The sequence below is a fragment of the Pseudonaja textilis genome, chromosome 9 (genome assembly GCF_049901715.1).
Source record: "Pseudonaja textilis isolate UNSWEBS1 chromosome 9, rPseTex1.2, whole genome shotgun sequence".
NCBI lineage: Eukaryota > Metazoa > Chordata > Lepidosauria > Squamata > Elapidae > Pseudonaja > Pseudonaja textilis.
The window spans coordinates 23,952,362-24,079,861 of NC_141998.1; the positions used below are offsets into that span (position 1 = coordinate 23,952,362).

The window sequence follows — 127,500 nt, forward strand, 5'->3', positions numbered from 1 at the left end:
AGAGAGAGAGAGAGAAAGAGTATTCTGTGATCGGTAGGAAAACGGGATGGGGGATTTTCCTGCAGACTTTTTGGAGGGATTTTCCCAGGGTCTCTGTCAGCAGAGACCCTGGGTGACGTTTCTCTGTGGACCACTAAAATTTTCTCGCGGACCACCAGTGGGCCACAGCCCACCGGTTGGCAACCACTGTTCTAGTCCAACCGCCTGCTCAAGCAGAAAATGCTATACTGTTTCAGACAAATGGCTGTCCAATCGTTTCTTAAAAACCTCCAGAGATGGAGCACCTGCAACTTCAAGTGACAGGTTGTCCCGCTGCTTAACTGTTCTCACTATTAGGAAATTTCTCCTTTGTTCTAAGTTGCTTCTCTCCTTGATTAATTTCCATCCATTGCTATTTGTCCTGCCTTGAAGTGCTTTGGAGAATAGGTTGACTCCCTCTTCTTTGTAGCAGCCCCTGAGATATTGTTCCGACCCAACCGGGTTCCCAAAGAGCAAACACAGACAAAGGCAGCAGCCCCCACCTTTTCAGGTTTAATAACGGATTCTGTTCCTTTACAGATCAAAGGCTGCTTTCCACTAATTAGCTCCGACAAGAAAGAGCCTTGCCAAGTTGTTTGTCAAGGCTGCCAAAAACCCAGAGATAAGAACTAATTTGAAAGATTCTCCAAACACGAACTAAGATGTCCACAAGCTGAGCTTCAGAGCTTCTTTGCTGTCTGCAAAGAACGCTTTTCCAAAGCTGGCTTTTATCCTCTTGAGGGAGGGGCCATTACCTTGCAGCCTTACTCCCGAGTTGCTTGTGCTGCTGTAATTGTTCTTTCCTCCAAGTAATCTTCTGTGCACATGCACTTGGCACAGGCTCCTCGGGAACCTCCTCATCACTGCTGCCAGCTCCCACAATCTCTGAAGGCAGCAGTCCACTCCCTGATGGTCCTGGCCCCTCATCAGAATCCTCACTCTCCTCAGCCATCTGTACCTGCTGCCGGCTAACCATTTTGGAAGACTGCTATCATGTCACCGCTAGTCCTTCTTTTCATCAGACTAGACATACCCAGTTCCAGCAACTGTTATTTATATGTTTTAGCCCCTAATCATCTTGGTTGCTCTTCTTTGCACCCTTTCTAGAGTCTCAACCTCTTTTTTTACTTCTTGGTGACCAAAACTGGATGCAGGATTCCAAGTGTGGTCTCGCCAAGACATCAAGCAAAGGTTAAAACACTCAGTTAATACCAGCTACTTCGGATATTAACAATATTAACAGATGGTCTTTAACTTCAGCAGAGGTTAAGATCATTACGGGGGCTTTTTAGCACAAAGAAATATAGTGCTCCAGGAAAAAAAAACAAAAAAAGCAAATCCTATTACTACTTCCGTGTTTTTAATGGGGCTCTTTCTTGATGCCCATAAGATAAAAGCCAAACACCAGCTGTGCTTTTCATGGTCAAGCCCTCAGTATAATTTCCACTGACCCCAGAGCAAATCCATTACAACTAATGGGACAATCCTACTGTGGGTGAGAGAAATGACATTGACTCTATTCGAAGTGCTGGAATGGTCAGTTTCTAACCACGGTTACCCTAATCCTATTTTTTTCCAAGCACACCCATAAGTATCGGAATAAAATAATAACCGTGAAAACAGGGGAGTGGGATTTTCAAAAAAAAAAAAGTCTACAGCCGCCAGCCAAAATGTGTCATTTACCTCTGATATTTCTCTCGGCTCTGCAATATTTCATTCTCACTAGCAGAAAATGTCCTTTTTCAGATCAGGTCAGAATTTTCAGTACTTGGCTGTAAAAACTAGTATTGGCCACTAGGAGGCAGTATATGAAAGGATTCAGCCTTATATTGGCCTTTGTCAGGTGTAGCCGACAGATTTCTATGGCACCAATAAAGGAGAATATTTGTAGTTCAGGGTTGGAATGAAGGGTCCTGGGTGGTCTCTGAGTTTGGTTGGTTTTCTTGAAGACGTTTCCTTACCCAACTAGGTAACATCATCAGCGATGGTCAGTGTCTGTGCTGACAGCAAGCAGCACTCCTTATTAGCACTGATGATGTTACCTAGTTGGGTCATGAAATGTCTGCAAAAAAACCCAAGCAAGCTTGGAGAGCAACAAGGACCTGACAGTCCCCCTCCTCCTCCTATTCCTCCCCACTCCTCCTCCTTCTCCACTCCATAATCCCCACTCTCTTCTAGCACTGATGATGTTACCTAGTTGGGTCATGAAACATCTGCAAGAAAGCGCAGACAGCGCCAGATTTCTCTGGCTTTAAAACGGTGTTTCTCAATCCGTGCACCTTTGAAGAGATGTGCACTTTAATTCCCAGAGTTCCTCAGCTAACATGGGGAATTCTGGGAGTTGGGAGTCCACACATTTTAAAGTGGCTGAAAATTGAGGGACGCTGGTTTAAACCTTCCTGTGGGAATTAAACTGACACGGACCATTGCCCTTCAGATAACTAACTATACACGCAATGGTTTGGTTTTAGGAGCTGTCCAAACCCTGGTTTTCAGTCTTCTGAATTGCTTGTTAAGAGAAAAGAAGAGCCAGTGGTGTATTGTTCATTTTCTTTTATATTTATTTATATATAAAATAAAATGTCGATCTGGAGCTCTGTTATGGGCTACAGTTTTTACCTGTGCACCCTGGAGTGGATGGGGTCTTAATTAGGGCTTATTTGGGGGGTAGGACTTATATTGGGCACAGGTGTAAAATATCTGTTGTGGTTTGCCGGCAGCCGTGCAGATGGCTGAGGACTCAGATGAGGGGCCCACATGTGTGATGCAGGGATGGGGCCAGGACCATCAGGGAGTGGAGTGCTGCCTTTGGAGATTGTGGAGGCTGGCAGCAGTGATGAAGAAGCCCCCGAGGAGCCTGTGCCCAGTGTGCTGCGCGCAGGGCTGCTCGTAGGAAAGAGCAGCTGCAGCGGCATGGGCAACTCGGGAGTAAGTCTGCCCCTCCCTTAAGAGATAAAAGCCAGCTGAGAAACCGGAGTTCTTTGCAGGAGGCAAAGAAATCTTTGCACTCAAGCCTTGTGGATGTTCAGAATATCTTGGTTGGTGTTCGGACCCTCTTTGTGTTTGAAATATTTCTTGGCAACTTTATCTAGTGTTCTTGGCAGCCTTGCACAACCTTGGTAAGGCTCGTTCTTATCAGAGACAATTAGTTTTAATGGCCTTTTAACCGTGAATTAATGGAATTCACCAAGAAGCATTAAAAGGTTTTGCTTTTATCTCTGTTTGGTGTTTGTTTACTTGGAACAAGGTTTGCGTCAGAACAAAATCAAACTGGGGCATACTTTCTGAATAGGTTGTATTTTGTGGGGAAACACTACACAGATACATGAATGAATGAGAGACAGAAATCTGTTGAGCACTTTGGGTCTGAAAAGAGATTAATGGTTTCTAGGTGGGCAGGAAAGGGGCAGAAAGCAAACCAGCCTCTTATCTCCCAGCTCCAGCTGATCAGCCAGCTCCACCCACTACTAAACCAGGATGTGTTTTTTTTTGCTTGGCTTTGTCTTCGTATATCACTCCAAACCAACAGCGAAGGCTTATTCAACAAACCATAATTAAGTAAACTCGAGCGTTTTTGTGATGCATGGAGAGCGACCGTGTGTTTTAAGCATCTCATAAATATTAGCTGTTCACAAAACAGGAGAATTGGGTATGGACTTTTCAGCAAATTCTCGCAGGATTTCTAAAAATCCCTTTCTGAAGATCAACTGAGAGGAACAGGCTGAAGGTACCAAGGTAGAACGTCACCTGTCTGGCATCTTCTCCTTGCCTCAAGCCAGCGTCATGGACATCTTCTTAATCTTTTCCAAACTCTCTCCCTACTGCCAACACTTATGATTGCCTGCCTTCTAAGCTCTTCTTGGACTTTACAACCTGCCATCACCTGCCTAAAGAAAGTCAAAAAATCCCATTTGTCAGTTGGATTGGCCTACATTTTTATAATCCTTAAGTCTCTGCATGTTTCTCTCCTGCCAAACACCATAAAAAGGTTAACATTTCATCTGATGCCATCATGACTTTTACTCTTTGTCAATGAGCTTAGTGATGGTGGGAAGAGAGAGACAGAGAAAGAGAGGATTTTTTTTTAAAAAAAATCTCTTTTCATTAGTCAAAATCTGGCTTTCCTCCTCCTCTACAAGAGATAGCAAACTTTTTTCCTCCCTCTCTCAAAACACATATCAGAAAACTGTTGAACCTTAGCTTATTTTCCAGAAAAAAAGCAAGATATTGCCAGCTCTGTATTCAGGCATACTTCCAAAAATCTACAGTTGAGCAACTGCTATTAGTAAGAGACCAACTTGTCATTAAATAGGAAATGTTGAATAGGTTGGGGAGAAGAGGGGGAGGAAGATGGCTATGAAGTCTGCATTAGGTCTGGAGAAAAAAAAGTCCTTCTTCATCTGATGCTCTTTGGTTTAAAAAGGATTCCTGGTGGGATTTATGAATGTTTCATCATCTAGGTGATTGGTCTCTCCTATATTTTGATGAGCAGTCACCACCAGACCATTCTTTCATGAACTTGCCACATCTTCTTTCAAACCTTCTAAACTGGTGGCCTTTCCCACATCGGGAAGGAGTGGATTTCACAATTTAACTCTACGCTGTGTAACCCAACTATTAACAGAGTTGGAAGGGACCTTGTAGGTCATCTAGTCCAATCCCCAGCCCAAGCAGGAGACACTGACAGATAGCAGTCCAGTCTCTTCTTGAAAGCCTCCAGTGATGAAGCTTCCACAACTTCTGAAGGCATTTTCTGTTCCATGGGTTGATTGCTCTCAGTCAGAAAACTTCTCCTTATTTCCAGGTTGAATCTCTCCTATTGCGGTTTGCAAACTCTTGGTTGTTCATATAGTGCGTTGGGTGAACCCAACTGATAAAAATAGAAGAGACTAACCCAAGTAGACTTTTCCAAAACTATCAAGCTCATCATGACTTAGCATGCTAAATAGCCATAGCCAAATGCACCTGTTGTTATTCCAATTTTCTATGGCTGCTACTCACTGCCTTGTGGTTAGGAGAAACTTCTTCAGTTACCATCGGTGTTTCTACTCTACCTGATTTTATTGTGTGAACTCCTCACTCCCATCATGGGTTACCAATCTCTAGGTAGGCATCAAAGTAAATCTTGCTAAAAAAAAACAAACCACCCCATCTTATTAAGATCATAAATTGTTGCTCTAATCCAGACCTAACGTAGCATAGAGCAAGTTAATATCAGGGCAGTTAAAAAGACTCATTATAAGTAAGCCAAATGTGTATTTGGCTTAAGTCCAAGTCCAATAAGTTAATATCTCAGAGTATGCCAATTTCCTAAGGCATCATGGTCTAGGGCTCTATGTGCAACCCTCCTAATTAGTATAATATTTTCATTAGCAGGATTTAAAATCAGATAAATTGGACTTTGTCATCTCTTCGTTGCAATGAAAGAACCAAAGAACCAGCAACTCAATTTTATTTCCTTCCAAATAGGCCTTAGGTGTCTTGAAAGTTACAGTATATATATTCCAGAGCAGCTAAAAATAGCTTGGCCTTCACAGACCTTATCTATACAATGATAGTCCTCAACTGCATTGGCCAAAAAAGCCAACGCTGTTCTAGGCTGCATAAACAGAGGGATAGAATCAAGATCACGTGAAGTGTTCATACCACTTTATAAGGCCTTGGTAAGGCCAGACTTGGAATACTGCATCCAGTTTTGGTCACCACGATGCAAAAAAAGATGTTGAGACTCTAGAAAGAGTGCAGAGAAGAGCAACCAACATGATTAGGGGACTGAAGGATAAGACATAGAAAGAACGCTTGCTGGAACTGGATATGTCTAGTCTTATGAAAAGAAGGACTAGGGGTGACATGATAGCAGTCTTCCAATATCTCAGGGGCTGCCATAAAGAAGAGAGGGTCAAGTTATTCTCCAAAGCGCTTGAAGCTTTGGAAGGAAGGAAGGAAGGAAGGAAGGAAGGAAGGAAGGAAGGAAGGAAGGAAGGAAGGAAGGAAGGAAGGAAGGAAGGAAGGAAGGAAGGAAGGAAGGACAAAAGGAAGGAAAAGGGAGGAAGGAAAAGGAAGGAAGGAAAAGGAAGGAAGGAAAGAAAACAGCATAAAAGATTCACAGAGTTGGAAGGGACTTTGGAGGTCCTCTAGTCCCTTCGCTTAAGCAGGAAACCCTATACTATTTCAGACAAATGGTCATCCAATCTTCTTAAAGAACACAAGAAACCATCCCTCAAGCAATGCATAGTGAATTTCACCTGGTGTCCTTTTGAGCCCTATGGAAGAGAACTGACGAATCCTCTCATTCTTCCCTTACCACTTTATAAAGGAAATGCTATTATGAAGAGCCACCTGTCAGTCAAAATAACAATTTTTTTTTTACAGGTATTCCCCCAAGTTTTGACTATCCATTTAGGGACCATTTGAAGTTATGCCATGGCACTAGGGGAAAAAAAAAAGATTTATGACAATCCTCACACTTATTACCTTTGCAGCATCTCCTGCACAATTGTGATTTGGACCCCTGGCAAATGTTACCTATTTACGACGGACGCCGCATCCTGCGGCCACATGGTAGCTATTGGTGACTTTCCCAGATGGCTTCCCACAAAGACAACTAGTGAAGGTCATATAGTTTGTGGTCATGTGATGTCTCACTTAATGACCACACCTCTTCACCATGAATTTTCCAGTCCCTGTTTTGGTCATACATCAAGGACTGCCTTTATCTCTTCTTCTTTTTTCTTTTTTTAAGTGCTTCTCCAATCTGGTGGTGGATTTTTTGACGCGCAAGGAAGCTGCCCACATAAGCTGTCTGAAAGTCACTGGCTCAGCGGGAAGGAGAACCGGAGGGTCCCCGAGGATAATAGCATTTAAATAGCACTTAGACCTGCGTTCGAAGCACTTTAAGAGGCACCAATTTCGGGAGCTCTGGGCCACTGTCCTCACCAGCAGCTCAGGGACTAGGAAAGGTGAAGGCTAGTTGCAGATCAACAAGTCAGCTTGTAGCAAACCCACCGTGCCCTCCGAAGCCCTCGGAGACCCAATTAGCCATCGGAACTGAAATTAGTAGCATGGAGATATATTAGTCCAGGAAAGACACCGTGTTCGCCCTAATTGCTTTGCTCTGCGACCCCAAGAGGGGGGGGGGGCTGTGTGGTTGTTTTAAAGACAGCTCTGGGGAGAGAAAGAAAGAAGTTCTGAGGAACTGGGGACATCTCTCCTCTCTCTGTCTCTCTCTCTCTTTCCCTTTCTCTCTCTGTCTGTTTCTCTCTCTTTCTTTCTCTATCTGTCTGTCTCTGTCTCTGTCTCTCTGTCTCTCCCTGTCTCTCTCTTTCTGTCTGTCTCTGACTGCCTCCCTCTGTCTCTCTGTCTCTTTGTCTGTCTCTGTCTCTCTTTCTCTCTGTGTATCTCTCTTTTTTCTTTCTTTCTCTCTCTTTCTCTCTGTCTGTCTGTCTCTCTTTCTGTCTCCCTTTTTCTGTCTGTCTGTCTATCTGTGTCTCTCTTTTTTCTTTCCTTTTCTGTCTCTGTCTGCCTTTCTGTCTGTCTCTGTCTGTCTGTCTCTCTCTCTTCTCTTTCTTTCTCTCCCGCTCCCTCCCTCCCTCCCTCCTTCCCTCCCTCTCCCCATCTCTGTCTCTCTCTCTCTCTCTCCATTGCTCTATTCTCCTTCCTAAACAAATAAATAAAGCTGATTGCATGGTCGGATCATGGAGAAAACAAGAAATATATCCAATTAGATCTATGCAAAACTGCTTAACTTCATCTCATTTATTCTATTCAAAGACTTCTCTGCATTTAGCCCAGTCTATTCTGTGCATAAAAAGGAAATCCACTCCTCATCCCATCCTTCCTCATTTTCCTTGTGCCCTTTAGTATTATCTTGCCAACTCGCGTGAGTTTCCACAAATTAAGGTACCTTTGGAGTAAATCTGCTTTTCTTTTCTTTTTTTTTGAAAGGGCATATCTACTCTACAGATTTAAGGTACCTTTGGAGCAAATCTATTTCTTTGGGGAACGCCCAAATCTACTCTGCAAATTAAGGTACCGCTCAGTTGATCTATTTGGGCCTCTGTTCAGCGCCACTGACCCTCGGCCCAATTCCAAACCCAAAAAAGACCCAATTTTAAATGCATCCTCCCTCCGCATGCATTCTAAAAACAAATCATCCATGTGGAACAAGCGAGAAATAATAATTCTTTAAAAAAACGTCTTTTTCTTCTTCTTCTCCAGATTAATGGAAGTGGAATGGTAGACCGGGAAGAAAATCGAATGCTGAAACCCATCAAACTGGCAGGAAGCGAAGTGGGCTCAGCTAACTGTTGCTCATTTGACCAAACCCGGCTAACGTCGCAGATGGGGATGACCTCTTTATAGGAGAAACGTCGGTCGGATCAACCAGGGCCAGGACTCAAGATGATTGATGGAAGTCACGCCTCACTGCACTAAGATTCAATCCGGAAATTCTGACCAGCGGACGAGGAAGGAAGGGAGTGCTTCTCCTCACCACTGACCAGACGTTTCTCCTAAAACAGAGTCCCTCTTCTCTCTTCCTCTCAAACCGAACTCCTCCGCAAGCACGCTAAAAAGCCATAATTCTTGCCCCGGCATCTCCGCAGAAAACCTCCACATCCCAGATGCTGCACACTAGGGCTTCACCAGCACGGCTGGATTCAGCCACCCGGTCCCAACCTGTCACACTGCAGCTGTAAAAAAAAAAAAAGGCAGGACAGCAGCTTCTGCCTGTCATCTCAGCCCCTGAGTGTGTGTGTGTGTGTGTGTGTGTGTGTGTGTGTGTGTGTAAAAGCAAATATTGATGGCCTCCGAGACAGCCTCTTCACCGGAGACAGATGCCAGAAACCCGGGGAAAATGTAGCCAAGCCAAGCCAGAGTTATCCAGATTAACACTCTGGAGGGTGATGACCTTGAAGAATGAACCCAGCAGCCCACTGGGGGGGATGGGGGATCCTCCATTGGACGGATCCGGAGGAGGGCAAGAGATGGGGGTGAATCTTGGAATCCTCATGATCCTCCCCCCCAGCTCCCTTTCAAACTTGCTATGTTGCAAGAGGTGAGCTGCTAACTTATCTCCCTTCTTCCCACCCGTGGAGATGTCTGTAATAAGGAAGGATTAGAGTCCTGGCTGACCTTGGAGTGATGTTGTAGGGAGGCTTTTTAAAGGGATGCTGAGAGCTTCCTCCGGGTGAAGAGCAGCCCTCTCTGTTGTGATGGGTTTGGAAAGTAACCCAAGACCTAGTTGCAAAGGAGCGATGCACGGCTGTTTGCACAGGCTTTTGTTAACCCCTCCTCCACCCCGCCCCCCCGGAAGCATCTGGTTAGACCTTCTGGAAACTAGGATGTTGGAAGAGTTATGATTTTCTGGAGCAGTGGTCACCGACCAATGGGCTTGGGACCACTGATGGTCCACAAGAAAATTAAGGTGGTCCACAGAGACATGTCACTCCCCCCCCCAAAGCAATTAATCCAGGCTGCGCGGGAACACAAGGCTTGCGTCGGTTGCATTGCGAACAACACAAGGTACTGAGGGGAGGGGGGAAAGGGCAGAGGGGGGAACTTGCCCCACTCACCCCATATGCCTTGCCTGGCCACTGGGCTGCTTCTTTCTGCTTCTTTCTTCTTCTGCTTTTTGGCTGCACGCAAGGAAAGCAGCAAAAGTCTTTCTTTCTCTCCCCCAAACTCCGCCAGAAATGAGTCTTTGGGACCCTGCAAAGCCTCCTGCCCTAAGAGGCTGCGCCGGCAAAGACTCATTTCTGTCGGAGTTTTGGGGAGAGAAAGAAAGACTTCTGCAGCTTCTGCTGCTTTCCTTGCATGAAGCCCAAAGTCTCTCTCTCTTTCTCTCTCTTCCCCTGAGAACAGAGCTGGAGATGGTATCCTGTGATCCCGAATAAAGAACGGTAGGAAAACAGGGTGGGGAATTTTCCTGCAGACTTTTGGGGGGATTTTCCCAGGGTCTCTGATCCACGGGATTTAAAATTACGAGTTTGGTGGTCCCTGAGATCCAAAAGGTTGTTCTGGAGAGTTTGCATTCCATTTCTCTCTCTGTTGCTCTTGTTGAGCCAAACAACTCTTTATTTAAATACCGCACAACAGTGTATATCTCAACCTCGGTAACTTTAAGATGAGTGGGCTTCAACTCCCAGAATACCCCCCACGCTTTACAGAGAAAAAAAGAGGCAGGCAAACGGAAGAATGGTTGTGTTGATCCTTTGGGGAAGCAACGGATTCCCCAGTGAGAAACTCCTATCGTAAGATGTCCTAGGCGAAGATTCAAAGCTTGTGAAAAGCAACCATGAGCTGTGTAACCTGCCGTCCATAATAAGTCTCACAGCAACGCATTCTGGACTTTTACCCAATTTATAAACAAATCGACTCATTCCAAGGAAACAATAGATGAATGGAGAGAGGGATAGAGGTGGATGGATGAATAGCTAGATAGATAAATAGATAGAGATAAGGATGGATGGATGGAGAGAAAGGTAGGTAGGTAGATAGATAGATAGATAGATAGATAGATAGATAGATAGATAGATAGATAGATAGATAGATAGATAGATGGATGGATGGATGGATGGATGGATGGATGGATGGATGGATGGATGGATGGATGGATGGATGGATGGATGGATGGATGGATGAATGGATGGAAGGATGGATGGAGATAAGGATGGATGGATAGACAGATAGATAGATGGATGGATGGATGGATGGATAGAGATAAGGATGGATGGAGAGAGATATATACAGATGGATAGATAAAAATAAGGATGGATTGAGAGATAGATAGATAGAAGGATGGATGGATGGAGAAAAAGGTAGAAAGGTAGGTAGGTGGGTAGGTAGGTAGATAAATAGATAGATAGATAGATAGATAGATAGATAGATAGATAGATAGATAGATAGATAGATAATAATTGGAGAGATAGAGATACAGATGGATGGATAGATGGACGGATGGATGGATGGATAGATGGATGGATGGATGACAGATAGACAAATAAACAGAGAGACCACCCTTCAGCATTCCAACAAACCATCCCTGACTTTCCTTGATCTCTGCTGCCCACTTTGTTCCACATCCCAGTTGTAACTGGGCCCAGCTACTTGATCGCACTTTGGAAAGCTCAAAGAATATCGTGAAATAGCGTCAACTGGGTAGCCTTTACCTTTTGATCCTGTAAAGCCAGGATAACACCCCCCGCCCAAAAAAATTGCTTCCCATTCCCTAAAACACCCCGAACGCTGTAGGTCCAGCCCCAGCCCAACCCCTGGTGGGTGCGACGCGGCAGCCCTTGCAAAAGGTAGACGTGGTGTAGGCACGGCAGCTGCGTCCTTGCAAGGACAGCAGCCCGACTGCATTTACACCTATGCAGCACAGAAGTCCGGCAAGGAAGAGGCTGCTTTGCCTCCACTTAAGAGGAGGGGACCCTGTCTGGAAGGGCCTGCTGGCAAACACAATTCGGGAAGCACAAAACGGCACACGGGATCCCGCCGGGCATGAGAATGAAGCCCCCGGGGAGGTTTCCGGAAAGGATGTTAGAGGAAGAGGAACACAACTTAGCCAAGTGCGCTTTCCTCCTTCCCAAAGCTGCTCATGTCCACCCCTGGCTGCCTCCTCATGCCAATGACCAGCCACTTCACTCCACCATGCACCCATCGCTCACTTCCCCGAGAGCCCCCCTCTATCTCTTCCCTATATAGTTATCCCCTTCCTCTTCCACTCTACCAATCTCTGCAGCCTCCTTCTTTCCTTCCTTCCTTCCTTCCTTATCCATCCTTCCTTCCTTATTCTTCTTTCCTTCCTTGTTCTCCTTCCTTCGTTATTCTTCCTTCCTTTCCTTTCTTCTTTATCCATCTATCCTTCCTTATTCTTCCTGCCTTCCTTATCCTTCCTTCCTTCCTTTCCTTCCTTCCTTCCTTTCCTTCCTTATCCGTCCTTCCTTCCTTGTTCTCCTCCCTTCCTTCCATCCTTCCTTATTCTTCCTTCCTTCTTTCCTTGTTCTCCTCCCTTCCTTCCATCCTTCCTTCCTTATTCTCCTTCCTTCCTTCTCCTTCCTTCCTTATTCTTCCTTCCTTTCTTGTTCTCCTTCCTTATTCTTCCTTCCCTCCCTTCTCTCCTTCCTTCCTTTCTCTCCTTCCTTCCTTCCTTCCATTTTCCCTCCCCTTCAACCACTTGTTCCTTTCTTACCCCATCCCACTTGGCCAACAAAAACAAGCCCCCCACAATTTTGTATCAAATTGGTTCCTCAGAAAAGAAAAAGAAAAAAAAATCAAAACGAAACAGGAGCCCCAGAAACAGTTCAAAGACTTCCTCGTGTCACTCAAGCTCTTCCAGGAGAGCCAGCCAGGCTCCCTTCTACTTGGACGCCCCTCGACTTCCTCACTTCGCAAGAGGGGAGCCCCATAAAATCCCATTCCAGGACCCCCTTTCTGGGGTTTCCATCCAGGGAGGGGTTTGACTCAGTTCTGGTTCCCCTCTTCTTTAGAGAGACCTCCCTTCTTCCCCAAATCGCCTCTCTCTTTCCTTCCTCTTCCCACTCTCACCCACCCCCCGACACCCCCACCCCCAAATCTCCTATCTTAACCCTGTAAGGTTGGGGAGAAGTGGCCACCAGGAAAGGGATGGAGAAGTGGGGTGGGGGGGAAAGGAGAAGGGAACTTGAAGGGAAGGAGGGCAGAGAACTGGGCACGATCTCCCCAACAGACCAGCCCAAGGGAGCCTGGCATCCTCGGGGGGGGGGGGCATCCGAGCCTGGCACCCCGGAACTCCCGAGGTGATTCGGGGGAAATCGGGCGGTCGGAAGCCCACCGCTGGCACGGCGACTGGTGATGGTGGGGGGTTAGGGAACCCCAAAAGATCTATCGAGCCTTGGCGCCCAGCTAAGAGGAGAAGGGGGGGACCCCTTCGCACCTTCTTCTACGGGGATGATGATGATGGGGGGGTTGAGAAAGGGGCTACACCCCCCCCCCAAAAAAAGATGCTGCGTCCGGAATCTGGGGCCAGAAAGGGGGGGCGCAGGAGCCCAGCAGCCGCCTAGCCGAGACACTACTCCCCGCCTCCCCAGCACACCCCACCCGAGAGGCGGAGGGTCTCGGCCGAGCGGCGGCGGCGGAGACGGCAACTCCTACCTGGGCGGCTCCGCGGGGTCTGGGGGGCTCAGCTGGGCGGCCGGCTCGGAGGCGCCCCCCGGTTCCTCCGCTGCCGGGAGGACAGCGCGGCCAGACGGAGGGAGGGAGGGATGGAGGGAAGGACCGGAGGATGCAGCAGCAGCGGCAGCAGCAACAGCGGCGGCGCCGGGCGGATGGAGCGCTGGCCGGCCGCGCTGGCGGGGAGACCCGGAGCGAGAAGCGCCGCGCTCTGCGAAGCGGCGGCGGCGGCGGCACCAGCAGCAGCAGCACCGGAGCCGCGTTCCAGCGCCGGCGGGCGAAAAGGGCCGAGCGAGCGGCAGGGCGACCCCCGGTGGCCACGGGCCGGAATTGCACGGACACGCAGCCGAATTACCAATTGGTGGGGGGGGCGGAGTGATGGAAATGTGGGGGGTGGGTAGACAGAGAGAGAGAGGCTTGCAATTGCAATAATGCTTCGGCCCCCGCAAGGAACGGCCGTGCTCGATCCGTGGGAATCTATCCCCGTTCCTCCTGCCCTTCCCCACGCCCCCGAGAGGATCATGACATCATCCCCCGGGGCGGCGTGGAGAGGGGGGAGTTGCAAAGGATCGCTGCGCTCGGGATAGCGGGACCTTTGGACTTCCCACGCCCGGGAATCGTGACCTTCGGCCCGCGGGTTTATTTTGGGGGGAAGTGGGGAGGGGCAGAAAGGAGAGGGGTCTTCCTCGCGCTGGAGAGAGAGAGAGAAAGAGAGAGAGGTCCACGTGGGGGGAAGGAAAGGGGTGTGGAGGGAGGGGCAGGCGCCGAGGGCTGGAGAGGTCCCGTGGGGGGAGTTGGGCGACCCACGGGCCACGCCACAGGGAGAGGTGGCGGGTGGGGTGTGTGTGGAACTGAAGAATCTTTGGGCACCTCTGTTGGGTGGACGGGGAAGGGAGGAAAGACTTGAGGGGGGAGCGGACCTTTCTTCATCTGCGCCCCCCCCCAAAGGGACACGTTTGGAGTCGCTTTGGGGTTCTGAGCCCCGGCCGGCAAGGGATCAAAAGCGAAGGGGGAGGACGCGGCGACTCTGCTGGCGGGGGGAAGTCAAGACAGCTGCTGGGAGAAAAAGGAGCAACAGGTAGAGGGAAGGAGGGAGGGAAGAGGGGAGAAAGGAAGGGAGGAAGAAAGGAGAAAGGAAGGAAGGAGAGAAGGAAGGAAGTAGAAAGGGAAGGAAGGAAGGAAGGAGAGAAGGAAGGAAGGAGAAGAAAGGAAGGAGAAAGGTAGGTAGGAAGGAAAGAAAGAAAGAAGGAAAAAGAAAGGGAAGGAAGGAGAAAGAAGGAAGGAGAAGAAAGGAAGGAGAAATAAGGGAGAAAGATAGGTAGGTAGGAAGGAAGGAGAGAAGGAAAGAAGAAGAAAGGGAAGGAAAGAAGGAGAAAGAAAGGTAGGAAGGAAGGAGAAAGAAGGAAGGAGAAGGAAGGAAGGAGAAAGAAGGAAGGAGAAAGATAGGAAGGAAGGAGAAAGAGAAGGAAGGGAGGAAGGAAGGAGAGAAGGAAGGAATGAGAGAGAAGGAAGGAAGGAAGGAAAGTAGGAAGGAGAGACAATGCCAGACTCATGTCGAACTTCCATGACTGTGACCAGCTGGAGAGCACAGGGATGCTGGACTCTGCATTGGGGAGGAGGCTGGCCCTTCACCAAAGGGGAAGGACGGTGGGGACCTCCCAGGGGCTTCCTCTTCTGGGCGACTGACCTCCTCCCAAGGACCAGTCGACCGGCCGAGGCTGGGCGCAGAGCAGGGTGGGCGCCACTGTGTGGTCAGGAAGGAAACACGGTGCGGTATGTCAAGCCAAATCATCTTGGTGCACACTTAGTAAAGATAAACCATTTTTCAAGCACGGAGAAGCCACCATTCGCAGAATCATAGAATGGGATGGGACCTTGGAGGTCTTCTAGTCTGACCACCCCACCATCCCAGAAGAAGGATCCCCAGACTTTCCTAAACCGGTGGCCTTCTAACCTTTGTTTAGGAGCTTCCGGCGATGGAGCTTCCATTACTCTAAGAGACAAGCTGTTTCGATACTTCACAACTTTCCTGACCAGGAAATTCCCCCAGTGGGATCTATTTCTCTTTAAAGCTTCCATCTCTGGCCATTGTCCTACTTTCTGATGAGCAATTCTCTTTCCTGGGGAGCCCTTCAAGCCTCGTTGCTCTTCTCTTCACTCTTCTCAGATCCTTTAGCCGCCTCCTTTTTTTTTTTCCTTCAAAAATATTTGGAGTGTGTGTAGTTGCAGGTATCTATTGGAGCAGGGGTGAAGTCATAGCTCAGGAGGTCAGAGGAATAATGAATATACAATGGCCTAGAGGTGGACCTCTCACCTCATAATCATGAGGCTGTGAGTTCGATCCTCGGTAGAGGCAGGTATTTTTCTCTTTCTGGGCACGATGAGAATATATTTGCTCAACAGAACTCTGCATTGGTGACAGGAAGGGTATCCGGCCAGTAAACACTCAGTTCCATTCAGTTGCTCAGACTCCAACCTGCAAGAGATAATGGGGTTATTAAAAGAAGATGATGATGATGATGGAGGAATAAGTATTTATTGTAACACTGGTAGATGACACCAGAGAAACTAACATGGAGGCCCCCATGGGGGCACCAGGGATCAATTCCATGGACCGGACAGAGCATGTTTTCATGTGCTGCCTGCATCCACAGACGGGGCTTCACTTTTTTGTGCAGCCCAGTTTCTAGTATAACGTGGCCCAGTGCTGATCCATGGCCTTGGGGTGGTGGTTAGGGACCCCTGAACTAACATACATCTGGTCAATGTTGAACATGTTTAAAAAAACATGCAGGGGCCTTTTATCGTGCAATGTATACTTGTGAAAAAGCAAACAATAATCGTCTATGGAGATTCTCCATCATTCAGGTATCATGGTTGTCCCAAAGGTGCTTTTTTCAAGAGGCAAACTGGACTTTCTGGTTTTTTTCTTTTGAAGACATTTCGCTTCTCATCCAAGAAGCTTCTTCAGTTCTGATCAGAGCTGAAGAAGCTTCTTGGATGAGAAGCGAAACATCTTCAAAGAAAAACCAGAAAGGTCTAAGTTGCCTCTTGAAAAAAAGCACTTTGGGGACGAACAATAACAGGATATACATACACACGACGACACAAATAATTTTGGAAGATTCATAGTGAGGCAAAACCCAAACCTTTTTCCATTGGGATGTAGGAATGGCCAATGAGAAAAGACTTAATTTTATGTACAACAACTTTGAGAAAGGTTGTTATATGCACAATGATGGAGAAATGCTATAAAACACTGACAATGAAGAGGGGAAAAATTGTGACGTTTGCAGAAATGGCAAAACTGACCGGATTGGCCAAGAACAAAACAATAAACGTTTTTATAAAAGACTAGAAATCTTTTATGGACTTTTTCCTGCAAATGAAAAAGAATGAAATGATGATTTCAACTGAAAAATGGTTGAATATGAGGCTGAAAGGATTTTCTTTCTTTCTTTCTTTCTTTCTTTCTTTCTTTCTTTCTTTCTTTCTTTCTTTCTTTCTTTCTTTCTTTCTTTCTTTCATCCTTCCTTTCCTCCCTTTCTTTTTTGAAATATTAAAGGAGGAAGAATGGGTTTGTTTATATAATCATTGAAAAGAATATTGGGAGTTGCTGGTTGTTTTAGATTTGTTTTCTTTCATTATCTTTTCTTTTTGCTCTACTGCTTTCTTTCGACACCTCTCTTTGATTCTTCTGATATTTGTTATGGTCAGAAAACTGAAATCAGCCACATCAGATCGAACCGTTGTCTCTTTCTCCCCCAACTAACTGATGTTCAGTGATCATAATTCAAATAGAATTTCATGATTGAGGCATATAGACCAAACTATCTTTGACAATTGCCTTTGCTCCATCTAATGTCTCCGGAACTTCCCACACAGCCTTTTGACAGCAAAATTCAGCACTTTATTTTCTTTGAAGAATGAACTCACTTAAGTTCTAGGAAAATGCATTCCTGCCTAAGGGTGGGTAGCATTGAATGGGGGCAATGTGAAGATGGATGCATTTTTAGCTACTATATTTTTCTCCAATTCTGACAGCACAATTGTTGATAAAAGTTAGGCTGTGATTGATGATGATGTGAAGTTCTCTGACCTTCATTGTCGTATTGCCTAGGGCAGTGGTCACCAACCAATGGGCCAGGGACCACTGGTGGTCCGCAAGAAAGTTTTGGTAGTCCGCAGGGAAATGTCACCTCCAAAGCAATTAATCCAGGCTGCACGGGAACACAAGGCTGCACCGCCCACGAGGCCCGTGAGAACACAAGGCTTGTGTCACTTGCATTGCAACAACACAAGGTAGTGAGGTGAGGGGGGAAAGGGTGGAGGGGGGAAATTGCCCCACTTGCCCCACACGCCTGGCCTGGCCACCGGGCTGCTTCTTTCCGCTTCTTTCTTCTTCTGCTTTTGGCTGCACGCAAGGAAAGCAGCAAAAGTCTTTCTTTCTCTCCCCCAAACTCCACCAGCAATGAGTCTTTGGGACCCTGCAAAGCATCCTGCTCCAAGAGGCTGTGCCAGCATGACAAGTCTCACAAAGACTCATTTCTGGCGGAGTTTGGGGGAGAGAAAGAAAGACTTCTGCTGCTCCTGCTGCTTTCCTTGCATGAAGCCAAAAGTCTCTCTCTCCCTCCCTCCCTTTCTCTCTCTCTCCCTGAGAACGGAGCTGGAGACGGGATCCTGCGATCCCAAATAAAGAACGATCGATCGGTAGGAAAACGGGTAGGAATTTTTCCTGCATACTTTTTGGGGATTTTCCCAGGGTCTCTGGTCCACGGGATTTAAAATGATGAGTTTGGTGGTCCCTGAGGTCCAAAAGGTTGGTGACCCCTAGTCCTTGTTTAGAAACTGTCTCACAGTTACAACAGTGATGAAAAAGTAAATTTGTGATCAATCCTTGCATTTAGAACCTTTGTAGGTCTATGAAGCAAAGGAAAGCTACAGTAAGACCATACATTTGTGATGTTTCATTTTAGTAATTGCTTCGCTTTGTAATCACATCGCTGGTCCCAATTGTGGTCCCTAATGAAGATTACTTGCAAACATTTCATTACCCCACTAGGTAACATCATCAGTGTCAGGGAATGTAGGAGTTTCTCTTCTATCAGTAGATAATGTTTATTTGGGGCAGAGATTTGCGAGGTGGTGAAAAAGATTGGTTAAAATCAGAGTACTAACAATCACCTTGCTCTTCCACCAAAATTCTAATCCCGGTTTGTGGTTGCAAGTTGTATACTGTGTGCAGGTTGGTTGGTTTTTTTTTTAATATGGGACAGTGTTGTGGGGGGGAAAAACTTACTTTCCCACTCAGGGTTTAATGTTGCACCCTTCATGCTCCCACTTCAAGATTATCTGACCTTTTTATTCCTCGGCATAAACCAGAGTCTGCGTAAGAACAGCTCGGTTGCTAAAATGACTCAGCCTCTCGCTGCCAAGAACTTCATCCCCTGCAATTGATGGCTCAGTCATGCTAAGGAGAAAATGCATGAATACAAAAATCTCCACCTAGCACTCCAAAAAAACAACAACAAAAAACCCCACACAAAAAAAAACCTCGCCTTGGCTTGATTTCCAGCCAAATACAATATGGCTTTTTTCCCCCTCTAAAAAGGCTCATCGGGATTTTGCAACGCCGCTCAGGAATGCCAAGACCTGCTCTGTTGGCAGAAACATCTGTATTCTGTTCCTTGGGGCTCCTGAGAAGGTGTAACTTTCTTGGTTGAGGGAGGGGATTGAGGCCCCTCCTTGGCATTTTGACCTATTCCAAAAATTAGCAAGAGGGTAGCAGGTGGAATCTCACCAAAGTTTGGCCTTTAAATGAAGTGAACGATGAACGGTTGTAGGAACTGGGCCTGGCTAGTCTAGGGAAGAGAAGGACCAGGGGAGACAAGATAGCAGCCTTCCAATATCTGAGGGGCTGCCACAAAGAGGAGGAAGGGGTCAAGCTATTTTCCAGAACACCCGAAGGCCAGACAAGGAATAATGGATGGAAACTGAACATGGAGAGATTCAACCTGGAAATACGGAGGAAATTTCTGACAGGGAGAAGAATCAACCGATGGAGCAGAAGTTGCCTTGAGAAGTTGTGGGAGCTTCATCACTGGAGGCTTTCAAGAAGAGACTGGAGTTCCATTTGTCAGAAATGGTGTAGGGTTTCCTACTTGGGTATGGGGGTTGGACTAGATGACCCACAAGGTCCCTTCCAACTCCGTTAATCTAAAACAAGTTATGAGATGGGAAGGAGGGCAGGGTGCTGGAACCGCACACTGTGAAAATAGGAAGATGGGAGTCATTGTTCTGTTTTTAAGTTTAGCACCACTTTGTCCCAAAACACCGATGTAATTTTTTTATTGTTAGAAGTGGTTGGTCATTGGCATCTTCTAGGGCTATGATGTATGTATTTATTATTTATTAAGGCGGCTAAACCACGCGAATGCAGCTTCTTCTTCCAGGCCTCCTCGGATGGATGGATGGATGTAACAGGGAGAAGCAGCCCAATGATATGGTGGCTTTTGGATTTCCTGTTGGTGCCCCATCCAAACTGAACCAGGCTCCAACCTCTTCAACATAAGCTGAGCTCAGCTTACCTTCCTTACCTGGAACAGAAGTTGCCTTCAAAAGTTGTGACAGCTTTATCACAGGCGGCTTTAAAGAAGAGACTGGACTGCCATCAGTCAGAAATGGTGTAGGATCTCCTACTTGTGGGGGACTAGGTGGACTCGATGACCTTCAAGGTCCCTTCCAGCTCTGCAATCATGGCTAACCTGGTTGCATGAAAACTACAGCAATCAGACTTTATTTCTGTAAGACTCAGGTGGAGGTCTTCATTTCCCTTGTCAGTATTATCCCCTTGCCTGTCCCTGGAATATCAAATCTGTTGTTGTTATCGTTTTTAACACCCCTTGGTAAAATCCAACCCTTGGAATATTTCCATGGTCTATTGTTGTTTTTCTTCTCGCTTGCTCTCAAACAGCAGGAAAAATAAAGCTTTTAAACCTTCAATTAATGAGCTATTTCACGAGGTTCCTTCTGCCAACAAAAATAGAATTTCAAAATAGAATTGGGGCAGGAGCAGGAAAGACAAGGAGGTACCTGCACTGCAGGTACTAGAAGATAGGTAGGTAGGGGAAAAGAGGAAGGAATAACAAGAGATTTCTCTCCCCTCCTTTTTTTCTTCTTCTTAGAATAGCATCTCTGCAGAAGTATAATGTTCTCGCACTTGGTCTCTGTACCGGAAGTCTGGATTCACAACACAGGGCATGGGTTCATGGGGGGCAGGACTCTAGGTGCCCCACCCTCAATAGATTGACCCATGACAAAGCATCTGATAGCCCTTCTAGGTAAATCAGTGTTGTGGTTAGCCAGCAGCAGGTGTGGACGGTTGAGGAGAGCAAGGACTCAGATGAGGGGCCAGGACCATTAGGGAGTGGACTGCTGCCTTCAGAGATTGTGGGGGCTGGCAGCAGTGATGAGGAGGTTCCCGAGGAGCCTGTGCCAATTCTGTGTGCACGCAGGGCTGCTCGCAGGAAAGAGCAGCTGCAGCAGCACGGGCGACTCTGGAGTAAAGCTGCAAGGTAATGGCCCCTCCTTCAAGAAGATAAAAGCCAACTGCGAAGCAAATGTTCTTTGCAGGAAGCAAAGACGTTTTGAAACTCAGCCTCGTGGACATTGCAGTATCTTAAGTTGGTATTTGAAGACTTGTGTTGTGAAATATTTCTTATCTGTGATTCTTGGCAGTTTTGCAGTTTTGGCAAGGTTTGTGCTTATCAAAAGTTAATTAGTTTGCAGCAGCCTTGTAACAGGGGGATTCGTAAGAATTATTTAAAGGGTTCTGGTCCCTTTGGTTCGTGTTTGTTTTATTAGAAAAGGGTTTGGATCAGAACAATCAGTCCAGGAAATGGATATGTTGCTGGACTGAGAAAAAATAAAGGGAAGGATCTACAAGATTCTATTTCTATCAATATTCTCAATCATCGAAGTCATGCTTGTGCCAATGGTGATTTCTTTCCCCCCAAAAGACTACTGGATTTTCTTAGTGTTTTTTTTATTCCCTTTGAAAACATTTTGCTTCTCACCCAAAAAACTTCTTCAGTTTTGGATGAGAAGTAAAATATTTTCAAAGAAAGAAAAAAAAAACTTAATAAAGTCCTTTTGGAAAAAAAACACCGTTGGGATAGCTCCAAGATAGGTTTGACTGGTTCAAGGTGGCCTCCGCTCCTTCAGCCTCTCGTGATCCGTGCATTTTGGCCACGCACCCATTTAGGATGTAAATCGGATGTTTCTGGTAGCCTCTTCTAGAAAGGGGCCTGGAAAATAAACCAGAATTATTTGTCCGGTTAAACAACGATGCTAGTGGCATCCTGGTCTCCGCCTCCTGAAACCTAATATCCATAGCCATTTCTTGCTAGTGCATCCAAATGAACAATTTTATAGGCAAGAACAGATCTGAGCAAACTATTGTGGTGCAGTGAAGTATATAATAGCCATTGTAAACCATCCTTTCTCCTCTTCCCCGCCCTCCCACATCTAATTATACACATTTCTCAGAGAGTGTTAGCTGACTCAAATGAAGTAGAAAGACGGAGTTGCATGAATGAAACGGTGTTTGGGGGAAGAAAGTGGTTTGATGGTTGCCATCCAAGGGAGGGGAGTGTGTGTGTGTGTGTGTGTGAGAGAGAGAGAGAGAGAGAGAGACAGACAGACAGAGACAGAACAGAGACAGACAGAGACAAACAGACAGCAAGAGAGAGAGACAGAGATTGGGAGAGAGAGAGAGAGACAGAAAGAGACAGAGAGACAGAACAACCTATATTAACAAGGTTTCCAGAGGTTTGGGGGTGTGCTCACAAAAAGTCAACAAAGGTACCCCAAATCACTTTTGTTTCAAGATCCAAATTCATGATTTGTAGTTTGTCAACATCAAAGTGGCCCGTTAAACAAATAGATAATCCTGCTGGGATTAATTAAACAGATGCTTTTAAGTTCAATTTCTACCATATTGCTTTAAAAAGGTGAGTTTTTTAGTAGTAGTAGTAGTAATAATAGTAATAGTAGTAGTAGTAGTAGTAGTAGTAGCAGCAAGTGTTTATTTCAATGCAAGCCTATGATATGCAAGCCAATGCAATGAGTCACATTCAATTCTGTTGTGTTGGCTTGCATTTCACACACACATGCCTACGCACAATTAAAAGGAGTCATGCTTCAGAACAGGAGAAAGCCCTTTATTGATTTATGTGGAGACTGAAATTGTGCAAATAACACAGTGTGTCACCTGGGTTTGAGTTGTTTTGAACTCAGGGGAAACTGCTATTTCCTGCTATTGCTCCGTAAGATTCCTGCTGCTGCTCAGCTAAAACGGCTTTAAACAAGGAAGGTGAGTGACACTTGTAATTTTAAGCAGGACGACATGGGGTGTATTTTTTTTTTTTTTTGCACCAGCGGTGTAAAAAGGACCATCTCTTGAACATCTATGTGAGGTCCATTCCTGCAGTGTTTGGAGTCTTGAGAAATATGCTAAAATTTAACAGCAGATCATTGATTCTCAGGGACATAATATTCTGTATTAAAAAGAGGAGATAGAGCAGGTGTATTACAACTTAGTAAAGTCTACTAAATTACAAAGCACCAAACCTCTAAGAGATAACATTTCACTGACACCTCCATGGGACAATCACACCTTCTGTGACTTATATATATATATATATATATATTTCATTAAGCATGAACCCCAACCAAAGAGAAATGACTTAAAATAAAATAAAAATTAAAAACTTGCTCACAAACTTTCCAAAGAGAAAACCCACCCCATTCCAGCCACGAAAATCTGATCAACCTTCTTCCCCTAAGGCAGGAGTCTTCAAGCTTCACGACTTTTAAGACTGGTGGACTTCTAACTCCCAGAATTCCCACCATTGGCTGGGGAATTCTGGGAGTTGAAGTCCGCAAGTCTTAAAGCTGCCAGGTTTGGAGACTCCCTGCCCTAAGACCCGGGAGAAGAGGCAGATTTGGGGAACATCATCATGGAGAGACCAAACTGGACTACACTGGGAGAGACACACAACTTCTACCACTGTACCATAGAGAGTATCTTAACTTACTGCACCTGTGTCTGGTTTGCCAGTTGCACAGTGGCAGATAGGAAAGCACTCCAGAGGGTTAATGTCATTGCCCTCATTGCATTTAATTGAGGAGGAGGCTGGGAGCACCATAATTGTAGCCACGGTCCTCTTGCACAGGAAAACAACCCCCTTCTTATTGTGGAAACACCAAAGATCTCTCTTACAGGAGAGAGAAAAAAATAGCACCAGCTCTTCTCTTGTTGATAGTTTCCCATAAACCTCATTCCCTGCCCCAAGTCTGTGCGAAGCTTCCTTGGATTGGTATTGGCACACCTGTAATTATCTCCATCAAAAGATATTTACTTCTGCCTGCCTTATTTATGTAATGTGCAAGAAGGAAAACGGTCATTTTGGAAACCTCTTTGGAAGCGACGTGAAACCCAGCGTGCATTTGAAAAGCAAAGGAAGCCTCGTGTTACGATCAGCTGGGTGCATACAGTCCTCAACTTACAACTATTCATTGATCAACTGTTTGATCTGAGAGAGAGAGAGGAGGAGGAGGAGGAGGAGGAGGAGAGAGAGAGAGCTCACTGCCAGGAGTTCGATCCTGACCGGCTCAAGGTTGACTCAGCCTTTCATCCTCCTGAAGTCGGTAAAATGAGGACCCAGATTGTTGGGAAAAATAAACCGACATTGTAAACTGCCCAGAGGGTGCTGTAAAGTGCTATAGGGCAGGGTAAAAGTCTTAAGCGCGATTGTTATGCGTCTCACCAGTCTTAGAAGGTACAATATTTTACAGCTGAACCCAAGTAGAGATTTTTTTTTTTTGAATCAATCTTCTACCAACATGGGGCTGGATAGGAGTTGTGCATTTGGCAGGTAGGAAGAATGGAAATCTACATCAAAAGCAGATTAGGTTGTAACAAATCGGCTGGCTACCCATCATTACCTCACTCCATTTGAGGTATGAATGGAGGCGACTCACCTCAATGGGTTAAAATATTGGTTTAGCCCAAGCAGAAAGAAAGGAAAGATTTTGGAGAACACAAAAAAGAGCTCTCTTCCTTAAGATGCCCTATCTACTTCAGCCTTGGAGCAGAGACCAAATGCATTTATTTATTTAGATTGAATCTGATCATCCGGAAAGAAGGATTTAATGTTTCAAGAAGCCCATCAGCTGATTTCGAAGACAAAGTGGCATCAACCTGCAATTGGCAGTAGAAACCTCAACCTCTAAATTTTTCTAAGTTTGTGGCCACCATTGCCTCTTCCAATTCCACTGTTTTAGAAAAACACGGTGAGGAGAAATGCTTTCTGTTGTGTGTTTCCCACGGTTCAGCCTTACCGGAAGACGCCACACATTTATATTAATTTAGTTATTGGATTTCTACAGCCACCCAGTTGAAAATGACTTAAGATGTTCGATTCTAATGGGGTGGAACAGGAATGAATACAAGTTCATTCATTTTGGGAGATGGCTCCAAATTAATAAGACCTGGAAGCTGAAAGAAAGTCACCTTCTATTAAAAGATTTTTGTTTTGTGTTTTCGTTTTATTTATTTATTTTTGCAATCAGTTGTTGCCACTTTCCTCCGATATAAATACAGCTCCATGAAAGGGAGAGGGAACTAGGAAAATGGCTTTTTTTTTTTTTCCTCCTCTCCTGCCATGAGAAATGAATAAATTGTTTGTTCCCATTCATCTTCTTGGTAAGCTTCGAGAGAAGTAGCTTTAGGAAAACACAGAAGGCAACAATAGTCTGTCTTAAATCAGTTATTATTTTTGCTATCCTAACGAGGTGAGGAAAAAAATGGCAAAGATAACAGGAAAGCTTATCATCAGAAACGCAAAATAGAGCTCAAATGAACAATTACGTAGAAATAAATGGCATCTTTTATACAGAGATTATGAGGGAGAGGGATACAGAGGAAGATTACAAATAATTCAATAGTCCCAGGCAACTGAGTATATTGGAAGCCGCTATCAAGCTCAATAGAAAACTCCCATTCTGACTAATGGAAAGATAAATTTAAGATGTGGTGCCCTTAAACCTGTTGTTTTGTTCAAATAAACAAACAGAAAGTAATGGCGAAACAATCTATGCGGGCACCAGAAGCTGACTGCAAACGTTAAATACAGGGCCCTGTGATCTGAATCTCATGAGTACTTTTGAATGTGTATCGTTTATAAAAATAATAACGGTGGGATAAAAACATCAGGATAAATAAGAACAGGGAAAGATGGAAGAAGAGTGGAGGGGGAAAAAAATACAATGTCCAATATCGAGAAAACGGGAGAATGGGAAATTTCTCAAGGCTCCGTTTCTGTCATGGTGTGTTTTCATTGTGGCAGTTTCCTTACGGCTTAAATCGGGTTATACAACTGTGGCAACTTTAAGATGTGTGCACTTAAAACTCCCAGAATTCCCCTGGTTTCGGAAGTCTTCATGTCTTAAAAGTGGTCAAGATTGGGAATAGACGACCTTGAAGCAAGAGATGAAAAACCAATGGCCTAAACTTAGCTTATTTAATAACCAGTTTGTAACCGGTTGCAAAGCCATCCTTGGTGAGCTCTCTGACCCATGAAGTGCAGCTCAAATGACGCTTCTCAAGATTTTGAATGGCTTCAAAATTCCAGTTCCCGCCTGGGGCCCAAGAAATGCTCAACGTTTGGGTGGGGAAGGATGTGCATGAAATCGGCGCATGGATGAACTTGGCGAAGGCTCTAATTGCTACTGAGCCGGCGTGCCTAAAGACGTCTCAGTTTTTACCAGTTGTATCATTTCTTCCTTTTGCAATTATGATTATTTTTTTTGCTGATATTCAGTTTTCCCGTGCTGCGAAAAGCTACGCTTTTTAACTTTTTAAAAGCAGAAAAGTGAGGCTGCATTTTAATAAGTCAACGAAGGACCTTGACTTTGTGGCAACGTTATGTACAAAACGACACCCAGGTCCTCCTGCAAATCTTACGACTGTCATTCCTTACGTTTTAGAGCAACGTGCTGTGCTTGCAAGCAAACTACTAGACTGTCCTTGAATCGACGGTGTCCCTTGTTTGTCATACATACCTAATTCTGTCCTTTCCCCCTAATTGTGCTATTCTTTCTTTTCTTGGGCTTGGGGTGGTGGTGGGGAAGAGGGGAAAACAATTTGTTCTGGGAATCTTTTTTCCTCTCTTCTGAACATCCTGCTTAGATGAATAAATATAGCATCGTATTAGCCGTCTATTGATACGTGTAAATAAAAAGATTTGCACAGCTAATACACAAGTGAATAAAATATGCATTATTATTTATTAGTCCAATTTATCTTACTGCCTGCTGCTCTTTCTGCCTCACGTAGCAGTAAGAACTGGGAAAATTAAAAATGCTGCAAAACTCCCAGCATCATTTTTAGTGTCCAGAATACCTCTGGACTCCAAAATGACCTCAGAAGGTTCTTCAGGGAAAAAAAATTAGCCTTATGGGCTGATATGACCCAATTCCTAACTGGACTGTGTCCACCCCATTCACTCCCCATAAATATGGAAGCCAGAATGAAGCATTCTGACACGTTCTCTGTCTAAAAAGAAACTGAGAATCCGACTCAAATTGTTCTCCCTACCACTCTTCGGAAACGGTGGTCCACAAAACTGAAAAAGATCCCAAATGCACCAGGACAGACTGACCTTGTCAGCCTGGTTTGGAAACACTCCTTTATCCAAACTGCTGTCTATTCTTGAGGGTCAGCAAGTTCTTGACAGTTAAAAAGTCTTCTCAGCTTACAATCCAACAAGGATCTTTCAAGATCAAAATGCAGAGAAGTGACCTGGAGCCTTGGGAAATGTGCTGCACCATCCAGCTATAGCTATTCCATGTGTTATATTAAGCCCTGACCCTGGGAGGAAAAAATATACCATCTTTCATAATTGTGTTGCTGACTCAGAAGGGTGAATTGTACCGAGTTACAACCAATTTATTGGCCTGTCAATAACACCCGTGACAGCTGCTGCTGCTGTCAAATTCTAAACCCCGTGAAGAACATCACCGTCAAATGTTGGCTTTTTTGACCTTATTTACTGATATCTGAATGCTTGAATTATAGGTTTCCCCAAAATCCAAAAACACCCACAAATCTCAATACTTTTTTTAATGATCAATATTTTGTTCCAAAAACATACAACCTTATCAGCTAATAAGAGCTATTTTACAAACATACATACATCTGGATAATTAGAACAATAAATTCTTTTTTTTTTTCTTTCCTTAGACATTCAAACATGATCAGTTAAAAATACAGGATATTTGATCTGTCTTATTGTTCTTGTCCTTTTGTTTGTTGGTTTGTTTTTTGCATTTTCCTTTCCAAAGAGTATTTTCAGATTGGAGTCTTGTGTTGTTGTTTTTCCTTAAAAGCAGAATCTGTTAAAAGGAGTAATATGCATTGCAAGCAAATAAAATACAATTCTAGCAGTTAGAGCATTACAACAAACAATTCCATTTTTTTTTAAAAAAAAGAAGAGCAGAGTAACATTCCAGCTGCAGAATCCGTTTTGACAGCATCTGCCTATAAGTTGGTGCAGGGGGAAGGAGAAGAGAGAGGAATAAGAGCAAGGGACTTCCTTGGAATGAAAGAGAAGGGTGGGCGAGGGAGATGCAATTCACTCATCCAATGTACAACCAGCATTGAGATTCTAAGATGAGGAAACCGCACGAATAAAGTAGGTTTTTTTTTTCCCCCGCTACCAAAACCAAAAAAGTTATCCTGACATATGGCAGAGTAAAAGATAATACTGTATGGGTCTTTCAGCTACGCAACTTCTCTTGCACTTTAGTTGTTAAGGGTCTCTTTTTTTTTTTCCTCTCAGAAACAATCAATATTTTCCGGGAGGAACTCAGCACCAACAGTCAAGAATATCCAACATCCCAAAGCAATAAGGGGAACCTTATATGATCTTTCCCTCATGCCATCAAGCGATCCTATTTCTTGCCACTCCTACTCTGAAGGGTCGATTGGGGAAGAAAATTGGCAGGCGGGCGAGAGAGGACTGTTATGAAAAAGATAACACCAACCACCACCACCACCACCCCAAAAGAGTGAAGACAACCTGACTTCAATTTGTCTCCTGCTCAATGTCTCATTGTGTGAATCAGTGGCAAGCTCACGTCTACACAGGCAGCAAGGCAAGACAGAGGAGCTGGTTGGAACTTGGAGGGGTTAGAATGACCCGTGGGTCATTCTAAGCAGACCTCCATGCAGGACCGGGAATCATTGTTTCCAGCCTCATGTAGGGACATGGGAGAACGATTTTCAAAAATGAAACACGTGCTTTGCAGTCTGGCAGGCCTTGAGACGTGGCTGTTCAGCGCTGATTTAGTCAACGGGGAAGTAAGAAGCGGAGAACTCAGAGCTAATGAGAGGCATCTAGGAAAGCAGATTCCTTTTTATGAATTGCATCTGTAGCTTCTGATGGCTCTGGACAACCCTAAGCCCAAGCAATCCACTATCCCATCAGAATCCTCCAAACTCTCTTCATCTTGGGCAGAGTTTCTGAACCTTGGGCATTTTTAAGATGGGTGGACTTCAATTCCCAGAATTCCCCAGCAGCAATGTCTTAAACTTGCCAAAGTTCAGAAACGCTAGTCTTGGGTGTACAGTCAAAGGACATGCAAACCAAGAGGGAACGAAGCTGTCTTTAGACTCAGAGTTTGTACTTTGTCGAGCCCAAATTCCAACATGCGAGTCCAATAAATCCAGGTTAAAAACAAAGGCATCCTAAATGTGAAGCTAGCGCAAACAACATAATATTCTCTGGTTAAAAAAAAAAAAGTTTTTCATTGCTTGTATTATTTTCAGCCAGCCAAGGGTGGGTGGGTGGTGAGAGTGACAATGTGAGAGTGAGAAAAGAAAGAAAGAAAGAAAGAAAGAAAGAAAGAGAGAGAGAGAGAGAGAGAGAGAGAGAGAGAGAAAGAGAAAGAAAGAAAGAAAGAAAGAAAGAAAGAAAGAAAGAAAGAAAGAAAGAAAGAAAGAAAGAAAGAAAGAAAGAAAGAAAGAAAGAAAAGGATGTGAAGGAGAAAAAGACGGGCCCAAGGAAGACATGATCACAGCCAGTGGGGAAGATCAGGGAAAGTCTCTTTGGCTGGAATTCCTCATGGCTGATCTAGAACATCAAGGATCCAAAAGTTCGACATCAATGGGAATCCCACAAAGTGCATTTTTAGGGTTGACCCTTTTCATAAAAATGGACCTGTGCTCGGGGCCTGTTGTACAGTAGACGCGCGAGGGACTCGAGGCATCTCCTGCGATAGTCAGTTAGGATGCTGGAAGCAGTTGGTGATCCCTGTTTCTCACAACCTTCTCTTTCTTAATCATAAAATAATAATGCCCTTAACAGGAGATTGTGTAATAGGTGGCCTAGAGAAGCCTGGACCAAAAGTACACACACACACACGTGCACGCACAAAAGGAGACAAGAACAGAGCGCTCTGCTTTACTCTCCAGGAAGGGGTGGGGGGAGGCAAACGATCTGTCCTCTGTAGAGGTCAAACAAGCCTTCATTTTTGGCCCTTTGGCTGCCTGGCAGAGCCTTTGGGCATCCTGACCCCACCTCTCTTTTTTTCAGGATGCTGAAGCACTGTGTGGCAGAGGTACGGCAGACGATCAGACACTGGTCTTGCCACAAGGTCTGTAAGGAGTGGCATCCAAACCTCCCCAAGAATTTACCAATTTCTGGGCTCCTTCACCTACTTATATTTAGGGAAAGGTCTACATCTGGATCTGACTTCCTATGGCTCCACAGATGAGGAACTGAAGCAGGGGAAGGTGAAAATGCCAGGGTTCAGGGACCGAAGGAAAAACGTATTTGTTAAAACTTCTTTGCTGCCCATCTCGCCTGGAAGTGACCAAAATGCTTACCCCTTTGAAAATAGGGAAATACTTTTAAAAAACAAGGTTAGCTCTAATCTGGGTCTGATTTTCTGAACATAAATTTCCACTTGGAGAATTGCTTGGAATTTTAGGAGGGAGAAGTTTAGAACTGAGAATCTGCAGGCTGGCCCTGATAACAAGGAACTGAAAAGAATTCCTTTTGAGTATTTGGTAGCTTCAGACCCAAATTACTTCGCGACCCAGATAAAATAGGAAGTTTCCTGCCTTCAATATGCACCAGTAAATTGACTGGAAATTTTAGGGAAGGTGGGGGGGGGGGGAATTCAACAATAGCTCCTGCTCTTACAGCTCTTCCCTGTAAGTTGGAAATGGATCTGGCTTCCTGGCAATGGGGAAAAAATGCTTCCCCTCATTAACGGAGCATATTCTACGATATTCATGCTGAAAGTAAGAAAAAGAAGGAAGAAACTCCACACTTTACAGGGCATTCAGCATGGTTTTAAAACATTGAAGGGATTTCTAGAATTTGGCATGTTTAGATCTGGCTTGCCAGAAAAAAAGAAAAGACCTAAGGATTGGACAGCTGGTACAGGGAGAAAGGTTTTTCAAGTGAGATGTATCCTGCATGAAAACAAACTACACAAAGTAGACAACCCCACCCAGGGACTTCATTTTCTACATCAATGCTATAAAGCTTGAAAAGCCCCAGCTCCATCAGGATATCAGCCCCGCATTGAGATTATTATACCAGAGGTGGTATCTGTTTCTGATTCTTCTACTGCAGATGTTCCTAGTGATTTCAGAGCGTTTTTTGCATAAAGAAGAAAAAAAAACAACCCAGCACTATTCCCAGCTAGGTCTCGCTCAGTCTACTACCCACACCAGTCAGTAAGGCACACTTCTGGATACTGAACAATTCTGGCCCCTACCTTCCAACCTAGTGGCTATCTTCTGCAGCAGTTACACTGCACAGTTCATTAGAAACACGGTGGCCTCAGAAATTTCTGACAAATGTTATCGTTTTCTCTTAACTGGCAAAATATCTCCACTCCTACTCCAGGCTACAAATATCGAGTTATTGCTTTCAAAAGGAAGTCACAATAAAACCAGTACCTGGGCAGGGAACACAGCAGGGAACACAGCTCCCAAATTCCGATCCTCATCTCTCTTTAATTCAACACAGGAAAAACAAAGGCATTCCCAAAGAGAAATTTGGTTGCCAGTTTGAAATCCTTCCCTGGCTATGTAGTGCACACAGAAGTGCACAAGAAGAAAGGCTGTCTGCATGCTGCTAGATTTCGCTCCCCCCAAAAAACTCCTCCTGAGGAACATTGTTGGCAGAATCCAGGGGGAAAAATCACACACACACACACACACACACACACACACACACACACACCTCAGTTCAGAAGAAGGGTTCAGGAGAAGAAGAGAGATGCTGGGAACCTAGCAAACTGGCACTATCATTTTTTTTAAAAAAAGCAAAATAAAATACAAATTAAAGTGTGCTTTCAGTACACGGAATGAAGTCAAATAAATACATTGATTTTTTTTTTAATGTATAGATACATTTTTATATCCTACACCCAGAACTTTATACATTTGGTTTCTTCTTTCTGTTCCTCTTTTTTCCTCTGTTTGGAATCAAAAAGAATTTCTGGTAGCAAGAGGAGGGGAACTAAAATCACTCCACCCTCTCCCTGAAAGGCTAGTGCAGACACCTCAAAGGAAAAACTGCCTCCTTCTCCACTATGTGGAGTGTCCCCCCTGCCCCCCCCCGCCTCGCCTGAAGGGTCCATTGAAAGAGGCCTAAGGCCAAGAGAGTCCAGGCAGAGGCCGGCTGAGGCTGACTCAAGGCAGAAGGTTCCATCCAATCTCCAGACTGGCAAGCAGGGGATTAACTTTTATCTGAGGACAAAAAAAGAAACAGAAAAAAGTGCTGAAAAGAAAACCACCAAGAATCTTCTCAATCATGCAGGTTATCCCAACGGTGCTTTTCCAAAAGGCAACTGGATTTTCTTGTGGTATTTTTTTTTCCTTTGAAAGCATTTTGCTTCTCATCCAAGAAGCTTCTTCAGTTCTGAGAACTGAACAGATAAACCATTTTTACTGATTTCCAAAACGGTATCAAAATTCTGAACCTGGGAAGATTTTCGAACCATTCCTTCCCCCAAAACTGGTTCTTTAGAATGCAACTGTTCCATTAATTAAGGGGTGGTGCAACCCTTTCCAAGCTGAGATAGATTAAACTTGGCCTTTAAATGGCATGCCAAGGACATCTCTCCACAAATTAAATGTAATTTTGTTTGATTAACATTTAAATAAGATGAAATGTTGCCACCATGTTTATCCCTGACGCAATGTATTTAATAATGCACAATATAAAAATGGGGCAACAAGGGCTTTTGGGAGTCCTAGACTGGGCATCTTTGTTTAGAAAGGGACACAAGCAGACGTTAGCAAAAGGGAAAATGCTGAGCGGAGAGGACACCAGGCCAGAAACGCGCAATCGGCAACACTAGGCATTGATTCATAATGTTTTGTAACCAGTTTAAAAAAAAAAAAAAAAGTGTCGTGAAAACTGAAGAATTCAACAAGCACCACTCAGTAGATTCCCTTGGAGCTAAATCCTGCACATTATTAACACATTGCTTTCCTATCAGCTCAGCTATTAGAGGAATAGGACAGGCCTACCTGAATGCTCATCTGTGGTGATGGAGCCAGAGAGCCTATGCTGAAGAAGAGCGGCGTAGTTTTCCTCCACTTCCTGAAAAACACAATCCACCAGACACCCTTGAAGAGATTCTGATGAACGACCATGGTGAAGTACTTGAGAGAGAAACACCGTGGCCAAAAAACGCTGCTTGAGAGGGGACGGAGACTGCCAAAAACTCTCCACAGTAAGGAGAGATTGCAAGGTTACCCACATGTACTTCGTACAGCCTATTCTCCCTCCCTCCCTCTCTGTGAGCAGACAGCAGGAACTGTCACTGGCTGGGAATCAGGACTTCATTGTGCTTATAGTAGCTAATATTGCCAACATGGACTTTAAATTCAATCAAGGCTCATCTTTTCATCACTTCGGATTCAATTTTTCCCCAGTGACTTTTTTTTTTAAAAAAAGACAGAACTTTCAGGTTGGCAAGTTTTATTGAAATCACTAGGTGAGCTTCCTTCGGTCCTTTAAGTAAGGTTTACCTACACATGTTCAAAGATTTGAATTAAAAAATGGGGGGAGGGGGGAGGAATAAGCAGCAAAACGATGATTATTGTTGCTCAGAGGGGCTTGATTTAAGCCTCTGAAGCTAATTGAAAAGATCCTTTTTCAGGGGAAAATCCTTTGTTATATACTGTGAAGCTAATAAAGACAACTTCGAAGGCTGGACACTAGAGAGCACAAAACGGCTACCTTAAAATAAATGTTTGATGTTTGAGTGCAGAACACAAATTCTTCAACCCAAAGTTAGGCAAGAATCTGTTTATAAGGTGGCAACCAACTCTTCCATTTAGGACACTTATGCTCTCATCAAAGCTGTCTGATTTTAGGACTGTCGGCTCTGCTAGATTCCTCTAAATAAAATATTGACTCTTCTCTTCTTGAGCCTCTGAGACTCGAATAGGGTTTTGTTTAATTTTGACTCAAGAAGTTTCAACACCTTGGCTTTGATAAAACAACACCGATTGCAACCTTTACATTTAGTCTTCTAAGCTTTAAACTGCACAATGCAGTTCTTTTCTAGAAGTCATTCCCAACATTCATTCACATTCTCCAGACATGAACGCTTCTCTTCCTCAGGGTTATTCCAAGGTTTTCATTTTTCATCTTGAGCAATCTTTAATCTTGAGCAACAACGTTTCGGCAGAATCTCATCTGCCATCATCAGGCTTCTGTGTTGTGTTCGTCTGACAAACTGACAAAACAAAATGAGATTCTGCCGAAACGTTGCTACAACTTTAAAAGCACAACTATAGTGATGTGGGAAAATACCTGAATAAAGCTGAATACCATACATATATATATATACATACACACACACACACACACATTCTGGAGAACATCTGATTCTCCTGATTTTAGAATTTATAGTGCAGAACTGAACATTAGTTTGAAAAGATACTGTGAAAACCAGTCAAGAAGATAAACACACCTCTCTGGATGACTTATTCCCCACAAGCCTCTTAAATCTCCAGTTCTCTAAAATGTAGCCATTTATATATATGTGTGTGTGTGTGTGTGTGTGTGTGTGTGTGTGTGTATGTATATATGCATGTATGTATGTATGCATATAAAAGATGCTCCATTTACGCGAGAACACGCTACCTTCAAATGCTGAAGGCTGGCCTCTATGTTCTGGATGTAACACATCATCAGGGTGCGCGACTCGACAGAGAAGGACGTTCTTAACGCTTCTGAACTGGATTCCTTGGCAGCTTGCCAGTGGGAAGCTAGCAATTCCTCTGTAAATGGTGAGCTGGCGGTAACTGGCTGGCCATCCCGAGACCTGGGTTGTTGGTGGGCAGAGTCCATTGTGCTTCTGTCTGCAGTGCACTGTAGAACGAGCGAAGTTACCTCTTCGTCGGTGGAGCTCTCCTGTACTGTGCCATATCCATCAAGGATCAAATAATTTCCTACAAAGAGAACAACCTTAATGCCTCCATAAACGGCTTGGAGGAGCATATAACCCAACCTATCTGTGTCTGTGTGTCTCATGCAAACTTCCTCTCTCAACCCTTCTGTTATGAAGTTGTACCACTGCCAACTAGTTCCTGCCACATTTTGCCCTTGCTCTGGAAGGAAAGAGAGGTGGCACTTATGCTAAATGGAAAAAAATGTGAAATTTCTTAAAAGCATGTGGCACGTAGGGGAACCGGCAATCTGAATGGGATTTCGGGTGGACGGAAGGAGAGTATACAGATTAATATATATACAGATTAAAGGACCCTGTAAGTCATCTAGTCCAACCCCCCCGCCCAAGCAAACCCTACACCATTCCTGACATATGGCAGTCCAGTCTCTTCTTGAAAGCTTCCAGTGATGAAGCTCTAATTGGATTTAATCAGTCTTTTATTGACCCAAAAGATCAGACGGAAAAGGTCCAAGACAAGACAGCCAATGGCTGGGATCCGACACCAGCCCTCCTAATCCTATTTCTTATTTCTCTCCCAATGCATTTCAAACATTTCCAGAGAAACTCTGATTACCAGGAACATGCTTAACGAGAGAATTCAGCATTTAGCAGATACTCTTAGGCTTTGTCGTGGCTCAGAAGCGCTCCACCATCCGTCCCAACAACACCCAGGAGCTTTGACAACGCAGCGGTCTGTTTCAGGTTTGCATCCGGCTGGACTGACTCACCTGAGATCCGTAGCTGCACCTCTTCCGTCTCTTTCCCATCTGCCACATCGCCTTCTGATGGGTTCTCATCGGTGTGAGCTTCCTGAGCATCAAAAAAGTGCTCCCCACCATCTTCAGCAGCACTGGCTCCTCCTTCCAGTTCCTTGGCTGGGGGCTCTGGGTTTGTTCTCAAGGGGTCCATCAACTGCCCGCTAGGCAACACAGCCTCCCCTGGCGATACCAATTCGTTTGAAGGCCATTTATCACAACTAAGTTCAAAGTCATTTGTTTTTGTCCCCGTGGGTGTCCTTCCAGGCCCAGGCAGGGCATTGTCGTCGTTATCTGAGAACTGAAGTCCTCTCTTGACAATGTTCTCCTCAGGGGCCCCTGGCAGATCTCTTCTGTGGTCAGAAAAAGGATGCCAGTCTTCAAGGGACACTTGTTCAGACATGCCAAGCTGCTGCATCAGTAATTTCTTCAATAAACCCACTGGAAGGGAAATGCAAAAGCACCAAAGTCAAGTCCTGCCAAGTATTCTCTCTCTTCTAGAAACTGGAAGCCAGAAGCCAGATTTCTCCAACCTGGCACTAACTCCCATCAGCCTTCAGTCAAAGAGCCAGGGGTCAGAGAAGTTAGGAGCTGCAGTCCAAGTCGCCTTTCACTTTGTTTAGGGAAAGCTAAGCTCAGGCAAAGTGGAAGACATATGCACACAACACCGGTCTATTATTGGAATACAGTCATAGGCTGATCATCTGGTTTTCTTTTACTCTTATCTTTGAAAGGCAGGTTATCTTCATTTGTTCAAGGGGCAACAGATACCTCTAAACCCATCAGACAAAATTTCTACCCAGGCCTTACAGATTCATGCATCTTCAACTACTTACGGTTTCTTAGTGCATCCAACGCCCATCGATTTTCTGAAGCTTGGAATGAGAGCTCTGGGCTACTTTGGCTGTAATGTTCGGGTGACTCTTTGATCAATAAGTCCGCTGGCAGTTTTTCTCCAAACTGCTTGTTGGCTTCCAGAAGTTCTTCCTCTTCTGACTTCTCAGACGTGGTTACTGAAGGAGACGAAGTCTTCAGCCCCAAATCTTTATCTAACAAACAAAGCAAATGACAAAATGAATGCAAGAGTTTAAAAGAAAGCATAAACTTGAGTAAGTATGTGACTTTCTCTTTGTCTCTTAGTTTGAATCTTAGCTCTTCTTTTGGAGTGACAGCTCAAACCGCAGAACTTACAATTAGACAGCTACCTATTGATGGACTTCCAAAACTTTGGAGGCAGGGCATGTGTGATGACCCGGGATGTGGCACAAAGACAACGCAGTCAGATAATCAATAAGAGTCCCTTTATTATCTCCAACTTTGCCCCTAATGTCCAGGTTACCTTCTGGGCTGGAGAAAAAATTCTCCCAGGAACAGCCTTTGACTGCAGAAAATTCAGTCCAAAACAGGGTAAACACAAACTGTAACTTAAAGTCCAACCAAGCCAAACTGAAATGATTAATTTGGCAGGGCAGGAGAAGGAATTTCAGACTTGAAAGCACGGTAAAACTCACACAGTTGGGAAGACATCAGGAACACAGATAAGCCACAACAATATAAGATAAAGTCAGTTTGCTCCCAACAGCTTGCCGTAGTCAGCTTGCCTTTTTTATAAACTGTGTTCCCAGCTGCAGCTACTTAAGGGAATCAGGACCCTTTCCTCCCCCATAAACCACACAACCCACATTGCTTTCTTTTCCATTCCTCCCTGCATGCCCTAGGATGAAGAGGGGGTGGGCCTAGGTCTTCCTCTGAACCCCCTCTCCCTTGTTCTACCTTTCCTCTCCTCTGCCCAGCCAGACTTTGCCCTTCCCCAGTTTCCTCCACAGCCAACGGAGCCACGCTCCCACTCCCTGTCAGCTGTTCGTTTTCCTCCTTGGATTCAGACTCCGACAGGGGCATGACAGCATGTTATGTAAAACAGAATACCAAAAAATGTTAATGTACCATTGAGTACTAAGTATCTTGATGAAAGAAGTGAAACATATCTGCAGAATTCTGTACCATACCCTGTCTAAGGTAATTTTCCAGAAAGGCTCATTGCAGTTAAGAAAGACTTCAAGCTCTCCAGAATAATCAGAAGTGCATTGAAATCTGCCCTTGGTTTTTACCTGGACTTTGCTTGCTGCTATCTGGGCTAGTCTGTTCTTCCTTCAATTTAGGCTGGTCATCTTCTTCCTCGTGGTCTTCCCTGCAAGCCAAAGAAGGAAAATAAATCGACCACTGTGGAATCCTCACTCATAAGCTGTGTCTTTTTAAAATGCAGATCCTGCTTAGTTGCAGGCTACCTGTGGAATTAAACACCCATCAATATTTCTTTTTGTTCATACATATGTTGTTGTTTTTTTCAACTTACTCGCATGGTCCTGATTGTGGCAATGGAATTACATTTCTGCCTCTTCCAACTTTGACGTTTCCTGCCATCTGTACTATGAGGTCTTGCCATCTATAATAACGCAGATATAAAGAAATTTGTCCAAAATAAATCATCTTCTACCTCCTGCAGATGGACACGAGCTCTACTTCCGTCAGCACTCCATTTAAGGTATTGTATCTTTTTCTACGTATGTGCGGCCTTTGTGCAATGAGGGGGCTTAGGTTGCTTTGAAGTACCTTTTCTGCTTGAAACGGAATAGGGTCATATTCCCAATTTTCATACTCCGGGTGCTTTTCTTGAATTAACTGAGATTTACAGCTTTTGCAGAACAGTGTCCTTGATGACAGATGAGCCTGTTTGTAACTTAATAAAGACTACAAATATTTTCTATGACATGTTTTGAGAAGCCCTACTGTTGATTAATACGTTATTAATCCAAGTTGACTTTAAATGTGGAATACTACATGGACCTCAACTTTGTTTCTTGGTTAAATCTCCTCCATGCCCCATTTTTATTGGCAGGAGAGAAAGATGACATAGTGGGAGGAAGAATCCTCAAATAGTTCTATTAAAAAACATCTACAACTTCTAGAACGAGGCTCCTTCACAGATTTGGATCACAAGATTTATTTTCCTCTTTAACAAGTGATAAAATAGTCTGCATTTTCCCAAGCCGACTTACACTGTCTTTTCAGAAACTGTCTGTGCCACCAGTTCATAAATCTGGGCTCCATTTTCCGACATGGAAATGACAAAGAATGCTTTATTATCTGGAGAAACAAGGAACAAGTTAAAGCTGATAGAACCTCTATATCTTTTGATTTACTACAATTCAGCTTTGTATATCAGATACGGTTGAGAAGAAGACAGTAACTGTTGCAGCAACTACATGAGTTTAGAATGGGCCTATAGTTCTCTGCTCAAGTGTGACTCTTAACCCTGTAGTTCCTATATCGATCCTTGGTCGAATAAACACTAGCACAGGCGTCATGACTGATGTGGGCAATTTTGCATTAAGGATTGTCGAACAGGTGAATAGGAAGTGCTATACAGTTCACTTCTATTTGTATAAAGTTCTGTGAAAAAGTTAGTCCTTTCATTTTTGTCACTAATCAATATCAGAGCTTATAATAATAATATAAATTAAGTGCTTTAAATATCTAAGACTGATTATGTTTTAATCCTCTAGAAACCGAATAGCTGAAATTAGCCATTGCTTTAATCTTAGCCCAAAGGAATGCAGCAGCAATTCTCACACTTTACCTCTCACAGGTCAGAGGTTTAATTACAGCATCTATTATGCTATTTGCTGGAAAATCAATTACACAACTTCTGTATGGAACCTAATTAGGCTTTTTTCCCAAACTGGGCCCTTACAAAGGAGAGCAATTAGGAATATATATACTTAAATGAAGGTTAGAGACTAAAAGCCACGTTTTTAAGAGCAGTCAATTCTGGAAAGCACTTTTATTTAATTGGATTCTAACAGGGCTACTTCTATTAAGTATAAATATACCAGGTAGCAGAATGCCACAAGATTACCCTCCTGTGGCCTTTCCCCAGAAGAATCTCAAGTGCAGCAGACTGGAGATACAGATAACCAACAAGATGGTAACCAAACTACATGGATTTTACTATAGCCCTGTTTGCAACCCCCTGTGTACGGGCTGAACCATTGTCTTGTTGTGTTACCGATTTGTGTTTCAACTTTAATTAACAGATATGGGGGCGGGGGGTGTCCTTGGGTTTCATTATCCCAAACCAGATAACATAATCGGTGCTCTAATGATGTTACCTAGTTTGGGCAATGAAATGTCTACAAGAAAACAGCCAAACTCAGAGATAATACCAAGGATCCTCATTTCAACTCTGATTTACAAATATTCTCCTTTATTGATAATAGACACTTGGCCTGATATGCTCCTCTGAAGGATCACTAGGCATCCAGGATATGGAAACAGCAATCCATTCCATTACCTCTACCAACTGATACGAGGCTGTTACTGGAGAATACGCTTCTCTGGATCGACCAGATATAATGACATCCATACAGCCTGAAAAGTTCCAGTTTTGACTCAACTGCTCAGAGAGCATTCTGTCAGAAAGCGAGGGTCAGCTAGATGCTTGAGAGGAGCATCAAGGTTCTTCTTAATGAGCAAAGATTTTCAACCTGCTATTCTTCCCTGAATCCCATCCTTATATACCCAAGGGCAATGACTGGATTAGACAGCACCATTTTCGTTTTCAAAACAGTGTTAGATCTGCAATATACATTCTCAGTCCTACTAACCTGTAGCCACTTGGCGAACCAAAACGGTGTTCAGTTTAATAACAGGGCTAAATGTGTGCTTGCTATCAGCTGTATTAGCCAGGATCTTGCTGTGACATCTCAACACCAGTCTGTCATCTTGCTTCTGCAACAATACCAGAATATCTTCCAAGAGCAATGTATAGAGATCTGCAGTGGTAAGAGAAAAACAGAAATGGGCTATTATTTCTACTTTGTAGTTATCGAAGGCTGCATCCTGAGCAGAAGCAATAATAAGCCATAAAATTTCTCAGCCAGGCACACATTTTAGACCCATCTGTACCAGCTTGAAAACCACTGCTGTCTTCGTTATCTTCCAACCCATCTCAAAATACTCATTGCTTAATTAGCTCTAAGGAAATGACATAACATCTTCAAGCAATTTCCCCCATGTCCTATCAGTCTCAAGGAAAATAACAGGTAACAACGTACCAATCATTTTGTCACGATTCACCTTCCAAGTCAGAGGCCCTTCATGAATCATTTTTTTCTTCGTTAGATCTAAATTCTACCAAAAAAGAGCAAAATGTATTTATACATATTTATCCATTTTGATTGGCAGATCCTTGGTGTTTTGTTGCATTTATTGTATTTTACTTCCTGATAGGTGTTTTAGTATGGAACTACTTTTCTGGTCACGACTTGTACAATTCAATTTATCAGAAGGATATTGCAAATTTGAGGAACCAATATTAGATATCTTTTAATATCTAGTCATCTTATTTGATCACAGAAAAAGGCAGAGTGATTTTGATTATCTCACTTCCTAATTATCATAGGTAGGTCATTTTGCACTAAAGAATTCTAACCTGAGAAAAGGGACAGGAAGCGACCTCATAATTCCCTTTCAAGCCTCCCTTTCTAGGCAATAATTCTCATTTTATATAGCCTGATCCAGCTTGTTGATAAATCCAGGTCCATCTGTGTCCTGAGCAAAACTGGCCCCAAATGTGGTGAGTTATGTAAAATTTTCCATTCGTTTTGCTTTGCGGTATCTCAAAGTCCAAATACCGGAGGCAATAAAATTGGGTAGAAAGAGAAGCAGAAAGAACTACAAAGTACATTTGTGAATGCTTATCAGATTTCAGGATCCCTCTGCTCTTTCTTCCACTCACCCTGAATTCATCCAGCAGAGGGCCCTCCACCTGCTTCAGGTAGGACAAATCAAGCCGCCGCTGGTAGTCCTCCAAACGCTGTTGAGAAAAGACAAGCTCAGGTCAGCTGAAGGAAAGCAACAATTATGTCATTCTGGGATCCCTTTAAAACAAAGGATAGACAGAGACACCTTCTCACTGATAAACCCATAAACCCACCACGCAGCCAATAGTCCCTTCAGCTTTTGAAAAACCGAGTTGCATTTGCCTCTTCTTACCTGCTTGTTCTCGGCTTCTTTGACAGCTTGGTTCACAAAATTGAGAATCTGGCGACAATGATCTGCTGCTTTCTTCACTTTTTCCTTCTCTAAAGGTTGCTCTAAAGTATGAAACGGGTGAAAAGTGAAACAATAATAATGAAACACATAACCGCACACACGCACACACACACACATTCATTCTCAAGACAAAATGCACTCTTTTGTCTGTTAAGACAAAACAGCTAAGACAAAATGTAAACGCCCCACATTTCCAAGCTTCTTTTAAAAAGCAAATTATGAAGCAGAACTTTGTATCAATGCTTTCTGAAATTCATGCATTAATGTTACAGGTAATAAGAATGCAAAAAGGAAGGAATGGCAACAGCAAAAATAAATACACAGAATACTTTATCTCATCATTAACAATCTAATTTTTTTTAATCACAACTCATCCTTCATCTGGAGGAAAATAAGGGGATTTCAGAAAGATGAAGCGGTACTGAAATGGGGGCAAATTATTTTTGAACAGAATTTGTTAATTTGGGTTTTATTTTGAACCTAAGTTGCTCTCTGTAATTGCCACATCCCAATGCAGCCACAAAAAAAATGGGCTACGTGGTACCTGAGTACTTTGCAATATTATCCAGCAAGAGGGGATACTTGGTGAGCCGTTGCATCTCAGTGGGAATAATATCTTTTAGCTGTAATCGGCGACACAGCGGATTGCTCTCAGCTTCCTAAATGGAAAAAGTGGAAGTGTATGTGTAATTTTTATTAAGACCATAATTACCTGAATTGATACAGCCCTATAAACGTTTTAGTGGTTCGCATTACAGGCTAGAAAATACAGGTTAAGGAACACCAAGACTGAGCAGAAATGAAAACAATCCTATTTTAGTAGGCAATTAGAGGAAAGGTTCAGCGTGAAACCTGAAAACAGATTCCGCTACTCATTATTTCAGACTTAATATGACCAGCAATCAATCTCAGTCGCAGGCTTACAGGAGACAGTAGCTTAGTTTTCTGCACCATGTAAAGAGTATATAATATTTTAGAATCTCAACCAGCGAGCTGAGAAAATTAGCGAAGATCTTTCATAAATCAAGCGAGATACTTGGCATTTATTTATTTCTCCTTCCGTTTTTTTAAAAACCAGGACACAGCCTCGGAAAGGTGTTTTTTTTTTTAAAGAGCTCAGCTTTGACAATGGAGAGCTCCACTTCCTGCAGAGGCTTTGATGTGGGAGATTGTCTTCCAGCCTATAAACTGACTCCCCAAAAGCTCATGAAGCTAACAGGAATTTGAATGAGCTACCAGCTCATCACAGAGCTGAGTTAAAATGGGGGAAGGACTATTTGGTAGCTCTTAGACTGAAATGGAGCAAATGCCATCTTCGCTGGATTAGTCTATCAAAGATTTCATAGCAAAAAAAAAAAAAAAGCTCATGCACGGACAGATTAAGTATAGTTCTGATTTGTAAATTACAGGTAGTCCTCGGTTTACGACCAAAATTGAGGCCAAAATTTCTGTGGCTAAACAAGACATTTATTTGTTAAGTGAGTTTTGCACCATTTTAGAACCTTTTTTTTTTTGGGGGGGGGGAGGAGGGGACACATTTGGTAAGTGAATCACCGCTGTTCTTAAATTAGTAATACGGTTGCTAAGTCAATCTGGTTTCCCCAGCTGACACGGCTTGTCAGAAGGTCGCAAAAAGGGGTTACATGATCCAGGGACATGGCGAACGTCGTTAATATGAGTCAGTTGCCAAGTGTCTGAATTTTGATCACATGATGATGGGGATGCTGCCACAGTCGTAAAGGTGAAAAATGGTCATAACTCGCTTTTTTTCCAGAGCCATTTTAACTTTGAACAGTCACTAAGTGAACTGCTGTAAGTCAAGGATTACCTGTATAAAAAAGTATAATTTTAATTATTAAAAGCCATCTAGGGCTGCTTCAAGTTGAGAAAGGCAGCGTATAAGTTGAATGAATGGATGGATGGGATGGAAGGAATGCTTTGTCCTCACCTCTGATCTCCAGCAGCCCTCAAGCAAGGATCAGCTAGATGCCAACCCCCCAAATATTTACCTGGACGAAAATCTGGAAGCGAGAATCCTTCTTTTGCCTTGACTTGATCACCTCAAGAGCAAAAGGCTGGTTGCTACAGAAGGTAGCCGTGGCTTGCTTCAATTTCTCTTCACCTGCTCCACTGAACTGGGATGAGAATCCACAGGTACAAAATATAAAAATAATAATAATAATGAACTGCAGGTGTAGTGCTAGCATGAACAATTACTTACACAGCAAATGGATGCTTGGGAACAAAACATGTTTCTGTGTTAGCCAGTTCATGGGAAGACCCATTTTCCTCTTTCTTTCTATCATTGTACACAGACTTTGGAAAATAGGGGTTCCTATTACCAGCTTTAACGAACAACTCCCAAGATTAAATAATTATCATAAAACCTATTGCTACTAAATACCAGCATGCCTCATTTTTAGGGAATCCTGATTAAGTCTTTAATGCCTTGATGAATATATTAACATTTGCTGCACTTTTGTATTTTAATGTTCTTACTTGACTCCAAAAACCTAATGTGAGAACTTACAGCCTGAAAATGTCCAAGATGTTTAATAACTTTGTCTTCCTGTCACTTCCAAGTTTTGCACTCTCTTGACTTTGTGAAACAACTTTTAGAGGATAAGAAGCCCTCTTTTTTCTTTATGAGGAATGGTGACCTTTAAGCTAAATTATCTTATTCACATGTTCATTATATAAGAAAGCCACTCGGCTAGATATTTCTTAGCGAAAGCAAATACGTGGCCCGTGTTGCCAAACCTTATTTTAATACTGCCCCTTTTTATTTAATTCTCCTAGAATGGAAGTTTCAGATAATAGATTTCTAGAGAAGATAAACTGTTGTAGCTCAGCTGATCTTTTATTTCTTAAACATTTCAATTCTCAGGGAAAAAAAAAACCCCAGTTGTGTTTTTTCTCATATGTACACACACAAACATTTAGTTTACCCAAGTTAACAAATCTTCTCCAATTTGATCAATTACAGATGTCTCGTTTCTTTTCCTCACTGCTTTCATCTGCTCATTCAGTCCAGCTAAGTAGCAAAGAAAAAGAAAGAAGGAGAGAGATTTGGAAAAACCAAAGCAATTGCCTGAAACCACTGATACTTAACCACCCCATGGTTATTTCAGGATCAACTTCTACGTGGTTGTAACAACCAGCCGCACATGTTCCACCCCCTCCTGCATTTTTCTGCAATGCAGGGTCCCCTTTGTTTTCAAAACAACATTTGGTTGATCCATTGGCTGGGACAGATTAGCTTGGTAGTCAAACCTGACATTGTGAGTTCAAAAAATGACTGACCCGAAGACACCCAGCTAGCTTTCATGCCTAAGGCAGGATAAAACTCAGTCTCCTGGTTTCTAGCCTGATATTTTAACAATTAGACCAAGATAACTCTCTGTATAGTATAATATAATATAATACAACATAATATGTATTAAGTTGTTCTGTTGTTCATTGTGGTAGAAGGGAGCAATCTTCACTGGAGTTATTTTCTTGGAAAAGATTTATGAGAATTCAAAAATAACCAGCCCCATAAAATCCTCCTCCTCCTGGTCATCATCTTCCACCTCTATTTAATACACACCCTTTTTTGTGCAATAGCTTTTACAAGCGATTGACTCACAAGAGTGAATTAATTTAAAGTCTGAGACAGGATAAGAAGCTTGCAGTTAAGCACATTTTCAAGTATCATTCTATTCTAGTGGCCTAATAAAACTGTTTCTCACACATACAAGCAGCTATGCAGCACAATCTGAGGCCCTAAAACCCCAGGCAGCCCCTCCTGCCTTAGATGTCGCACCTTCAAGTGGTTAGTCACTCAGTAACTGCTTTATTAACCCAGCAGTCAGGTAGTCTCACTCACTATGAAGCTGGAGGATATCCTCCAGGTTCGAAAATATTTTCCGCAGGTCGGGAGCTGTCAGAATCCCTTCGCGGGACACACGCTGGTAGAACAAGTGGTCCAGGACTTTCAGCTTACGGACATGTGCACGTTCAGTGTAGAATAATTCTGGAAAGAAGGACAACAAGTAAGAGTGATTGTGATGGTCTTCGTAAGGGAAAGAGAGAGGGGGGGGGGATTAGATGAAGAATGTGCAGATGAAGAACATCTTCAGAATAATATTAGGAGGTATTCCCTGAAGGTAACAATTGCTGAACAATAGAACGATTTATCCTTTGAGATAAAGGAGAACCTAAATTACGCACTCTAGCTGTCCTTTACTGCCCCAAGTATAACACAATTGGCACTGCCTTCAGAACTATGGCAGGCCAACCTCCCTCTCATCCTCCTAGGAATCTTCCTCCGGACAATGTGACTGAAAGCCAACGTTGCAATTTTGAGGGTGGACATAGCACCTTGGATACAGAAAACAAAGAAACAACCAAGCAAGGAATTCCTCTGGTTCTCTCCCCCCTCCTCCATAAACTCACCATTAATCACTTCCTGGCGTTTAATTTCAGATGGTTTCAAGCCAAGCAACACTTCACGGCTCACCAGCTGCTGCCAGTTGGGCTGGTCGGTCTCCATGTCAAAATCGAAAAGCTCATCTTCACTCTGGACATCCCCTGCACTCACACTGTCCACCCTAGGAAGAGGGAAAGGAAAGAGGCTTCTTTAAATTTAGCAAGGCACTTTGTGGGAAGACTAAAATTTGCCTTGGGGTTAGAAATGATGTCTAATCAAGATTTGCATTGTATCCTCAGTATTTTCTTTTTATGTTTTAGGTGGAGAGAACCACAAGGTTGTAGCTCAGCAAAAAAAGGGGAAAGACAACATAACAGCGAACTGAATTTGTATGATGATCCACTTGCTCTACACCGTATCTAGGTTTCACAGGAAAACTTTCTATGACTGTATTTGGATTTATGGTGGTGCCTATCCAAAGACAATAAAGATGCTGATAGTTTATGGGACTTTTCTTTCTTCCGCTATAGTCAGACTAATGTAAGAAACTATTGCCAAATCTATCTTAAACACACGTATACTTGTACTCACTTGCGGAAAGGTTTTGGAGTCCCTGATTCTCCTAACCTAGAAAGGAAACCAAACTTTTATGAAAACATTACTTGATAAAGAGATTTTATTAAAATTGATCACTTTAGACAGCAGAGTTCAATAGTAGTTCAAGATGACTTTCATACCAATGAGGAGCACAGTTATAAAAGACTAAAAACAATTGAATTGAACATCTAGGCCAGGGGTCTTCAAACTTGACAGCTTTAAGACTTCAACTCCCAGAATTCCTCCTTCAGTCATGTTAGCTCAGGAATTCTGGGAGTTGAAGTCCACAAGTCTTAAACTTGCGAAGTTTGAAGACCCTTGATCTAGGCTGTCATCTCTGTCATCTTAAAAAGCCATGCCATACTTAATTCTCTTATCTCTAAATTACAAAAGTGAGTGCTTAAGTTTGAGGCTAAGACTTGCCTATCAACTTCTCCTTCTTCTTCTTGCAAATGGTCCAGGGGAGGAGATGGAAAATCAAATATGATGCTAGGTGTACAAGGTGTGCCATCCACAGAATCACCAGAATTCATTGTTTCTCCAACTTGTTTTGGCCCTAAACATAAGCACACAACAAATAATAAGGCAAATTAACAAATAATATTAAACCTCTAAAGCCACCTGCTTTCTGTTTTCCACTATTTCTCCACCTATTTTTCCTAGAACCACATCATCTCCCGAATGAGGTTAAGTGGCCTTTCAACATCAAAAACCTATAAAAATGAAAGTGACCTGCATGACAATGGAATGTTTTCCTCTTGCAACTGGAAAATAAAAAGAGACTGTAATGCAGTTTTTGACAATGATGTCAATTTACCTGTTTCACCATCTTTGCTGCCTTCCTGAGATAGAAACATTCCAGAAGCTGCTGGAGATACAAAGTTAGCAGGCTGGAAGGCTGAATCCATGCCTTCACTGATCCCACTTTGGCGCATCTTGACCAAATCTGGTGGTTCCGGACTGACCGAAGACGATGAGGATAAGTGCTTTGGATGGCGTTGTTTTTGTATCTCCATGGCTCTGCCTACTGGGTGAATAAGGAGTAATCAGCAATGCATAAAATTTACTCTCCCCTGAAACCTGAAAAATACACACACACACACACACACACACACCATAGTCTAGCAACTAGCTTAGCTTCAGGACACTATGATCAAATTAAGTAGAAAAACTATATCTATATATCTTCAGTTGACATACTTGCATAGCTGTCATGGCGGCTCGGCCTCCTTGGAGGTCCCAGGATATTTGAGAAGACTCTCCTCTTCTTTTCATCCCCTTCCTTATCTTTCTTCATACTTTGCTGCGGTTAAAAAGGAATTGAAGAAATAATTCTTGTTAAAAGTGTCTTCTAATGCAACCGTTTAAAACACGGGTGTCCAACCTTTTGGCTTGCCTGGGCCACACTGAGTGAAGAGGAATTGTCTTGGGACATATATAAAAAAATATAATTAATGTGTATTATTATCGCTAAAATCTAATAATAATGTTAAAAGTTTACAATCCTGTAGGGCCACATTACTAGCTGTCCAAGCTGAGTATATCCTTTTGGCCATGGGTTGGACATGCCTGATTTAAAAGGAAAGTTTTAGTTATTCTGTAATTCAGATTCACCCAATGATCTTGCACCTTCCAGATGGCAACAAACTGCTGTGTAAAGACTAACAAGAGACCAGCACAAGTAGGTGCATGGTCTCTTAGGACATTTAGTGCTCAAAGCAAAAAACTGCAGAGTTCCATGAAAGGGAACAATTCACTGGAATTCCCTTAGCAGGCCCTTTCAAAAGGGAGCTGTTCTACAATGTTGTACTGATGTCCTTAAATTAAGTTTCAAATCTGACAATTTTCACTCTTTTACAACGTCTTCTAAGGAATTCAGTTTCTGGTACAAGGGCTAATACATCTCCATGCAATAAAGATGTACATGATGCTTAATTCTGATTCTCTACTGGTGTGGCTAATGAAAATGACTGTGCATATGATATCCTCTAATTTACCTCCAATATCAGATTCAGAGACTCTATTTTCTACTAGATAATTTTTTTCTTCAACTGCTTTTGCAATAGGTTCAAAGTGGCAGAGACATGAAGCACTACTTAACTTCAGCTGTGCTTTGTTAACATAATGTTATTAAAATGGTAATGTATCAATTTGACAGTCCACCCACTTTACCTTTATCTTTGGCAGGAATCCAATCCGTCCCCGTTTCTGATCTAGGTTCCGGGGTTCTTTGACTCTTACACCAAGGTGCTTCATGTAGGTGAGAACAACATACTGTATAGATGAACTGTAGAAGAGACAAAACAGAAGAATGGGATTACTTCAATGATGGAATGGCAAATGAGCTTCTCTCTTTTCCAATATATTTTTCAGGCACTGACAGCAATTTATATTGTTATGACCCATAAGAAGATGTGAGGAGCTACCTAGACGTGACTATTTCTATTATCTTATTAGTAAAATAATCAACACCATTATTATCCAGAAATTGTTGATTTAAGTGGGAATTAATAATAATAATTGGAAGAAAAATTATGCAATCCGAAAAGTATTGAACTGAAACTTCATTGAATACTAGCAATTATAATATTCATAAACCCAAACTATAGGGAGGCATGTAGTTTTAAATTCTGTCACTGCCATTTCTCTTAAAGTAGGATGTGGGATAAAACAGGTGTGAAAGATCCCTTGCCTATTATTGTATAGACCAAGGTCCTGTTGGATTGCACTGTATTGATGTAAAGGAGGGTAAGAGAGAAGAATGTACAGAAAATAACTGTAATTTGCTTAAACAGCCAACGGAGGACTCCACCAGTTCAGCACATATAAACCAGAATGGAAAGATTTAGCATATGATTGTAACCAGAGTTTAATTACCTCTTATCCTCTTCTATAGGCTGAGAGGACACCCTGCAGAGGAAAGAGGCAAAAATTAATTTTAAAAATGACAGTTTCAATGTTCGATATTCACTTTCATTTAAGACTGGCAAAGATTGGCTTGTCCTTCAACCCAAATTGTTATACTACTATACTACTATATGGCCAGATGGCTAAACGATAAATGGAATAAGCATCAGATGCAGAGTGCAAAAATTCTACATTCTGTTGTGGAAAGTTGTCAGCACGAAGTCTCAGATCGTGACAAATAGGAACCAAGATTGGATAATCTAAGGTATATCTTCCACTTGAATGCAACTACCAGAGTTAGTTGTAATTAACAGGCATACCTACAATCTTATGGTTTGTCAAGCCCTCTTTTCCTCTGCAAAACATAGGCTCTGCTTTGCGACAATTCATCAACAGAAATAATTAAATATTGCTGGGCCCCAGCTCCGTTTTTAAGAGCTGGTCTAACAGCTAAAACAGAACACAATGATCTGAGCGCAGCACCTGCCTATAAAATTCATCTCTGCAGAAAGATGCTGCCATTTCCTTCCTCCCCAAGTTCCCTCCTCTGCAGAGGACAGCTAAAAGGTTGCGTCTGCCTCAGGCGTACTTACAGCACGTCTTCAATTTTAGTCAGGATTTGCTCTGCGCACGCTCTCTCCTTCTCTAAGGTCATCCGGTCCCGAACACGTTCGGCATCCAGCCGGGTCAGTTCTCCTTCTGCCAGTGTGAGTCCCATGCTGCGTTTCTGTCTAAAGGCACCGAATAAAGAGCGAGAAACTGTTGTGGGCACAAGAAAGGAAGCAACGGAGGCTCATCTTCAGGACTAAGCACCAATGCAGCAGGCTTTTCTTAAACACACCTTGGGTATTTCAGTGAATCCACTCAGTTAAACAGAATACATAATGCCAGAGGTCTCCAAACTTGGCAACTTTTAAGACTGGGAGTTGAAGTCCACAAGTCCTAAAGTTGCCAAGTTTGGGGACCCCCTGCATTATGCATTATCTTATGCAAAGAAGACAGGCAGTCCTCACTTAACAACTATTCGTTTGGTGACTGAAGGTATGGTGGCGTTGAAAAGTAGTTCAGTAGTTATGACCTATCCTCAAAGGAACAGCCAGCCCCTATGATCACATAATCTGAATGTGGGTACTTGAAAGCCTGACCACACTTAAGACTGCAGCATGTACTGACTTAGATTAATTTCCAAAAAACCCAAATCCTCATAATGAAGATGGATACTTTGCAGGAAGTATTACCTAAAGCACTACAAATAAACAAAAACTAAACTTCAAAGTTTGCACAAAATTCAACCAATAAACAACATGTACCTAAAATCTTCAAGGTGCTTTTGTACTTCAAGAAACACTTTTTCTTGCATAGCTTGAATACAGTGGCGGTGCAATTCTTCAGGAATTAATTCCAGCCTTCTCTTTTCTGCAGATAAAGGGGGAAATCCATTTTATTTAGAACCAATAATTTTGCCGTTGTGATTGAAATCTTTATCTCCCCCACTGAGGGCTGAAGTTACTCAAATACAATTTTTCCTGCCTCCCAAGTTACACCTGTTGATATCAAAAATAATAATCATAATAGCCTTTATTGTCATTGTACATCATGTATACAATAAAATAGTTTAGCCTCTACTGGTGCAATAACAGAAATACAAGACTACATGAATAGTATAGAGAATAATCCTAATACAAGTAATTGGGGGGGAAAACGCTACATGGATACAAAATTCACTGGAATTTCTCAAAAAGCATTACATGTCCAAGTTCTAAAATAATCTTATCTAGATTATTTTCCAATAATCTTACCTAAATCACTTGCAATTTCATCTGGAACTGGAACTTTCAGGTTCTGCAAAAATGAAAGATAAAAATGTAAAGAAATTTCTTCCTTCGACTAATTCTGAGAATATTCTTCTACCTCCTGATTTTCACTGAGTGTACATGATTCTAAGATTCATGTACATACATAGTAACACACATTGAACCTTTTCCCATACTGGTAGTCCTTGACTTACATCCACAATTGAAAAATTTCTGTTGCCAGGCAAGGCAGTTCTTAAGTGAGTTGTCCCATTTAATGACCTTTTTTGTCACAGTTGCTAAGCTGGGGATCACTGGGGTTGTTTAGTGAATCATGTGGTCATTAAGCGAATCCGGCTTCCTCCACTGACTTTGCCTCCTAGAAGCCAGCTGGGACGGTTACAAATGGTAATCACATGACCCCAGGACAGTGCAACTCTCATAACTACATGCCAATTGCTAAACATCCAGGGTTTTTTTTTATCATGTGACCATGAGGATGCTGCAATGGTCATAAGTGTGAGAACAGGTCATAAGTCACTTTTTTCGGTGCCATGGTAACTTCAAACGGTCATTAAATGAATTTAATTAAAGTCAAGGATTACCTGTATCCATTTCCCTGGATATAAAAACAAAATGTAATCTACCTTCAAAACATGAATGATTTGGTCCAAAAAAAACCCCAGTGAGTTACAAAGTACTGTGGATGATCTAATTTCAAAGGCTCCAAGCCCATCAAAACATGGAACAGAAAATTAAAACAAGAATGTGTGTTCTGTAGCTTTTCTGTATGTGTTTAGAACTTACTGCAGCTCGATCCAGAAAAAATTGATTAAATTCAGCAAACACTCGGCGAGTCTCTTTGGAATTTGTTTGTTTGTACAGGTCTGCAAACAGGTAACAGAGCTGCATGAACAGAAAACGAGAGTACAGTAAATGGTAATAATTAAGTGGAAACGTAATCCTACCTACAAATGCTTCTTTTGGGTTTTTAAGAGTTTGCATAGGGATTAACTCTTCTTGAAGGATTAGAAAATGACATTTTCCCCCTTGGGCATTCACTTTTGTGACCAAGCTTTACACAACATTTACAGTATCGGAAAAAACAGAGTTGTCCCCCACTCAAATCGATATCAGCCTTCCTCAAAATGATCTCCTCCACAACTGTTGAATTGCCTGACAGACTGGAGGGGCCGAGGTGTAATTGGAATTGGTTCAACACAACTGGGAGGTGACAAATGGGGAAAGGTACATTTAGGCTGAATGGGAATTCAGAACCCATCTGATCCATAACACAGGAATGAGTTGTAGACCAGCATCTCACCAAAGAAGCAGGGTCAAACTGGGAGATGACGTGATGCAAAAAGACAGCCAGGTGAGCAGGACGTGATTTCAGTAGCTCTATATTCTGGAAACAGCTACACTGCCCGTTGATCTGTAGAAATAGCATGGACCTTTTCAGAATGAGCACTTTTTCTTCCATCATAAACCATAAAGCCTCTATCCTGTTATTTCATCCTAATGCGTATCTTTAATATTTTTAAGCTACAAACCTCTTTCTCTCAGACTCCCGTATGAATCTCCAGAGAATTAAAAGCACATGTAATGAGAAAGGAGTTCTTACATGCAGCTGCCAAAATTCAAACCAGGTAAGACAGTCTATATACTAAACTACGGTAAGGAGCTTTATATTGATAAATGTTGGTAGTAAGGTCAGATAAATTAAGCTGAAGGAAGTAATCACATGACAACTTTGCTGTTATGGTTGGCAGGCTACCTGTTCTTGTTCACCATCAAAGTCATCATCTTCTGCTCCTATGATTGGAGGTGCCACACGAGAGGAAGGGCTTCCAAGGCTGGATGGAGAATCCTGGCATTGTCAGAGAAAAGAAACCATTGTCGTTTCTATTTCAGTGTGTGAGAGTATTAGAAAGGCATTTTCCTGACACTAGAAGAAGAGATTTTTTGTTAAAGAAAGCATTTGTGGAGATGCATTATACTTCTTGGTTTCAGTGCACTGTACATATTGTGAGCACCTATATAAAATAATCCAATCAAATAAAAATGAAGACTTCTATCATAACCGCTATTGTTCATTAAACCAAATGATGCAATCAGCTACCGAAAGAAAAGATAGCTTTTGTTAAACAGCTGCACAGCCTGCCCTTAAACCAAATATTTGAGCCACTACAGAAGCTGGTACTTTCACTGAAGTACTGTTATATGGAGGAGTGTAGACTGTCCAGAAAGAAAGGGAAAAAAAGGCAGTGGAATTTGAGGGAGGGAGGAGGCAAAGAAAACATTGGGGGCCTACATCCTTTCCAGCTGGATTGCTCCCTCCCTACCAGGGAGCTATTAACCCAAACTGCCCTGTAAGGAAGAAAAAAAAGTCAGATGTCAGGTCCCATTTTAATGGATCTGGCTGCTTTGTTGTGTTTGCAGTGTGTGATTCTTGCTGAATCTGTTATAAGCTTATAAACATTGTCATCTGATTTTGAGGACTTTGGAAAACAGGATACACATCTGCTAAGTAAATTAAAAACTGGTATGTGGAACACCGCCATGCCAGTCCAGTAATAAACCCTCCCCAACAAAACACAGAACCACGGGAAAAACTAATTTTCTTTGCTTAAGAAAAACTGGTGTTCTGCCACTTGATTTTGGCCAGACGTGGTGGACTTTTAGAAGGTGAAAACTTGAGCTTAAAGGCCTGTTCCACAAATGTTTTCAATACAGAATTACATGGCATTACAACCGATGCTTCTTGACATAATATCGTGAGATCAATATCTGCATCTCTTTGAAGTCTCCAGGACTGCTGGTTCTCTTTCCTCAGAGGAAAGATATACATTCACTTCCTTAATGTCAAGGCAGAACTAGTCAAGCATGGCTACTGCCTTCACCTCTTCAAGTCAAGGGCACTCCAAAGAAAATAGACTAGAGGAGGGGTGTCCATTCTTGGCAACTTTAAGACTTGTGGACTTCAACTCCCAGAATTCCCCAGCCAGCTCTGCTGCCAAGGTTGGACACCCCGGGATTGGAGCCTGCAAACTTTATGCATTGTTATAAAAATGCCTGCCTACCAAGTTAGGAACTCAGATCACAGATATAATGGAATAGTTGCTTGCCAAGTGTACATACGGACTAAGGACATTATTCTATCTCTCACATACACTTAATATTAACAGATTGGGAGACCCTCTGTAGGGTAAGAGGCAGACATCTCCCCCAGCTTTGCCACCAGGGACAGAAGTGCTGGAAACAGGACCTGAAAATGCCTGCAGATAAGCAAAGGTTCAGGAGCCATAAATTGTAATGGGAAAGTTGCACTGCCAACTACAAAATCTTAAAAGATGGAAGTATCCAATCAAGAACAAATAACAATGTGGATTTTTGCAGTCTAAATTTATAAAAGCCTAATTAAAAGTTGAGCATAGATCTACAAGGTCAAAAATCCAGTGGCATCTCAAGACGGGAAAGGGCAAGAAAGAACACAAAGCCTGTCCATGGCTAGTGCAGGAATTTCTACCAGAATATTCACGGTACTCTTACTGTTTCATGAGTCTCAGTCTTCTCTGGGCTGTCATCCAGATAGCTCTGCTCTTTCAAGACACTGCGAGGACTCTGAGGAGAAGAAGTGAAAAAAACACTCCACTCAGTGTTTACTATGTTAAAAAGCAGGACTCAATAAAAGATCATATCAAGCCCAGCAGCTACAATTTAAACAGGATGTAGGAGACTAATTAAAAAAAAACAGATTTGGGATGTATATTGTTAGACGCTTTCATTTAACCTTGCCTTTGCATGTTCCACTGTATACATCCCAATGTTGATAATTCTAATTTCAATGTCTTCTCTGATTGCTTTTAATTCTGTATGAGGCATTAAAAAAAGAATATTCTAATAATATTCCAGTTCCCTTTGAAACACAATCTCAAATCAGACTCCATAAGGCTCAATGATACTTTAAGGGAATAAAAATAACAAATTTCCAAAACCAGCTCACAAAACACCTGACTTCGTATTTTCTTTTGCCACAGTGATTCAAGATCTCCAGTCAGACTCTACCAGATGAATGTTATCCGGTTTGATGCTATTAGTAAGTACCACAACCCCGATTTTAATCTTCACAGCGGCAATAAACAGTTTTGGTTCACAAGAATTATTACCCCACAACAGAACCACTGCAATTCATTGGTGGGGCCAGCTGAAAGACCACATTAAGTTAACCAGTCAATTGTAATGGAAGGAAGCACACACACGAACAGCAGGAATTTAACCAATGTGAGCTTATGTCATGTTCATTCCACAGTTCATATTTTGGAGAGGTCATAAGTTCTTGTGCCTCAAAGCTTCATAGAACACATGATTTTACTTGTGCACAGTCTTGACTGCCACACTTCCACAGTCTTGACTGCCACAGTCTTGTCACTTATCTCCAACATTTGCAGGACCGGGTCACTTTTGACTGGTCCCCTGAACCCAGGTCAAATGTTTGCCTCACTCCAGTCAGAAGGAATGTCCAAAGACAGGAAACTATGCTAGTTTGTTCAGATCCTTTTAGGAGGTTACAATTTTCTGTCAGCAAATTTTCAAAAGTTTTCAAGAAATATTAACCAGTGCATTACAAAAATCCCTTGATTAAGGATGAATGGTGGCAAAGCAAAACCCAATTTTCAGCATCCAAAAATACTCTCTGACAGAGACAGTACAAATCCAGGTTTTTCTGAACTACTTTGAACTCTGTTGACTACTAATAATTACATCTGAAGATACACAGTTGCCAAAGAAATGTTTAAATGTAACAACTGAGAAGAGGAAGGAGGAGAGTGAGGAGAATAAAATGTCCCAAATATAGGGTTGCTGTTATGAGGACAAACAGGAAATTCCAGCTCAATTAGGAAGTTGTTTTGCTACCTGTAAACATTTCTACCTTCTTACTGTCAGGGCAGAGAATATAACAAAATAAATAAACATAAAATCATTTTGCATATACAGATAGTCCCCAACCATACATTTAGCACTCGTTCAAACAAAAAAAGTCAACTACAACTGTCTTTGCACTTACAACTGTTACAGTATTCCCAGGTAACGTGATCAAAATCTGGATGCTTGCAAATAGCATGTATTTACAATGACTAGTCCAGGGGTCTCCAACCTTGGCAACTTTAAACCTGGCGGACTTCAATTCCCAGAAAGCTTTGCTGGCTGGGGAATTCCATGGACCAGGTTCATGTGACTGCCATTTGGGATCTTCCCAGCTGGCTTCTGACAAGCCAAGGGGAAGACGAGATTCATTTCATGACTGCATGAAATGCTTAATAACCATCACAAAGAAGGTTGTAAAACTAGGAGTGACTCATTTAATAACAGCCTTGTTAAGCAATGGTCCCAATTATGATGCTAAGTGGGAGATTATCTGTGCTAGAATCTCCCTCCTTTTCGCTGAGACACTGAGCTTTGCCATATCTCACTAATAAAACATTATTATTATTTTCCTCAGTCAAGACCTCACCTCTGCTGTGTCATTCACCTGGGGGGCATCCCCAAAATGACAGTCTCCTCTGTTTGGTCCATCCCTCCTCTCAGCTTCCACCTCGGTGATCTGCAAAGATTCGGGTATAGATTTGGAAGACAAAACGACCTCCTGAAAACAGACAAAAAGGAGGTTAAGAAACAGCAGACACCTTAATAAAATGTTTAAAAACAGTCCGCTGCAAGTGACTGAGTAAGATATTTGGCAGGGCCACCTGCTTAGAGAACAATTTAATTATTTGTAAACAAGCAAGCAAAACAAATAATAACCCCTCAACTTCTTCATAATTTAAGGGATGCACCAGAAGATAAAACCAGATACATCTGTCTGCAACCACAGCACAACCAGACTCTCTTAGCAAAGTGACAAGTGTGTAATTTGTTATCGCAAGGCTTTAATTTCTGCATATAATATCAAAACCAGTTTCTATGAGCTAAATGAGAAGTCAGTGCTGGCATTTATTTGTGCCTCCTTTGATTTGCTATCCCCAGAAGACTAAATGGGCTTCTGCAAAATTGCTGCAAGGCGTGGATGGGAACAACTTGCTCTCACCCGGCATTCCCAGCTAAGGCAGCCCAGATCTGGACCATAAAAGCCTTCTGATTCCTATTACCTGAGCAGAGCCTGTTGCTTTGGACAGCTGCTCCTGCAGTTGAGGAATGTGCTTCTTGGCTTCCTGGATCTCTTTGAGCAGTCGGGGAGCCGGAGCACGGTTGTAGTCTTCCTGCAGGAACTGAAAAGGTTCGAGGATAAGAAGGATCATCGTCATCATGGTTCATGGTTTTGAAGACCAGACTGCACCAGCTCCTGGCCCAAGCAAGTCCTAAGTCCTACTAGCTTTCGTACAATGGCTGGGCCACCCATGAAATTAGAACTCAGCCTCCCAGGGAGTACTGCTGAGATGTATCAATTATCCCTCTAATACTCAAGACAGATTTAATCTAAGACTGGATGGGAAATGGGTTTCTAAATGGGGGCGATTACAACTGTGTGATTTAGGTCGTAGACTCCCCACTCTTGGCTTAAAGGGAGCGGCCATTCTACCAATTTGAACAAGGAATTTCACAAAGTCATTCCACCTCCCAAACTTTTCTGGTTTCTTACCAAGAACATTTTCTATTTTGTAACCAGAACACAGAATATTACATCAGGTTAAATGCCCCCCGCCCCTAATTTTTCATAAATTTCCTTTTGGGTACCTGTAGACGTTCCTGTTCTTTCTGCAGCATCTTCCTCAAAATCTCTACTTTCTGGTTGTGAACAATGTTATTTTCCTCCTTAAAAGAAAAGATGGCCAGTTCTCATTTACAAACACAGTCTACCTGAACTCGAGCAGATTTTCAGCAACATACAAGTCTAACAACTTTATTAAGCATAACAACAATAAATCTTAACTAAGTTTTAATCAGATTCAACTAAATTCATTCCCAAATGTTCTTCTCTCTCCTACCGCAACAGAAAATCATGAACATGAATACAGATATATTCAATGTGTGTGTGTACATCTATATCTATATCTGTCTGTCTGTCTGTCTGTCTGTCTGTCTGTCTGTCTATCTATCTATCTATCTATCTATCTATCTATCTATCTATCTATCTATCTATCTATCTATCGCAGCAGATCAGACCAATTGCAAATACCCTCTCTAGTGCTATCCTACTTCCATCTTCTCCTCACACTTTCATATAAATGATTTTGCTGTGATACATAAAATAGCCAACAGAGTGATGAGTTCCAGAATGGATATCTTAATTACAAGCAGCCATGCAGTCTAATCAAAATCAATGAATGCCTTACCCCCATCAGCACTGGACTGGTAATTCTCTCTGTGTTTCCATAGGATCCAGGGGAGTGAGGTGATGTCATGATGGGAGACATATGCCCAAAGGCAGCTGAGTCCACCTCAGAATCAGCCAGTGGAATCTGGGGCGACCCAGGTGGGCGCCCCTGCACAGTCAGCGCTACATAGGAACCCGCTGCAGAAAGAAGATGAAATGTCATTGTTTGAGAGACAAGGAAGACTGGCTTTATACTATAGAAGAATGGGATCCACTATGGCCTGACATCAAGGGCAACATACAAAGGCAAGTTTTCCTCCAAAAGGAAACAGAATTGTATAGGTATTTGAGCAAGACCAGAGTCTCCTGGGGGAGCCAGCACAACTCGCCACGCGGTCGCTTCCAAAATGGCGGTCACTAGCCCCAACTATCAGCTGCGGGAAGTAAAGTGAAAAACGGCCCTACCCGAGTTACCTGGGCAAGCCTGGGCATGAAATGGGCACTCAGGAAGATTTTGCAGCTGTGGCTCTTCAGCGCACCCCCTAAGGGGTGGAAATTAATGAAGAGCTGTCCCCTCTATGCCTGGCTATTGGGCCCTTATTGGTGATTCAGGGGAAGCTGTGCAATAAACAGGGCGAAGAATGGGCTTTGGATCCAACTGTTGCCTACCTTCTGTATTGCAAACTTTTGGAGAATCCACACAATGAAGAATGCTGCTTTTCCAAAATATCACGGGAGCCAACCTTTGCCACGTCTCTATCGGGCCAAGACTGAGTCGTGACTGGGGACTTCCTAGCTCGACGGGAAGAGGTGTGGCAAAGATTGATGACTCAGTCTCTGGGCAGAAAGGCAGATTCAACCCATATGTGTGGATTCTCCCATAAGCATGCTGGAGAAAAAACAAGTAGTTGTTTTGCATAAGTGTATTAATTTGGTACAATGTGTCAGTGATCCAATCTGCCCACCTGATCATAAATTCAAGGATGTCAAATTTATTCAGCTCGTTTATAGTTGTGGTATTGAACTGATATCCACAGTTTCAAGGGTGGGGGTGCAGAAAAGGGGTTGCTTTGAATCAATCTGCTGTTATTTAAACTTCACCTTCTTTAAGAGAAACTGAGGAAGAAGCATACTAACACTTCTGGAAGGAAGTAGAATGGAGATGATTGGAATCAGAAGAGCATCAAAACAGCAAAGCCTTAACATGGACTCAGTAAAGACAGGCAACTGGATCAATTGCGGATGATCGACACAACAAAAATAGAAACTGGGATAACACACAGTGTAGTGGAAGTCAACTGTCAATCAAAATACATTCAACAGCCTTGAGGTTTTCTTGAAAATGTTTTCCAAAACACTACACTCTTAGTTTTTGAAATATAGGAAATTTCAATACCATTGTTAATTCAAATTCTTGAAAATATCATGTAAGTTTAACTTTCATCATCTCTTCCTGAAATCTCTTAAAAGAATATACACAGTGTAGCGTAGTTTAGCATTTACTTACACTTTATCAGCTTAACCACCTCCAAATGATTGGAATGTGTTACCAGAGTTCCATTCACCTACCGAAAGATAACAAATGAGCTTATTTTGATTTTCAGTTTAGGTTAGATGACTGAACTTCTAATCTATAGAACTAAGCTGATTTAACATCCACCATGCTCTTTATAAGGAAATCTGTCCCAACATCATGGTGAACAAAAGTATCGTCCAAGATTTAGCCACCTCTTTTAAAAACAAAATCAGCATACAGAGCATATGCTTGTAAAACAGAAAAAGACTATTTTTTTTATGGACATAGTACTCTGCAGCCACATTTTAGGGATTCTGAGGGCCAGTTAAGAAAAAAATAAATTGCAATTATAAGCAGGAATTCTGGTTCTGCTTCCATGTATATGGCATTCAGGTTTTAAGCCTTTTTGAGGGCATAAAGTTGGAATTGAGTACCATTTCTATCAGCCTACAAGGCAAAATTATTTTAAAAAGCAGCTGGAAACAGGCACTTATTGCTACTAATATTGATCTATTGCTCAATAAGGCATTTATTGCTTAAGCACCAACTTAAGTCCAATGGACTTCAGATGCTCAAATAGCAGACCGCCTCTTTTTGTCTCAAATAAGCCTGGGTTTTGTTTTTGGTTTGAAAAAAATAATACTAATTTGCCACTTAACATTCAGTTTCAATGAACAGCCCTCACTGCACCTGTACATCTAAAAGGTTTACTTGTATTGCTAATTCTAAATATAGGTAGACAGCGTACATTTCAAACTGTTCCTGAGAGGTTAGGTTTAGCAAAACATATACAGTGATGAAAACTACTGAAGCATTTCTAATTTTCACCTCCTTCAATTTATTCTTCCAGCACTTTATGATCCTACCTTAATGATCCGGTCACCAGTTTGAACCCCAGCCCGCATGGCTGCTCCATCTAGAGAGAAGAATCAGCTGCTTAGAATTCAATACGTTATTTCTAACATTTCCAGTTATGCAAGGTATTGTAGAAAAATTGTCTTGTTAGCAAAAAACTAGAAAGGTTTTACTAAAAGGTGTAAGCTTTGGGGGAACTTCAGCTCACAAAAACTCATCCCTTTTAATAAAACGTTGGAATATATCCTGCCAGACTCCTTCCTGTTGTGCAAGGGCCACACTGAACAAAGAATGACTTAAGCATGTTTTTACAGCACAGAGCACATTTATATTTCATGCATTACAGCTGTATACTGCAAGATATGTCTGATAGAACATTAACAGGCAAAGTGGTCCTGAATCATCCCTACTTACCTTCTTTGACAGACTGTACAAAGACAGGGTTGTCACCACTGACTGTTAACCCAAATCCATTTTCATCCCGCTGAATAATAACACATCGTTGAACTAGACCTGCACAAGGGAAAAAAAAATGACAATGAGACATCAGTGTAGGCATCAGAGAAAAATCATATGCTGGTGAAAGTTTCTCAAAGGCCACCAAATGGAAGAAAAATGAAAATGAAAGATTTGGACAGAAGGCAGAAGATAGTAAGGCAGTTGCCTTTCAAGTACTGATTATATGAAGTAGAAATAGGAAGGATAAATTCACTTTCGTACATTGATCATATTAATAAAGGAGAATATTTATAGCACAGAGTTGGTATGAGGGGGTCCTTGGTGCTCTCAGAGCTTGGTTGTTGCCTATGTTACCTGATGTTACCTTGTTTGGGTAATGAAACGTCTGCAAGAAAACAAGCAAGCTCAGAAAGAACCAAGGTCCCCTTGTTGATCATATTCATTGATCATATCCAGGAGTTTAGTCCTGACTATCTCAAAGTTGACTCAGCCTTCCATCCTTCCGACGTCGATAAAATGAGGACCCAGATAGTTGGGGGCAATAGGCTGACATTTATAAAGTGCTCAGAGAATGCTGTAAAGCACTATGAAGTGATATATACATCTAAATGCTACTGCTATTAAATCATTCCATACATATAACCTTTCCGAATAAAATGGATGAAATGTCTTCTTCTCAAAAATGACTGAAGATTCACTCAAATGTATCTGATTCATACATTTTTCCACTAGCAGAAAAGTAACCACCAATAAGCTGTTTAAATTCTCAGGGAGTGGAAGCTGACCATGCTTTCAGCTCATTATTACAAAGTAAATTACAGCCTTGCACACTCAACTGAGAGGAATGATCAGTCAAGATGCTAATCTATTAAATGCCATGAAGATCCACTTTGTACTCATTCAGATATTTGCATCTTTAAATTATTACCTATATTTCAACAAAACCTTAATTACAAGGGATGCAATCTACTTCTCTTTTTTTCTTCAGAGAAGCTGATCATTTTAGTCAGATGTGGGCTACCCAAATGAAAGAGCATCAGAACTTCTTTGGAGTGTTGAACTCCAAATACCTTTCTGTGTATTTATGTTCGGTGACAACTCAGATTCAAAAATCTTAGCTATCAAGAATGTATCTCGCTAACTGATAGTAATCTCCTAATTAAGCAGTACTTTGATGCATTCAGGAATCACAAGTTATGGGAATCAGCAGACAGTGATTGATTCCACTCATATTCTCTCCCATTCATGGATACATTTGCATTGAATCACACTAAGGAGCTGAGGGCTTGGGCTGTTTTCTGTTTTGGTATGACTTTAAAATTGACAAAAGTCATCAAAGCCTAGATTTGTTCCACAGGGTGTTACCCTGGCAACAAACTACCAAAACAGCTGGTTATTTAATTAATAACACTTCTTATAAACCGTGCCAGACTTATCACAGGGTAATATCATCACATCTCTTTAATGCAAAGATTCTCTAAAGATATTGCCAATTCCAGACTGAAAATTGCCTATTTTACTGTCTCTTCCCACTGTGGGAAAAGACTGTCAAGATAATACGCTCTTATTGCCTAGATTCTACTGAGAACAAAGATATACTTTTTTATTAGATATGGTGTTCAGATTGCTTACTGTGTAGCTTCTTTTCTCATAACATTAGGCATAAAATAACTGAAGGCTGTAATAACTGTAAAGAGGATTTCTCTATTTAATGAGGTAAATACTATGTAAACTAAGTGAAGATTAACTTTAATGTTTTGTCTCTTGCTCTGGGTCAACCCTGTGCAACAGTCCATTGCTACATGGATAATAAAGTAGAATAGATACAGATTGATTTTTTTTTATTAAAATGTGGCTGTATATCTAGGAAGCTGCCTCATAAATAATTGACCTGAATAAGAAAGTAGGAGAAAAGTGCAAAAGCATCCAATTGCTCAGATAATTGGCCAATTAACTTCAAATACAAAATTAAGTAATATTAGAGCAAAATTAAAGCATTCATCCAAACATCACTGGATAGAGCTCTATCAATTCAGCTATTTAGAACACGGATGTGATGGGTAAACCAACTTTTATTAAGAATAAATCTTGATACAGCAATAATTCTTGATAAATACAGTAGCTTGCAAATTCATTATGCAAGCAATTGCTCACACATAATGAAGAACTGATACAGAAAGACTTAAATAAATGGAATGGAATAGCACAAAGTATCCATCTGAAAAGTAAAGCAAGCAAATATATAAGAGATTTATGAACCTCTGTTTTTGTATTCATGGTGTCTAGCTTATACAACAGTGTGTTTTAAAAGCTGTAAAGTTGATTGAAATAAATAGCAATCTTAATGGATGGCTGATTAATGTTCATTAATAACTAAAAAGTAAAACTAAGTCATACTTATGTCAAAAATGTTCGCATTTAAGATCTGCATGTCTTTTTATTAGGAATCTACAATTTCTGTAAATAACTTGATTTCAACATGCCTTCTTAGAAGCGTTTAAATGTCTAAAATTACTTTTCTTGAAGTGCAAACCAGAATATTTATCAAATAATACTGATTCAAGACAAAGGCTTGGAATTGTGCTGTAGATCTCTTTCTTCAGAATATAAAGTAAAATAACATTTAACCATTCTATAGCAAACATTCTTTCAGGTGTTAAACAGAAAGACTGAAAAAAATCCCCACTAAAACGGTATTCTTTACTTACTTTACATCTTTCCATACAGAAATCAAGGTCTATGGACCTTTCATTCAGAAAAGGAATTTCAATAGCTTTCACCTCAAAAAGCTGACTGCCACACCTTTAATCCCCTTTGACACTTTTAGATATTTTTTCCCAATGTCCAAAAGCAAGCAGAAAGACTGCAGTCATCAGCAATATAAAGCACAACATTTTCTGCTGGAAGTTTCTTAAATAGCTTCTCTATCCAAAGCAAATATTGCCAAGTTTCCACACGGATTTCAGAACAAGAAAGAAGAGGGAGAAAAGGAAGCATCCTAAGAAAGCAAATGATTACTGCAAAGAATAGAGTGGAGCTTTCATAGTTAAATTGTAACTGAACATAGAATTTTTGCAGGAAGTCTGAGAGGAAACAGGCTGTGTTATGAAGTCATGCTCTATTACACATATGTTTATGAAAAGTCAAGATATAGCAAGCAACAGAGAAAACAAACTACAGATAAATTCTAACATGCATACTAAATATTCCCACGAACAAGGTAGATTAGTTATTTCACAAAAAAAAACTTTGTTATGCAGTGGTTTTTCCCAATAGTACATTAGAAAAGACTAAGACTAGTAGGTACATCTCTGTATAATATAATTGCATTACAATTTCTTAAATTTTTATGTAAAAATGATTTTTCTGAATGTAGAAAAATATGCAAATAACTCCAAAGGAACTATATAAAATCCCTGTAAAGGGATTTTAATTTAATAAAACCAGATCCACCCATTGTTGCAAACAGTTTTTATATAAAAAAATGTTTTTAAAGAGATGGCTAAAGTATATCTACAGCCTCCCCTATAGGTGTTTCTTATCTATCAATCAAAGGGACAGAGGTATCTATTTTATAAAACTTTCAGTCTCTATACACAAGAGATGGGGTGGGGGTGGGGTGGAGGATGGAGGAAATCCAGGAAAATCTCTGGGAACTGGTTATGAGCAATAATCTTAATATCTTTGGACGTTTCAATTTAAGCTATATCCAACTATTCACAGGGTTAAATAGCAGAAGACAAAAATTAAGGCAGGCTATGAAGGTTTCTATCATGCAATTAACTGAAATGTTATTGTGGTTAGAAAGCCATCCATTCCATGCTACAGTTCTATGGAATTTTACAAAAATATTTCATATAATAAAAGAGTACCTACACCACAAGTTATATTCAAGAAGCTAAAAAAATAAATAAAAAGACTGTACCTTTTTTCAAGCAAACCACTATCATATTCCACAGAGTACAACTCCACACTTTCATAAAATTGTTTTACCTACATAATGAATGGTTAGTGCCAATTCCTCAAACTTTCCAACCCAAAGAAAAGATGACACTTAGATCCTGGAAGACAATATAAAAAATATCTAATATTCGCTACAAAGGTTAGTATCCACCAGCAAGCTTGCACATTTAAGCCACATGGAAGCTCAATCCTTTCCCCTGATGCAAAGTTAGCCATGCATAGCAGGGAAAAGGCAGAGGCCTTGAGCACACAGAACAATTGAACAGAACACACCGAACAAAGGCACAAGGCTACAGTGGCTGCTTCAGCTTACCATATGTCTCGGATCTACTCTCCTCTGAGCTATACTTTGTCTTCCTGGAGGAGCTATCTGCACGAAAGCAGGAGAAAAGGAGAAAAGAGATATAGGAAATATGGAGACCAACATGGAAAAACTTCATTAAAAATGATTTCTACAATTGGGTTAATTCATGCAAAACACAAACAAGATATGAGCATACAGAGATGGTAACATCTGAAATCAGAATGTGAAATAATAGTAGTTGACTGTATAGGTAACATCAAATGTAAAGTTCCAGAAAAAAGAAGGCATCATAATCAAGCTCCCTCCTTTCTACAGCAAAGAATAATTGGAAAAGATGTTTTATTAATACAAAAATGCAATGCGCAGCCTTTTATACAAAGCCCTACATTTGCCAATGGTACCCAGGAAATAATTAATATTTGCAGTATCCCAACCACAATGGGAAAGGGAGAAAGTCTTGGTTACTTTGGAAATACTTGTTTCTTCCACCCTTGAAATAACTAGGGATGATGTGTTGCTTCAGGGATATCTCTTCTTAGGAGATATACTGTCAAAGGATCCTGAAAATGTCTAATTACAATGCTTGTAGGGACATATGAAAGTATAAATATACTTTCATTTCTGTAGCTATTCTTATTTCAATTCTTTTTGATGTTCATTTGTACTAGTGTGGCAAAATTTGGAAATATCAGCTACTTTTATATTACAAGCCCAAGTCTTAAAAAGATCACACTTCATTCACCCTCACAGTCAAACTCTAAGGAAGTATTATTTTTATGTTACAGAAAGGGAAATGCTACATTATGTTACGCAGGAAATAGCCAATTCTCCAAAATTCAAGCTTTAGATCTACCTCCAAGATCTCATCTGGTAACTTATCAGCAAAGAGAAGGAATAAACATTTCATCCCAACACAGTATGTTCTTTTTCTCTATAGTTATACATCTTCCTGTATCACACAATGTGATCTTTAAAGTTATTCTCATATGTGGTAAATTCTTAGAGAATAACAGACAGAATAGCTAAATTGCACAATTTAAAAGCAACACACCATGTGGGGCCAAGAGGCTCACCCGCAAGCCAGTCACACAGTTAGGAGCATATAGCAGTCAGTCTGGGTTAGTAGGTTGGGGTGGGTGGAACCTTCACATGCAGACTAATTTCCAAGACAGCATTAGACTCTGAATGCAATACAGATGGTCTACAAGTACAGGGAAACAAAAGAAAGAAAATGAATGTGTCCAGTTAAAGTTGACAGAAATATAAAGTAATTGAGAGAAATTTCATTCAGAAGAAAACACTCCTCAGCTCCAGAGCTGAGAAAAGCTAAGCATTTGCGCCGTAGGCAAGCCAAACTAGCAGACATTACAATCCATCCAGCTGTTATCTATAGGACAAGATTGAGTGCTGAAGAGAAAATGGAATATAAGACCCACCCAAAGGAATTCCCAAAGACAGGTAAACTGAACATTGTACTTTTTAATCTGCTGCAGTATAATCAAGAAAAAGCCTGCAAAATAAATATAAATTTGTGCAATTTCTCATTTACATTGGCTCACATGGGCTAATTACTAGTAATATGGCCTTTTCTTTTTATCAAAATAAGAATGATCTGCTAGATCAGACCCTTGGCTTGTCTATTCCAGCAGCCTGTTCTCATAGTTTCCCAGCAGATGGCCTTGAGAGGCAATAACACTGCCATATCAATGCTAATACTATCATCCCTATTAATTCAAAGGAAATATATATACAGATGGGTATAATCACAGGCAAATGAGTAAAATTTAATGCAGTTTACAACTGTTGGATAGGCTTCATACATTTGTTTCCTGAAGCTTAACATTCAAACAAAGTTGGAGTTTCTAATGATTAAAGAAGTCACAATGGGCTCTGTTTGTAAGTGCAGAAAGTGTACTACAGGATGCTACATTTACAACATAGTTTTCCAACTAAAATAAACAGAGAACAGTCACAGAGGCTCAAACTAAATCAAAATAAGAACACAGGGGAAAACTAAAACATATCTGTTATATAATCTGCCCATAAGGCTTCAAAAACCGTTCTTCTTTAATGTGTAGTTTTCTACCTTGGAATTCAACTTTCTAGGTAGATTTAAAACAAACAAAAGCCACTTTACTATGCAACTCCAGAAGTATACAACTCAGAAACACAAGAATAAGGAACAGTGTGAAACCTCACTGACAAAAATTATGCAATTAAAGTAGAAAATAAAAACTGCAGAAACCCTGTTATTGTCCTTGAATATAATATTGGCAAAAGAGGTTAGTCAACTTTTTAATTCCAAAGCTGGACAATAGAAAAATCTGAGTGTTCTTTGGGATGTGAAGGTAATTCTACCTGTTGGGTCAAAATCATGGGCACTAATGCAGCGCTCAACCTTCTGCTTCTTGTCTGCTGGAGACTCTCTGCTCAGAATGCTGCCATGCCTAAAGCCAAACAGAAAGGGGAACAGAATCATTTATTTTACTGCATTACATAAACTGAGCTAATTTTAAGAAACGCATTAATATGTGCCCATTTTCCACATTATTTCTATTCAGGAAAACAATCTATCTAAAGGCAGGAATCCATGGTTCATTTCCTATGTCTCAGATAATTCAATGTTGTTAGTGGAGTACAGTTAAATATATCCCAAACCTTCCATATTAGCTTACTGGAAGATGGGAGAGGACCAGAATTTTATTAGTAAATACAGAAAGCAAACCTTTAGAAACTTACCTTGTAGGTTTTTTGAGGGGAAACCTGAAAAGTAAAATAACAAATACAAATAGTTAGTACCATATAAATTGTTTCCAGATTACAAGAAATCAATGTCAGCCAGCATGTAATAGATTTAAGGATAATCACTTTTATTTCGTTGTTTTTAAGATGCACAATTCTGAATTGTTGTTTGGGTTTCCACAAAAAATCTAAAAAATCTGCTCATGGGATTCTACTCTACTACACAACAATTGTAAAGGTGTCTTTCAAGTAGTGCTTCTGTTACATAAATATTCTATTTCTTTCTTCCACATGAAAAGACTCATACTTCTTCTACCTATTGAAATAATTCATTATGATAAAATTACTTGAATCCCTAAAATGAGATGTATTGCTAAATTCGTCAGGACTATTAATATTCTAGTATATAATTCAGTCATATGTTCAGTCAAACAACTATAAAATAATTGATTTACTCCTAAATTCAACGTAATAGATTTTAACAAATATATGCAGTATTCTAAGCTATTTAAAGCATCTATAAGAAAAGTATTTAAGAATCTATTGCACACAAAAACAATTGAGTAACTCATTTCACTCTACACAAAACTCTCAACTAAAAATTGGCTATAAACTGTATAGCATTATAATGCAATTAAGCAGCTTTGTTTCAAAGCTTTAAACATTTTATTAATAAAACTAGTATTAGCATTTATAGCATTTTTCAATTCTGTTACTAAAATTTAGAGCAAATTTGTTTCTAGGTTTAGAGATAAACACTCAATAAATTACTGCGAATTCCATACTTATTCTTTCTTTGCCTTCATCTTTCTACATGAACATCTAGATTCCAAGCGAGGCTGCATATGTCAAGAGGACAAATTTTACAAAGGACTTCTGGGATAGATTCTCAGAACCTTATCGGCACAAGCCAGAGTCCCCAATCCCATTTTTCCCCCTCTCCCTTCACCCATCCTGAAGGGGAGAGAGGAGCAATTAAGAGTAATGATAGCAAAACAGACAGAGAAACCCACAAATAATCTGATATATTGCTGTTATGCACTGCCACTCCTTAGAGACTGGAACCGTAGAATGTTAGTCTTTCCTTTCCAACGTGAAATGTTATCACTTAGTATGCATAAAAGATCAAGATCACAAATTAATTTAGAGAAATGTCCTGCCTTTATCAAAATCCTGCTCTCTTCTGTATAATTCAATAAAAGCTAACACTAACTTTAATATAGCATCAAAGAGGCAAAACATATATACAAGGGTAAAAAATTTACTCATATGAATGTTTCACAGAACATGATTATATGCTGAATACATGGTTTAATATCAAAATTACCATGGAGGTAAAATTCTATTTCCAACATGATACCACACTAAGAATTATTTAGGCAGCATCTAAGATTATAGGTAGTTCCATGCAGCATGTTTTTATGTAGCAACAAGGATGAACCATATTTTCTTCTTTTCAACAACTGTTATATCAGGCATGTTTTGAACAAGAGACTTGTCTTATTTTAAACCTGTACTACACCTAGGTGAACATCCCACTCTATTAGAAAGAGGATTTGTTTTATTGAAGGGAAGCTCTACAAAATAAACTCTATAGCACTGAAATTACATGATGATGATTTTCACAAAAAGTAAAAAAGATTTTTCACACTGCATTAAGTTAAAAATTGCAACTGCTATTGTATTGCTTTTAACTATGAACTAAAGAAACAGAAGATAGTCAGGACTATCAAAACAGGAAATCAGAGAGGCAGCCAACTGACAATCCTCACAAATTACCTTGAGATGACCACATCAGATGATACTGTATGAATCATCAAAGGACATGTACAGTATTATTCAGGGAGGACTAACACTGGAGACATTATTGTAGGATGTCTGAAAGAGGTTCAAAACTGGCACAATGTATTCCACTAACCTTTCAGCCCATTTCAAACATTAGGTCTTAGCAAATTATAAAAACAATATGCTTTTCAAACATATGCTACACTATCATACATGGGATGCCATAGCAAATGTAACGTTCGGTTTCTCTGAAACCAACCCTTAAGTAATGGATTAATGTCTATATTAGAAAAAATATTATACACAGCTGAAGTTTTTGTTTTGTTTTCAAAATTTGAGCCAGTCTTGACTCTTGAACATATAAGTAGCACTCAGTTAATGACTGCAGTTGGGCCTGTAATTCTGGTCAAGATGTTATGGTTAAATATTTTCACCATATCATTTTACCTGATTTTAGAACCATTTTTGCAACAATCAGAGAGTCGCAATGGTCATTAGGGAAATCACATGGCTGATAAGTGAACTACGTCCATTTCCCCTAATGAGTGGTTTTGGCCACAGGATGCTGCAATTAGTCACAAATGTGAGCTGGTTGTCAAGGACACAGAAAGCAATCATGTGACTGTGGGAGGAGGGCAGTTGTAACGTCAAGGATGGGTTGCAATTGTTTTTTGATTTTTTTAAAGACTGTTGCAACTTCAAATAGTAGTTAAGTGACTGGTCATTAAGCAAGGACTACTTGTACTGTTATCTTGGTGGTTCTCAACTGAAGTATAAATACAGTGAAAGTGTAAGGGTTTAGTTACTAAAGTTTCAGCTATAAGTCTAGCCATTCAGTCCTCGTTCAGGCAAGCTCTTTAGCACTGTTCCATGACACTAGTCCTTGGATTTTTCCAAAAGCTGATGTCAGGATATTTCACAGAGAAAGAACTGCATTTACAAAATCAGCAGGAAAGGAGGGCTTCCCCAGCAGCTATACTCAATGTAGCCATTGTGCTGCACTGTAAGTGGGAGCCAGAGTGTTGTCAAAGGCTTAACTTGCTGCCGAACTTATGCTTGCTTAGGAAAAAGGATTTTTAAATACAACAAAAAATGCTAAACATTTCTCCTACCAAATACTATTCTTCCCAAAGATATTCCTTTTTATCATTGATAACTCACTCTACAAACAGGGTAACAAACTACCGGTACTTTAGTCATAATGAACCTACCAAACAGAACTGCCTTCCATTTTCTTAGTTATTTTTAGTTATTTGCAAGTAATAGTTTGTAAGCATTGAAGTGTTTCATTTTATAGATTTCTGGACAGTAAGATGAGGCTACATTGGGCAAAACCTGAAATTCTGAACCAATACAATAAAGTTAAGTTGAGAAAAATCCCTCTTCTATTAATAGAGAATATAAGTTGATAAACTGAGTCTATAAATTATGTTATTTTTATCTATAAAATTTGTATAGTTGCCCATCTCATTGAAGACTATTATGGGTGGCACAAACAACTACTCTGGGGGAGCAAACAACATTTTAATAATAACTTTAAACAAATCAAATAATTTTACAAGTTTGGCTCCATAATTATGAGTTACAGAAACTGGAAGACAAAGTAAAGAATATATCAATTGCATGTAATACTTTGAAACTCAAGTATGCTTAATGTAAGATCTACCTAGAATCTTTTGTTTCAAAACAACAAAACTATATATACTTTCATGCAGAGATAATCTAAATAATCAAGAGAAGGCTTTATAACTCAATAAGAGAAAACCTACGTCTGATGCAGGAGAGTCAACATTTTGAGCATCTTTGAAGTATCTAAAAATAGGCAACACTGAGCTAGGTGGATCAAGAGTTGGTTTTCATATAAAGCACCTGTTTATTTTACCTACCACAGTCATAACTATAGTAAGCCCAATAAGCTTACAGCAATTTTAATTGTTATATCTATTAGCTGCATTTCACATGTTTTGCATCATTAAACAGCTATTAAGATCTTCTACTTCAAATCTGTGCAAGGACCATTTAAGATAATGTTAGACTGTACTTGAAGGAGTTGAACAATTACATTGTCCACATACTACCAGGTCCAATATTTCTAAGCTAAGGTGAGTGAGGTGCTGCCACCTGCTGAGACATGCATTAACTGTGATAATTGCAAATGGATGCAGATACTTCCCATGCTGTCACAAAGCACCACAGAGCCTTGTATCAACAATATTATGACCCATATTGACAATAGAATCTTTCAAATTAGTTGTTCTAATTCTAGACCAGTATTATTAAATATACAAACTGACAACCTAATAAAATATACAAACTGACAACGTAATTCGCAGACTGATTTTTTTTTTAAAGCAACGATAATGTAACCCAGCCAGTGATCCTATTTCAAAGTGGCTTATTGCAAAACTGCACTGGTCCAATTTTGAAATTGTCAATTTAAAATAGATTACAGACTATGTAATATTTCTTTTCCAAAAAGCCCATTGGTTCATTCCTATTAAATTAGCCACTTTGATTACTAAATGCAGTTTCCTCTTACAATGTTGTTAAAGATAAATAAGATATTATAATCATTTACTAACACTGAACAATAACTACCATAGAGACATTAACCAGCCTTGCACATGGATAAATCACAAAAGCTGGCAAGTGAGTTGGATAATGGTTTGCATTCAGCTCAGAATCCCTGATCAAGAGAACAGTATTGCTGCCTGCTTCCTCCATGCAAGACATCTTTCTTGGCTGTCAAAAGCTTTGTTCTCAAACAGAGGCTCACGAAAGCAAAATATGCTTTCACAAATTAGAAACCATCTCTCAGAAAAGCATGTGCACAATGATAACCTAGCTGCACAGAACACATATACTAACTACTGTTATATACATTGCTTGCCATATATTCTCAAGATAAGCTATTTCCCAGCTATTTTTAAACTGCGACTGATACAAGGAAACAAAGACTTGGAGATTACCTGGGTTTTTAAAAAAAATATCCAGGAAAAGTCATTCCACTCAAAAGCCAAATTTGTTAAAAAACAAAACAAAAACCTGCTATCTATCTGGTTTTGATGGTTTCTTTAAAGAGATGCTTTAAAATCACTGAAAGCTTTTAAACAGTTGGGAGACAGGAAAAGGAGGCGGAGTTTCATCAGTTTTCCCTCCCAGCATTTACTGTACTGTGGTGTTAGCAGAGCAGCAAAACGGATTATAGTAGTTATATATATTGCTCTTCTGAAAATATTCTTACAAGAAAGAATTAGTATGCTTTATATCTGGGCATTAATTTATCCTGAATGGTCAGCTAAATTAAAAACCAAAATAAAGAAGCTTCAGTACAAAGCAAAAGGTAAACATGAAAATACAACATTAAATGGTATGAAACAACTTATCTCAAATTGTCTCCAGAGTACTGAAGTACAACAGCCATCACCCCCAAAATGCAGAAACAGAAGGCACTAGAACAAGGAATACTGAATCAGAGTTTTTTGCTTTATAGTATTTTTATGTGTTCTTTTTTTAAAGAAAAATCAGACATTCTGCTATCTTAATTTTTAGATAAAATGGAATTGATCTATTATCCACGATTATGCAGTGGTTGTAATAGCTTCAGATCTGGCTACTTCTCCATTTTCTAGTATAAGATGGATGTACTGCCATTTCATCAAAACTGAAAGTACTACTTTCACAAATATTTTAACACATTTCACATTAGAGGTTTTATCCCTCACAATCTTAGTTTTTAATTTTCTTGATCCATGAACAGAGAACAAAATGATGTATAGGAAAGAGAATCTATTATTATGTCTCCAGCAACTCGTTATTATAAAAATGTCTTTCACACTTCTTTCATCACTAAAGGCTTTCTTCTATTTTAAAAGGGTTCCTTATTATCTTGCTATATGGCTCATTTACTAAGATGACAATTAATGCTGTAGCTCACCTCCCAATGCTATACTATTTTCCACTATGTTTCTTTTCACTATCTCTGCTTTACCTGGTTATAACTCAAATTCTACTCAACTAGATTTTTGCCAGGCTCCCAGTGCTGCTTTTTTCTCAATTTCTCTCATTTAACGCTGTTGAATATTTTTACATGGCTTCCCAGTCGAGAACATTTTGTTTGTCTACTGCTGCTTTCCCCCTGTCTGCCAGGTCTTTCAGAAATTAACGTCTGCCAACTATAAACCACATTAGGAACAATATTCAGGAATCTGGGCCTTCCTCTCACAAGAGGGAATGAATAAAGGTTAAGAGATCAGTTCAAAGAGGAGTTAGCATCTTAACCAACATGGGGAAGATAGAGAGCAGTGGAAGGACATGTTTTCTTTTTCTGCCCCAATAAACCTAATTAGGATTGTGAGCAATGCTGGCAGGAGAGAAATTTCTTCACGCTACACTGTCTGTTTGTGTTTGATTAATGTAAATCTTCTCAAGACTCTAGCCATGCCCTAGGCAATATGATGGCTATAGTTCTGTTAACCAGCATCTATGCAACTGAAGAAAGAAAGATTTTCGTTTATATTTCAGTTCACTGGAAAATACGTCAGTATGTGTCAGCGTGTTGTTCAGCACTTCATTTCTGAATGTTTCAGTGCATGGAATGACACAGATATTGTGATGAGGAAGAAAAACATGAACCAATTCTGGAAGATCTGTTCCTCATTCTTTACATTTCTCTTATGTATTAAGTAATCCAATCACCTCAGGTCCCTCTCTGTAAACAAATATGGTGTTACTTAACTTCTGTTGAACCTGACATTACACGTCAGGCCAATATTTGTTTCGCGCCTTTTAAATTGAGATATTTAAATGGGAATAAGCAGCACAAAATTTTTTAGAGGAGCTAAGGTAGCTTACAACTACTGTCTTTCCAGATTAAATTATTATTTAAAATATACTAACAATACATCTAACATGCAACATAATGTATAAAACAATGGCCATATAAACAACAATTAAAATACCACAGCATTGAAATCTCTTGTAAATTTTAAGTTATGGTTAATGCCTGATTTGGGCTAACCAATGCTATTGCTTTTTAATATTGATTTTGCTATAAAGCAAATAATGCTTTTAAAATATTCTGCAGCTCTAAAAACAAAGCTTAGCAGAAATCTGAACACAGCTGAATTACTCCATTTACCAGCCATGCCACCTATCAAGCAATTATTAAGGAGAAAGTTCTAAATTTGCAGAAATGAATTCTACCTCAGCAAAGAGGCAGTCATATACATTAGATTGATAAACTAATCTTCAATTTACATGAGTTTATGAACATGATAAATAACAACAGATCTTAAGAAAGTTGAAAATGTGTTCTTTGATACAAGGCAAATTCATGAATAATTTTAGTTTTATTGCCATTATTTTTACATTTTTCATTTAATTTTGCCTGCCTGTTTAAGCTAAATAAGAATTGCGTTATTCCTAGTTCAACAGCTTGTATCTCCATCAATAAAGAATATTTTGAAATAAATTATATCAATTAGTTTCAGATTGAAGAAACTGTACTCTTAAATTTTATAAATCAATCATACCTTTGTGAGCAGCCAGTTTATGTATAGTACATTTTATAATGCCTCAAAGTAACTTTACATCACTAAAGTGTGCTAAAATCAATACTGCATGTATTTCAAGTTTTCTCAAAATGGCTTCCCTTCCCAAACTCTCTCCATTCATTTTGCTCCATTGCTTCAGACATTTAGAAAATGGGCGTTGGTATGTTTACCCAAGACTCAGCTCGATGACATCAGAGAGAGGAGTCTTATCTCATTCCTGGACTCTCATTGCAGTGTGGAGAATGCATGTGTCTATCAACAAGAAATCCAGTATTACCTTGCTTTTATATTAAAGGGATTTTTAAGTGTTACTCATACAATTAATATCAGTTTGTTTATTGATTTAAGTTTTGTTTTTAAAAAAATATTCAGGCCGAGCTTGAAGAGCACTATGGAGGTATAGATGGATACACAGGTTTCTAGGCATACTAAGTTTTTAAGTCCTACTTTATTCTTCTCTGTTTCAGATTAATAGAGACATTATACTTTGCAAGAACTCACCAGAGCTTTCTGACATAACAACAAAGCAGCTGTAAATATTTATATGGAATTAATAGACCTTTACCCCAAATTAAAAGTCAGGCATGGGAAATGCACAGATTCTCAGAGCTGTGCACAGCAGATATGGACAAATCTCCAAGGAACAGAAGCCTCATCACTTGAAGGGCAATGAATAAATACAGCGTTACTAAATAGCCTTAGGGTTCTCTTTTGTAAGATTTATTATCAGTGATACCATATAAATACCCTGAGAATACCAAACAGCTTACAGAAATTCAATTTCTTAATGAGAAATACAAAATAATACCTTGATGTTGACAATAAAGTTTATGGCTAAAAGTTTAAATGCTAACATTCAATACAATTTATCACCAGATTAGAAGGTGAAAATATTCAGCCAGAAAGTTATGGGGGAGGGGTTGGTCACGGACATATTGCAGACGTGCAAAAAAACCAATTTCTATGTGAAAAAGTATATATCTATTAAAAAAAAAAACCTGTCTGGGAGGTACAAATAACTACCTTTTTTTCAAAGTTGTATTGTTACCAGAGAATAATTCTGCAATAGTGCCTCATTAATTCTGGTAAGTGGAATTCTTTTTCCACATAATGGTTAAAACAAATATTGTGGGAAATAAAAACATAAGATCTAAACACTCTTAATTATATAATTTCTTAAACAAAGGACATTCAGGTGTTCTCTAACATTAAATAAACAGAAGTCAGTTGGTCACTTGATAATTAAGCATATTAATCTTGATGTACTTCTTTATACAGTAATTATGTGATAAGAATGTAAATGATATATTATAAAATAATATATGAACTTCTTGTTTACAAGGTTTTTTTCTGTTCAAAATTTACAAAACTATTTTAAGGAGAGGATACAAATGATTTTGAATCAGTATATACATTATGGATTTCTAATTTTTTTCTCAATTTCTCAGAGGTTTCTAAAGTTAAATACTCTGCTGCTCGTTAGCTGGTCTACAGCTTATTGCAAATATGCTGACATATAAACAAATTCATACATAGTAATCAAATTGAACTTTATGTCTATACAGCAAAAGAAAAAAAAAGAACAGTAATGGAATGTTTGAGTAGGAAGGTTGCGGTTTAAGTTAACTCTAGTGACGGAATACTTTTAAAACATCTCTAAGCCCAGCAGTAATAGTTGTTATGTGTTTATTCCAACAATTTGCTCTTTAATAAATAACATTTTATTTCATAGTATGGAAAAGCTAATATACACTTTTCTAGTCTTGGCCTTTTCGGGTAATTTTCATCTTAATATTAATAAAATTTTCAGAGTACTTATGCAACGCTGCTTACGCCATCTCTTCTCCCTTGCAACTAGTAGACATAGACAAGCTCCAGAAACAGAAAAAGCTAATTTATACCATTGTTTTTCCATTGCTGCGACTGCAGTAGAAAGGCAGGATCCAATATTTCTTAGGAAATATACTGAAACCTTCCTGACATTATATCAATATACTTTTTAAAGGCAAAATCTCATTGCCCAGTGCTCTATTTATCTTGTAAGTCAATTACTTATATCCTACTACAAGGATATTCAAATCAAAAAGAGTAAAATTAAAAATAATAGTACCTCAAACATATATTTTATTTTATTTTCTTACTGCACTACACTCACCTTGCAAAATGATCATACATAGTTATTTTAAAACATGTCCAGATATACAAGTGTATATGTGCATATACTAATAATCTTAATTCCAACCATTTTTATCAGCAGTTGGCATATCAATATTAATGGACACTATCCTATATCTTTTAAATATGGAGTGCAACATCAATCAGACACACTTCAGAACATTAGTAAAAACTATTCACATTAGGAAGTTTTTAGTGTCAAGGAAATATTTTGGCAATATGAACAAATGGGCAAACCTCCGATTTTTAGCAAAGATATAGTTTTTAAAATACATTGTACGAGCATTCAAATCAGTTGTTCTTTCAAAGGAGAGAAACAAGATACCTAAAAATAGTTTATTTGTTGTAACACTGTCAAAGCTTTCTATTCATCCATGAATTGGGAATCCATGGGTGCTTTAGCCTGTCATGCCTCATGCACATATCAGTGTGACAGAAGATAAAATGGAAAGGTACACATACCTCTGGGGAAACAAAACCATTATACATTTTACTACTAGCATTTCTATGCTGCTTTATTTAACCTCATCTTTTAATCAACAATCCGTTGAATAATTGTACAAGCATTCCAGGGTCATAAACCTACGCACACAGAAAGAACCTTTGGCCTAAGGTGCAGCTGTGGTCAATAAGGCAGGTACATCTGGCCAACAGAGGGCAGGGAAGATAGAGGCTTACATCTCCATTTGTCCACTACAAAGGAGCAAAACACATAGGAAGAATACAGGGGAATGTACATCAAATACTTGATGTAGTTGATGATCACCTATGTTTCAAATGAGAATTTTGATTTGATTTGTCTGAGGATCTGTTTGTTTTCTTGGCTGTCCACAGTATTCTCAGGTGTTTTCTACAACACCAAATTTCAAGAGCATTAATACTTTTCTATCCTATATTGACATTATTATTATGATCTATATTGCTATAGTTGTACAATTATATTATTATAGTATTTATTATAGGTATTGAAAACTCTGTGGGGTCCAGTTGGATTGACACAGTGCATTAGCTACATATATAAAAATAATACTTAAAAAGATATCAGCTGCTCCTTCTACTTAATACCTGCCAACAATTGGCAAACCCCAGTAATGAATAATAATACAGAGAGTTCAGACAACTTTAAAATTCTCACACTACATGGGAGATCTCCAAGTTGTGATAGCTGGGAGTACTGCTATCTTTTGCCATTTCCCATCTCCCAAATGAAAGCACTTCAAATAAGCTAAAAAAGTTATATTCTAAAAATAGAAAATTGGCATAAACTGAAATGCTGACAAGTATTTGATGTATATTCCCCTCCAAAGAAAATCAGCTTTTTAGGACACTAACATAGGTAAAGAGTGGACAAAACAGTTTAAACAAGAGTAGACTAATGACTTTGTGAACTTGGTTTTATAAAACCCAGCTCTAAATAATCACTTCCGCTTCTGAAACCACAATAGCTTGCACAAAACTAACCACAACTTTCTTTGTTTGCATTTTTTTTCATCAAATTATAGAAGCATACTACTAGTTTTGAGAGTTGCATATTCTTTTAAAGTACTTCAGTTTTTGGTCAAATAAGTGCGGAATGACAATGAATTTGCTCAAATAAGTCAGTCACATCTTTGTAGTCCTCATTTTGCTAAGCAGCGAATTAAATTATTCCAAATATACTGCCCTTGCAAAGCCACACCTCATTCATGTGGATACAAGCACACAACTAAGTAGTTTTCCCTTTGGCAATCTACACATGTCGCTTCTTTATCCACACTGAGAGGCCCATATTGTTAACTCACATCTTGTGTTTCATGCCACATCGCCCAATGAGATCATAATAAAGACAGCGTAATTTTGTGAGTTGTTTAAACAAGCAGAGGTTTAAAGTGCATATCCCAAAATCAGCACATCCTGTTGCAAGCCTAAAAATAAAAATAAAAACCTTATACAGGTAGTCCTCAACTTCAGTGACCGTTCAAAATTATAGCACCACTGAAAAGTGACTTATGACCATTATTCACACTTAGGACCACTGCAGCATTCCCATGGTCACATGATCTACATTCAGATGCTTGGCGACTGGTTCATATTTATGACAGTTTCAGTGTCCCAGGGACATGCAATCCTCTTTTGCAATGTCCTGACAAACAAAGCCAATGGGGAAGCCAGATACACTTAATCATGTTACTAATGTAACAGCTGCAGTTATTCACTTAACAACTGTGACAAGGAAGCTCATAAAATGGAGCAAAATTCACTTTTAACTGTTTCACTTAGCAACAGAAATTTTGGCTCAATTGTGGTCATAAGTCAAGGACTGCCTATAAATTCAAATGTCAGTAGGACCACGGCCATTTTGCAAGGGAGTGGGAGGAATGAGCTTTAAGAGATAAACTGGATACCACACACATATGCAAATCATAATCTGTGTATTTAACTTTCCAAACCCCCCAAATGTAGAAAGAACCCCCCCCACATATGCTAAGGGGCCCGAGTCCCCCCAAAAATTGTTGACATACTATATACGGTTCTCAACTCATTTTCTGTCCCCCTGAAACTACTGGATAGAAACTTACATGTGAAGGGGAAGCACGTGTGAAGGGATCAGTTCAAACAACACAATGGGAAATATAAAATCATCTGCCTATAAATGGAGGATATTTATTCTTGTAATAGAAATGAATACATTAAAAAAAAAATTGTTTTCAGAAATTAGGACACCAAGACTATTTTATTTTTATTACGAATCCATAGGGACATTATAGGCTACTAATGCCACATAAAGATCAATAGTTTGGCCAAAATCTTAAAATGTCTGCAAGAACATACTCTTATAAGCTCTTATCTTTTCTTTACAGGATGCCAAGTTCTTGTAAGATATTTCCAAAGGATTAAAAAAAAATCCAAACAAAAAAGCAACCCTAAGATCAGACAGTCCACTTCCTTTTCCTGTTTTCTTTTCTTTTTTATAACTCTGTTCACAATACACATTATGAAAATCCCACTTATTTTCCCTTAGTAATTTTAAACAGTGTCAGGTTTTGTGGGTTTTTTGGCTGAAATTGTCCTATATAAAGCTTCTATTTTCCTTGATTTGCTCTGGATTTGCTCCTCCTTCTGCCACTTTAGTTAGAGAGTGTGCATTCAAAACAAAGTAATGAATGTACATATATACATACTAATTAGGCTACCCCCTTAGGGTAAGTAAATATGAATAACAAGCTAAAGAAATTAAAGGCACGGGGTTTTTCAAACAAAAGAATTGTTAAATCTAAGGTTAAATTATAACCTTTCCATATCCTTTTCTAATCTTGAAAACCATTCTCGATCAATCCATACACGTTTTCATACATTGTATTTCATCCTTTAAACAGTGAATGGGCAACTTCCTATCTTTTTATTTAACCTCTGGCTGCTTCTCATAAACAAACATGTATTGTTTATTTATGCAACATCCTCTACATATGATTTTATGGGGGGGGGGGGAGAAGTGCTGGGTTAGGAGAAAAAAATTAACATAATCCCCCCTTTAAATTCATCTGAACAATACTGAGGCTGTTAATATGTAGGATGGGTGTGCTATGTACTTTACTATTAACATTTTTTCACATTTAAAAAAAACCCAGATATGTTCATCACTTATCAGAAGATATGTTGTTTTATAGTATTGTTAACAAAATATACTAAGCAAACAGCATCAGAAGAATCATAGTTTATAAAAGTGTAGTAAAGTTTTGTAAAAATTTAAAACTAATACCTTGAGGTTATGAACAGCAAAAGTCCCGGCATTCAAAAACATGTTGTAGAATAGCCTCAGTATCTCTGAAGAGTTTTACTTAATCTAATACCTTGAAATATGTTGGAATTATAACTCCTGGAATTCTCAGCTGAGGTGGGGAAAATATATCAGGGAAGTTTCTGTTTGAGCAACAGTACAAATAAATCTAAGATTGTATTCAAATACAGTAATAGAAAGAGGCTATCGTTGGAAAGGACAAGTTCAGAAGTTTTGGTTCACATTTATGTGAGAAGAGTGTATGTCCTTGGGATTATTTTTAACATTAATAGGAAATTAACCCTGTTTAATCTTCACCAAAAGCCATGTTTTCATCCACACTGAAATTCAACAACCTTTTTGCTAAAATGCGCAATGTGATCTTGCAATTCTGAGTTGCAGGAACAGAGCACCACATGACAAAATGTGCCATGGGGGGGTTGAGGGTGGAGGAAAATTCCCTTAATTTCATTATGCAATCCTTGAACAAGAATCAATTCTACATCGTATAACAATACTTTATAGATAAAACTCCCTTGCTAGCATATTTAAAGTTATTTAAGAGTGGACACACGTAAAGGTGCTTTTTCAACTGGACAGCCATTTATCCGGGATGGAATCAGCATTCCTTTCCTGGGTTGAATTAGATGACCTCTGAGATCCCTTCCAACCCTATAACCCTAACTTTTAAATAAAGAAATGGTTATGACTAATTTATTTTTTATTCAAACATTAAATCTTCAGCAAGTTGTTAACATCAACACAAACTTAATCATTTCCAATTTTCCTATATCTACAAAGCTATTAGTTGTAAACTAGAGGGATTCGGGATAATACCAATAGGTATATCTGAATAACTACGGATTTTAATACAACTCTGAAAAAAATCATGCAGCAGCTCTCACATGCAGATTTTGCTACAAAAATCTGTCCCTCTGGTATTTGGCAGCCAATCTGAAATATGAAGATTGAATAAGTTTTCTTCATATGGTGGTATATCCGAAAAGGATGTTCTGAATGGAATGAAAGTAACTCAGTATATCATTTCTCTGAATCTTTTAGTTCTCTGTAGATATTAACAATTTATGTCATAAGTTCAATACAACCAAACAATTACATATATTTGGCCAGCAAGTATCATGTCTCCACCCAAGTAATTATCTCAGCTTTCTTCAAAACCAGAAAAGCAAGATCTAGCATCAGCTACTGACAGAAGCCTAGACGTAACATAACCAACTACAGTAGTTGTAACCATCAGAAAACTTTAAACATTTACTAAGAAAGGAAGAAAAAGGAAAAGGAAGAACTAAGCAAAGATCGAGGTTGTGCTATATTCATGGTGTTTGTTGCACATCACATATGGTGTTCCTGAAACTTTGCTAAAGAAAAGAGAAGTATTCATTAGATAAGAACAAACTTTTCTGTAGTATCTGATGCTCCACTAAAACAAAGTAACTAGATATTCATTTAAAGTTTTGTACGGAAAAAGCTATATTGAAGTCTTTAGATTTCTTCTTGCCAATTGGTTTCCAAACCAGCTCGATGCTTCCCTAAATATTAAAAAGTAGCTTTTAGGCAACATAAATTATTACACACTTCAAGTGTCCCTTTCCCATGGAAGCCAAAGCAGGGCTCTAATTGCCTTGCCTAATAGATGTGTCCCTTTTCAGGTCACTCATTTATAGCTTCATCTTCCTCTCAAGATTGTTGCGATAGGAAGCTACCTACACACTATGATCTATCTGATCAAAAAATAGATTGTACTAATTGTTTCATAACATGGTAGTAATATTTTAATATGAACTTTGTGATATTTACCTGATAAATGGAATTTAAGTAACTAAAATGCATTTTGACTTATGATATGATTTATACTATGGTCTTCAATGGGTTTCTCTGATGAATCAAGGAGACTGTGGATTAATCTGGATTAAATACACTTATATCCCACTGTTCATATAAAGAGCAGTTAACAATAATTTACTTGCCTGAACACTACAGATGATCAAGATGAAGTATGCTAGTCCAGATTTTGTGAAAATACAAAAACAAACTGAATTTCTTGAACTGATTCCTGACTGTGCAGCTGAGTATCAGAAATGATATATGGTGTAATATGGACATACACTCGTAAGACAATAGAACTTAATCAAGTTAATTAATAACAATTGCACTATAATTCTATACATGTCTTTTATGAAAAAAGTCCCTAGAACTCAGCGGAGCTCATTCAGAATAGGAAGGATGCCTGCAACCTCAATCAATTTCAGCATCTAGGGGGAAGGGGGCAAAAAAGCAACAATTAAAAAATCCTCTGGAAGTCATTATATAAATCCTTGTCCATTCAAGTAGATTTCACAGAAAATACCCAATAGAATGGTTAGCGGTTTTTTTTTTTAAAAGTACCCATATAAATTTACTCCAGGATTAGTCTTTATTTCTATAAAATAAAAAGCATAAAACATGCCATGTCTCTAAAAAGTTTAAAAAGAGCATAGTTTGGAAAATGCATGAAAAGAATGTCTAGTTCGCAAATTTAAAAAGCAGGCGCATTCAGTGTTTCTAGGCTGCAGCAATATAATATGCCAGAGTTCATATCTTAAGATTTTTCCAAATTCCATCCGAGCCCCAGCTTGCCCAGCAATGAAAATAAAAACTTGAATCTCACTCAGCTCAGCCATATATTCCCTATCACAAATGACACAAGACAGAAAATGTCCAAAGCTTGTCTGCAATCAGACTGGAACAGAAACACTCTTTTTATCCCATTACTTGGTTCTGAAGAATATTTTATTGTTATATTGTTAATACTAGCCGTGATCAACCCAGAAGTAATTAGCACTACATTCATATACACATCTACTCAAGCATAAGCTATACTGACTTCAGTAGGACTTATTACTACATAAATGTTTGAAGAACTGTTTTGTGTTATCACATATTATTTAATCTGAGAATAAAATATTTTAAAAGAAGCAACTCATTCGAGTGTTCTAAATGAATTGTATGAAATCATATAGATATTGAATGAAGCTAACAGCAGGAGACAAATTTCATACCCTTGAGAAATATCAAGGATGAAATTTATTAAGTGCAGCTCAAGAGGCAGTAAGATTATATATTTTAATGTCACTGAAATAGCAAATACCCTGCCTTAACATATAAATACTAAATTCACTTCATATTAATGACAGCAGTAATGTCCAAAATAGTCCTCTATTGCTATAAAGAACAATAAAATTAGAGGAATGATATGATTTTCAACTACATAAAAATTACAGGCATACTGAAAAATCCCAATGAACTGGATGGAAATGGATAAAGATAACTATTCCAGTTATCAGCAAAAATATGCCACAACCCATTTCTGAGCAGATCAAGCCTCATCTACATATGCCTAAACCATAGTGCAGCAAAAAAAAAAATTCAATTTACACTTCCTTTTTTACTCCTCTCAAGACACAGTTTAAAACAGATTTTCAGCAATCTACTGATACTGCAACTGCAAAGGCACTCTCATGCAACCCCACCAATCTGACTTCTGAAGTCAAAGGCACAAAGAAATTAATGATTTTAACACAAAGTCACTACTACAAAGTTATCTGGAACAGCTGCAAGTAGTTTAGGCAGATACAATCTTATCCAGTGCACATTGACTCAATCCATGACTGAAGAAATATCAAACTGCCAAAAGTAGCAATCGGGTAATTTTGTCATTGTATTACAGAGACCATTATATACACTTGATATTCCAATTAAGGCTTACAAAGGAGAGAGTAGTAAAATATTTACCTTAGAAAAAGAAGCTCCAATAGGATAAACAAGGACAATAGCAACAAAAGTTATCAGCTTCCTATATATTCACTGTTGCTATTGCATCTGAGTTGTTACCAGCATCACTAGTAATTTTAAAACTGACAGAATAAAAAGACTATAAAAGGAATCCGGAAAAATGTATACTTGCTTTAATTCAGTAATAGAGAATATATTTCACTATTACAATATACTTCCCACCTATTTTGATGTTAACTATTGTGTTGAAGTATAACATAAATAGTCGTGCAGATCTTCTGCTGAGCTACAGAAATACACATTTTTATGTTACAACCTTCAAAGTCTTTCTGAAGAATAATAATGCTTCAGCACACGTTCTCTACAGAATAAAAACATCTGTATTATTCTATACTATATTTTAGAAGATGAATCTAATTAGGAAAATCATCCAGAATCCCTAATTTTCACAATGAAATTATATTAAAAGGAACCAGATATCTATCCTCATTTCAACTAACACTTCCCATCCCCCAAATAGTTTCAGCATTTTAGAAATGTAAGAATGTACCACATTCATCTTACTTTGTAGTCAGCTTGGGAATCCCAAAAATGATCCCATGGATCATAAATAATCTATGTTCCTACTGACTCAACTCTTTTACAAAATGTATTCTTCAGCGCTGTTACACTGATTCCAAAACCAAGCATTTATTTCTTGTAACATCCAAGTACCTGAATGGCAAACTAAAATGTTATTGGCTATCTGCTAGGGAAAAAAAATGACATGCACCTTTTCTATTTATGATATTGCACCTCATCGTTGTCGTCATCATACAAGCTTGTGGATTTTGCACTTATATAATATTAGATGAAAAGTTCATGCTTTAAAATTATCACATGACCCTGATCACCATCCAATATACTAGGATTCCCCAGTTGTTGTTCAATTCCCATTAGTTCCAGTAAATATAACCAATAATGAAGAGTGAGAAATGCAGGCCAGACCAAAGTTGTTAACAAGGTTCCTTTTTCTACAGTGGAAGAGTATCTTATAGATTCCAAGACTACATCATTCCCAAGTCTCCAACTGCCGAGAGGAAACGGGGTGGGTAGAAATATAAATTGGTAAGGGAGGGGAAACAACATGGCCATAGGCCAACCATAACATTTCTCTTCTATTACACGAACAAACGTTTTAGTATTTAGTTCTGGAGAACCAAATAAGTCTGGCTGCTAAAATGACTCCAGAGGTAGAGATAAACAATCCACTAAAAAGTGCTCCATCAATGGAGGTTTTTAAGGAGAGACTGGACAGTCGCTTGTCTCAGATTGTATAGGTTCTCCTGCTTGAGCAGGGGGCTGGACTAGAAGACCTCCAAGGTCCTTCCAGCTCTATTCTATTCTATTCTATTCTATTCTATTCTATTCTATTCTGTGCCACTAAACCACTTGGGACATAGGTAGGCAACCTAACGTCACCCTGAATGACCTTTACTGCTAGTGATACAGTATCACCTAAGAGGCCAGGATCTTCTATATAGCCCAAATCTTCATTGCATTTATATCAGGTTTTCAGCTCAGAAACTGCCAGTCTGGTGGCCTAGAAAACTACTAGACCGACACATTTTGGAAAGGCAACCCCCGACCTCTTAATCAGCAAATCCAAAGCCAACTCCAGAAGCGCAGCCCAGCCTTATTCATGACCACCTTTGTGCTTTCCAGGTAAGCCACCAGGTTGAACTTTTTTTTTTTTTTCCTTTTTAACCCACATCCCAAGCAAGCAGCAGCAGCAGCAGCAGCAGCAGCAGATGGTGGTCCCCACTGACCTGTCCGTGATTGCGGACTGTGTGCCACTCATTGGAGCCCCCGGCAACAGGACGACTTTTTAGCCAATCTGCATCTTACGGGCAAATTTTTTACGCGACTGTCACTTCCCCACACTCCACACCCAAGTTCAGAATCCAGCCGTATTCCAACGGAGAGTAGAATTAAAAGCCACACAGGTTTGTTGTTCTTTTTTTTTCTTTCTTTCAATCTTCCAAAAGATCCACCTCCCAGGACGCTCGGGGAAAAGCCACCGGGATCTTCTGCCAGCAAGAAAGGAAGGCCGTCACAGCCATGATGCGCTCCCCTGACATCGCCTCGGTTCGCAAGGAAGACCCATCTCCGTCGAAGGACAGTTAATCGGCCGAGGAAGAGGATGATGATGATGATGAAGAAGAAGAAGGTGCCTCCGATTCAATTCCTCCTTCCCAGCCCTTCGTTCCCTCATCACAACCCCAGGATCTTCTCCAGACTTTTAGAGCATTCCAGGACAGCCAGGTAGAGTCCTCAATTTGGCAAGGAGTCCTCAACAGGCTGGGGGGCTGTTCCCCTTCCAGAAAAACCCCAGAGATAAACAGCAGAAAGGAACCGGGGGAGTGCAGGAGAGGGGTGGTTAATGTAGAGATTCAGGGTGGATCTTCTCCAGGCTTCTACAGCGTCCAAGACAGTCAGATAGGTCTAGGCGAGGAATCCTCAACAGGCTGGGGGCTGCTCCCCTTCCAGAAAGACCCCAAGGAAAACCAACAGAAAAAGAACTGGGGGGGGGGGCTTTGATTTTGATATTCAGGGCAGGGGACCAGGAAAGGGGAGGCCTTTCTAGCTTCTTCCCTCCAACTCTTTAAGAAAAAAAAAGGATTTCCTCCAGGATCTCTGCAAGGTCTGGGTGCTGAGAAGCCAAACCCCCCACCCCTAAAAAAAAAAGCCTTTATGGGGCAGGCTTTCAAACCTTTCCAAATGGAAAGCAGCCACCCCCAAACACCCACACACACCCCAAAGGAAAGAAAGCAGGCAGGCAGGCCTTTTCCTTAAGAGGGAGGGGGTGTCAAAAATGAGGTGGGGGCACAGCGGGGTCCCCTTTGGAGCTGCCCCTTCCAAGGGGAGCTCACACCATACCTTGAGGGAGATAAAAATACAAAATAAAAGACAAATTCCTACATAGGCGGGTGGGAAGGGGAGGGGGCTTGCAGAGCCCCTCCTCCACGAAGCCAGGCGCGCCCCCCCCCCGCGACAGTCCCGCGCCTGAGGGCCGGGTCGGAGCCCACCTTGGCCCCCGGCCCGCTTCCTAGGCCTCGGCGGGCTTCATCCCGCCCTCGGGGCTGCTGACAGGGCGGCTTGAGAGGCGCCCCCTCCGCCCCTCTCTCCACCGGCGGCCCTTTCCGGCCCGCTCGGCCGACTCGGCCCGTCCCGCCTGAGGAGATTTGGAAACGACGAGAGGCCGCCGACGAAGCCCAGCCCGGGAGAAGCGGCTCTCCGCTGCCTGGCGAGCCGCTGCTTTGCTTTCTCCGTCGTCGTCGTCGTCGTCGTCCGTCTTTTCTCCCGCCGCCGCCGCTCCTGAGGCGATCTTTTTTTTACCTCAGGCCAACGGTCCCCGCCGGCTTCCCTCAGCCAGGCCTCGGCTCCCCCTCGGCAACCTTCGGCCTTTTCCGGCACTCCCGGGACTCGTTTTCCTTCGCCTCGGCTCTCCCTTCCCTTTGCGACGTTGGCCGCCGCCGCCGCCGCCGCCGCTCTTCCCTCCCCCCTCCCTCCCTCCCCCCGCGCTCCAGCTTTTTTTTTTTTTTCCACCCGACCTCGCGAGATCCCTCCGCCGGGACTCCGCCTGACGTGGTTGTGTTTTGTATTCCCTCCTCCTCTCCCGTAGCCTTGTCGCTTCCGCCGCGGGATGGAAAAAAATAAAAAAATAAAAAAGGGATGCGAGGAAAAGGAGTCCCTCGAAGGATGGGAAGTTCTGGAAAGCAGGAGCCGCGTTGTTTAAGAATAAGGGGTGGGTGGGTGGGGGATGCAGGTTTTCCAAAGAAGAGACTTAAGGGCTGAAAGGGAGTTGGCCTGGAATGGCGTGCAAAGAGAGCTAAAGAGCCAAAGCCACAAAAGTGAAATTGGGACGGAGTTGCAAAGTTGCTTCCACTTCTGTGAACCAACCGAGCTCATCTCCTTCCTTTTCAAGAGAGATTTCAAAGTTAGGACACAAGGCAAGGACAATAACTGCTCACAATCTTCTGCAGCTAAGAGCAACCCCCCCCCCCCAAATGCAGACTTCCAACTCTGTGAACCATACAACTTCCCTTTGGGGAGGTCTGCAAACAGTCGAGGTGATGCTATTCGTTATTTTTCCCTTCCTATGGACTTCTTTCCACGGAGTGGGGAAAAAAAAGACCGACAGAGACAGAGAGAGAGACCAAATGTTTAATGCTTTAAGCCGAGTGTGCTTATGAGCCTGCTCGGTCACAAAACCGGTTCTTTATATACCAATATACATCGTGCACATACACGATATGCAAAGCATCAAGACGCGGAAAGCCGGGCTGGCAAAACAGATGAGTTGATGCCTCAGGAGAACCATCTTGCTCACAAAAACAAGACTTTTTAAAATGTCAAGAGTTTCCTCCCCTCCTTCGTGGTGTTTTTGGCTTGGCCGGTGTTTGAATAAGATCGGCGAAAATCTTGCAGTCTTTTAAGATAATTAAAACTTTAAAAAGCCAGGAGGAATAGAAGCAAAAAGGTTGGTTAACCCTGAAGCTCTTGTGGGATTTTTTTCCAGCATGGATTCCATCGTTTGGCTATGCAACCCAAAGATAAGAAGAACAGAACAGAACAGAGAGTTGAAAAGGACTTTGGAGGTCTTCTAGTCCAACCCTTGCTCAAGCAGGAAACCCTATACCATTTCAGACAAATGATATTTGATGTGAAACAAATCTTGCTCTCTCTCTCTCTCTCTCTCAGCAAGTGAGGTCATTCTACAGTATGTTGCTGTGTCATCTAGTTTGTGCCTAAGTCCAGTGATCATTACACAAAGTGGACACAAGGAGAATGACCTGCATTAGAGAAGACTTGTTTGTGGAGATCCTCCGTCCTCCAGGTGCTGGTTGTCCCAAAGGTGTTTTGTTTTTTTGTTTTTCAAGAGGCAACTGGACTTTCTGGTTTTTCTTTGAAGACGTTTCTCTTCTCATCCAAGAAGCTTCTTCGGCTCTGACTTTGATGGTGGGAAGAAGAAGATGGTGGGAAGAAGGAAGGAAGGAAGGTGGGTGGGTGGGTGGAGGAATGAAGAAGGAAGAAAGAAAAGGAAAAAAGAGAAGAAAAGAAGAAAGTCTATGGAAAGAAAAGGAAAAAAGAGAAGAAAAGAAGAAAGTCTATGGAAATTCTCAGTCAGCCAGGTCTCCCGGTTGTCCCAAAGGTGCTTTTTTTTCAAGAGGCAACTGAACTTTCTGTTTTTTCTTTGAAGATGTTTAGCTTCTCATCCAAGAAGCTTCTTCAGCTCTGACTGGATGGTGGGAAGAAGAAAATGGTGGGAAGAAGGAAGGAAGGAAGGAAGGAGAGTGGGTGGATGGAGGAAGAAAGGAAGAAGAGAAAAAAAGAAGAAGAAAGTCTATGGAGCATCTCCTTCCACCAGGTGCTGGTTGTCCCAAAGGTGCTTTTTTAAGAGCAACTGGACTTTCTGGTTTTTCTTTGAAGGTGTTTCACTTCTCATCCAAGAAGCTTCTGAGCTGAACTGAAGACGCTTCTTGGATGAGAAGCAAAATGTCTTCCGGGAAAAACTAAAGTCTACTTATTTTCTGAAGAAGCACCCTTGGGATAAGAGAAGACGAGCTACCTTCCCTCTTCAGGAGAAAGGAAGACATTTTCTCCGAGGGGACCCTCCGGGGGGGAATTCGCGAAGGAAGGCTCAAAAGCTCCTATCCCCACAAGACACCGTTCCTCAACCATGGCAACTTGAAGGCACCAAGGCTGAGAAACATTGCCATACAGGTAATCCTTGACTTCTACCACCACAAATGGTGCCAGGATGTCCATCACTAAGCAAGGGGCTTGTGACGTGAGTCGCACCCGATTTTACAAGCTGTTTTGTTGAGGGTCATTAAATGAGTCGTGCAGTTGTTAAGCAAACCGGGCTTCCCCCGTGGTCAGGAGCCAGTGGGAAGATCACAAATGACAATCGCACGATCCTGGGATGTTGGAAATACATGCGGCTGGCCAAGTGCCTGTATTTTGATCACGTGACCACAAAGATCCTGAAAAAAAGGTCATAAATGTGAACCCCGGTCGTAAGTCCCTTTTTTTTCAGTCCCTTTGCGACTTTGAACCGTCACTAAACGAATGGCTGTAAGTTGGGGATTACCTTGTGCTGCGGTGGCGGGGTGATTAGAGTGCAGTACTGCAGGCTTCTGCTGCTGACTGCCAGCTGTCTGCAGTTTGGTAGTTCGATCCTGACTGGCTCAAGGTTGACTCAGCCTTCTACCCCTCCGAGGTCGGTAAAATGAGGACCCAGATTGTCACCCCAGAGGCTGACTCTGTAAACCACTTAGGGCTGTAAAGCACTGTGAAGTAGTATGTAAGTCTAAGTGTTATTCCTTCCTTCCTTCCTTCCTTCCTTCCTTCCTTCCCAGTGGTTAGAATGCAGTGTTGCAGACTAACTCTGCCCACAGCAGCAGTTCGATCCTGACCAGTTCAAGGTTGACTCAGCCTTCCGTCCTTCCGAGGTGGGTAAAATGAGGGCCCAGAGTGTTGAGGGCAATAGGCTGACTCTATAAACTGCTTAGATAAGGCTGTAAAGCACTGTGAAGCGGTATGTATGTCTAAGTATCATTGCTGTTGTACACTCTGCAGTGTTGAACATGCAATACTGTGTGCAAATACCATTTTCTGCGTGTGATTGTGAGAGGCATAATAAGGATATGTTTAGATTTATTCATGGCATGGAAACAATAGCTCGGGGTTTCTGTTTCTGCCCTCCTGGCTCACCGAATGAAAGCCAGCTGCTGCAGAAGGCAAGCCGAGGAAGCTGTGGCATCTGTGTGGGTTTCACACTGGTATTTGGCCTGCCGTGGGATAGAGAGAAGGGGAAAGATGGATGACAAAGAAGCCTTGCTTTTTATTTCTTGATTGTTAAAGTTGTTTGTCCCGTCACTTTCCTTTGCACCCATGAGGACTAGAGGCTTACAGTTTTTAAGGCACGAAGTTGATTCTGAGGCGGCCCCTCACTGTTGCATTGGTTCTCGTACTGTGTCCATCTACGATTTGTTTAAGTTTGACTTTAGTAGCTGAAATGCGTTAAAATATCAGTAGTTCGGGTTGGGAGTTAGGCTGTTGGTTTGAGTCTAATTTGCATCTCATAAAAAGGTATTTAAAGACCAGTGCTCTGGCAGACAAGCCCAACTCAAAACGCACGGACGGCGTCTCCTCGAATGGCGACGAACCACACTGGCAAGCTCGGAACTCAGACCGACAGCCTTACTTTAAGCGGCTCACGTTCGCTAGGTTTGCCTAAAATGCTAAGCAACAAATCAGAATTTAAGAGCTGGAGTTATGCAAGGGTCTCCCTGAAGCAAAATGTGTGTCGAATCAAATCAATAAATAAAGACTCTAAAATTCCTACCTGGCCATTTTCATTGCAGCTCAGTAATGATCAGAAGTTACATATCAGAAGCTGGATATTCCTTCAAGCTGTACCCGTGTTTTTCACCAATGAAAAGCAAAATTAAGTACTGAAAACACGACTTATCTTCTTTTCCCTGGCGGCATTAAAATACGAAGGTTTTCAAAAATAAAAACTGTGTACCAAAGCTACCCACATGGGTAGTTCAACCTTAGCAACTTTAAGATGTGTGGGTTCTTAACTCCCAGAATTCCCCAGCCAGCTTGGAATTCTGGGAGTTTAAATCCACACTTCTTAAAGTTCCAAACGCTGAAAAACACCGCTTTAGACTTTGAGAAAGAGTCCCCAAAAGAGAGTAGGGTTGTTGTTGCTTTTAAAGTTTTCTTACATCTGCATGGCAACGATTCCCATATACTTCACCAAAAGTGACACCGCTCGATGTATTGACTTAGGGCAAAAGAACCGTTGAGCTGAAAGTCCAGGATCCAAACGGTTTCTGAGAAACTGTCTGTTCGGAATAAACGGTCCTGCAAACTTTTATTGACTTTTGCAGCTCTCTTTTAGATCCACGGCCATCAGGGGAAAACACTTTGGCTAGGCTAAGCAAGGTTTCTATGGCAGGAATCCTGTCTCATTTATTTCCCCGTGCCAGGAAATCCATGGGCAACCTGAGTTTGGCGCATTCTCTAATGCTGCAATCTGTCACCATTAAAGCTTTATTGCCCCACGAGTTTCTTTTAATTCACAGCATTCGGGTCCAAATGAACAGCCTGCACAATGTCCATTGGGAAGTGAGGAACATTTGGAAGAGGCTCTAAATTGCCAGGAAACGTTCTCAGAAGGAGAGCAGAGAGATTAAAGTAGCAATTAATATTAAAGATGGCTGCGTTGCATGATTGAAGCGACACAAAACTATTTTGTAATAAATACGACTTACACTCTCATACAAAACAAGCACACTTTCTACTGCAGTGTTTCTCAACCCAGATAGCATTTAAGATGGGTGGACTTCAACTCCCAGAATTCCCTGGGAGGAAGGCTAGGAATTCTGGGAATTGAAGCCCACCGCCAAGGTTGAAAAACACCATTCTAGTGTGTAATATAACAAGCTATTCAAAATAGATTGTTTTCTGGGATTTTAAATATTGTCTCATTTTTGTATCAAAGAAGGAAATTTATAGAACCTGGTACAATTTTTATAGAGGGCCCAGAGTAAAAAGATTTAATTTGCTAATTAACATTCATGGCACAGACATACAGGAAGAAAAACCGGATTTTTGCAAGCCATTAGATGGCTGTTGTTGCTTTTATTTTTTTTAAAAAAAAAGCTTACAAAAACCTCCTTTTTAAACGATCGTGTCTCTTGTAGAGAGAATTGGCAAGAGAAAAATAGTAAAACTGTGGCAGGTTATGAAACAACAGCTATGAAAATGGAGCATTTCAATAGCAGTGTTTCAAGAAACCATTAGGATTACTATTATGTACAGCGCCTGGATTGGGGAAAATGAATTTGATTCCAGAAACGGCAACCTCCTTCACATACCACACAAAGCCACAAATTTATTACACTAAATAAAACCCCAGGCTAGGTTTGATTTATCTATCAAACCGTAAACCGTGGTGCTTGATTCGCCCTTCACCCGTATTGCTTTTTCAATTTTGGCTTAGAGGGATGTGTACATTTAGCATCCCACATCTGGCAGTACATAGTTAAGAGAAGCTTGTCTTAGTACAAAAACTTGACTGTACAGATGTGAGGTACTGGTGTGTCTTGATTGGCTTTTCAGAATGCAGCAGCTTCCAATTTTTCTTCACAGATCTTCCTCCCAAGCTCTCCTTCCCTTCCTGCCTCTTAAAAATATTGTCATCTGAAGGCTTTCGAATGAAGATGGGGAGCTCTGGTTTCCCTATGAAGGCTTGAAAAAAAGCCAGGTGGTGAGTTGTGTTTTCATTTGTTCGGATAGCAGGATAACAGAATTGGAAGGGACCTTAGAGGTCTTCTAGTCCAGCCACCCTGCTCAGGCAGGAAATCCTATACCATTTCAGACAACTGGCTGTCCGATCTCTTCTTTAAAACCTCCAGTATTGCAGCATTGCTAGTATGGGTCGTTGTTTTTTTTTCAAACTGTCAAAAAACATGAATAGCCAGAAGCTTAAAGTCCTGCCAATATGTGTTGCATCTCTGATTCATCCTTGTATGCGTTAATTAAAAGAACACCTATTTATTATTGGCTTTTTAACAACGAAAACTGCTTTTCTTTCTGTGGATGTGTACAACAGTGGGAGCAGACATGTAACACATAAAAGCATGAGATGTTGTGGCCCGTCGCCAGTGGAGGAGGTTGGGGAGGGACATGGGCCTGTCTTGGAGTCTGGGGAAGGCTCTGATGAGGGCTCTGTGTTGGAGGCAGAGATGGGGCCAGGGCCCTCTGACAGTTATCAGCTGCCTTCAGAGTCGGAGATCAGTAGGGCAGAAGAACAGCTGGAGCCTGCTCCTGCTGTGCGCATGCGCAGAGCTGCCGGGAGAAGGGAACAGCTAAGGAACAAGGGTCAACTCGGGAGTAAAGGCATAGGTGGACGTTGAATGGCCCCTCCCCTAGGGAATAAAGAGGAGCGAAAGGGGAGTGGGGTTTGCAGGAGGCAATTAGTTCATTTAATTAGGGTGAAGATTTGCTCATGACTCCTTGCCAAGTATTTTCTTGTACGGCCTTGCGCTTGGAAGCTTTCGGCCTGGCAACTCTCCAAGCCCGATAAGGTCTGTGGTTGTCAATCCCTCTTGAAAGATTGCTTGCCGGACTTTGCTGGATGTGAACGAGAGGAATTCACATTTAGTCTAATAAAAAAGGGGTCTTGTTGGGACGAGGAGTCTGCTTTGTGATTTTGTGAAGCCTAGGTCAGAACATGAACATCCAGGCCGCTGCTTCTACGCGCGATATCATCATGCCAGCGCCAGGCATACACTCTACCAATTTTATGTCCATAAAATCTTTTTTTTTAAAAAATTATTTGTTATAAAACATAATACAGTTCTGCTGTGCCCATCGCTGGTGGGACACTGGAATCACTGTTACATGGTAATGCCAGGCGTGTATACACGTTGACCTCTTAGTGACAACTTCATCGGTTAGCCCTTTCAAAGACCAAAGCCCTTCGCCCTCTGGGAAGGAAGAGTTTTGAGGAACAGAGCAGCATAGAAACCGTAGTCATAAAAGAAACCATTTGTCAGTCCATCCATCCATCAATAAATAAATAAAATTAAACAGCTCGTCTCTTCAAAGATTGGCTTCCTGTCTGTCAAACCTGGCCCTTTCGCAGGGAAGCGGTCGATGAGAGGCCAGGTGAGCGAAGGAAACAAACCTACTTTGAAACCTGGAATGTGCCCATGGGATGAACATTCGCAGGTTCCTCTGCTGGAAAACCTGAGCAGATTCCTCGACCGTGGGAAATCTAGCACACCAAGGAGATCCTTTTAGCTCCCCGTCCCACCCTGCCCCCCACTCCCTGGTATGAAAATCATCCCAGCATGGAAAAGGGGAATCAGGCTGACATTGGCTGCAGAGGGGTTAACTCTAAATTCTGCAATCTCCCCACGGGAATCCAGACTGATTTCTAAACTGGTTTCTTTTTTTCTCTCTCTCTCTCTTTTCTTTTCTTTTGTTAGTCTTAGTTGACTCTCTTTTGCTCAGTACAGATGATAACAGGAAACATTTTGTGTTGGTTCAGCAATAGGATTGGCAAGGAAAAGAGAGCGATGGAGAAGATCTCCCAGATCCGGAAGGAGGCAGCTATGGAGGAAGGGGTCTGGACAGTATCTGGAAGGAGGCATGCATGCATGATGGATGCGTGGGTGGACAGAGATAGGAAGGGTGGATAGATAGATGGATGGATAGATGGAAGGAAGGTAGATAGGAAGGATAGGTGGGTGGATGGATGGATAGAAGATCAGAAGGATGGATAGGTGGGTGGATGGATGAGTGGATGGATGGATAAGTGGATAGAAGATAGGAAGGATGGATGGATGGAAGGAAGAAGGAAGGTAGACAGGAAGGATGGTAGGAAGGTTTGGTGGATGGATAGATAGATAGATAGATAGATAGATAGATAGATAGATAGATAGATAGATAGATAGATTGATTGATTGACAGATTGGTAGATACCAGTAGATGATGGATGGATGGATGGACTGACAGATTGGTAGATACCAGTAATAGATAGGTAGGTAGGTAGGTAGGTAGGTATGTAGGTATGTAGGTAGATAGATAGATTGATTGATTGACAGATTGGTAGATACCAGTAGATGATGGATGGATGGATGGATGGATGGATGGATGGATGGATGGATGGACTGAAAGATTGGTAGATACCAGTAGGAGATAGGTAGGTAGGTAGGTAGGTAGGTAGGTAGGTAGGTAGATAGATAGATAGATAGATAGATAGATAGATAGATAGATAGTAGTTAGTAGACAGTCAGACAGACAGATCTCTATGTATTTAATGCCAGGGAAGCTAAGGATTGATGGCCTATAACTCTAACTGGTTATAGGCCATCAATCCTTACCTTCCCTGGCATTAATCCAAAGAAGACCTAGGAAGAACCCATTCTGAATCATTTATAGACCATGCTCTTCTGTATCTTAGCCATGTTTCATCTTGTCCCCTTAGCTCAGGTACAGAGAACAAGAGAGAGAGAGAGAGGAAAAATAATCCAAACCAGGAAAAATTGGGTAGCGGCAGCCAACCTAGCCAGGAGATTCTTTAGAAATATTCCTGGGCTACTGGGCTCATGCCTTAATGTTGAAAAACAGAAAGATTGTTAGAAAAAGTCCCCCACGGTAGGAGGGTGTGCAACGCACTCCCACTAGGCACAAGCATTTGCACTGGGCTGAAACAGGAGTCGACGATTCTGGCTTGCGACATCTGGACGCATCTCTCCAGACCATACTTATCTTCCACCTTTCCACACATTGCTTAGGACATCAGCGGTGGCCGTTGTCTCATTTCGTCCTCCAACAGTTCTGTGAAGGAGGGTTGACTTGGAGTAGCAGTAAGTCCACCCACAGCCAACCAAAGTTCATGGTTGAATAGGGAGATGGAGCCTGGATTTCTCCGGACCTAGTCCTGTGATCTACCTACAATGAAGGGCCTTGGCCCCTTCACTCTGTTGGTGATTCAAACAAGACCTTGGAGTTGCAGCCCAGACTAATTATCGACACTAAATCTTGAGAGAGAACAACCCGCGCTCAAGTCAGTGACTCTTGAGATATCCGTTGGAGTTCAAGTCTACCTCTTTGTTCCACCAAGCCCTCCAGGCTTGATATTTCTTCATGGTTTTGCGCCGGGCAAACCTAAAGATACTGACCATGAAAACACAAGACACGGCGTACATGATCAAGCCTCCAACCTTGATGAAGACCCGGGGCCTGGGGGACAACAACACGCAGTACATCAGCCAAGCGCCGACCCCGATCCTCACGCCCGTGAAAAGTACCACGAAGAGGAAGTCCACCACGTCCCCTACCAAGCTGGGGTACAGCCCCTTCTCCCGCAGAAACCAGCGGGCCTGCAGGAAGGGGTTGGTCAGTTCGCTGCCAAAGATGACGGCGTTGACCTCGGCGGCCGACTCGCCCAAGGCCAGGGAGGCGCTGATGCCCAGGATGCTGACAGAATGGTGGACTAGCATCAAAGGCCCTTCAGCCTTGAAGTAGACGCACCAGCCCAAGTCAAACAGGAAGTAGCCCAAACTGATGCACAAGACGTGGACCTGGAGCACCGTGTTTGGGAAGCCTAGAGGAGGAGAAGAGGAAGAGAGAAAAGTCAACGGTACAAGTAGAGATTAGGCAAAAGCTGGCTCAAAAGAACAGTCACTGTGAGAGGCACCTCAGATTCCTAATGGACGCTCCCTTAAACACGAGCCAGCTGGGTGCGGCAGCAGCAGCCAATAAAATCCTTGGTTGTATAAACAGAGGCATAGAATCCAAATCACGGGAAGGATTAGCACCGCTTTATAAAGCCTTAGTAAGGCCACACCTGGAATTCTGCATCTAGTTTTGGTCCCCACATAACAAAAACATTGTTGAGACCCTAGAAAGAGCGCAAAGAGCAACCAAGATGATTAGGGGACTGGAGGCTAAAACATATGAAGAACGGTTGCAGGAACTGGGTATGTCTAGTCTAGAGAAAAGAAAGTCTAGCGGGGACATGATAGCAGTCTTCCAGTATTTATGGAGTTGCCACAAAGAAGAGAGTCAAATTATTATTCGAAGCACCTGAAGGCAGGACAAGAAACAACGCATGGAAACTCATCAAGGAGAGAAGCAACCTGGAATTGAGGAGAAAGTCCTAACGGTGAAGACAATTAACCAGTGGAACAGAAGTTGCCTTCAGAAATCACGGGTGCTCCATCACAGGAGGTTTTTAAGAAGAGACTGGACAGCCGTAGGGTCTCCTGCTTGAGTAAGGGGCTGGACTATAAGGCCTCTAAGGTCCCTTCCAGCTCTATTCCGATTCTAATCACAACTGACACGCAGATCTCACAGTTACTAGAATCTTGTCACGTATGATGACAAGTGAAGCCAACATTTTTGTTCCTAAGTGGGACAGTGGCTAAATGAATTTTGCCCCATTTCTTGCCACAGTTGTTCAAGTGAGTCACTGCCGTTGTTAAATTAGCCACACGGTTGTCATAAGAGCAGAAAAGGGGATCGCTGCGACCATCATAAGTAGGAGCCACTTGTCAAGCATCTGGATTTTGATCACGTGACCATGGAGGTGCGGCCATGGTTACAAAGTGTGACCAACGGCCATAAGTCACGTTTTTCAGTGATGTTGTCACTTTGAACGGTCACTAAATGAACTGTTGTAAGTTGAGGACTACCTAGACTAGATTTTAATTTTTAAAAAAACTGCTGAATACCACCAGAGAGTCAAATATTTCATTTGGTTTGACGAATAATTTTTGATTATTATTCTGCCCCTCCACTACCGGTTATGGGTCTGTAATAACAGATAATCAGAGTTGGAAGGGACCTTGTAGGTCATCTAGTCCAACCCCTGCCCAAGCGGGAGATTCTACACCAGTGGTGGCTAACCTTTTGGGGCTCCTATGCCAAAAATTGTGCACACGCTTGCACCTAGAAGGAAATACGCACCCACACTCATGTCCCCTACACATGCGCGCACAATCCTTCTCCACCCTCACCCACCCCTGCTGCCCCCTGACCTGCACTGTGCCTCACAGCTGATTTTCAGCTGGTTTGAGGGCTTTTTCGGCCTCCCAGAGGCTTGAGGAAGGCTTCTGCAGGCTTTGCAGGCTGAAAACTAGCCCTGTTTCGTCACTTCTGGTATTTTCGGAAAAACAGGAAGTGATGAAATGTGGCTAGTTTTCATCCTGAAAAGCCGGCAGAAGCCTTCCTCAAGCCTTTGGGAGGCTGAAAAAGGCCTCAAACCAGCCGAAAATCACCTGTGAGGCACGCACATGCGCAGTGAGGTAAGTTTGCCTGCAGCTTGCGTGCCGGCACAAATGGCTCTGCGTGCCGCCTGTGGCACGCACGTCATAGGTTCGCCATCATGGCCCTACACCATTTCTGACAGGTGACAGTCCAGTCTCTTCGTGAAAGCTTCCAGTGATGAAGCTGCCACAACTTCCGAAGGCAACTTCTGTTCCATTGATGGATTGTTCTCCCTGTCAGAAAATTCCTCCTTATTTCCAGGTTGAATCTCTCTCCTTGTTCACTTTCCATCCATTATTCCTTGTCTGGCCTACAGGCGCTTTAGAAAATAGTTTGATCCCCTCCTCTCTGCGGCATGATACAGGAAGTGAGCTACTACTAGGATCAAGGGCAGGAGGGAGTTAAACAAAATAATTTATGATCAGAGTAACACAGTAGGTTTGGGTCCAGATTGAAACGTTGGTATTATTTATTCCTGTACACACGTTGTTATTGGATTTCACATTGTTTTTACAAGCATTTTTATTTCCTCACGTCAAGGAAAGAAAACCAAGATTGGTGGGACCAGTTAACTAACTCGTATCATAAAATACATACAAGTTAATAAGATGTCACACTGCATGTTAATTACGATCAATAAAGAACAGGACACCGTATTGTAAATTTAGATGGAAGTCATTCCTAGGTGGACTTATTTCTGCCCTCTTTCTGAATTGTGTTTAAAAGGGCAATTGCTGATTTCCTGGCCTCCAAATGAAGGTCCAATGACGGCCATAATAGAGCCCCAAATTTCCATTCCAGAGCAAAGGCAAGACAAAAAAAGTGTGCTTCATTTTACAAGCTTTTTTGCACAGCTATTAAGAAAAATCGCTGCAGTCGTTAAATGAGTCTCACCATTGTTAAGTGAGTCGGGCTTTCCCCATTGACTATGCTTGTTAGAAGGCTGGCTGGGAAGGTTACAAATGGACCTACTGGGTTATGTGATGACCTGGAGTGTTAACACAAGCGTAACAAAATCCGAAACATAAATAAATGTCCTTTAATGCCTCCAACTTGGCCCCACTGCTCAATAATTCTCAGTTGGAGAGAAAACTTATTCAAAAATAGTCTTCGAAAGAAAGCAATACAGTCCGAACTTAATGGGCAGATAGAGGTGAAATAAAAAAAACCAAACAAACTACAATGAAGGAAATTCCACAACGGACCAGGATAAGTAATTACCAACTGCAAGGAGATAACAAGGCACAGTCTGTTGGAAGGACGCCAACCAAGATAACTTCAGCCCAAAATAAAACACGCTTTGCTTCTGGCAACGCTGTGTTGTAACCATCTCTCTTATATACTAGTCTCCCCAGCTGCAACCAATGAGGGGGATCATGGCCACTTCCTCTCTCGTAAGCCAAGTTGTTTCCTTCTCCATTCCTCCCTGCATGTCCTAGGATGGAGAGGGAATGAGCCTGGTTCTTCCTCTAACTGCCCAGCCGGCCTCTGCCCTTCCCCAGCCTCCTCCACAACCCCCGGAGCCACACCTCCACTCCCTGTCAGCTGTTCCTCCTCTCCCTCAGAGTCCGACTACCAAGGGCATGACAGGTTATGTGATCCACTTGCAATTTCCAAACATTAGGAGTGCTGCCAATGGTCACAGCATGGGTGTGAAAAACTGGCCCTAAGTCACACTTTTCAGTGCTGTTTGAATGGCCACTGAATCAATGGTTGTAAGTTGAGGAATACCTGTACTCTTGAGTGGCGTGGTTTCATCGTGGCTTGTTGCGGGAACTCCAAAAATAAAGGGAGAACCAAGGTTTGTTTCTATGGAAATGGGCCGGACATACCTGGGTAAGTCATTGGCCAGGGACCATCGATAAACCCAATGTAGCCAGAGAGGCAGGTGGCAAAGACGCCGTGAGTCAACGTGACCAGCCGGCAGCTCCATTCGCAGGCGCGTTCTCGGTAGTGGTGGCAGGACCAGGCGTAGAGGGAGAGCCAGCCACACAGGCTGAGGGCCACCCACAACAGCATGGCCACCATCCTTCTGCAGTGGAATAGAAGGGAAATGTGGAAAGAGATGAGTGGATGGATGGGTAGATGGATGGATGAATGAATGGATGGGTGGATGGATGGATGGATGAATGGATAGATGGATAGATGGATGGATGGATGGATGGATGGGTGGATGGATATCAGAGAAGACATGGTGAGAGAGATGCGGAGAAGACAATGACAGAATGAATAAAAGGATGGATGGATGGATGGATGGATGGATGGATGGATGGATGGACAGATGAATAAATGGATGGATGGATGGATGGATGAATTGATAGATGTATTAATAAATGTATGTATGGATGAATGGATGGATGGGTCGATGGATGGATATCAGAGAAGACATGGTGAGAGAGATACGGAGAAGACAATGAAAGAATGAATAAAAGGATGGATGGATGGATGGATGGATGGATGGTTGGACGGACAGATGGATGGATGAATAAATGGATCGATGGATGATGGATCAATGGATGAATGGATAGATGTATTAATAAATGTATGCATGTATGTATGGATGGATGGATAGATTGATGGATGGATGGATGGATGCATATCAGAGAAGACATGGTGATGGAGATGCAGAGAAGCCAACGACAGAATGAATAAAAGGATGGATGGATGAGGTGCCATCAAGTTGTTATCCAATCTTAGCAACCACCTAGATTTTCTCTGTCCCTGTCCTGGTTTTCTTTCAGGTGTTCCCACACCTGTACTTCAACACTCAAGACTGGACTTCAATCCCACCCTTCTTAAAGCTGCCAAAGGTTGAAAATACAACACTAGAGGTTCCTCCTGATCCTTCCCCGACCAAGCCACGTGGGATCTATGGTTGGATCCCCTCCCCCGGCACACAGGACAAGCCCTCCCTCCCTCCTTAACCAGAGCCCACCCAAGCCATGAACGTCACCAAGCCACGAGGCATATCCCTTAGACTAGAGCAAGCTCACCGCGCGAACTAACTCTACGGAGGTCCTCTCCTTCTCCTCCTCCCCGCCCCCGGCCGCGGCGCATGGGAGTTGCAATCCCGTTCATAGGCTGAACGGAGCCCCGGCCTCGCTTGTGCCCAAGCGCAACCTGTGGCGCGTTCCTTGCGCGCCGCCTCCTCCTCCAGCCTTTTCTCCGAAAAACCCCGGAGCATCGCGCACCGGCGGGCGGCCGAAGCGCGCCCCCGATGGGCTGGAGCGCTCCCGACTGCGATCGCCCGGACACTTCGCCCACCGCCCCACCCAGCCCCACCCAACCCAGTCAGGCTGGCCGGCCGGCCGAGGAGAGCGCGCGAGCGGGCGCACCTGTTGGAGCTCACCTGGCCAAGCCAGGCCCCGGGCGTTCTTCTTCTCCCGGTCGCCCCCGGCGGCGAGGCGTGTCCCGGTGACCGAGATCACCGAGCTTCGTCCGGGCAGCGACGATGGCAGGCGGAGAACCGAAGCTTGCTTAGGGTCACCTGCTGGTGCGGAGGACGGATGGCAGCGCCCGCGGGCACCGCGCCGCCCGCCGATTGCGTGCAGGAGTCCAGCGCGCAACGGGGAAAGGAGACGCCTCGCGGCCTCGGCTTGCTCGGAGAAGGCAGCCAGGGGCTTACTTGGACAGGCAGACCACGGTTAAATTAAACTAGGTTTAAGGCGTCCCCGGCTAAATGCGGAGAGCCGTCGGAGGAAAGCAGTGAAACTGAGAAGGCGAAGGAGCGCGTCGGTCCCACAGGTACAGTAGATGCCACGGAAGGGGACGCCTACGCTTAGTTTGCACACTAAACTGAAGTGAAGTCCCTGTAACTGCAGCTTGGCCAGTTCAACAGGGCAGGATCCGGCCAACCGCTGTTGGGTTAGTTGGCAATGCAGATGTGCCATCCCTGGTTAGAATGCAATCATTTCAAAACCTTATTGGCTATAAAGAAGATGTATACGGCCAATTAAAATATTTTGGAAGGCTAATGCTCACGTTCGTTTAAGGACTGGCAATCGGGCATGTTTTAATGGGGTAAGACTAGAGGATTCCTCTATGTTGCAGATGTGTGTGTGTGTGTGTATGTGTGTATCTCAAAGATTACAAGAGAGACATAATAGAGAGAAATAGAGAATAGAAAGAGAGAGATGAGATGAGAGAGAGAGAGAGGATAGATTAATAGAGAGATAATAGTTAAAGATAGAGAGATAGAGATAGGTAGATGGGGGGAGACAGAGAAGAAGGATGGATGGATGGATAGATAGATAGATAGATAGATAGATAGATAGATAGATAGATAGATAGATAGATAGATAGATATTGCTTTTGTAGCCTTTTATTTTTCCTAGCAAGCAGTCTGCATCTTCACCCCTGGCCAGGAATTCTGATAACCTGATACTTTCTTGTTACCTTTCAGGGGTCTTTATTAGTTGCTTGGGAAGCCCCATTAGGCCCAAACTCCTCCCTCTCCTGCAAATAGTTTTACATAAAAAGAAAGTTGCCTGTTTATGAATCAATAAACACAGAACAAATAGCCAAATCAGTGCATTTATTAAATCACATTCATCCAGGCTAAACTCCATCGAGTAGATCTGCTACCGCTTATTATTGATGGACAAATTCCAAATATCTTAGAATATAATTTCACAAATCCTGGAACCTTCTCCGTTCATCACAGATTTCCACATCACGCACCGAGATCAAGAAATCATATCTGCAAATCGCCATGTCTTGATTCACAAGTTAGGCTCCCGTTTCTCATATTGACACAAATTGATTGGAATGTGGATTAGTTTTGAGTTTCCCTTGCCGCAAATATGACCCACTTAAACTCCATTTGAAGAAAAGGATTAAGGGCAGCTTTCTGGAGCGCTGTGAGGTTAGCTCTGAATATATTACAGAAGGGTTTTTTTTTTTTATATAGGAGCTTAAACAAGAGTACTGTCAACATTGTTAAAAAAAATACTACAAAATTTTAACCACTGTCCAAGAAACTTGGAGAAACAGAGATTTTTCTATTCCAAAATACCCAATGCTTTCTAGTCTTAAGGAATATTAAATATATTTTTTCCATAAAAATTATTTTTTGGTTTATTGGTCTCCTAAAGAGGAAAATTGGGTTATCCCTCTCCTGTTACTGTCATTTTGATATTATCATCCACCTTTTGACCGTTTTCACAATTAGTTCCTTATTGTGCTATTGGCTCATTTGCAAGGAGCGGCACAGTCTGTTGCTGAAAATATTGTTTTGTATTCCTGAAAGGACACTTGTGTATCACATACCACAAACAATCAGTTCTCCCCCTTTGAATTGGTCCTTAATTGTCATAAAACAAGCACCAAACCATTTGATTCCATGCAGTTCAGGTTTAATGGTTTGATTAAAAACTGTAGCTAATTTTATATTGATGCAATTATTAAGTCCGCATTGCAAAAAAGTCAGAGGGAAAAAAACAACCACTGAGAACATTGTTCCTTTGCCTGCCCTGTTCGTTTTATTTCATTTGATTTCACATGTTTGTTTGTTTGACTTGTATTTGCAAGTTCTTAAAAAAACATTTTCATTTGTGGTTGTAAACAAACTTAAGAGCTGGAATGTTGTTGTTTTTTCCAGATCCTCAAATGCGCTCTGGAGCAAGGAGTTCAAAAACTATTTGAACCCCTCGGGATTTGCCCTGGGAAGAAATAGACTGGAGGAAACCATAGTAGGATGTCAGAGTGGGAATGTTTGAATGGAATGGCTGCTTCCAGGTTGAGCAGACGCCAGCTTGAGTGAGTTGTGAAATTGCACCCTCTGCAGGCACAAACGTTGTATGGATTTACCCCAAATTAATGGCCTGTGAGGGACACGGTGGCTCAGTGGCTAAGCTCGAATCCTCAGCACCATGTACAGAGTGAGCTCCCATTACTTCTCCCAGCTTCTGCCAACCTAGCAGTTCGAAAGCATGTAAAAAATGCAAGTAGAAAAATAGGGACCCCTTTGGTGGGAAAGGAACAGCGTTCCGTACACCTTTGAAGGCATTTAGTCCTGCAGGTCACATGACCACGGAGACGTCTTCGGACAGCGCCGGCTCTTCAGCTTTGGAATGGAGATGAGCAGCGCCCCCTAGAGCTGGAAACGACTAGCGCGCATGTGAGGCGGGAACCTTTACCTTAAGGGCCTGTGATTGGTAGGCAGAGGTGGTATTCAGCCAGTTTGGACCAGTTGTCGTGTACCGGTAGCAGAAATTTTGTCCAGTTTGGAGAACTGGCAAATACCACTTCTGATTGGCCCTGCCCATTTGCAGTTACCTCTCCTTTACTAACTCCTAAGAAACAGCCCAGGTAACTCATCAGTGTTGAACGAGGTTGTTATTAGAGCCCTGTGGTGTGTGCGCAATGCGTGATTGCACAAAGCATGATTGCATGCATGCAGCACAAAGCGCGTAGAATGGTAGGAAAAAATTTGGAAACTCACCACTGATGGTAGGTACCCAGACTCTAGCTTACCCAGATTAGATAACCGTACCAGAAATCTGTCTATGGAAATCCCCACATTCTGGAGAAATTCCACATTCTGGACAGAGAAGACCACTGGTTTGAAAGAGGGGTGAAGGAAGCCATCTAGGTTAAAAGTGAACATCCCCCCCTCAACAGAGAGGAAGGGATACGACACCAGTTTACAGCACAGTCCTTTGTGAAGTTTTCACAGCCATTTGCACTCTGATTCAGGTGACCCTGAGGGCACAGATAAAACCTCCAAGTGGCCTCAATGACCCTCAAAAAGCTCATGACCAATTTTCAGAGTGCTGAGACCAGATGACTGCAAGGAATATAAATCCTTCCATTCTCTACCATCCAGTCAGAATGGAAGAAGCTTCTTGGATGAGAAGCAAAACGTCTTCCAGCAAGAAACTCCAGATGCCTCCTGAAAGAAAGCGTCTTTGGGACTACCAGAAACCTACTTTTATATTCTATCTTTGACCAACTGACAGGCATCTCCTCTTAACTGAGTGACCTGCAGTGATCCTCTACATCGGGTGGGGCTCTGCCTGTCCCCCAACTTTGGTCACCAAAACAGAATGACCCAACACTTCTTGCTTCAGATCCATACTTCACTCTAATCCATCTTAGCAGCCCCCTCGGGCAAGTGGCCTTTAACTGGATTGACTGTTTTCAGAATTAAACCTCTTCCTCTTGCAAACCTCTTTTCACAGGCCATTTCTCCTGACTTTGGCCACATTCTGAACCTCATCTTGAATTCTAGGTGTGGCTCTGGAGCCGAGTCCTGAATCCAGATCTGGCGCGGAAAGTAGATTCCAAATTCAACAAGAACTATTTGCTCTTTGTAGGTTGGGTTCGACGGGCCCCCGGATATCCAAGTTAAGAAGATGTTGGCTACACTTGGTGTGATCTCCTCGGGTTCTTCTGTTTTTCCAAGCCTGAAGTTTCTTGGAGATTTTCTTCTTGGCAAAACTGTAGATCTCCACCAAAAACATGAAGGATACTCCGTACATCGCTAGGATACCACCCTTGAGTGTCCCAAATGTCTTGGGGGACTTCATCACGGAATGCATAATCCAGGCACCCCCGGCGATCCGCAGCCCCAGGAAGAGAACCACAAACAAGATGTCCACCACATCTCCAGCAAAGCTGTGGTAGCGCCCGCTGTCTCGGAGGAACCAGCGCATTTGCAAAAACGGGTTGGTGATCTCGCTCACGAAGACGATGGCGCTGATTTCAGAGCCCGACTTGCCAGAGTCCAAGACCAGCGACATGCCGCCCATGCTTAGCAGATGGTGAGAGAGTATCAGGTCACCCTCAGTGTCCGAAAGGATGCACCAGCAGAAGTCAAAGATGAAATAGCCCAGTGACAGACAGAGGGCAAACTCTTGGAGTGGCGTGTTGGGATGACCTAGAAACAGGGCAAATTAAAAAGAAAAGAAAAGCAATTTAGTTTGCTGTTCCCATTTGTATTTTCTCCATCCTGAAAATTCCAAAGCAGTGAGGGTCTAGGCCAACTCTCCATGGCCAACTCTCCATGGCCAGCTCTCTATCGCCAACTCTCCATGGCCAACTCTCCATGGCCAACTCTCCATGGCCAACTCTCTATGGCCAACACTCTATAGCCAACTCTCCATGGCCAACTCACTTCAGCCAACTCACTACAGCCAACTTGTCATGGGACAATTCAATACTATGTTAATAGCTTCATTCAATTATTTTTATCCTTGGTGAGGCAACCAATGGAAAGTAATCAAGGAGAGGCGCAACCTGTCAGTGTTCCAGAAAACTGAAACTGGAAAGCTGACACAACCTGGAACTAAGGAGAAATTTCCTGATGGTTAATGGCCTTGTAGGTCATCTAGTCCAACCCCCTGCCCAAGCAGGAGACCCTACACCATTTCTGACAGATGGGAGTCCAATCTCTTCTTGAAAGTCTCAAGCGATGGCGCTCCCACAACTTCCGAAGGCAACTTCTATTCTATTGGTTGATTCTTCTCCCTGTCAGAAAATTCCTCCTTATTTCAAGGTTGAATCTCTCCTTGATCAGTCTCCATCCATTCTTCCTTGTTTGGCCTTTGGGTGGTTTGGAAAATAGCTTGACCCCCTCCTCCTCTCTGGGGCAGCCCCTCAAATATTGGAAGTGAAATGATAGATTATAAAGCTGAAGCTTTCATACATTTGCCACTTAAGGTTTGATATGCGTTTCTTTTACCTCCCTGCTGTCACCCGAATCAACCTTCTGCCAAGAAAATATCCTACGTTGCGGAAAGAAAATTAGGGGGAGAACAGCATCAAACCTCACATCTAGGAATCAAAACATTTTAGTCTAGACGTTAAAATCTCTCTTTTAAAAATCACATCAGGGCAGCGAGTAATGCGTATATGCATATAATGTTTAGTTCCATTCTCAGTGGGCTTTGACGTTTCTCTCTCCCCCCACGCCCCGTTCCTTGGGGTTAACTGTGCTAAGAGAAGGTTTGTTTTAATCATTGGTTGTACAAGCCATAACTGGCTGGGTTTGACCAACTTGCTGAGCTGTAACTTATAATTTTACAAATTGCAGCGTTCGGGTTTAAACAGCGTATTTAGACGGAAAACCATGTTTTGCAGCCCATAACTATTGGCTTCATATGCTGCAGCACATGAAGTCAGAGCCAAGCAAACCACATCATTGCTTGTTGGAAGCTACTAAAACTCTCTGAGGCTACTACTATCATATGTGGTGAACATGTTCAAAGGCAAAAAATAAAATAAAATAACTCAACAAAAGTACATACATGGTTAGAAAAACCGGTAAAGCAACATATACGTTTAAAACAAGTAATATTTTTGTTGGGTGTTTTACCCAGCGGTGGGTTTCTAATTTTTTTCTGAGCGGTTCTATGTGTGCGCGTATTTTAAAAACCCCTAAGCTTTGCTCCAAATCAGAGGTGGTATTCAGCTGGTTCTGACTAGTTCTGGAGAACCAGTAGCGGAAATTTTAAGTAGTTCAGAGAAACAGCAAATACCACCTCTCACTGGCCCTGCCAACTATATCTATTCCCTGCCTCCCATTGAGTCCCAGCTGATCGGCTGGGTCTTCTTTGGTTGCCCTACACAGGAGAACGGAGCTGGAAAGCAGGTTAGCAGGGTGGGGGAGAGAATGGGGATTTTGCAGTATCCTTCCCCTGCCACGCCTACCAGGCAACGCCATGCCCACCAAGCAATGCCATGCCCACCAAGCCACACCACGCCCACTAAGCCACACCACACCCACCAAGCCACACCCACAGAACCGGTCATAATTTTTTTAAATCCCACCACTGCCCCCAAATATGCTTTTTCAAAAGGCTCCATACCCATTTGCGCTTTTCAATTGACCCCAAGGGCACAGATTAACCTCCAAGTGGCTTGAAAGACTCTCAAAGGGAGTGCTAACGACCAGATGACTGCGAAGAATATAATCCCTTCCATCATCCACCAAATATTCAAATATTTTTACTACCAGGTCTGTGGGCGTGGCTTGGTGGGCGTGGCAGGGGAAGGATACTGAAAAATCTCTAGTCAGAGGTGGGATTTGACAGTTCTACGAACTACTCAAAATTTCTGCTACCGGTTCCCCAGAACTGGTCAGAACCTGCTGAATACCACCTCTGTTCCACCTCCATCGGAACTGAAGAACCTTCTTGGGTGAGAAGCGAAACCTCTTCAAGGAAAAACAAACTCTAGTTGCCTTTTGAAAAAAAAAAAGCACCTTTGAGACCTTGAATCTAAAGTTAATCATCACTCCTACACATTGAAAACTCTCCCTGGAGCAAATGAAGGGTGTTTATGGAAGGGTGTTAAAGGTGAAGCTCAAAATTCTCTTTATGCGGAGAGCTTTTGTAGATCACGACTCCTCCAGCTGGGTTCACATTCCTGATTCTCCTCCTCCCCGTTCTCGCTCTAATTCTCCCTGTAAACATACCAGGGTGAAAGGGCAAAATGCCACAGCTCACTATTAATTTAGTTATCTTCAAAATACAGGATATTATTTCTGCTGCTGCTGCTCAGTTCTTATCACCCTTGGAGTAATTGCAGGGCTCCCGCGTTGCAAATAACGAAACGGGACTTGTAAATGCTGCCCCTGTTGCATGAGGCAGAGAGCCAAAAGCTTAGAATAAGACTTTCCTCCAAGGAATTATTTGACCCACAAGGCTGGCAGGTGTTGCGTGAAAAGGGTTCATGATCTAATCCCAGCAAAGGAGAGCTAAACTAAAGGCAGGAGCCGGCCTGTGAGGACACAGCCCAGGAGGCAACGTGTAGACTAGCAAAACTGAATCAACATCTAAGCACAAGTGATGAAGACAGGAAGCGGTGAATGAGAGAGAGGGAGAGAGAGAGAAGGAGGGAGGGAGAAAAAAGAAAGACTGAAAGAACAGACAGAAGAGAGGAAGGAAGGAAGGAAGGAAGGAAGGAAGGAAGGAAGGAAGGAAGGAAGGAAGGAAGGAAGGAAGGAAGGAAAGGGGGAAGGAGGAAAAGGAAGGAAGGAAGGAAGGAAGGAAGGAAAGGGGAAGGGAGGAAAAGAAGGAAAGGACAGAAGGGAAGGAGGAAAGAAGGAACTGAGGGAGGGAGGGAGGAGAGAGAAAAAGAATGAAAGAATAGACAGAAGGAGGAAAAGGAAAGAAGAACAGAAGGGAGGAGGGAGGAAAGGAACTGAGGAGGAGGGAGAAAAAGAATGAAAGAATAGACAGAAGGGAGGAGGGAGGAAAAGAAGAAGAAAGAACAGAAGGGAGGGAGGAAGGAAAAGGGAAAGAGGGAGGAAAAAGAAAAGAAAGAACAGAAGGGAGGGAGGGAGGAAAGGAACTAAGGGAAGGAGGGAGAAAAAGAATGAAAGAACAGACAGAAGGGAGGGAGGGAGGAAAAAGGAAAGAAAGAACAGAAGGGAGGGAGGGAGGGAAGGAACTAAGGGAGGGAGGAAGAAAATGAAAGACCAGAAGGAAGGAAAGGAGGAAAAGGGAAGGAGGGAGGAAGAAGGAAGGAAAAAACAGGTGGAAGGGAGGAAGGGAAGGAACTGAGGGAGAGAGGAAGAAAAAGAATGGAAGAACAGACAGAACGGAGGAAGGGAGGAAAAAGAGAAGGAAGGAAAGAACAGAAGGAAAGGAGGAGGGAGGGAGGAAGGGAGGAAGGAAGGAAAAGAAGAAAATAAGCATGTTACTCCCTCAGCTTGCCTCACTTACTTTGGTATGTCCTGGAGTGCACTGTTTTCACTTTGCAGAAGGAAGTTTCTAGTCCTTATGACTGAAACTGGGTTGGCCAGTCTGTTAGCAAAAGGCTCAGAATTCCATAAACAATCACCACCTCTCTCAAGCATTACACAAAGAGTTAGACAAAGCTAAGAGCTCTTAGTTTGTGACTGACTTTATACCTGCCAACATTTTGCTTATGGTGTGCCAAGTGGGGACCTCTAACAGCCCCTTCTCTTCTCTGAAACTCTTGGGATCTGTGCTTCACGAGTGACAGAAATATCCTTGCAGGGCAAGTCCAACTTGTCCCTGGCTATGCACCTCCCACCTGCAACTTGTAAACAAACCTCAGCATTTAATTGGGTCACCAAGGCCTGTATAATGCAGTGAGTATCAGGGCTTAGGAGCGCCGAATGCAGCATTCAAATCCCTGTTTACAATCCAGCTTGCTGAATAGCCTAAGATCGCTTGTGATCTCTCTGTCTTCCCCTCCCTGGAAGGTTGAGGTGAGGTGAGAGGTTTATGGGGAATAGAACAGGAACCACCTAAAAAAGAAAAAAAATCTCCCGACACTTAGAAACAATTAATAAATGGAACGGTTTGCCTCGAGTTGTGGGTGCTCCAACACTGGAGGTTTTTAAGAAGGGATTGGACGGCTGTTTGTCTGAAATGGTCTAGGCGGGTTTCCCGCTTGAGTGAGGGGTGGGTTAGAAGACCCCCAAAGTCCTTCCAACTCTGTTATTCTGCTTGAGGGAATGGCCTGCTTTAAACCAGGGTTTCCCCACTTTAAGACCCGCGGACTTGTAGAACGGTCAACTCATAAATCGTCCCTATGCCTGTTCCCGAGTTGCCATTAGAAGGAGGTGGGGGAGAAAGGCCTGATGGAGCAATGTAACAGGTGAAGGCCAGAAACACATTCCATGCTTATCTTGAGGAGATTGTAGCCTAGGCTACTGGATCTTCTGCCTGTGAAAATCTTCCTGTTCTGACCCAAACCCTTTTCCAATAAGACAAACAATAACCAAAGGGAACAGAAACCTTTTAAGGAGCCTTACAAATCCCCGGTTAAAAGGCTGCTGCAAACTAATTAGCTTTAATAAGCACAAACCTCACTAAAACTGTGCAAGACTGCCAAGAGTCACAGATAAGAAATATTTCACAACACATGAGTCCAACTTAAGATACTGTAATGTCCACAAAGCTGAGTTTCAAAACGTCTCTGCTTCCAGCAAAGAACATTCACTTCACAGCTGGCTTTTATCTTCTTGAAGGAGGGGCCATTGCCTTGCAGCCTTACTCCCGAGTCACCCGTGCTGCTGCAGCTGCTCTTTCCTACGAGCAATCCTGTGCACACGCGCACTCGGCACAGGCTCCTCGGGAACCTCCTCATTGCTGCTGCCAGCCCCCACAATCTCTTAAGGCAGCAGTCTACTCCCTAATGGTCCTGGCCCCTCATCTGAGTCCTCGCTCTCCTCAGCCATCTGCACCTGCTGCTGGCTAACCACAACACTTCCATTGGAGAGTGTGATTGATGACACCCAGCCAGTGAACGTGTTTTGTTGGAGAATCTGATTTGTGACACTCCCAGGGGGTTGGGAGGAAACAGGGTCATAGGTAATAGTAAATTACCTGTCTCAGAGTTGGCTTCATATGAGTTTATGGCGGACATGTTGCTCCTAATAAATCTTTTGAATTCTTTTGAAGCTTGGCTCGAGGGTCATGATTTAATTAGGGCAATTGCCGGAACCCTGACAAGAGCAAGGCAACCACAAGCCACTTGAGACTTGCTGCAGAGAAGAACATCATGGACAATCCATGGAGTCAGCAGCAGACGAAAAGGACCTAAAGGACCTCTAACTAACTATTTTGCACCAATTATGGAGTGTGTTAATTATGGAAAGAAGTGAGAAGCTGTTGAGGAGGAAAGGAAAAAGTGGGACGTTTCTCTATACCAGGTAGAGCCATGTTGGTGGATCATTGCTGGAGAAGTCATGTGAGCTAGGTGGAAGATGAAACTAAAATGGAGGGCGGTGCATTGACAGTGGATAATGTGCAGGAGAAGAACTTGTGGAGATCGTAAAGGTCACCGGGATTAGGAGAAGCAGTGACAAATGGGCAAGAAGGCTAAGAGTCTGATCCTTAGGTTAGGAAGTTCATAATTTAAAACTTAGGATCATCAGCCATTCCTCTCTTTCCCCCTTCCTTCTTAGCTCCAGGTTAATAACATAGGCCAACTTCTGAGCACAAGACTTGGATGATCTTTGAGAACCCAACAAAACCTTCAGCTGTGCCAAATTGAAGGACCCAGTTGGGAAGCCTCCAAATGGATCTGTTGGTTGAAGCAGAGACGTTGTATTCTTCTGGAAGGCCTAGCATAGCTGCTTTGGGGCTTCCCCACATCTCCTGAACATGCTCCTCAGGCACATCTGTCAGGTTGGGTTGCAAGAATGATATCTGTGCATGCCATTGACCAGTAGGGTAATGGTCAGCTGGAAACAGCCATATTGAGCCCTGGAGAAGACAGGTGGCCTCAATGCTTCAAGGACCAGATTTGACCATTTTCTGGTCAAATGACTGGTCCTTGGTGCTCTCTGAGCTTATTTTTTTTTCCTTGCAGATGTCTCATTACCCAAGCTAGATACCATCACTATGATGTTACCTAGTTTGGGTAATGAAACATCTGCAAGAAAACAACCCAGCTGAGAGGGCACCATCACTCATCTCAACCCTGAGCTATAAAGATTCTGTTTTGTTGCTCTAACTTTGTCTAGCCCTGGTGGGAAATTTAGGTCGCCCTTTGGCAGTGTGGAAGAGGCTGATCCATGATGCCAGTCTGATCCCCCTTGGAGGTGGAGTTTCTCACCCACACTTTCCTACCTGCATGAGTCAGCGGCCAAGGACCATCAATGAAGACAATATAGCCAGAAAGGAAAGTGACCATCAAGCCATGCAAGAGAGTGACCATTCGACCGCTCCATTCTGCTCTGCGATGTCTGTTTCGATACAAAAAACCCCAGTAGAGAAAAAGCCACGCCAAGGTGCTACTGATGACTTGGAGAAGGATGGGTGACATCATCTTGTAGCTAAAGAGAAAGACAGAGAAATAATATGCACACTAGTCCAATGACAATGAAGCCTGCTGGCTGGGGAATTCTGGGAGTTGAAGTCCACACATCTTAAAGTGACCAAGGTTATGAAACACTGGCCTTAAGAGCCGTGGTGACGCAGTGGTTAGAATGCCGTATGGTAAGCTAATTCACTGCTCACTCCAGCAGTTCAGTCCTCACCTGCTCAAGGTTGACTCAGCCTTACATCCTTCCCAGGGGGGTAAATTGAGGATCCAGATTGTTGGGGGCAATTGGCTGGCTCTGTAAACTGTTTAGACAGGGCTGCAAAGCACTGTGAAGCGGTATATACATCTAAGTGCTATTGCTACTGCTAGACAATTATGTATTCCTGCTTTCCTCCCATTGTCCTTCTCTCACCTGTTTCTCTCATCTTCTCCCTCTTTTTTCTCTGCAATACTTAGCCAAAATAGTTAGATGATTGACAGATAGATTGCAAAAGAGCCAGTCTTAGAGTACTTCGATTAAAAAAAAAAGGTTACAATTAAAAAGGTAAAAACTAATGCAAACTAAAAAAAAAGAATTAATAGGAAAAGTAGGAAGCGGAGTAAGGAAGAACAGAACAATATAAAAGGAAATAAGAATTTAGTAAGGAAAAAGAAATATAGAAAGAAACCACTTATCCCTTCATCACAACAAGTATAAGCAATTAATTTATCTCCTCTTAATTTAAAACAAGTGATCTCTTCTTTCCACATCTTATCTATAAACTAAGTCTTAAAATCTCCTTATTTGGTCCTGATCCATTATGAGTTAAGAACATATCTAATTTAACCTTGATCAAATAAACCATAATTCTATTATTTCCATTCACTTTTAACAGTCTTGATCATCATTCCCTTCAAATAATGTCCTAAACTTGGGTTTTTTTCCCTCCATTTTTTCTTTGTTCCCTCTTACCAAATTTTTCAAAGCTTTAGCAAGCCTCTTCTGTAAACCCAATATAGAAAAAAAAATATTGAGGTTACTTTCTTGGTTATTTGTACATCCATTTTAATTATGGATTTGTTTGGTTTTTTGTATGCCCAGAGTAGCATCTTCTTCCATAACATTCTTGTAATCTGTCATTTTAAAAACCGTTTTCAGTTCTGTGTCACAATCTTGCCCTGTACGATGTGTTCCTCTTTTATAACATCTACCAACATTTAACTGTTATTCTCCTTCAAATATAATATTGGCTTCCTTGTGGTTTCCCCCTTAATATTCAACCTTCAAAGACTCATCCTCTCTTTGTTTAAAGAGAATTTAAAAAAAAAACTCACAGAAAGATTATTTTAATTAATTGCAAAATTCTATTTCAAATCCATCAACGCCCTTAGTCTGTTTATACAATTTCAAAATCGACGTTCTAACTCCTTTTTTTTTTCATTCTGAAATATGAAGGATAAGAAACAATGGATGTAAACTAAACAAAAGAGAAAACCAACTTAGAACTAAGGAGAAATTTCCTAACAGTGAAAACAATTAGAACAGTGGAAAAACTTGCCTTCAGAAGTTGTGGGTGCTCCCATCACTGGAGGTTTTTGAGAAGAGATTGGACAGACGCTTGTCTGAAATGGTAGAGGTCTCTTACTTGAGCAGTGGGCTGGACTAAAAGATCTTTGAGGTCCCTTCCAACTCTGTTACTCTGAGTCATTTTTAAGTCTGTAAGCTTGTATTTTAAATGTCTTTTGCTAAGCACTGAAGGAAACTCACCCAGCGCTATAAAACTTGTTGACTCAAAGGCTCCTAATGGCTGGAAAACAATTAACAAGCAGTTTCCCAAAGTGGTTAGTCAGGGAATTACCCAATCCAAATATCCTTAAAAGTAGGTTGAGCAAGATAGTTATTATCTCCCGGAACGCTAAACCCATTGGAAACCGCTGTCTTGCACTGTCTTCATGAGCAGCAACTGCATGGAGCACTAGGGGGCAATCTCAAATCCTTTCCTTGCCCAGAGAGGAATTAAGAAGAGCCGGTGCACATGATAAGTTATATATATCAATATATATATATTGCTAGAAATTCAGGCATCCTGAAACTTCAATCCATCAGCTAGAAACCAGTTAAATGAGCAATCAACTTCCCCAAATCTCTATGGCCATTCAACGACTTTACTCTCTTCTATTCAACAACTTTACTTTAGGTCAGGGATTGGCAACCTTAAACACTCAAAGAGCCGCAAAGTTCCTAACTGGAAGCCCCCTCCCTCCAGTTCAATTCTGGAGCTGACCGGAAGTCCGGTTCCCTCACCATAGAGTCTCTTCCTAGCACGGCATCCTTTTTCCTCTACCTATCCTAACCGAAAAACCCAATCAATGGTGGGGCCGACTGGGAAACTCACCCCTTGCCATGGAGTCTCCTTCTGGCGTGCCATGCTTCCCCCGCCCCCCAAAATGGAAGCTTCTCTCAAAATTGTGGCACTGACCAGTGACAAGGAGCCGCAGTAGAAGGATGAAAGAGCCACATGTGGCTCCAGAGCCACAGTGTCAGGGCTCTGGCAGTTATCTCCCATTTAAATTATGAGTCTCTAGCCGAACTTCCAAAACTTAAAGAAGATTTATTAGGAGTAAACATGCCAGCACTACCTGGGTGTAGCCGACTCTGAGACACATCATTCATTGTCACCCTTGACCCCAGTTTTCCACCCCCCCCCTGGGTGTATCGTAATTCATATTCTCCAATGGGACACATCCATAGCCAAGAGTCATGCTCTCCAGTTAGATCTTTGCGCGGCAGAAACTTCGGCCACCTAGAAACGATTTTTGAAGACATTTATGGAATGCAGTTTCGGTTTGCAAGCTGCTGCACTGCTCCCCCCTCCCTTTCTGTTGGCAACTCTAAAAAGACCATAAAATTATTTTATGAGTTGACACGCGGGTTGCCGACTAGGTCCTCCGTTCTGGGACTTCCGTTCTGGGACTTTAATTTCTTAATTTCCAAAACCTTCACGATTGTTTTAAAATGTTCTACGCAATTTAACACGTCGGGAGAATAACCGACCCTTGTCCAGGTACTCACAAGCAAAGCCCCAAATCCTTGAAACAGGAAAAGATGACCAATCCAGGAAATGACCCAGCAGACAGCGACAGTAGTCTTGTCTGTCGCCGATTCTGAATGAAGTTCTGGAATCCCCGTCTTTCTGCAGATCTTCCTCCTCCTGTTGCTTCCTCCACAACCCTAAGAACGTCAGAACCTCCAAACCTGCCGATACAAAGGTGGCACGAACATCCCTTCACGAGGAGGATGTCAGCTTCCGGAAATGCAACCTGGGTGGTTGGTGCCTCTGCTGCCTTTGTTTTTCTTTATATAATGAATATCTCTCTCAATCACCAATTCCAAGCCAACCAGATTCTTTTGTAATGACACTTCAGAAGCATCCGAGTCCAGCTCTTTGGATTGGCCAGGACTGTTTCTCTGGTGACAGCAGTTTCCTTCCTTCTCTGCTCAGGAATTAGGAGCACCATAGCTTTCTCATGACAGTAATGTGCAAGGAGAATGAGTGCAGGATCAGGTGTTGAATACCCAAAATACTTCTAGAAAAGGGAGGATGTCTAGCTAGAACTATAATTGTTCTGAGAAGGTTATGGCACAGCTGTTCCATCTTCTTCCTCCTTCTCTCTCTCTTTCCTTCTTTCCTTCCTTCTCTGTTCTTTCTTTTCTTTTTCCTCCCTCCCTTCTTTTCTCCCTCCCTCCCTCCTGTTTGTTCTTCTATTCTTTCTCTTTTTTCTCCTCAGTTCCTCCCTCCCTTCTTTCTTTCCTTCCTCCCTCCCTCCTTCCTTCTTTCCTTCCTTCTCTGTTCTTTCTTTTTTTTTCTTTTCCTTCCCTCCCTCCTTTTCTTCCTTCCTCCCTTCTGTCATTTTTCATTCTTTCTCTATTTTCTCCCTCAGTTCCTCCCTTTCCTCCCTCCCTCCCTTCCTTCTTTCCTCCCTCCCTCCCTCCTTCCTTCTCTATTCTTTCTTTTTTTCTTTTTCCTCACTCCCTCCCTTCCTTCCTTCCTCCCTTCTGTCATTCTTTCATGCTTTCTCCTTTTTCTCCCTCAGTTCCTCCCTCCCTTTCTTCCTTCCTCCCTTCTTTTCTTCCTTCCTCCCTTCTGTCATTCTTTCTCTTTTTTTCTCCTTCAGTTCCTCCCTCCCTTCCTTCCTTCCTTCCTTCCTTCCTTCCTTCCTTCCTTCCTTCCTTCCTTCCTTCCTTCCTTCCTTCCTTCCTTCCTTCCTAACAAACAGCAGGGATTTGAGTGCAGAGGCGAATGTAATCTTATTTCCTGTAATTTATATGATCTTCTAATCCACCAGGACACTTCATATTTTGGGAAGTGAAGAAGGAAACCTGTTTGGTCTTGTGCTTTGCTCACCACAAATAATATGGGGTGAAAACTCCCCCAACTACTTGGGAAAGACAGGGAAACAAATCCCTCCTGAAAAGATTAAATCTCTTCTTCTCCACGAGAAATTTGGCCCAGATCTAGGGAATATTGGCATGCAAGAGGATTTTCTTCCTCTTCTTTTCCAAAAATTGTTTCTCCCCAATAAAATATTTTGGAAGAAAGGCAAAGATTAAGAAAGACTATTTTTGACCAGACAAGAGTTTTAGGATCTTATGAAAAGCTGAAGGAAAGAGTGGACAACAGTAAGATGTTTCGGTCTGTATATATATTTGGATACCTATTACTTGTCACATCACCTTGGCGATATCTCTTTTCCAACTCTTCCCCCCACAAGAAAACAGCAACAACCACCTTCAAGTTCTTCAGGAAAAGTTTATTTGCATTTATTTATTGCATTTATTCTTCCTTTCCTCCTTCCCTCCCTCCTTCCTTCCTTCCTTCCCTCCCTCCCTCCCTCCTTCCTTCCTTCCTTCTTCCTCCTTTAGAGGACTGAAGGCTAAAACATATGAAAAACAGTTACAAGAATTGGATATGTCTAGTCTAATGAAAAGGAAGACTAGGAGGGACATGATAGCAGTGTTTCAATATCTCAGGGGCTGCCCCAAAGAAGAGGGAGTCAAGCTATTCTCCAAAGCACCTGAGGGCAGGAGAAAAAGCAACGGAGGGAAACTCATCAAGGAGAGAAGCAACTTAGAACTAAGGAGGAATTTCCTGACAGTGAGAACAATTAATCAGTGGAACAATTTGCCTCTAGAAGTTGTGGGTGCCTCCATCACTGGAGGATTTTCAGAAGATTGGACAGCCATTTGTCTGAAATGGTATAGTGTTTCTACCTTGAGCAGTGGGTTGGGCTAGAAGACCTCTAAGGTCCCTTCCAAACTGTATTGTTCCCTTATTCTGTTGTTTTATCCAAGAAAGTCAAACCCCAGCAACCTTCAGTGTCTTCGTCATTCTTCCTTCCCATTCAGGACCAACTTGATGTTCCTGTCGTAGCTGCTCCATGTTTCCCATAAAGCTATCCTCATCATCTTCCATGCTATGGACTACAAAACCCAACCTTCCCAGCCAAGAGTGTCACAGTGAGGAGGAAGATTCATATCATCCCAACTAGCAGAAAGATAGCTCAATCCCATGGCTTCTCCTTCAATCCACACCCTATTTTTGGATGTCTTCCATGACAGCGAAACATAAAGCAATCTGAGCTCATTAAACTGCTGGACTTCATACTGAACAATACATATAATAGTCCTTAATTATTATCTTTATACCTATAATATCATATTTCAGAATGGTACCATTGTATAGTGCACCTAATAAATCTTTATGTTGTTCAATTTGACTATGCCAGAAGTAGTTATATTACAACAACAAAAAAGTGATCTGCAAACATGTTGTGAAGTTGTCTCCTGTGGATAACTCGGATGCATCAGATTCAAAAGGCAAGATTCTTTTGAAGCAGATGACTCTTCTAGTGCGACCTGCAATTTCTTTTTTTATTTCAATTTTACTGAAGTTCATTATAATATAAAACACAAAGAGAACCCAAGATAATGCAGAGATAGAAAGAGAAGGTGAAGAAGAGGAAAGGGGTAAAAGAGAAAGAAAAAAATAATAATTAAATTCCAACTTTTTTCGGTGCAATGAAGTACAAAATACAGCCGCAACTTCAACATTTTGCTTTAGATATATTTAATAAATAGAGGTAGTGTTCAACATTCAACAATTCATTTAGTGGCCGTTCAAAGTTACAACATCACTGGAAGAAGTGACTGGTGATTGTTTTTCACACACACAACCTTTGAAGCATCCCCATGATCACGTCAAAATCCAGATGTTTGCAATTGGTCCATACTTACAACGGGGGCTGCCACAGAGAGGAGGAAGGGGTCAAGCTATTTTCCAAGGCACCCAAAGGCGAGACAAGGAATAATGGATGGAAACTGAACAAGGAGAGATTCAACCTGGAAATAAGGAGAAACTTTCTGACAGTGAGAACAATCAACGAATGGAACAGAAGTTGCCTTCGGAAGTTGTGGGAGCGCCATCACTTGAGACTTTCAAGAAGAGATTGAACTGCCGTTTGTCAGAAATGGTGTAGGGTTTCTTGCTTGGGTGAGAAATTGGACTAGATAACCTACAAGGTCCCTTCCAACTCTGATTATCTGTTATCTGTTAACCGTTGCTTTGTTCCAAAGTCATGTCATGATCCCATTTTGCTTCCCCAAACCCAATGGGGCAGCCAGATTCACTTAATCATGTGACTAACTTAACAACTGCAGTGATTAACTTAATGGTGGCAAGAAAGGTGGTAAGGTAAAGGTTGCAAATCATTTCTGGCTCTAGGGGGTTGTGCTCACCTCCATTACAAAGAGCCAGCGCTGTCCGAAGACGTCTCCGTGGTCCTAAGGCTGGCAGGACTAAATGCCGAAGGAGCATGGAACACTGTTCGCTTCTCACCAAAGGTGGTCCCTATTTTTTTTTACTTTCATTTTTTACATGCTTTCAAACTGCTAAATTGGGGGAAGCTGGGACGAGTAACGGGAGCTCACTCTGTGACGCGGCACTAGGGATTCGAACCGCCGAACCGCCAGCCTTTTCTGATCGACAAGCTCAGCGTCTTAGCGACTGAGCCACCGCATCCCTTAAGAAAGAAAGTAAAATGGGACAACACCCAATGAATGTTTCGGTTAGCAACAGAAATGTTGGACTCAATGGTGGTTGTAAGTCGAGTGGCCACTTGGAGGTAGAGCCGCTTTGGAAGTTCTGAAAGGATTGTGTTGTAAACCGGTGGTAGATGATGTCGTATCCCGCCTCCTTGTTTACAGAGGGATGTTCTATCTTAGTGTAAAACTTTGACCAGTGGTGGGATTCAAATTTTTTTACTACCAGTTCTGTGGGTGTGGCTTGGTGGGCATGGCAGGGAAAGGATATTGTAAAATCCCCAGTCAGAGGTGGCATATACTGGTTCTCTGAACTACTCAAAATTTCACTACCAGTTCTCCAGAACTGGTCAGAATCTGCTGAATGCCACCTCTGTCTTTGACCTCTCTTTCAATCCAGTGGTCTTCTTTGACCAGAATTTGTGGTCCATCTGCATTTGAAAGGCAAAGATCACTCTTTTGAAGAGAGCAATGTCCACATTCTGGATGTAGAGGACCACGAGTTGGAAAGACCAATGTCCAGGCCATCTGCAGTAAGATGGAACAGCCTTCCCTCAACAGAGAGGGAAGGTTATGACACAACCTATTTCCAGTTTACAACAAACTCCTTTCGGCTGTTCCAAGAAGGATCCATACCCCTTTGCGCTATTCAAGTGACCTTGAGGGCACAGATAAACCTCCAAGTGGCCTTAATGACTCTCAGAGGGAGTGCTAATGACCAGAGGACCGCAAGGAATATAAATCCTTCCATCCTCCACCCTTCCATCAGAACTGAAGGAGCTTCTCGGATGAGAAAGCGAAACCACTTCAAGGAAAAACAAAGAAAGTCCCGTTGCCTTTTGAAAAAGCACCCTTGGGACAGGCCCTGACCTGGATGGCTGAGACTTTCCATAGACAGTCTTTGCATTGTATTATGAATTCCTAAGATGGTTGCTGCTATCAAAAATGTTGATGCTATTTGAAGTTGATAAGAACCTTCATCTCCACAATGCAAGACATAAAAAGCCCAACTGATTCTAGACTTGTCAGAATTCCTCTAAGGCAAGTCACAATCATCCATGCCTTAGTCACCTCCTGTCTTAGCAATTGCAATAGGTTTTACATGGGGCTGCCTTTAAAATAAATACCTGGAATCTTCAACTGGTTCATAATGTGGTTTTGTGTAGGTATAGATTTGCACACATGTCTCACCTCCCCTGTGATAGCCGCATGGGTTGTTGACTTGCTTTCGGGTCCAAGGTATTAGTTGCCATCTTCAAAGCCTTCCATGGCTTAGTGCCAGGTTATTTGAAGGACTGTCTTTTCTCAGTTACCTTTACCCCACCCATCAGAGTGGGGAGGCAGATGGGGACCTCTTAAGGAGGTCCACCTGGTGGGATCAAGAAGAAGGGCCTTTTTCTGTGGTGGCTTCCTCCCTGTGGAACATCATTCTGATGACAATTAGATTGGCTTCCACCTTGACAGTCTTTTGAAAGGCCCTGGAGACATGGATCTGCCAATGGGCCTGGGGACCTCAGAGGGATATGGACCCATCAAATGGTTGGTCTGATTACTGTCACTTAAAGAGAGGGAGGTTATTAGGCTTTTATATTGAAGTTTTATAGAGTTATCATGAATGAGTTGGGTGGCCATATACCATGCTTTCCCCCCAAATAAGACCTTGTCTTATATTTCTTTTGCCACCAAAAAAGGCACCAGGTCTTATTTTGGGGAGAGATCATCCACTGACTAACCTCACTTGGGTGCATCACTCCCAGCGTCCTTTTTGCTGTCAGGGGCATTCAGGAACTTCTTCTTCTGTGGCTGGCAAAGCTTTCTTGAAGTCCTCTGCAGCTGATAACAGAGCTCCGGATCACTCTGAAGTTTTGTTATCAGCTCCAGAGGCCTTCAGGAAAGCCTGCCCAGTGTTGCCAGCTGCAGAAGAAATGACCCAGCAAGGCAGGTGTCTGGGTGTGCGACGCCAAAGGTAAGTAGTAGGGCAGCTTCACCCCCCCCATCCCCACCCTAATTTTTACCTGTGCACTTTGGAGTGGGTGGGATTTTAATTAGGGCTTATTTTGAGGCTAGGATTTATATCGGGCACACATGTAAAAATCAAGCTAGGGCTTACTTTAAGGGTAGGTCATATTTTCAGGGAAACAGGGTACATTTTCTTTAATAAATAAGAAATAAATCCCTGTTCTAGATTTTAGGGAGAGAAATATTTCAGATGTAGGTTCATTCATGATATTAAAACCTACTACAGGGAAACTTGAAAGAACTTGGATTGGTTTGGTCTGGAAAAGAGAAGAAAGCAGACCTGGAGGATGTATAACCCTGATGATGGACTGGGTTGACTGACTGGAGCTACCATTCATGGCCTTTGATTTCTTGTGGACCTTCAACTATCATCTCTGCCTGTTGCGGAAATCAGACCATGTGATCAAAGGGATGATCACTTTCTACACTGTAAGAAGGGTGGTTTGTTAATCCAGATTTAATGGATTGTAGGAATCCGGCCAAAGTTGACTCAATTAGTCCAATTTTCTGGATTTGCATGATCCAATAAGCCATTAATAAGTCACAGGGACTAAGTTTACAATACACTAGCAAAGTAATACACTCAAGTATAGTTGGCTAATGTGTAGTTCAGTAGGTTGTGAGAAGACGCTGGCAATGTAAGACTAGGCTTCACATACCAAAATTAGACACACTGAATCATTCTAGACACTGCATTGGTCTTTTTGTCTAGATGTTCAGTTTGTTTACCATTTTCTCTTGAATGTCCAATGTCCATTTCATCTTCTTCCTTCACCTTTTTTGGCTGTAATCATACAATGGTCCACCAAATCTAGTGGCTACATTGCCCAAATGTATTGTGTGTTCAACTTGGATTTTGCTGTGGTTGAGGTGAGGGTGAGTGTGTAGGGTGAGCTCCGCCTACCTCACCAATTTATGGACTTGCTGTCAAAACCAGGCAATCGGTGTATCTACTAACTAGGCTTAGCACGTATGAATTGAAGCTCATGTCTGCCTCACCCGGCTTTAAATGAGTAGTTTTCAAACTTGGCAACTTTAACTTCTTCTGTATGTGGAACCCTTCAGCTCAAAGCAATTGTCCTATGGTGAAGGTTATCCTGACTGTGCTGGGGAAATCCCCATAATCGCCATTCTCTGCTAGCACTGATGGTGTTCCCTAGTTGGGTCATGAAATGTCTGCAAGAAAACCAACTTTAACAAGCTTGCCAATGATCTCACAGTTCAATCCTGAACCGCAAATATTCTCTTCTATCAATGTTCATCATAGTTTAGAAAGCAGAAAGGGTGAGAGTTCTTTGTAGCTCTTTGCTGCCCTCTAGTGTGGTTGCTGGGATTTTTCCAGTGCAAATATGGCACCCCTGTTGTGGTCTGCCTTCAGTTTAAAAAAAAAGAAAAAAAAGAGGAAGACTTCAATTGGAAGTGTTGATAAAATAATCCAAAGACTGCATTGAATGCAAGTGCAGAAATTTATTAATCTGCTTATGTTAAAATTACACAGATTGGTAGCGTTGAATTGAAACCTCTTGCAAAGCTTTCTTGTTAATCAAGAGAAGGCAACCTGTGGGGCCTATCTTCCCATTTACACCTCTCCCAGCACCCTGAGATCACGCCACTGAATACTGGCAGTGACACTGCGATGACAGGAATTATGCAGAATACTGGTCAAGGATCTGTGTGCCGAAAGGCAGGGCATTCTCTCTCTCTCTCTCTCTCTCTCTCTCTCTCTCACACACACACACACACACACACACACACACACACACATAGACATATGGATCTGGCTCTCTCATTTGCAAACCAGGACAACTTCACACTTTACCTAAATTTATAGGTATCCCAATTTTCCCCCCCTCCTTTAAAAGAAATTCTGAAAGCAGGGCTGAAAAGCCATCTGAATCAATCAATCAATATTTTTTTTGGTGGGGGGGTGGCGAAGAATGCAGAATTTTCCAGCCCACCCTCATTTCCCTCCCCAGCAAAGAGCTAACTCAATAATAACAACAACAACAACCCTTATAGCGTGAGAATCGTTTACTTCTTCGAGAAACAAGCAAAACAATTGGTGGGGTGGGGCCCCCTTGCTCCCTCCTGGTCAGTCACCTTACAGAGGAGCCCAACTTCCAATTTTCCAGAAATGGCAACGCAATGCCAGGATGTTTGAAAGGTGTGAAGTCAGAGAAGGCTCTCCTTTAACAATCTCCTGCTAGGATGATACGGCAGGGGGCAGATGCATGAAGGTTTAATGAATAGCAGCGACAGGAGACACGAAGATAAGCAGCGGCTTAAGTCTTTCCCTTCAGCTATTTATTTTTTTTAAAAAAAAGAATTCATGTTCCTTCTCTCCTTCCACTCCTCATCCCACCTTCCTGCAGTTTCCCCATCTCTTTTCCAGTCTTCAAGACCTCACCAGAAGCATCTCACTCTAAAGCAGCTTTCCACAAACTCACAAAAGTTGAGGGATTCCCGCAAGGAAAGAAATTAGTATTCCAAGGAGAATCTCCAGCCTGCTTCTAGTTGGCTTCAGCAAGGCTTCTTTCCCAGAGCAACTATGGCAGGATGGACTTCGACTCCCAGAATTTCTCATCCAGGATGGACTTCTATTCCCAGAATTTCTGAGCCAACATAAACTTCAACTCACAGAATTCCTGAGCCAGGATAGACCTCAACTCCCAGAATTTCTGAGTAAACATGGATTTCAACTCTCAGAATTCCTGAGCCAGCATGGACTTCAACTCGCAGAATTCCTGAGCCAGGATAGACCTCAACTCCCAGAATTTCTGAGTAAACATGGATTTCAACTCTCAGAATTCCTGAGCCAGCATGGACTTCAACTCGCAGAATTCCTGAGCCAGGATGGACCTCAACTCCCAGAATTTCTGAGTAAACATGGATTTCAACTCCCAGAATTCTTCAGCCAGAATGGACCTCAACTCCCAGAATTTCTGAGTAAACATGGACTTCAACTCGCAGAATTTCTGAACCTGCATGGCTGGTTCAGGAATTCTGGGACTTGAAGTCCACAGATTGTAAAGTTGCCATGGTTGCCTGCTCCTGTTCTTCCCTATCATGTAGCCTTGCAAACTTGGAAAGTGGAGGAACGGAACTGGAGCAGAGAGACGTGGCCCTAAATGAAGCCACACCTGGAGAATAAAGTTGAGTTCCTAATCCTCACGAAGAGGCCGCCACAGAGAAGAAAGGTATTTCAAGATAATTTCAGAGGGGGTATTCAACAGGTTCTGAGAACTGGTAGTAGAAATTTTGAGTAGTTTGGAGAACCGGCAAATTCCCACCTCTGACTGG

At 41.9% G+C, this 127,500-nt stretch overlaps 5 protein-coding genes and 1 long non-coding RNA gene across 16 annotated transcripts in view; 1 reads left to right on the forward strand and 5 right to left on the reverse strand.

Moving 5' to 3' along the window:
• GRIK4 (glutamate ionotropic receptor kainate type subunit 4) overlaps positions 1 to 13,413 on the reverse strand; it is a 337,150-nt gene extending 323,737 nt beyond the window's left edge. The window contains exon 1 of the mRNA XM_087939152.1: positions 13,150 to 13,413. The gene's annotated coding sequence lies outside the window, so the exon portion shown is untranslated. The remainder of the gene's footprint in view (positions 1 to 13,149) is intronic.
• Positions 13,414 to 27,593: 14,180 nt separating this feature from the next.
• On the reverse strand, positions 27,594 to 88,398 carry ARHGEF12 (Rho guanine nucleotide exchange factor 12). Of its 7 annotated transcripts, XM_087939162.1 has the most exons (42): positions 87,323 to 87,364; positions 68,448 to 68,471; positions 68,067 to 68,155; positions 66,760 to 66,909; positions 65,718 to 65,774; positions 61,397 to 61,495; positions 60,994 to 61,043; positions 60,119 to 60,176; positions 58,631 to 58,809; positions 58,032 to 58,109; positions 57,446 to 57,565; positions 56,812 to 56,943; positions 54,849 to 54,920; positions 53,074 to 53,166; positions 52,621 to 52,731; positions 52,104 to 52,202; positions 51,303 to 51,345; positions 50,814 to 50,919; positions 50,097 to 50,234; positions 49,474 to 49,506; positions 48,769 to 48,883; positions 47,797 to 47,899; positions 47,414 to 47,623; positions 47,020 to 47,152; positions 46,591 to 46,626; positions 46,026 to 46,180; positions 45,457 to 45,603; positions 44,537 to 44,622; positions 43,598 to 43,723; positions 42,133 to 42,247; positions 41,529 to 41,629; positions 41,272 to 41,349; positions 40,589 to 40,664; positions 40,139 to 40,306; positions 38,531 to 38,618; positions 37,828 to 37,917; positions 37,583 to 37,662; positions 36,311 to 36,523; positions 35,448 to 35,915; positions 34,413 to 34,720; positions 32,778 to 32,858; positions 32,046 to 32,171 (listed from the first exon to the last, which is right to left on the reverse strand). In XM_087939162.1, the coding sequence occupies exons 7-42, from the start codon at positions 61,030 to 61,032 to the stop codon at positions 32,166 to 32,168; spliced, it is 4,284 nt and encodes a 1,427-aa protein (XP_087795288.1). In that variant the 5' UTR covers positions 61,033 to 61,043; positions 61,397 to 61,495; positions 65,718 to 65,774; positions 66,760 to 66,909; positions 68,067 to 68,155; positions 68,448 to 68,471; positions 87,323 to 87,364; the 3' UTR covers positions 32,046 to 32,165. The 7 variants fall into 7 exon arrangements, with proteins under 7 accessions (XP_026564965.2, XP_026564967.2, XP_087795288.1 ...); XM_026709180.2 differs by lacking the exons at positions 32,046 to 32,171; positions 66,760 to 66,909 and adding an exon at positions 27,594 to 31,999 and having other exon boundaries at positions 32,786 to 32,858; positions 87,323 to 88,398; XM_026709182.2 differs by lacking the exons at positions 32,046 to 32,171; positions 66,760 to 66,909 and adding an exon at positions 30,671 to 31,999 and having other exon boundaries at positions 32,786 to 32,858; positions 47,414 to 47,620; positions 87,323 to 88,395.
• Positions 88,399 to 95,907: 7,509 nt separating this feature from the next.
• Positions 95,908 to 103,786, reverse strand: TLCD5 (TLC domain containing 5). 4 transcript variants are annotated; one of them, XM_026709084.2, is made up of 3 exons: positions 103,705 to 103,786; positions 102,188 to 102,387; positions 95,908 to 98,691 (listed from the first exon to the last, which is right to left on the reverse strand). In XM_026709084.2, the coding sequence occupies exons 2-3, from the start codon at positions 102,381 to 102,383 to the stop codon at positions 98,153 to 98,155; spliced, it is 735 nt and encodes a 244-aa protein (XP_026564869.1). In that variant the 5' UTR covers positions 102,384 to 102,387; positions 103,705 to 103,786; the 3' UTR covers positions 95,908 to 98,152. The 4 variants fall into 4 exon arrangements, with proteins under 4 accessions (XP_026564869.1, XP_087795289.1, XP_087795290.1 ...); XM_087939163.1 differs by having other exon boundaries at positions 103,691 to 103,786; XM_087939164.1 differs by lacking the exon at positions 102,188 to 102,387 and having other exon boundaries at positions 103,691 to 103,780.
• A 183-nt stretch (positions 103,787 to 103,969) lies between these two features.
• Positions 103,970 to 108,170, forward strand: LOC148125067 (uncharacterized). 2 transcript variants are annotated; one of them, XR_015744688.1, is made up of 3 exons: positions 103,970 to 104,099; positions 105,955 to 106,112; positions 107,052 to 108,170. It is a non-coding gene; the product is annotated as an uncharacterized LOC148125067 (long non-coding RNA). The 2 variants fall into 2 exon arrangements; XR_015744687.1 differs by having other exon boundaries at positions 105,955 to 108,170.
• Positions 107,645 to 118,397, reverse strand: LOC113441895 (TLC domain-containing protein 5-like). The gene is made up of 3 exons (XM_026709117.2): positions 118,156 to 118,397; positions 114,908 to 115,113; positions 107,645 to 108,234 (listed from the first exon to the last, which is right to left on the reverse strand). Exons 2-3 carry the CDS (start codon positions 115,104 to 115,106, stop codon positions 107,645 to 107,647), a joined length of 789 nt encoding a protein of 262 aa, XP_026564902.2. The 5' UTR covers positions 115,107 to 115,113; positions 118,156 to 118,397.
• An 8,530-nt stretch (positions 118,398 to 126,927) lies between these two features.
• POU2F3 (POU class 2 homeobox 3) overlaps positions 126,928 to 127,500 on the reverse strand; it is a 67,597-nt gene continuing 67,024 nt past the window's right edge. The window contains exon 13 of the mRNA XM_087939172.1: positions 126,928 to 127,500. This exon is cut by the window's right edge and continues 1,007 nt beyond it. The gene's annotated coding sequence lies outside the window, so the exon portion shown is untranslated.

Bases quoted from the DNA above. Each gene is read 5' to 3' on its own strand.
- ARHGEF12 (XM_087939158.1), bottom strand. From the start codon at position 87,354: ATGAGTGGCACACAGTCCGCAATCACGGACAG. The intron at 61,496-65,717 runs GTAAGCTGAAGC...TCCCTTGTGCAG, and splicing joins GAGTAGATCCGAGACATATG to GTCTAGTTCAACGATGTGTT. The intron at 37,663-37,827 runs GTAAGTTGAAAA...TTTGGCTTGCAG, and splicing joins CCACAATCAGGACCATGCGA to GGAAGACCACGAGGAAGAAG.
- TLCD5 (XM_026709084.2), bottom strand. From the start codon at position 102,383: ATGGTGGCCATGCTGTTGTGGGTGGCCCTCAGCCTGTGTGGCTGGCTC. The intron at 98,692-102,187 runs GTATGTCCGGCC...CTCCTCCTCTAG, and splicing joins CTGGCCAATGACTTACCCAG to GCTTCCCAAACACGGTGCTC.
- LOC113441895 (XM_026709117.2), bottom strand. From the start codon at position 115,106: ATGATGTCACCCATCCTTCTCCAAGTCATCAGTAGCACCTTGGCGTGG. The intron at 108,235-114,907 runs GTAGGAAAGTGT...CCCTGTTTCTAG, and splicing joins TTGGCCGCTGACTCATGCAG to GTCATCCCAACACGCCACTC.